At 43.1% G+C, this 144,179-nt stretch overlaps 2 protein-coding genes across 4 annotated transcripts; both read left to right on the forward strand.

Moving 5' to 3' along the window:
* Positions 1 to 21,909: 21,909 nt before the first annotated feature.
* Positions 21,910 to 65,351, forward strand: KCNJ16 (potassium inwardly rectifying channel subfamily J member 16). Of its 3 annotated transcripts, XM_081110057.1 has the most exons (3): positions 22,018 to 22,073; positions 26,458 to 26,706; positions 62,001 to 65,345. In XM_081110057.1, exon 3 carries the CDS (start codon positions 62,095 to 62,097, stop codon positions 63,352 to 63,354), a length of 1,260 nt encoding a protein of 419 aa, XP_080966183.1. In that variant the 5' UTR covers positions 22,018 to 22,073; positions 26,458 to 26,706; positions 62,001 to 62,094; the 3' UTR covers positions 63,355 to 65,345. The 3 variants fall into 3 exon arrangements, with proteins under 3 accessions (XP_080966181.1, XP_080966183.1, XP_080966182.1); XM_081110055.1 differs by lacking the exon at positions 26,458 to 26,706 and having other exon boundaries at positions 21,910 to 22,073; positions 62,001 to 65,351; XM_081110056.1 differs by lacking the exons at positions 22,018 to 22,073; positions 26,458 to 26,706 and adding an exon at positions 61,368 to 61,495.
* Positions 65,352 to 88,455: 23,104 nt separating this feature from the next.
* KCNJ2 (potassium inwardly rectifying channel subfamily J member 2) lies at positions 88,456 to 98,918 on the forward strand. Its single transcript, XM_081109878.1, has 2 exons — positions 88,456 to 88,629; positions 93,749 to 98,918. The coding sequence occupies exons 1-2, from the start codon at positions 88,571 to 88,573 to the stop codon at positions 95,091 to 95,093; spliced, it is 1,404 nt and encodes a 467-aa protein (XP_080966004.1). The 5' UTR covers positions 88,456 to 88,570; the 3' UTR covers positions 95,094 to 98,918.
* Positions 98,919 to 144,179: the final 45,261 nt, after the last annotated feature.

Raw genomic sequence — 144,179 nt, forward strand, 5'->3', positions numbered from 1 at the left:
AAAACAAATAGAGTATGATTCCACTTACATGAAATGTCAGAAATTACAAGTATAGAGAAACAGAGAAAAGATCAGTGGTTATCTGCGGCTGTGGCAGGAACAGGAATTACCAGTACGGGGGCGTGAGTGACCTTGTTAGGGTGATAATAAATGTTCTAAATTCGGATGGTAGTGGAGATGCACTGCTGGGCCCGTTTACTAAGCATCACTGACTCGCACCCGTGGAGCAGGTCTGAGCCCTGCGGGGCTCCGTGCAGGTGTTCCATACAGGTCAGTGTGCAGAGGGAGGCTAGTCCTCGGGGGAAAAGGGACTTGCTGGGAGTTGGTCGAGTCTGTGTCTCTGTTGGTGCCACCTGCCCCCACCCCCCCTAGGAAACCTTTATGACCAATAAAACAGGAAATAGGTCATTCCTGTAGCTCAGGTTTTATATTTTCCTGCCCCACAGGGTAGCATAAAATCCACATTAACCTTCAATTTTACACATTTCAGGTGTTCAAAACAGGGTCCAGTGTGGTGCAGGGGACTCGAAAAGCAGAGCATTTGACCTCAGCATCCCAGAATCAGGTGTGGGCAGAAAGAAGGAAGGCCCCTGGCAGTGAACACAAATCCAAGGCCAGATGAATAATAAAGGTGGCAGGCAGGTAGGGGGATGTGTCACAGGCGAGGCCGACCAGTGGATTTCAGTGTGTATCCTTCACACGTAATGGGAGCTGCATGTGTGAACATTGACCTGAAATCTGGGAAGTTAAAACCATTTTTCCTTTTCATTCTATAATGATCGCAGCTGCACTTTCTCTATGATGCATCAGTATGAAAGCAGCAGCCGCATTTTCTTTCATTGCGGTACATTGGTTGGGTGTTGGTTGCGCAGGACACTCTGCTAGATGGAGGGGCGCACCCTGGAAAGAGATATCCTTGTTTTCCACGATCTGCCATTGAGTGGAAAGACACAGCCTCGCATAGACATAGGCACACACTTGCCATGAAACAGGACCGCAGATGCTAACAGCCAGAAGGGTGGTCAGTGGTAATTCCCAGATGGATTGCATTAAAACTGTAGGGAAAATGCCTGGCTGGTGTGGCTCAATTGATCGAGCATCGTCCTGTGTACCAAAAGGCTGCCAGCTCCATTCCCGATCAGGGCACATACCTGGGTTGTGGGTTTGATCCCTGGTCTGGGAACGTACAGAAGGCAACTAATTAATGTCTCTCTCTCTCTCTCTCTCTCTCTCTCTTTCTCTTTCTCCCCCCCCCCCTCCTTTTCTCTCTCTAAGCATGTCCTCAGGCGAAGATGTAAAAAAAAATAAAAGTCGGGAAAAGAAATGAAAACGGAGTTCCCCTACTCCAGCCCCTTGCTTCTCAGTGTGGTGTCAGGGTCGGCAGTTGGCATCCCTGGAAACTCATTAGAAATGCGGGACTCTGGCCCCACCCGACCCCCTGAACCAGAATCTGCACTCTTACAACAGGCAGTTCTTCCATAGAAACTCTAGAACTTGATCACTGTCCTCTTGGGTCTGATCCTATAGTCTGAAATTTATAACAAGTCATTAATTATCCTTATTGGGAGTTGTACTATTACATAATTTTAACTGTGAGACTCACATGAGCAACCCTGTCTGTTAAGGCCCATGGGTGCACTGAAGGATTGCAGGGCTCTGCTTCGGAGATATGGTCGGCATAGATTGTCTCCTATCTGACAGGAACCTGGCCTGGGACTGCCCTTCCCCACCGGGACAGCCTGGAAACCACTATCAGGTGCTAATGATTTCTGAACCAGACGAAAACAACAGAGAGACGCGAACACAGATTTCTGGGCTGTCATCTCCTTCCTGGCCAGTATTCCCTGGAAGGCACTGTTTGTTTTCAAAGGGAACAGTTACGGAAGGTCTCTATTCTTGTTTGCAGTTTCTTCAGGTCCTGAAAGCAGAGTAGTATCCTGACCTGATTTTCCAGGCCAGGGTTACCCAATAGGTCAGTGGGATAATTCCAGAGTTTGATGTGCCGTGAAAAAGGATGGTCATTGGATCAAGAGGTCAGCTGGGGAGAAAAGTTGCCCTTTCGGGGTAACATAGATGACAGATGACATCATCATTGGCTGCGGCCATGCTCGCCTCTGGGACTCAAGTTTCATAAATTACCACAGATTTGTGTTTGTGCAGCACGGATTGTGTAGAGGCAAGAAGATATAATGCATTTGTAGGAATTGCTAGGACTAGGAAAGAATTTACCAAAAAACAGATACTGCTGTTTAAGTGAGTGTAAAATCATATCTATCCACTCCATTTTAAAATGGACTGTTGTGATATACCAAGGCACTGTTTTTCTTCCATACCTTTGTTGTTATTAGTATTATTAATTATCACATTAAATGTAATTTGTTTCTTATTTATTTAAGATGGAAAATTCACATTTAATCTTGTCATTAAAAATACTTTATAAACACATATTTTCTACAACATAACTTTCTGTCAAGGGCCAGATAATAAATATTTTAGGCTTTGCAGGCCATACAATCTGCAGTAATTGCTCAGCTCTACCCTTGCATTATGAAAACAACCAAGGACAATATGTAAATGAAAGAACGTGGCTGTGTTCCAATAAAACGTTATTGACAAAACCAGAAAAATCTGAACAGCAGGCTGCACTCAGCCCATAGCTATAGTTTGCTGACCCCTGAACTATAGAATATTACATTATAGTATCTCATAGATTTGCCTTAATTTACTTAACCATTTTCTTATTGTTGGGCCTTTAGATTATTCCATAGCTTTTATTATGCTAATAAAACAACTTAAACAAATGTCTCTGATAAAAACTTTGTCTGCATTTCCAAAATTGCCCTCAGAATGGATTCCTACCAGTAGAATTTCAAGGTCAAAAGCTATCAGTACTTTTAAAGCTCCCCATTCTTTTGCTGCTTGTGGGGAGTGTAAATTGGTGTGTCATTTCTTGAAAGCAGTGTGGTGATGCCTAATTGCTGCCTCCCCAAGATCTTAGTGGTTTTAAGTCTGGTTATTTGTAAAGGAAAGCACAGCTGCACGGATTGTGTATTTTATAAAAAGCATCTGAGTGTCAATGTTTTGCGTATGTGTAATGGCTTATAGTTGGACTTTTCTTCAAGGTTATTGTCCATTCGCATTTCTTCTGCTTCTAAGTTTTATATGTTAGCCTTTTTTTTCCTTTTCCCAGCTTGTCTTTTTTTCTCCAATTTTATTTGCATTATATATATTTTAGAGGGTAAAAATCTGAGAGCACGCGTTCTAGAATCAGACCAACGAGGTTCACACTCTGGTTCTGCCATTTGTTGGCCCTGTGACCTTCCTCAAGCTTCCTACGCCCCAGCTTTCCTCTTTCTATAACGGAGTCATTGAGAGTATCTGCATCGTGTTGCTGCTTTGAGAAAATCACTATATACATTCCTTGCCCACAGTAAATGTTCAATAAACATTACCTATGAAATGATAGCGTGAAGGCACAGTCCCTTCATCACTTAAACATTCATGGTCTATCTGGTGATCAAATTCATTTTTTAAATATATTTTTAATTGATTTCAGAGGGGAAGGGAGAGGGAGCGAGAGACAGAAATATCAATGATGAGAGAGAATCATTGATTGGCTGCCTCCTGCACACCCCACACTGGGGATTGAGCCCTCAACCCGGCTATGTGCCCTGACTGGGAATCGAACTGTGACCTTGTGGTTCATAGGTCGATGCTCAACCATGCCAGCTGGGCCAAGTACATTTTTTACCTCTCTTTTTTAAACTTACTACAGCTTAATTTTTTAAAATTTCCCTGAATATTATTTTGGTGTAAAGTAGGAAGTCAGGCTCTAAAATGATTTATTTTCCAAATAGCTGGCCAATTATTCTAATACTTTTATTGACTAGTACATTCCTTCCTCGTTAGTTGGTGCTGTGACCTTTATCAAATATTTTGCTTTTACACACTCAAGGATCTGCCTCTGGGGACCTTGTCTTAAATTTATCTGCTGGTTTATTCTGGATTCTTCATCACCAACTTAATTATTGTGACTTTACGATATGTTTACACCCAGTAATGTAGCTCACTGCATTACTCTAGTTTCCCATTTTTTTCCCCTTAGATATTCTCATACATTATTCTGTCTGTTTCTAAAAATAATTGCTGTTACTTGAATTCAGATAGGGGGGTGTTAGAATAAAAACTACTAGGAACTAATAGTTGGCATGTGGTTAGCAGTCTTTTCAGAAGAGCTGATGATTAAACCAGGCACAGGAAGAGGACGGATAAGGGTTTTCAGCTGCCCTGGCTGTTGCGGCGCAGTTGGTTGAGTGTCGTCCTGAGCACTGAAAAGTTGCCGGTTTGATTCCAGGTCAGGGCACATACCTAGGTTGTGGGTCCAGTCCCTGGTTGGGGCATGTATGGGAGGCAACTGACGAGTTTCTCTCTCACATTGATGTTTCTCTCTCTCTTTTTTTTTCTGTCTCTCTCACTCTCCCTTCCTCTCTCTAAAATCAATAAAAGCATATCCTCTGGTGAGGATTAAAAAAATAATAATTCTTGGCAGGTACCTAATCCCTATGAACAACCATTAATTTAGATGTCATTCTGTTTTTTCTGTCTGAGTCCCAAGATCATCATCACATGTCTGCAAAGAAACTTCATTTTGTGTAGGGTTGATGAGGAATAAAGGTCCTTTTAAAGAGGCTAGATAACGCGGGTTCTCTCTCAACAATGCAGCCATGCGCAACCAAAGCAAGTAGTCTTGCTTTTAGCAAAGAGGAAGCCTGCAGCCTTTCCTTCACGTACAGAAGAAAGAGTAAAAAGTCAGCCTGAGGAAGCAATGCATATCTCATGGTGCCTACCCACTTCCTGATAAAGGATAGCTGCAAAGTAACACACCCCTTATTTTATTCATTCATTTTCGTATTTACTTAAGCCAATGTGAATGCCCACTACCTCTCAGTTTCCAGGAAGTGTTAGGGAGACAGAGGAAAGTGGGTGCTGGATGCCAAAATGATGGAGACAGGGCCCTGAGAAATTCACAGTCGCGCGGGGAAGAGAGCTGTGCATGAAAGTAATAATTGCTAGCCACGAGTGTGGTAATAGCCTTGAACCATGTGCTATGGAAGGATGCATTTTGTCTGCGGGGGAGGGAAGGGTTATTGGGGGTAGATGAACCTCTAGTAAGTCAGCAGTACAGTATTTCTAGCCATTCTAGAATCTAAGCTCTCAGTTAGACCAGCTAATTCATTGTCATGCTATAGGTATATTGTATCTACTCTGGTGGAGTCAGGAGTCAGATGGAGCAGATAACACTTGGAAATGTAAAAAATAGGGACTACGCAGCCTGTGTGGCTCAGTGGTTGAGCGTTGACCTATGAACCAGGAGGTCATGGTTTGATTCCCAGTCAAGGCACATGCCCAGGTTGCAAGCTTAATCCCCAGTAGGGGGAGTGCAGGAGACAGCTGATCAATGATTCTCATCATTGATGTTTCTATCTCTCGCTCCCTCTCCCTTCCTCTCTGAAATCAATAAAATATATATTTTAAAAAAAGAAGTAAAGAGTAAATATGAAAAGTACCTGGAGTGAAACCAGATTATACCTACATGATAGTAGCTTGGGATAGAATTCTTCAGTTTTCTGACATGTCACTGTGAAAATCCTGAATAATAAATATTAGATTGTATAGGCAGAATTTTAAAAAAAGAATTTCTAAGTGACTTTTGTGCGCTTTAATGGGTTAATATATTGAGAGTCCTTTGTATTTTAAAAACAACCTTGATATATAGATTTCAAAACATTATAACTAAAAGCTAATGATAAAAATAATGTCACATCTTACTTAACTCAAATAATTACTTTGATCTGTAATGTAAATGTTAAGTGTGTTCCTCAAGGTGATAATGAGTTATTTTTTTAAATTTTTACTGTTAGGATATTGAGGTTAAGTCTTGAATGTTTTTTAATTTTTATTGAATTTATTGGGGTGACATTGGTTGATAAAATCATATAGGTGCAGGCATACAAATCTCTAATCCAACATCTCTATATTGTATTGTATGTTCACCCCCTGAAGTCAAATCTCCTTCCATCAGTACTTATCTACCCTTTACCCTCTTCTACCTCCCCCCATTCCCTTTTCCCTCTGGTAATGGCTCTACTGTTGTCTATGTCTATGAGAGTTGTTTTTTTTTCCTTAATTTTTTAACCTTTTTCACCCAACCCCCCATCACCTCTCCCCTCTAAGAGCTGTCCATCTGTTCTCTGCATCTATGAGTCTGTTTCTATTTTGTTTGTTAGTTTATTTGGTTCATTAGATTCCACATATGAGTGAAATCGTATGGTACTTGTCTTTCTCTGACTGGCTTATTTCACTTAGTATAATGCTCTCCAGGTCCATCCACACTGTCACAAAGGGTAAGATTTCCTTCTTTTTGATGGCTGAGTAGTATTCCCTCGTGTTTTTGTTTAATGATCAGGAAAGATACCTGTGACCATGCAGATTGGGTTTCCAGACACACAATTTGGTCATTTTAGCCATGATTAAAATAATATAAAATGACATAGCATAGCTTAGAAAATAACGGTAAAGGAAATTTTCTAGTGAGATTTAGAATGTGGAATGGCTATTATTTTAATGGAAGAAAGTCTTGGGGGAGTCACCAAAAGGGATGGTAAACATTAAAATGTAGCTAAGGCATTGATGCAGCTGGTGACACCTTCTGTCCATGTTGAGTGAAGATGATCATGTTCTCTCCAACTTTCTATTCTTGTCAAGTTTTCGATGTCATTTTGTTCTTAATACATTGCGGACAGATCACGAGAATTCTCCCTTCATATTACACAGTGTTTTACAAAGTACCCTACTTTAAAAAGATATTAGCTTGTAAGAACATGTAACAAATAACTTCAAAATGCAATGGGCATTTAATTTTAAAGCGTGCCTTTAACATTTATGTAAAATGTTGTTTGTACTTGTTCAATAGAAACTTATCTGGCCACTGGGTAAAACTAGCAATAAAACTACTGGTCCGCAATGTGTTAATATCAAATTAAGATCCCATGAAAGTAAAATCTCACAGAACCAGTTTGTGACGTTCTCTTTCCGCAATCCAGCTGTGGTTTGGGTGTTCAGAACATCCAGGAACTGCCAGGTCAGTCCCAATTTCCAGGGCTCAGAGCACCTTCACGAAGTGCAGAAGGGCCATCTGACCTCCAGTCAGTGTGCCTGGTTCAGGTGAACTCAGTGTTTCTCATGACGACCTTGAAAATCACTCCCATGACCATGGAAGCCCTGCTGTAACATTCAGAGGAAAAATAATTATTGTTAATGAAATGGTGAGATTTCAAGGAAGAAAAGTGACTAACACCACATATGGGCCCACTCCTAGTGAGACGAGACCTGAAAAAAAGTTGGACAGATGCTACTTCCTACTTGTAGATAATTGCAACATCCAGGACAATTACACCCAGTCCACAGCTGGGCTCTGCCAGTGCGCATTCTCCTTGTAGAATACCCAGGAGAAACCCGTTTAGTTCAGAGGAGATTTCTCATTTAGATAGAAACTGACAGGTTCACCTGGAGTCTTCCCCAGGTACCTTATGCAAAAGCACAGGAATGGGAGGACGGCCAGTGATACGGAGAACCTGGGACCCTCGCTAGCTACGTGACATTGCAGTCAGCGTCTTCAAGGTCCAGGTTTTTATTTGCAAAATGGGAGTGATAATTTTGTGTTGACTTATGAGGTTAGAGGATTAAATAAGATAACACACTTAAAGGGCTTAGCACACTGCCTGGCCTCTGGCAAATGCTACATGGCAGAGAGCAGCTATTCATAACTCCTCATAACTCCAGGGGCTCGTTTCCTTGGGAACCTCCTCCCCCTTCCTCCCCCAGCACTGATTCTCTTTTAACTATATGGCAGTGGCGTATTTGTATCTATTTGGAGGGAATTAGGATATACAGAACAAACCTAGTTTCTATTCCTTTGTCATAATATAAGCCTTCCCTCACAAAATACCCAGAACACAGGCAATTCAAATGCAATGTGAGAAGGCTCATTATATATGAACGGTTGTCTGACTAAGGAAGGTAAGACCAGAAGAGCCATGTTAGGATGCCTTATTGCTGCCCTGCGTTTACTAGGCTTAATGGTGAATTCTCGCTGTTAGAATTAGTAGCGTTAGCATAGAGTCAGTATACTGGTTACAGTGATCTCTGAAGAGAACTCTGCTCCCTAGAGAGTGGGTACCCTGTCTTCCCAATAAAAGAGAAGCAGCTGGCACCTTCTGTGACTCTCCAGCTTAGTGACTCCGTTCTGTCCATCTCTGACGCCCCCTGGGGCTGGCTGAGAGTGGAGAGATAGTAATTCCTCCTGCACATGGAGCAGGAGCTGCTTTTTGGAAGTTGTGTGGGCGACGATTACTTTGATAGGTGTTTGAAAACCCCGGTAGCACATAGATGACACTTTCATGGTTTGGGGAAGTTCAGTCTATTTTGGGCAGGCACCTGGCTCTGCACATGCGGCTTTTTCCAGCAATTCCCAGGCATCCCTGCATTTTTATGATTTTCCATCTGGTTGTTTTGGAACAACTTCCCTATGTCCACCTACCACCTTAACCAATAGCGAAAGGTCACAACAAAAATGACCAGAGCCCAGGTGCTGGAATGGATGTGTGTCTGTGGCAGAATCCAGTTTCATTTTTAGCAGAGCACACTTTTTTCCTGTTGTTCCGAAAACTACCACCACCCCATTCCAACTTGGGGGACACTAAGGACAGGCTCCATGTATAGGTTTATGTACTCTCCTTGAAACCATCTGTACAGCCCTAGCTGGTTTGGCTCAGTGGATAGAGCATTGGCCTGCGGACTGAAGCATCCTGGGTTTGATTCCAGTCAAAGGTACACCCCTCTGTTGTAGGCTTTTTCCGGCCCAGGCCCTGGTAGGGGCTCATGCAGAAGGCACCCAATTGATGTGTTCCTTTCATACTGATGTTTCTCTCTTTCTTTCCCTCTCTCTTCTACTATCTCTAAAAATCAATGGAAAAATATCCTCACCAGGATTTTAAAAAAAAATACCCAAACCATTTGTACTCAAACACAAATATTTCTAACTCAATCAAGAGCCCTTATTGTTTGTTGTAGAGAAAAACTCTATACCTGAATTATAGCATACAGATTTGTAGCTCTATTTTCAGAGAAAGGACTAACTGGCATATCACAGGTCAGCAATATTACTGAATACCAGAATTACATATTACACACTCACCTTAAGGTGAAAAAATTGGCTGGTTTATTCAAATCCATTAAATTAAAGGGCATATGATAATTGGGTTGTATGTTAATGAGAAAGGGAAGAAGGAACTTAAATCTCATAGAACAGTAATTACTAATGAATTACAGGAATGTGAAAAAGGCTTACCAGGAATTGTGGGACTTTGGGCTGGGAAGAATCTTAGGTGTTGACTTCAGTCATCTTAATTTTACAGATGAGAAATTGAGACAAAAGGAAGTTAAATGACATCTCAAGGCCACAGATTAGTAAGTGGAAAGTTGAGACCACAAGCTTGATCTTTCAATTTCAAGACCAGTGTTTTCAAAACACACAAGCAAATTGTGTCTTCTCTTCAACATTATACAATTTAATTTAATAAGCACCTACTTAGGAGGTCCTACTATTTACCATACCATGTTAGTTCCTACCACCTCCTATCGATACACCTAAACACAGGAGTGTAGATTCATTGAAGGGATCGAATGAAATGATTCAGAATGTATCTGTTATTTCTTCAAGAGTTATATTTTTTATGTTTTACAAAGAAAACTATGTTCAGATACAGTATTTTAAGTTGTTTATCTGGGACAACTTTTAGGTGATGGGGAAGCTGGGTTCACGCATCAAGCGGAATGAATCATAACCGCATACCATTATCACGAGCACCAGGGGTGAGAAACCTGGTTCTTACTGTGCACTTTTTTCTTCACAGAAGCATGGCTGTTAGTGGAAGCCCTTTGGTCTGCCCCTGGCTAATTTGAGGTAAATGGAAACAATTTGTTTCCTGTTCTATCGTGAGCCTTGGAGACGGGTGCTGTCACAGCACAAGCTGTGTCTGCCTGCAGTTAGAGTTGGCCAAAGCAGTTCATCAATACATTGCCTTACTGATATATTTGGAGCACCAACTACCAACCAGGCCTCCCACCTCTGTTACCCAGACACAGGTCCACATGGAAGTACAGAAACCAGAGATGGACTGGGCATGCTTAGAGGAATTCACTTGGCTCTGGGACTAACCTATTTGAAAGGGAGGCTCTGATTAAAAATAGGCTTACAAAAAAAGGATAGAAAACTCATGCTCTATCTGGACAAGTGTTAAAGTATCAGGAGACGAGCCAGTACAGTAGGTGGAACATCAGTAGATTTTAGGTAGTGGCTGCAAGCACATCCTTCAAGATCGTAGTACCTAAGGCAGAGCTCAGAAAAGCTTACCTATGCCAGATATCAGGACCTGAACCTGATGTGAGGGGGGAAATGAGCAGTTACATCAGCGTGCATCTCGAATTAAGCCAACCAACAAACAAATCCACTGGATACATGAGTCTTCAGAAGTTATATGCTATTAGTTTTCCTTCATACTCAAATAACTAATACATCTGTGCGTTTTAATCAGCTATTCCCACCACTGGACTCGTCTCATTTCTTGCCTCTTCATGTCCCCAAGGATCTATAGAGCATGTCCCCTGTCACAAGCTTGGAACTGATCAGACAGTCGTATTTTTGACTGATGACTGTTCTGCTCCAGTTACTGACACCTGAGCTGGGCCAAGTGAGTGGACTGGAGACTGTGCTGACAAATTGAATACATGGCACAATTCAGTTCCTGCCTCTCAAATCCCTGTGGTTCATGGGCCTGAAGGTAGGTCTCTCTCTCTCTCTCTCTCTCTCTGAAAACAAATCACTTGAGGCTCTACTCTAGGCAGGCCATGAGGCCACACGCTAATAGCTTGCGATGTTGGTAATTGCAATCGTATGAGAGAAGTCTCCCGTGTAGAATTTGATGACAGTGACCCCCTAAGAGCAGGGCATTGGTAATTTGAGTGCCCGCTTTAAGAAGAATCTGACTTTTTAAAAATGTTTCCCTTCTCTGCTTAAAACTTCAGAAATCTAGTGAACAATATTGGCAGAGTTGGGACAGTTAGACAACATTCAAACTTCAGTCTCTGATCCTCTCTGATCTCTAGGAAAAAAGAAATAGAAAAGCAGGCCACCAGCCACCTATAGTTTATGGAATTATATTGTGCTACCCTGAGAAAGTGAAATACACTGGTTCCATAAAGGACACAAAAATATTTGTCTGCAAAGAATTATAAGTAAGAGTGGGTTTCATATCTTCAATTAAATCATGTTTACTGCATAAAACATATGCTGATTTCCTTTTAACTCGAGAAAGAAAGTACTGTTTGCACAAGGTGTCCCCAGTTGGTGATGTAAGCAAAGTGTCCTAGGAAGGGCTTGGAATTGATTGATTAATATTTACTAATTTATATTTAAGAAAATTAAGAAACACATTTTTTAATCCTCACCCAAGGTTATGTTTTTATTGATTTTGAGAGAGAGAAAGAAACTTCAATGTGAGAAAGAAACATTGATTGGTTGCCTGCCATCGGTGCCCTAATCAGGGATTGGAACCACAACCTTTTGGTGTGCCCTGACTGCGACTTGAACCTTTTGGTGTACAGGACGGCACTCCAACCGAGTCACCTGGCCAGGGCAAAACACATTTTCTTAAATGTGAAAAAGTTTTACAAGTTCTCTAAAATTTCTTTTTTTAAAGAAAATGACAAAGAAATCCTGTTTAGCTACTTTATTGGCATTAAGAATCCATTTCCTCTGTTTTGTGTTGTTTTTCATTGTGATCCCAGGTCTGGCTCTCCTGTTTCTCATCTGTCATCCTGTCCAGATCCTGTCATGGCCTCTGTCCCCGGATGGCAGTGTTTCTTCTGCTTTTCTGTTTTAGGCCTGGAGATAAAATATGGAGAGATTGAGACTTTTAGCGAATCTTTCAAACCCTACTTTCTTTCTTTCCAGAAGCCAGCATCCATTTGATTCCACAGAGGTGGTGGGATTTTTCTCCTTGTTTTAATCTTGGCTTTGTTTCTGGTCTGACATAAAGAAGGTTTTCTTAAGAGTCTATAAACCAAATGCATATTATTAACAAAACATTCTCAGGGGCACAGGAAGTTTTGAAAATGACCTTTGGTACTAGTTGTCCGAGCCAATTCCTCAGGAATCAATTTAATCATAGAAGGGATGTTTACCAGAAGATTGGCAATTCACATACCGTGTGTGCATGTTTTATAGGCTGTTTTCTTGGATTAGCCTTAAAAACATGATGAGAAAGGCTAAGCACAGTGTGGGTGTTCCTGTTACTTCATATTTACATTGGATCCTTGTAAACCCTATCCAAAGGGTAAGATTCCTAGATGGTGAAGATTCTGAACTCTGCATATTATGGAAAAAGCAAATGAGATAGACTGACAAGCATTTGCTTTGCATATTTGATGGAAGTGGACTAGTGTCATAGGGCTGAAGGAAAGCTCCAGAAAATGATAACAAGATCCAGCTTTAAATGAAACAAGAAAACATTTCAAGGGTAAGAAATTGCTGGATAAAATTAAAGAATGTATTAGTGATAGGTAGATGTGTTATAAAATATTGTGATTAACATCTGGAACAAACAGAAGAATTTAAAAATCAGAGCTAGACTAGACTTATTGGGCTGATCACTTCATAAGGTATATAAATGTCTAATCACTACACGGTACGCTGTGTATACTATACACTGAAACTAATATACCACGGTATGTCAACTGTAATTGAAAAATAAGTTTAAAAAAAATAGAAACCAGAGCTAGGTAAAAAAATGGAAGGTGAGCTGGAAAGACAACGTAATCTGGTCAGTGAAAGCACTCCCTCGTGTGAGAACAAAAGAAGCTCTTGACCAACTTCTTTGACTTCCATATTTATGGTGTGAGAAGATAAGTGGTATTATTGGGGAACGATGAAAAATATAGACGTAGAATGATTTTATATGTCAACACAACACTGAACAGCTATCTGGAAATTGCCACAGGGTTCAGAAAAAGTTGAACTCTTCATTTGACTGTTAGGTATTAAACTAGTTTAACCCGAGAATATTCCGTCAGTTCTGTTTTAACTCCTGCTTGAAAATGCAAATTCATTTTCCTGTGCACTTGATATACTGAGGAACAATTTGAACATGACCTGTGATTGCTTGAGCACAGCATATAATTTGAGCAAGCATGTGATTTTCTCCTCAAGAAACATGAGGTGAATGAGAAAAATGGCACCTAACTCAGCTGAGCTACATGGGAATCCACAAAACACACATGCACAGCTCGCTCACCTGCCCCTGGGGCTCCAGCCTCCCATCGGATTCCAGATAAACTCTCTGCCACTTCCCAGTGCTCACAAGCTGTAGACCTTTCCGATTCCCACGTCCACAACTGAACCTTGGGCCTTTCCCAAGGCAAAGTGCATTCCTTAACATCGATGGTGTGTAACACTATGCCAACCTTTTTATCAGGTTCCTATCTTTGTAAAAAAAAATATTTCTCATGAAAAAATTTTAAATCCTCACCCAAGGGTATTTTTTATTGATTTTAGAGAGAGAAGAAGGGGGAGAGAAAGATGGAGAGAGAGAGAACCGTCGATCCATTGTCTCCTGAATGTGCCCTGACTGGGTATCGAACCCGCAACCTTTTGGTGCACAGGAAGATGCTCCAACCAACCGAGCCACCCAGCTAGGGCTTCCTGATAAAAATTGTGAGTGTTATGCTGCTAGTCCTAATTTCCCTGGAAGCCCTATTTTTTGGGGGGTGGGGGGGGAGCGGGGGGGGGGTCATACATAGCATTGTGGCTTCTAAGAATGCCTCTGTCACGTGATAGCAGAACTGCCCCACTGCAGAGGAGAATGTGCAGCCCTGAGCACTGTAGTATGCCCAGCCTCTGAGCCCTGGAGGAGCTGTTTCCTGCACGCGGGGTCTGTTCCATACCCTCCCTCATTAGCGAGAAAATCCACACAAGTGACTCCGTCTTCATTGTCAGGTTTGCCCTCTGGCCACTGCATGCCTAATGCCCCACGGCTTCGTTTGCCTAGGATGGGCCTCACCAGCTGGCAGTGGCTCCTCCTTTGAGATGCGTTTTCCAAAGGCCAAATGGACCATTCTGTTGCCTTTTCAAAGAGAACCACACAGGAAGGAAAACAAGAAATTCAACTTTTAAGCTGGGCTATTCATGGCCTTTGCTAAATCCTGGCAGAGAATCGCGGTTTTTCATTACGATTCATCTCACTGATTTCCTAATGGAATGAACCAGCCTTTTTATTAAGACCACAGGAAAGCAAAGTCGGGTTACCCAAGTCATTAACCATTGTTATCTGACGAGTGAGAAACGAATCCCTTTTCAATATGCATTCGGGGATTCCTGTGTTTTCTTCCACTGGGTTCTGTTTTGTGAAAATTGTTTCAAGGGAAAGGAGGTCAGTCTGGCATACTCTGCCCCGCTCCAACAATGTGTGCCTTTGCTCCGGGCGCAGGCGAAATGATGGGGAGGAGCGCAGTCATCGAAATGTAGTGTGAACAGTTCTAGTCCCACTGTTAAGAGAGACCAGCCGTTTCACTCCCTCCAGAACATTCCATCCCCACAGCCAACAGGAGTGTTATTTCATCAGTTTTAGCTTTTCAATTACAGCACACACACATACACTCTGACATTTCTGTCTCCTACTAACCCCCCACTCCATAGAGAGAGCAATTTGTATAAGAAGGGAGAATGAAAGCAAGTACATATTAGCATTCAGCAGTCTACTTGTGGAATACATAGATCAGGAAAAGGGAAATCATTAATGCAAAACAAGCTTTCTAGAATAACTGTATGCAAAGGTTTGTCTACACAGTTCTCCTAAATTGGCTCCATTCTTTTCCCTTTGCATAAATCAAAACCAATAGTTGATATGTGAAAAGTATTGCTTTCTAAGGTGACTTGTGGTATATAGGATACAACTGGACATTATAAAGTCAATTTGTTGCAGGAAAAAAATTCAAGATGCATTTTATCTTCAAATAGCATTGTACAAATCCACAGCAAAATGCAAGATTTCTGAGCCTGTGACACCTCACAGTAACTACTTCCCTTTCAGCCTTCACTGGACCTGGATTTTATACTCTACAGCAACAGCAGCCTATAGAGATGACAATGGGAGTAAGAAATTCATAGAATCTTCCATTTTGAAGACTAATCATTTCTGGGAACAGTTACATGAGAGCAATAGCAAATAACTTTTAAGACTATAAGATGATATAAATGTGACTATCATTTTTTGGTGTCAAATAGACTGTTTCCACATGAATCCAACCCAACTTATGCTAAAACTTCAAATGGCTACTTTGATTTAAACAAAAATTGAAGTCTTTGGTTCTTTTGCCTTGATATAAACACATAATCTTCTGTTGATTGATTGATTCATTCATTCATTAAACATATTCTTATTGAGCACAATTATGGGTCAGGTACTGTGTTAGACATCGAGTAAGCAAAAAAAGAACAAAAAGTATACATAATCCCTGTTCTTATATATGTAGCTTCATTTCATTATAATGTGGATAGATGGAGGGAACAATAAAATTATATACCAAGAAGAGATAATAGAACCACACAACTCTTTTATTTTGCATGCTTAAAAATTAAGGTTCAAAGTAATAAAGTGTCTTGATAAGGGTCATCCCTCTGATTGTCAGTCCAACAGTAAAATCCAATATTCTGACTTTTTTCTCTAGTAATATTGCCCCTACAAATTCCTGCTTATACTTAGTTGATGCCTTTGAAGAATATTCTTCTCGTTAAGCAATGAAGAATCTTTGGAAAAATTACAGTATTTCGCATTATCTTATGAAAATGCTGAACTGGATTGCTGCTTAAGGAAACAAATTCAAGTTGATTTTTTTTTTTTTTTACTTTTTCATCTGCTTCTTATCCTATACATTCTGGTGGGCTTGGAACATTGTCAAGTACAGACAGCCCTTTAGTATTTAAACAGAAAAGGAAGGAAGGAATGAAGGGAGGAAGGTAAGGATGGGGGAGGGAGGGAAGGAGGGAGGGAGGGAGGAAGGAAGGAAGGAAGGAAGGAAGGAAGGAAGGAAGGACGGACGGACGGAATGTGGCAGGCAAAAGACCCTTGAGCAGAGACTTATTTTAAGACTCGGAGTTGTAGGTATTAGGATGCAGGGCTTTTTGATTTGTGGTTTGAGCGACTAGCTGTGTGAACTTGATCTTTACCAAGGAAAAGTCCCATTTGCATCAGCCAAGGCATCATGTTGCAGTTTTATTTCCTTAGGAGATTCAAAAGTTCTCAAGTTCCGCCTCCTCCAGATACAAACATCAGCTCAGTCAGGTTTCTCCGTGGCGGCACAGGAGACCTGAAGGAGCACGTGACTCCGCTAGACAAAACAGAGACAGACAGACTCCCTGGAAATGTCTAGCTTTTGAAAAGTACCTGATGTGGAAAAAAATTAGAAGAGACATAGGAATGGAAAATTCCTTTGCTGGCTTCCTTCTCTCCTTCCTGCTAAGGTGGGATTAGTTACCAGCTGTCAAAAGAAATCGCACTTTTAATTCTTATTTGGGGGAAAGGAGAGCATTGGGGGGAAATGTCTGGGAAGGGCAGGGGCAGCAGGGGCCTCCTTTTCACCATTCACTCCTGCAGTTTGGAAGAGTCAGGAGAAGGAAGGATTATGTCTCCATATGAAAACTGAAGAAGAATTGAGGAAAGTGTGCAGCTAAATTTGTCTCCCTCCAACATTTCCTAACGAAGTCATCAATATGGCAATGAAATATATAAGTTAGGGGCTTGGGGCTTGAGCTATTCAGGTAAAGACATAATTGATAAAAATAGTCTTTCAAAGGAGGGCTTCTTTAAATTTTTTTTAAAGTATTTCAATTACAGCTTACATTCAATATTATTTTGTATTAGCTTACATTCAGTATTATTTCGTGTTAGTTTCGGGTGGACAGCACAGGTTACACACTCATATACTTCACAAAGTGTTGCTGCTGATATTTGCAGTACCCACTTGGCACCATTCATAGCTATTACACTATAACTGACTATACTATATTCTCTATGCTATACTTTACATCCCGTGACTATTTTGAAACTACCAGTCTGTGCTTCTCAACCTCTTCACCTTTTCCACCCAGCCCCCTTCCTACTTCCCCTCTGGAAACCATCAGTCTATTCTCTGTATCTGTAAGTCTGTCTTTGTTTTGTTGTTCATTTATATTGTTCTTTAGCTTTCCTGTGTACTAGTAAGTGAAATCATATGGTATTTGTCTTTCTCTTACTTATGTTACTCAACCATAAGAAAGAAGGAAATCTTACCATTTAGGACAGTGGATGGACCTGGAAGGTATTGTGCTAAGTGAAATAAGCCATTCTGAGGGCATCTTTCAGAACCCAGCCACCTTTGATGCTCCTCCCATCCCCATGAACAGATACTTCCTTGAGGAGGGTGATGACTTTGAAGCATGTCTTACAGAGGAATAGGATTTACTGAATGTTTGGGCACACCTTTAAATGTTTTGGCACATCTTTGGCATGCTTTACAGTTCATAAAGCTCTCTCAAGGGATGATTTCAGTTCACACCCACAACATGGTGTGATTCCCATACGTAAATGAGGATGGGATTAGGGAGGATGCAGAAGCCAAACTCATGCTTCGGAAGATCTGTGAACTTGCATCTCCTGGAGGTTGGGAATTCCAGAGCTAGTAGGTGCATTCTTTGGCATTCAGGTGAGCGCTCCTTGACAAAGATTAAAAAATGCAATTCAGTGATAAATAGAATTGCATCTCAATCTTATCTTAACACAAATAGAGGAAAAGATTGGAAATAACTGTGCCAAAGGAAATCGAGGCACAATTCATTTTTATTGCCTTTCTTGTACTTATTCATATTTTCTACCATGTATGTTCTGAAAGGCTTGGAACACAGTAAAACACAGTTGCTCAAGTGGAAATGAGATATGATGAAGGAAAATTTTGAGTGCTGGGGTGAAACAGAGAGAAAAAGGCCCAGGCAAAATGTAGTCATTCTAATGTTGGGTGGAATCTCTGGGAAGCAAGTGGGGCTTGCTTGGGCTTCAGGAAAAGTGGGAGATGGATGAGGAATGTAGGAAGCTTATTAAGGTAGCAACTGGAGAGAAAGGTCAAGAAGTGTGAAAAATAGAAGTGTTTGGGTCTCCAAATAGAGTATAATTGCTGCATGAAGAAAAACATTCATTTCTTAGCTTCTGCTGTAGTACAGCTTTCTGCTAGATGCTTTACTGGATTTAAAGATGGATACACTTCAGTCAGTTCTTTCCCACTAGTATTTAAATTCTGGTGAAGGAAATGACACATGCAACAAAGAACCATGCTATATGGATTGAAAGGGAGAGTGCCTTTGAAAGTTTTGTTAGTTCTGATCAAATAATTGAATTGAAGTCCCCTCCGGTGGGAACTAACCTTTAGACCACTTCACAGCCAACATTCCCTTTTGCTTAGACCACGTTCCACTTGCTAAGGCCATTATCAGACCTTCCCAGAGAATTCTTCACCCAGAAAAGGCCCACCTAGAGTCCTTTAAAATCTCTGACTCCCCATCTCTGGTCCTTGGGTGCTGGTGTCATTTGGGGGTTCAGCCCATCTGGGGTTCCAGATAACCTAATAAATTTATAATTCTTTACCACTTTTGGCCTCGGGCATTACTCCTTTGAAGGCCCTAACAAGTTTGCGTTTTTTAAAAAAATTATTTAAAAAGTAACTATAAATTGATGTTTGGAGAAGGCAAAGAGGAGTTAGTGAAAGGAACTTTGGAGGAAAGATGGGATTTTTTTTAAGAGTTTATTATTTTTAAAGCAGTAAAAATTGACAGTAAAATTGAGGGATGGTACCGAGATTCCCATGGATCCCCTGCTCCCATGCATGCAAAACCTCCTTCATTGCCAACATTGCTCAGCAGAATGATACATTTTTTAGCAAGGGTGACCCTGCCTCGATACACGATTGTCACCCAAAGTCCACAGTGTACCTTAGGCATCGCTCTTGGGTTTGGACAGCTCTGTAATAACGTGCATCATTATAACACCACACAGAGTATTTTCACTGCTCTAAAAATCCTCTGTGCGCTGCCTGTTCATTGCTCTCTCTATTTGCCCTTTACCAACCCCTGATTTTCTTACTGTCACCATAGTTTTACCTTTTCCATAATGTTCTATAGCAACATAGGGTGGGGCCAAAGTAGGTTTACCGTCGTGAGTACAAGAAACACAGAGTTTATTCTTGTATTATTATTGATTAATTATGGTATTATTTTCCATATGCACAACTGTGAACCTATTTTGTCCCCACCCTGTATGTATTTCTCCATGTCTTTTCGTGGCTTGATAACTCTTTTCTTTTTTTAGCACTGAATAATATTTCATCATCTGGATATACCATGGTTTATTCCTCCACTGAAGGAAGTCTTTTATCTTGGCAATTATGAATACAGCTGCTGTAAACATCTATGTGCACGTATTTGCGTGGACATAAATTTTTAACTCTTGGTAAAGACCAAGGGGCATGATTGCTGGATTACACATAGAAAGATAGGTTTTTAAATTATAGAAATTCAGTCAACTTGAAGTTCACCATGTGCCAATCATTAGTCAGTGGAGAACAGTGAGTTGTATGGGTTAGCCGGCTCAGGGATTGGCAAACAGTTTTCTGTAAAGGGTCAAATACTAGATATCTCGGGCTTAGAGGGCCACGTGGTCTCTGTGGAGACGCTGAAGGTCACTGTTTTTCTACTTACATGAGTATGGGTGTGTCTGATATTCTAGGCATTTACTTCAAAGGAATGAAGCCAAGCCGTGATGATATGACTCCGTTGGAGTTGGGAAGACATCCAGTTTCCCCATCTTGCTTGCTGCCCTGCCTTCTCTGTGGTCTTTCTCACGCGATACAGTTAAGATGCCTCATCTTCTCAGATCAGTCCAAGCACTCACCCAAACAAACCCCCCTTCCCTGAACCTGTCCTTGCAGAGCAGAGGGAGCTTTCTGTGTACCCCCGTGCCCTTTTAAAAGTCCTTTGAGATGGAGCACTGATGAAGGGAGCTCAGCTTGGCAGCAAGCCAGTAATTGAGCAGAGGAATCCATAATGCTAAACAGTCAAGTAGGGCTCATTATGGATAAGCCATAATGAAAGTTGCCTTGATTAGTAGGGAAATGTAGACATTTCTCTACTGTTCAAATTTCTTTGCAGAAAAGTTAGCCTCTGGGTTCACTACTTGCCTGGCCTTTATAGGTGATTGAAAAGATTGGTCCCTTGGAGGGTTCAAACTCTTCTAGCTGTTACTGTTTAACAGGTTGCATATTGCATGCTCCAGAACAGAATGTCAGAGCCTGAATGGGAGCTAACAGGTTTGCAACTCTTAAGTATCTGGCTTAGGCGGGTGTTTTTGACATCATTGTTATCATTTATTAGCCCCATTTTATGGATGATAAAACTGAGGTGCACACAGTTAAGCAGCTCCCACAGTCTCAAAGCTAGTGACAGCACCAGCATTGAAATCTAATTTTGCTTTATTCATGCTTTTGTTTTATTACTTTATTTTATTTTTTTAAATCCTTACCCAAGGACATGCTTAGAGAGAGGAGCGATAGATAGATAGATAGATAGATAGATAGATAGATAGATAGACAGACAGACATGATATGAGAGAGAAACGTCAATCAGTTGCCTGCCATAAGTGCCCTGACTGGGAACCAAATCAATAACCTTTCGGTGAACAGGACAGTGCGCAACCAACTGAGCCACTCGGGCCTGGCAAGTGTTCATGCTTCTAAACAAATGAAAACCCAAAGCAAACACCCCCCCAAACAACAACTATGCTCAGGACCTAGAAAGGGCCCTTTGGGTTTGGAGGGTCAGCCAAACTGGATGGGGCTCCTAGATCCCCTGGTTCCTGGTGCTCTTTGGAGTAAAGAAAAATACTAATCCCTCGCCAGCACAATACTGCCTTTGAGCTTTCCTGCATGTAGCTCGCCCAGGGTGTGAATAGCTTGGGAATGTTGTTTCACATTTTCTGGGCCTTTCTCTTGATGCTTCCACTTTAAAGCCAGCTCTTCCCTTACCCTTCCATCTCCTGACTTCTGGTCAACCAGCTTGCCTACGCCACCACCTCCACAGTTCATTTCACCCCGAGAACCCGCTGCTGGGGTGGAGTGACTGCCTGCACACGGCCTGTACATCCTGGCTCTGGCCCACAGCCTGTGTTTCACTTGTCCTCTCAGTCTAAGCTCTGGTCCTGGGGTTAGGGGAGGGCGGACCCTCCGGTCGTAATCTCTGTCTCCTGTTTATCAGGGCGTCTTTGGAACTGTGCGGCGCTTGGTAAATAATCATTAAAGGCATGTTGAATAAAGGTAGGAATGGATGCTTAGCTCTTTCTGATTGTCTTGTCTCAGTTTTCATTGGCACGCACTCTCAACCCTCACCTGCTAAGATGCAGACAAAGAGTTCTGGTTGAAAAGGGTTTCTTTGCAATGCTCCGCATCTGAAAGCCGGCAGGAGGATTTCCATAGGTTAGTTCCCAGCAACCCTGTTTGTAAATATTTGAGTCACTTACTGGCATTGTTGAACATGTTTCTGGCCCAGGAAGTCTTCCTCCTTTGTAACCCTGACTGAGTGAAAACTTCGTCAGGGTATGCATGCTCGAATGACCTTCACGCTCTACCTTGTGCAGAGGTGCAGAGGTGGTGAGGTAACCACAGCCTCAGCTGACCAGCCACTGCCCGCTTTATAAGATGCCAAGGGCTACCTATGTAGATCCCAGGGTGGAACTGTAGGAACAACCAGTGTCAATGGTTAACCCGGGTTCTTGGTGTCTGCAGCTTTTCTTCCCTTTATTATTAACTAAAGAATGTTTTTTTGCCATTGCTCAGCAGTGAGCACCCAGCTCACAGGTCCTCTATGGGGAGAGTGAATACAGGTAAGCTTTGCTCTACTTTTGTTATTATACAAGGCCTTCAGCCTATGCTTTGCTCATGCTGGACTCTGTTTAGGGGCCGGCAATGCTCTGTACCCAGCATGTAAATGTCAGTGTTGAGTTAAGGGCAGTAAAGACCATTTCATTTCCTATCCAGGTCCTTCAAGTAGGAGTCAGTGTGTCATTCCTTGAGTTCTTTTGAAGATTTAGTCATAAGTAGTTTCAAATGGCTCTTTAAGGGATTTACTAAACAGATCTTGGTACCACTATGTATGAAGCTGTCTAAAAGTGACTTCGTGTTCCATATTCAATGCCAGGTGGAGTATTCTAACATTTTTTTTCAGAAGCACATTATTACATCCTGTTTTATTAACTTCAAGCATTGAAATAGGCATCTACATACCATCTAAAAACTTCAAGACAAATGAGCTAATTCTTCTGAGTTTTATATATAATGATATGAGAGAGAATAAAAACATCGACTTCCTAGATTGATTTTAACATAAATTAGAAGACTTTTCTCCTCTTGCAATCACCTCTCTCTCTCTGAAGCTTTTTTTAATTCTTGTCCGTTAAAATCATGGAACTTTTGTCTCTGAGTATTTATTCAGAAAAGTGTAGACCTGTTGATCTTTTTTTCTCTGACTACCATGAATTCTGTAATGTATATAATAGAGTTGCTTCTCTTGTTTGTGAGTGTAGGTGGTAAATAATAACTTTACTATACTTCAGATGATTTTGATAGTGTGCCTTATATTCTTTTGTAGTCATATAAACTGAAAAGTCTCTAGGAAACAAGGACTGAAATATTTCTACTGCATATTAGTCTTGCAGCTACAAGAGTCAGACCTTTAAGAAGAAAGAATATATTAATGTATAGTTGCCGATAGATATAATTCCTGCTGAAATTTATTTTTAGAACCTGAGACTGTGAGAATTGTGGTAAATCCAAGACATTAGTCTCATACAAAACTAGACCATGATAACATTTGAAACTGGAAGAAAAGACTGTAGTGGGAGGGGCGCTCAATATGCTATTATAATGCATTTTCCTAAATTAGTGTATTTGGATTTGCAAGAGAAAAAATGTTCAAGGACATTGGAAAAAATATGTTTCTTTCATTATACATGTTAATGGTGAGTCCAAGTTAAGGGTATAAATTAGTTGAAAATTAGGACCTGGCCAAAATTGTAATTTTGTGGAAAGCATTGATATATAAAAGGTATTCAGAGTAAATATTTGGTAGTACCAAAACAACCCATATATTTAGTGGAACCTTCTCTTCTTGAATTTATAAAACCCTTCCTTTGAACAGACTGTTTCACCTTTGTCCCATATAAATTTATTCTCAAGTGTTCTATATTACTTCCTTGTTCTATGAAAAGTGGCCTCAAACCTAACTTTAGGAATAGTGGGTGGAAAATTGCATGATTCCAGGCATCAGATGGATGATAACTATTTCTATGGTGAGGTAGAAAAATAAGCATCTTTGTGCTTACTATGTTCTGGATGCTTAAATACTATATTCATTGGATTTTCATCTCAAATGTGAGAAGAGCTGTCATATTCATTTTATAGAGGAAGCTTAGATTTTCCATTTTCTGGCTGTGTAATCTTGGGAAAGTCATAGAACTTCTTTGCATTTAAGATCCACACTCAGTGTTGTCTGAATTCCAAGTGCAATTTGATCAAAAGGGAAGTGATTACATTGAAGCAAAGAACAGGTGATTGTAAGACTCCCACAGTCCAGCCTTCTAAGGGCATTGCCTCTTCTATGAACCTCACCCACTCTACCACATATTCAGGCTCTTATGTATTCTGTTGTGTACTTTTATGGAGTTTATTTTTTATGTGTATGAGTCCTACTCCAAATAATCATATTCACAGTAGCAGCAATTTGCCAGAAGCTAAGAGAAGCAACGCGATGACCACAGGGTGCCTTTTAGAAGCATTCATTTAACTCAGCAATTTGGATGGAGAATGAGAGGAATAAAATAATTTAACTGATAAGCAATCAAGTAATTATTATTTATAATGGAGGTATTCTGATCTATCAGAATTCAAAATTAGCATACATTGTAAAGGAAAATCCTAAGACTGGAGTATTTTGAACTTGGGACCGAGTCCTTCGTGTTATATTCTTTATCCCTTTGGGTAGGGATAAAGATAAAAGGCTCATTTCTGTTTTCTCAAGTTTGTTTTTTAATGGAAAAATTTGCAAAGGATGATGTTGGTGAGACTAAATTCTTGGATTAGGTTACTACTTGATTAGTTAGTTGGCTGTGCCCCAGAAAAATATCCACTCACCCACAAATGCAGCCAATCTTTTCACAACTCAGTACTGTTCTCATCACACGTGAGGCTGTTCCAAGCCGTGGGTAATTCAGAACATTCTGTCTCTACTTTGGGAAAATAATGCCAAAGTAACTTCAAAAACAAGACACCTGCCATAATGACTCGGCCACAGAAATTGTTCAGTAGATTTCTGGTCAAGATTCTCCTGTACAGAAGCCAGAAGAACACTGACTCGGCCGATCAAGAGCTTACTAGGTCTCACCAATGAGCACTTACCTAACAGCATGCTCCACCGTCCTTTAGTGTTTTCATGACTAACGTGCTAGTGAGCTCTATTTATAGATGGCACCGTAAAACCCTTCCCTGGACATGCAATTATCATTTGAGAAGGTGCCAGAATATCAGAGACTGTGAACTATACATCCAGAAGCCTCTTCCTTTTGCATGTTTACTTGCCTCTTGTTAGGGTCAGAATTGAGCCCATTTGTGGGTGTTCAGAGAACGCTCAAGGAGAACGGTATGTGGCTAACATGAGCAAATTATCAAAGGCTTAGGAGCTACCCATATTTAAATTTGGGCTTTGTGGGAATAGGAGGTAGTTTCATTCCCTTATGACTAAAGTCTTATTGAACTGTATTAGATAACAATATTGAGCAGAAGATAAGATTACACTATTAGCCCAAGGAATTGAAAAGCTAAAGAAACATTAAGAGAAATGAAACTGGTCAAAGCAAAATCACAAACAAACAGAACTAGACAAAACCAAACAGAAGCAACATATGCTGTGCTTTGTCCTCACAAGAATTCAGTGCAATAGCCATCAGGACAGTATTCCTCTGCATTACATTGCCCTAGGAAGAATATTTTTGTGTTCATTTTCCTAAATAAAATTTATTGCGTGCTTCTGCACAATTGTGCCTTGACGGCGTGAAGAGTGGATGGCGTTTCTCCAGTTGTGCATGGAGTTTGTGGTCTGTTGGAGCAGGCTGTACAATAGGAATATAGAATGAGCAGAGCCAGGAGGTAAGAAGGAGAAGTCCCAAATTCTGTCCTGTAGACATTCGCTGTTTAGAGTCACCATGCGTCCTTCTGTGTGGAAAATAAGGAACTGTATTAATTAGACACAAAGTAATGCCATGAGAATCACTGTGCATTATTACCATATTGTGGACCTGGTTATTTTAGGCATGGAAATAATAGGCCTCAGTAACCCCACTGACGTCCAGTCTACAGAATGTTGTCATCTGCTACATTTGGGTTCCGTGGACTGAACAAATGGCAGGTCCTTTCTTCTAAGTGGGTGTATGATACTCATTCCTTGGACACTAGATATGCAAGATCAGTCCACCAGTTCCTTGGTTGGGGAAGTCAATGCCTGGCAAAGGAGGATGTGGGCAGGAAAACCAGCCATGCCTGGGGAGTTGGGGGAAGTCTTACAGTGGGAGCCACACTTGTGCTTTAGCTTGAAGGAAGAAGGGATGCCCGTCTGATTCAGAAAGACCCTAGTATGTTTGGAATGTGGCTCAGCTCTGCCCTGTGCCAGTAATGTGAGCCCGCAGGTTAGTGGCAACCTGGGTGAGCGGCCACACTGCTCTTGCCCTTCACTGACCTTCTGATGCAAAAAGAATGTGACTGTTGATTGACTTTTACCTTATGTCATGCAAAATTCCTCCCTGGCTCCGGCTAACCTGGAAGGATGGAGGGAAATAGAATTCTGGGACATGTAGTCCTGGTTTAGCTAAAATAATACAATCCAAATCTACCACCTCCCACCCCTGCCATTCAAAATGAAACAAATGATTGAGATGTAGTTCCTGCCTCCAAATAGCTAATTGTGTGGTGGGAGAGTCTAAATTCATCTTGATATGTGTTATAATAGAACTGCATTGCTACTTTTACAAGCATGAAGTGAGATTAATATACACGAACAAGCTTCAGATGTGTTCAAGTTGTAATGGTTTCCAGAGTCTCATCTTGGTGTTTGACATTAGATTACCTCTGTTTTTAAATGTAACCACTAGGAGATAGATTCATTCTAGATATTTTAATAAGTTTAGATTCCCTAAGATCCCTTGATCTTTGTCTCATCAGTTGGGAGAGCGGTGGTGCTGAATGGATAGCAACCAAATCCCCACACTAACCCAGATCTGTCCGTTCATGGGATTGTGCCTGCGAATTTGTCACCAGCTCTTCTTCCAGAGACCACGTTTGTCCTGCTGAAGTGTAACTTGCTCTGGGGAAAATAAGAGATACATTAAGAAATGGTATCAAAATTCCTCATCCACTCTGAAAAGCATCAAAGAGAAGAAATAGCCTCAAAATGTCATGAAAACCACTCAGGTATCCGCATCACCTTACACAGATTTTCCTTACTGTTTCTTTATAAGCTTATGTTTGACTAACACCTTTACCTTAACCTTCTGCCTCAGTTTCTCTTCCTTTGATGCTGTATAACAGGGTAGATTTGGTATATTTTAAAGACTTCACATTTTCTCCACATGATGAAGATAATGTCAGAATGATAAGCGTCCTTCTCGTTTCTTTGAAGGGTTTGTTCCCACATCTCGGATATTCTGTTACCATAGTCATGAGAAGAGGGTATTTTTGTTGATTTTTTCCATGGATATGAGAATATGTGGAGACACTTATGAAAACGGCCATCTACCAATGACAATGTCATTTCACAGCGGAATCATTTTCAATTTACCTATTTGTATTTATTTAACAACCACAGGGTGCTAACTGCATAGTGTACATAATTCTTAGTGCTTTACAAATATCAGTTCTTTATCTCCATGATGCATTTCATTTTTACAGAGGAGGAAGCTGGCCCAGAGAGGCCATGTAATATTCCCAAGGTCACACAGCTAAAAAAAAAAAAAAATAGCTGATTTTGGACCAGGCAGTCTTTCTGTACAATATGCATCTTTAACCACTAATCTATGCCCTAAAGAACCGTAATTCCCTATAAATTCATATCTGTTTAATTAACAGGGATCCTAAATTCTGTTACCACATAACTTGGATTATACACCCATCATCAAGAAACCTTGGTACATAACTCCAAGTGAAAGGAGAGAAACGCTCAGGCATTGAAAAGATGAGATAGAATCAAAGCATCTGGACCCTGCTCTCTGAAATCGGATTATTGATGTGTTTGTAGTAGTCTATTTTGCATGCCAAGCATTACATTGTACTTTCTCTATCAAGGCATTTAAAGAATAAATCCAAACAAATCTAAAACAGAAAGAAAGATTTATGCACTGGATTTAAGGGGCAGAACTCAGAGGTTTGCCATTTTTATCAAAAGTTCGTAAGCACAAGAGGAACTTGAGAAAGATAAATCAATACAAATTTCACTTCACTAAGCAAGTGCAATATTCCGTCCAAGGAAAGTCACATTTCACTGATGGGGAACATGTGACCACTCTTTTTTTAAAATATATTTTTATTGATTTTTTACAGAGGAAGGAAGAGGGATAGAGAGTTAGAAACATCAATGAGAGAGAAACATCGATCAGCTGCCTCTTGCACACTCCCTACTGGAGATGTGCCCACAACCAAGGTACATGCCCTTGACCAGAATCGAACCTGGGACCTTTCAGTACACAGGCCAATGCTCTATCCACTGAGCCAAACTGGTTAGGGCACGACCACTCTTTACAGTCCCAATCACATATTGAAGTCAATGGGCTTGAACGCCAAGTATTGACCTAATAGTAAGTAAGCCATTGGTAGATACAAGTGGAGCCCAGGGGTCCTGGTAGATTTCTTAGGTTAGTAAAAAGCCTCTTCTTAATTAATCCAATATAAATGACCCCTTTTCTCTGTGCCATTGAATATTAACTTTGTTAATGAGAAATTACTGCTCAATTAATGCCAGGATTTGAAATTGTTATGGGGAAAGAAGTCTTAGTTTTTACTATTTCTTTTACTAATCAAGTTTTTAACTATTTTAACTATTCAAAAATAACTAAATCAAAATAACTCTTGACTAATCATATTTCAGTATTCATCCAAAGAATGTCTCTTGAAGAAAGAACTAGGATGTTTACTTTTTAACTTGAAAAAGAAAAAAAAGCTATTGGAAAATATTTATCAGCCCCACCCCCACCCCCCCCTTGACGCTGTGAGTGCATCTCTGAGATGACAGGTCTCTGATGTCCTCATAAACTTCTTTCTTGTGTCCGGCATTTCCTTTTACGCAGTTGCAGCTCTTAAACTAAAGACCAGATCGTTCTCGGACATATTTTTTGTTTTTGTTGTTTTCTTCATCTTGACTCTTCTTCTGACCTGATTCCTAATAAAAAGAACACACAGCATTCATGGCAGCACCTCAAGGCCTAGAGAAGTCTTTCACAGCGGTTGTCACCTTTCGTCTGCAAACGACTCAGTGAGATGAGTGCGAGGAGCAGCAGGAGAATTCTTATTGTAGCGTTGAAAATACAGCCGATCCGGTCAGTTAAGTGCCATGCTGTTACCTGGCAGAGAGGGGCCCCAACCCCAGGGTTCCGACTCCAGATTCGTCCCCCTTTCCCAAGCCATGCAGCTATGGAGTGCCTCCTCTCCTCCTCCATCTCCGCAGTGGAGCAATCTTAAGGGGGTGACAGGTGGCTCCTCAGTGTGGCCTCGTGTGCGTTTTCTCATCAGTCAGAGCTGGGCTTTACTCCAGGCTTGGCCACTATGACTTGTGTGACTTAGGCTAGTGGTCCTCAAAGTGTGGCCCAGGACTAGAGGCATCAGAAACCCCGGGAGCTTGTAAACAGTGCCAGTGCTCTGGCTCCCCCTCAGACCTACTGCGTGAGCAGCTCTGGGCATGGAGCCCAGCATGTCTGTGTCTCACCAGCCCTCCAGGGGATTCTGATGAACGTGAGGGCTTGAAAACCAGCGGCCTAGGCCAAGGACTTCCCACTGTAGAAGTCCTGTTTTCCCTTTCATGTGGGTCAGTGACAGCTATGATAGAGAGCCTCTTCCGAGAATTGGGTTTGGGGCAATGAGTGTCAAACCGCTAACACACAGTAAGGCACCTTAGAAATGGAAATGCTGGCGCTCCCGGGGGATTGAACTTTATTGCAAGGGTTCTTTCCAACTCATCCAATAAATTTGATCCTTGGAGAACAGAAACGAAGTGATCACCTTCCTTGGATGCAACACTACTTCTAAATGGTGGAAGAGATGACTGTTTCTAACTAAGGGGCACACTGACGGCAAACTTTGGCTGTTCTCATAGTCGTTAGTGGCTGCCATGGGAAAGAAATTAAATGGAGCCCGGTGACTTTTTTCCACCCAGGTACTTGTAAGGAATCAAGAAGGGGCATGACCTCTCTGTGTCACCATTTTATTTGTTCGTGGGATCATGGCAGCTGGCTCACAACAGCTTTGTCCAATGGCTAATTTTAGTTCCAGAGTTGGAATTGCTTAAAATTTGTATATCTAAATACAGCTCAATAATTTCAAAGTCCTCGGCTTTAAAAATTGGTAAATTCAATTTAAAAACTGATTGAAAAAAATTCCAACCCGTGTTCACCAAAACATATGAAAGCCAGTCTTAGGTAGTTATGTGGACGACACGGGTATGGACAAGCAAATCATGCCGATTTCTGCTTCTGATTCCCTGATTGTCCTCTTCCTGGACCTACTTGTTATATACCTACTATGTGCCAGGTGCTTGGCTGTATGCTTGGGGTCGCCTTCTCTTCATTTATTTGGCTTTTTTCTTTTTAAATCGGGGAGGGTCGGAGGTGTATTGTAAGAGGAATTGGGGGCTTTAAACTACACCAGTTAGCCACCTAAATTTTTGCTTCTACATTGAATTAAGATTCTTGCATAATCTGTACATGAATTTTAACTACCAGGAAGGAGAGCAGTGTTATGCCTGCTTTCAATAAACTCAGCGTCCCCAGGTTCCAGAAGTTTCAAGAGAAACAACCAGCCAAAGTCGTGTTTTCTGTTTGTTTATTTCAGTAGTTCCCAAAGGTGGGATTCCTGACTCTGGGGAGACTGAGAAAAAAAAATCCCTTATGGTACTAAAGTGTAAAACTGCAGGGTTTTCATCGTTGTGGTCATCTGTAACCAGAGGGCACGCTAATAAATCACCTCAACTTGCTAGGAAGCGAGGGAAATATTTAGCCATAAACTAGACTTGCAACCTCATGTTACATGTTTTCAAAGGTTCCCATATCTCTGTTTACTAAATCAATCTGCACATAAAACAATTAAAAGCTGGCTACTCCAGTATTTACAGAGAACACGGGGCTATGTTGAGAATCTTGTGATATCACCCTCAAGATGAAGGCAGAATATGACAGCCTGGCACTCCTAACTCCGGCCTGGCCCTGGCGCGTTGCTGCTGGGAAAGATCTTGACTGGTGGGAACCGGTGGCATCCACCTCTGTCCAGCTCAGCTGTCTCCTTGGACCTCAGGAGAGCTGTGCAGTCATTGGCTCCAGCATTTATTTTTCTAGGCTCCACCTCCAAATTAATCACTGACTTATCTTCCTGCAGAAGTATTTGTGCTGGTTAAACAGGGCAACTCGATCTAGGCAGAACCTGCTGTTTCTGCTTCTGTCCAAAGGGTCAGTGGGAGAAAGGCCGATGGCAGTGATTTTAAAATTGAATGGGGCCATTGTCCCAGGTCTTTTTGTTTTTCCCTTGAATGAAAATTCAGGTTTCAGAGCTCTGTGATAAGGGGGAAAGTCTACCTAAAAACACTATCTTCTCAGAAACCTTCAGCTTGTTGAAAACAGATCATCTTTGTTAGGCTCTGGCTGGGTAAAATGGCACACATGATGTGGGTAATTGAGGTCAGTGGAAGCGCTTTCTTTTCCCAGGGTCTTTTCCAGGCTGAATTGGGGGCCTAATTTAACCACATAGTCCTACAGACTGAGCTGCCAGTTCACAGTGGGGCACTTAGCATGTTCGTCTTCCCCTGCTGATGGTTTTAGCTCATCCAGTCTATGGGCTGCAGGCCTAGTTTTTTGCTGTGGCCCTGGGTGGGTCTTCAGGTTCCAGCTGTTGCACAGGTGGACCTTGATGAGACGCTTAGGCTTGGCTTGATTTTAGCTTATACTCTCCAATCATCCTGATCCACTCCATGAAGAGTCTCTTCTCCTTTATTTTACCCTCTCGTGTAATATTCACACTTAACTTGACTCTCAAGTGCAATAATGTCAATATATGGAATACTGTGATGTCCTTGGTAGGGTAGGGGTGGGTGCATGCACTGTTTAAGCAGAGCCTGATTCATAGGCCAAGATAACAGGTGTTAGACAATGCCAAAAACCTAAAATTGGGCCTGCACCCTAAATAACAGTCCTAAAATATCTATTTAAAAGCACATTTAAGTGAACCATAGTAGGCTTTTAATTTTTTAAATTTAGTCTTTACTATTTTATGAGTCTCAGTTTCTATGTAGAATCAAAATAACTTTAAACAGTATCTTCAAAATATGTACTTGCTCCCTTTAGCTTATATTCAGAATTATAGAATAAACTGTTATTGACACCCCAGAAATATACATCTAGTGATCTGTAGCTACTATGTAAAGCTGAAGAGCAACTTTTAAAGATTTTTACTACTTGTCAGTAATGCAGTATGTTACAATCTAAAGGTAAGTTTAGCACCTAGAATGGAATTTTGGGAAAACAAATTCAGAACCTGACTATTGTTAAGCAGCTAGTTTCATAGTTGGAAAAAAATTGATCTGCTTACAAGTCCATAAATTTGCAAAGGTTGAAAGGTATAAGAGAGTCCTCAGAGACGAAGGAATAGATAGAAGAAAGTTCTAAAAGGTGTAAAATAACCTTTCAAAGGCAAATATGGATGTTGGTATTTGTTTCCTGTGGCTGCTCATGCTAAGGGTCTTAAAACAACAGGTCCAGAGGCTGGAAGACTGAAATCAAGGTCACCTTCGCTTCAAAGCTTCTTTCAGCTTCTGGTGGCCCCAAGTGTCCCTTGGCTTGTGGCCACATCACTCCCATCTGTGTCTCCACCTTCATATGGCCTCTTCTCTCTTCTCTCTTTGTGTGTATGTGTATGAGAGTTCTTTCTTATCAGTACACCAGTCATATTGAATTAGGACCTACTCTAATGACCTCATCTTAACTCAATTACATCTGCCAAGAACCTATTTCTAAATAGGGTCACATTCATGGGTGTCAGAGATTAGGGCTTCAAAATATCTTCTGGGTAGGACACAGTTCAACCCATAACAGATGATAATGGCAATGAGATGAGAGACTCCATACTTTTCTTAGAAGAGCATGGAGAAACACAATGACATGAAAAATGACTTCCCTTTTCTTGATAATTCCTCTATTATTGTGCCTTTATTTGACCATTACAAAATGGTAAGATCAATGGAAACATTTATTTTTCTGCTTATTGCTTTGAATCTTTCATCCCTTTGAAGCAGCATGACCAGACTCGTTCTTGTGTAATTTGCCATAAGTATTGGCATTCGATGAGCTGTCAGTAAGCAGGCAACCCTAAAGCAGACAAAAACAAAATGGAAGGTGTATTTCACAATGAGGAAGGGAAAGTCCAAACAAAAGGGGCAAAGAAAAGGAACCATACACTGTGGGTTGAGGAAAGGTGAAAGCCATGAAGTATTTTCGGAAATAGGTATCCTATAAACATGGAGAAAATAGAGATTTGGGGATTGACTCAACAGCTCATGACTCAGATTTTCTCCTATAACTTCTCTTGTGCCCCAGACAGCCGAGTGTTCGGGAGCTTCCGCTGTTATTTTCCAGACTTCCTAGCCTAAAGAGAAATCACAATATCAACATTTGCATTTACTTAAGGCTTTGTAAAAAAAGAAAATCAAAGTGGAAATAATCGTAACCTTCCTGGAGTGTCTGCATGGAAGAACTGAGTCAACAGTTTTAGCTAAGGCTGTCTTTCATGGCCTCGATAGCACTGTATTCGGGGAGGGTGGAAAGGTGGGAATATCAAATGAATCGATCTGTGAACGAAAACATCTCCAAGGTTGAAAAGACTATTGAGTAGTCAGTGTTGCCTTTGTGAACTTGAGTTTCTAGCAACTAGTGATAACACAGGCACCATCTAGGTTGAAAGGAAGGGCTGGCAAAATGTTGAAATGACCACATCCATCCAGGGCACTTTATTAGCCAAGGGGGTAATAAGCCAGAGAAACACAGCCAACAGAAAAGGCAGGAGGAGCTGGTAAAATACATTTACCTCACTTTCTGTGACTCAGACAGATTTGAATTGGTAGATTCGACCAAGATGAAATGTATTATGCACTAGCACCCCTAAGTTTAAAATAATTTTGGACTCTTAAAACAGTCACACTTGTAAGTAAATGCAAAGTGGGCCAAATGCCATGTTTCCAAGAACAGGATGCACTTAACTTGCTGTTGACCAGTCCTGAGATGGCAGGGCCTATTGTTCTCAAGAATCTCTACCGCAGCGCCATGCAGTTTCTCCATAGAATAACCATTATCATTGAGAATTTCTTACAACAGTTTTCATTAATATCAGAAAGACTTAACTACACTGATATCAATCCAGCCGTGATATATTGGCTCATAGATAATTAGGATTCTAAGAAAACCAAGTTGCCCTGAAAAGAACAACAACAAATGCTTGATTAAATGCATTTTTTAGTCATACCATGGAAGAATCTGAATAATAAATTGGGGCGGGGGGAGGGGCGGTTATTCACAAATAGTTCAATTTTTAAGTATTGGTGTGGAGGCTGTAGGTATGACAAGTATGTTTGTATATGGTTGCTGTCCCACATGTCACTTACAAGCATAGTGTATTGTTTTTGTTGAGAGGCTGGATATACAAACCAACAGTGACCAAGCCCATCTATGACAGGGGTGGGGAACCTCCGGCCCAAGGGCTGTATAAGGCCCGCAAAATCATTTGGTCTGGCCCCGCCAAGGCATTAGGGGTGAGTTAATTAAATGTTTGACCAAATATAGCAGACTAATTTTTAAGTTGATCATTTTGTGTGGCCCGAGAATGATGTTATAAATATCCAAATGGCCCTTGACAGAAAAAAAGTTCCCCATCCCCAACTGTGACAATCTAGCTCTGAGCCATAGCCTCTGTAGTAAAAGGCCCAGAAGACCAATCACAGCCTTTGCAACAATGGGCCCCAGTCAAGACTTGGTCATTGACTTCCAACCCTTGTCATTTGTTGCCCCTGCTTCAGACTTAGCACCAATGAGGAAAGCAAACTATGCTTTTCTGAACCCATCAAATGGGTGCCCGTTCTAGCTAATTTGATGCCAGCTTCTCGTGCCCAACAGCCACTGATGAGAGCAGACCTACCACCTTCCCGTTTGCACTGTGCTGCTTTCTCCCTCTCTGCCTCCCTCCGAGTCTCTGCTAAACACAGTGATGATGGCTGGCTCCCTCTTTACAGCAAAAGCTGAAGGACAGCCCTTCCTTGTTCTCCGTTGGGTGGTCTATGTTGATTTCTACAACATTTATAATTTCTAGGTAGAAATCATTAAATGGCAAAATAAAGCTGCCCGACTTTAGAAATCATGGAGGGCCACTGGGTAGTAAATGCAGTGCCATCATTTTGAAAGCCAGAAACATTGCTAGGACTGGTTCAAACGCGGGCCAAGGTTCCTTTGTCGTTTTTCAGATTGTATGAGGTACCAGACAAGCTCTGCTGTAAGACAACACCTGCATTACATCGTATGGAGAATGAAGGGGTTGTCTTGATTCAGGTGCTGCACACCTGCTGAACTGAAAATCATTCCTCTCAGAATCAGGAGGACTTGGTATCAAGCAGGCGGAGTAGCTTGTGACCTCAGTGGCCTCTTCTGGCTGAGCAGGTTACACCAAGTAACTTGATTATGGTTTTTGGACATTGACTCTATTTTGTACAGTGGAGACAAAGCTGCCTGTGAGAATACAGAACTCCAGGGTTCAGGAAGGCCCAGGACCCAGCCAGCTGAAGAAGGCAGCACATTCTCTACTCTCTTTTGCATCCTAGTCCAGTCAAGAAAGCATCTGACCTGGTGAAATGCTCATTTTGTAGACATGACGTGTGCAAGTTTAATTTCCGAATGAAGCAAAGGGAAAATTCCTGGGCATTTTATGTGCATTTTTCTTCATGTGATCCCAGAATCAGAGTTAGCCATTTAATCCCAAACGAGACATGACCTCACTGGGGTTTGTTCCTTGACTGAATTTCGGAGTCCCACCCCAGGACAGCGCCCATTGTTCTGCCCAGGAGCTCTGTCTCCTCCCTGACTGAGGGATGTGTTTGGAAGGGGAGGGGTATCTCTAGCAAATGTTTTCTCAACAGATACTTGGTGGGAATTTCACTGTTCTTTTATCACGAAAATAAGCCATTTAGTGGTTGATCTGGAAACCAAGAACTGCACAAGTTCCCTTGTTAAAATTCTTCAATCAGGAAGTGTTTGTTTCGTTGGATGGCCTTCATTAGAAATTAGAGAAACAGGTCATTAGAGGGAAATGGGAAGACCTCTCAGGAGCGCCTGGAACACTTTCTTCAGAAGACACACATTCAACTAGATTCTTGAGAAATGTTACTAAGAATAGGCTCTCAATGCAGCCCCATATGACGTACTCTTCAACTTCCCGACAGTGACTATTTCAGATGTTTTCCATTCCCTTGAAATCTCTATTCCTGTCTCTTCTGCTCACCATCCCATTATTTAACAGGGAAATTAAATCAGCAACTTCTTGCCACCCAATCTGAAGACTGACCGCAGTTGCCCCAGCTCTTAGAATTACCCTGACTGTTCTTCATCCCTCTACTCTTACAAATAGTCCGTCCTGGTCTCTTCTTCACCCTTCCTTCTCCAATGGATCTCTGATGATCCTGGATTCTGACTTCCAAGTATCTCTTGAGTGTATTCCCTGGGTTCCATTTCCCTAGGTTACACAATATCTCCCTTACTGCCTCACCCACCCCATCTGTTGTCTGTCCAATCCATTCTCACCACCACTGCCAGAATGCATTCTCTTGAATGCTAATCAGATTGTCTTCCTCCCTTGGTGGAAGCCCTTTCACCCTCCTTAGAATAATCAAAATTCTTTAACCTGGCTTATCAGATGCTGCTCACTGCTCCACCTTATCCATCTCATACTTCTCACCATCCCAGATCCCACGATCCAGCCAAATAAGCATTTTTGTTTTTCCTGTAATGCTGATTCAGTGCTAACATGGCTTATCTTCAACAGCTGCATTCAGTATGAATATAATATAGGCATAAATTATAGCCCTTGGGCAATGTGACTCACGAGTAACTACTGCAGAATGGATTCACCAAAGAACAAAAACAAACACATCCATGGTTTGTAAGAAAGTGGGAGCCTACCCAAGAGAGAAAAAGGCTAAACATAAGAACAAATTTATTCACTATAGAGTTTTAAGTGGAATGTTTATCGTTTCCTTAATGTGTCATAGGACTTAATAAATGTTTACTGAATTATATGGGAATATTTAAAACTCTAAATCATTTTTTGCAGTATCCCTCTTTAAACCCATTTCTTTTTCATTCCATTAAACAAATGACAACTTTAATGAGGGTGTACTGGTATATATAATTTAATGAGCATGTACCCTAATCTATCAACTAAAGAGCAATTTTTTTTCTGATCCAAATATTAGAAGCTAGAGGCTTTCTCTGTATGCCCCCCACACACACACACACACACAAACACACACACACACATTCATAGATGCTTTGAAGTCGGATTTTGATGGAATTGGACATTTGCAGTTGAATTTTAAGTGGAATTGAGACTGATTCTGGGCTGGATGTGTAAAAAGATATTCAGAGGAGAGCAACCAGGACATTAGGATGTTGAGCAAACCTTGCCATGGCTCATCACACAGGGCTGTGCTGGAGCCGACTCGTATCAGCTCACAAGAGCCAGCTGCACACACCTCTTACCAACTCCACATCCAGGGAAGTCCCCTCAGTCATTTGAAATTGGCCATGGATGGAGTACTTGCACCACAGAAATTGGAAAACTCTACCCATCCCCCTCAGAGAGCCCACTCTTACAATTTGCCAGCAGCCCTGGTTGGCACCTGTTGCCTTCATGATTCATCGTTTTACCATTTTTCCATGCCCTTGTCGCTCTCAAAAAGGACAAATTAAATAATCAATATACATATCAGGAATAATAGGATGCTTTGTAGATTTTTCAATGGAAGAAGTAAAGACTGAGTTAGGAGGTAAGAAGCAACTATAAAATTATTATCTCTTTTTTTTTGTCTGAAGAACTGCTTTTGGCTAGTATACAACATATTCTGCAGAGGGAGAGCATGAGGACAGGAAAGTCTTGTGAATGCTACAGGGAGACATATTTTTATCTGAGTTTAAGGAAGGACTTCCTCGTTGGTAGAGTTGAATCATCATCAAACAGGAACAGACATGTGAAGGGTCAGTGAGTTTCTTGTCAATGAAAATGCTTAAGCAGAGACTGAGGGCCAACTTGAGAGGATATCAAGCAATGAATTCTTGTTGTGTTAATGTTCTTCTGAGGGTTCACATTTTGAATTGAATCCTCCTCTGACTGTGCCTGGCACAGACATTTTGGCAGTTCTCACAGGGTCATTGCTTGGTAATATGTGTGTTTGGGAGTTGGTGCAACAACCAGCCAGAAAACCAATTCATTCAAAATCAGGAGAGAAAGAAAATAACCCAAACAGACATTCTTATTAATTCTCACTGTTCAATTTTAAAATGAAGTGATTTGAGAGGAAGTATATGCTAACCAACTTACTACTGATTTATTTCTGGTTCCAGATTTTGAAATCTATTCCACTTTAGCACAGTTTGACCAAAGAGAAGAAAATAAACCAGTGTGCTTTAGATCACTGGCCGCCAACCTTTTAGATCTCACAGACTACCAGTGGTCCGTGGACCACCGGTTGGCGGTCGCTGCTTTAGGTAACTTTAGAATTCAGGTAGGGGGAGAGACTTTTATAATGAGTGGAAGAGGAACACATTGCTTAGTAGTGAGGACTGCAGACACTTCCCCTGTTTCCTGTATTAGCCAGGCAATTAGAACTATAGGAACTTGTAGTTGGTGTGGATCTGTCTGCAGGCATAGTGTCAGCAGTGGGTGAAACTGTATGAGAAAACTTAAGACTTGTCCTTGGCTATGGAAAATCAGGTTACAATAAACAATTCTGTCCATTACCCAGTTTCTACATTGTGCCATGTAGTAGTCAAGCTCTTTTTCTCTATTTCATATTTCTTTATGGAATTAATCATTTTGATTATCATGTGGATTCTGCAGTAAACCCAAGAGACCAAACAGGATACCTTCTTCAGAAGTACCCAAAATACTGTTTTAAAAAATATATTTTTATGATTTCAGAGAGGAAGGTAGAAGGAGAGAGTGATAGAAACATCAATGATGAGAGAGAATCATTGATCGGCTGCCTCCTGCATAGCCCACACTGGCAATGGAGCCCACAAACCAGGCATGTTCCCTGACCAGGAATCCAACCGTGACTTCTTGGTTCTTAGGTTGACTCTCAACCACGCCAACCAGGCCAACATACTTATTTTTAAAAGAAATGACACACAAGAGTAATTGTAGGACATTTACTTAAAAATTAATAACTTGGCAACATTTTATCTGATGAATTATAACATCTCCCACATTAAAACAATGCAAAGTAAGAAGCTCCTTTCATGAAAAGTAAATCTCTCTTGAACCCCAAATCCCTTCCCATCCATCATCATGGTTTTCTACTCCATCTGACAGCCTAACTCTGAATAAATGGGATGCATATTGTGTTTACTTCCGCTCACCTTGTTCCACCTTGTTCCTAGTCCAATCAGGCATTTGCCTCCCAAACTCTACTAACACATCTTTCAACAGAGTCACCAGTGACATCACATTGTCACATCCAGTGGTCAGTTCTCAGTCCTCATCTTGACCTTCCTTCATCTCTGACAGATGATCACTCCTTTCTCTTGTCACACTTTCCTCACTTCACATCATGGTTTTCCTTCCATTTCAAGCAATTCTCCTTCTCAGGACCCCTTGTTGGATCTTCCTCATCTTCCCAACCTAAGATTGGGTTGCTCAGGGCTTCATCATTGGAACCCATCTCTTCTAACTACTCTCTCTCTGCTGTGGCCCCGTCCATGTTCATGGTTTTAAATACCATGTATATACTGATAACTTCCCATCTTGTACCTCTGTTCTGGATCTCTCCTTTCAACTCCAGAATAATATACTGTCTACCTGACATCTTCATTTGGTTGTCAGAGAGCATATGCTATTACCACAACAGAACCTCAGCTACTGAGTCCCCCATTTCAAATCTCTTCTCTCCCAGTCCCATCATCTCAGTAAATGACACCAGCATTCACTTGATTTCTTACACATGTCAACATTCTCTTGACCCAAATTACAAACCTTCCTTGTGGGTGAATAATGGACATTGACTAAGAAGCCAAGGCTCTCCCTCATCCCAAATGTACAAGAGGCAAACAAGGCACAAAACAATACCAACTTCTCAGAAAAAAACATCTAAACATTGTCCTTGGAACCACCGCTGAGGTTATCACTGGTCTTCTAGGGTCACACACTTCCTCAGAACCCAAATGAAATGATGTTGGGCAAGAAGTTGTTTGCTTTGGGTGTAGGATTACACAGGGTGTGTACTTACACAGAAAAATCTTTAGAATGACAGTAATAGAGCACCTACATTTAAGAAAGACACACTGGGAAGAAGTTGTACAAGACCTGGAGGTCTTCATAAGAGACAGTCCAGCCCTCTGGAACAGTGAGAAATTTAGGGGCAATTTTTGGCCATTTTTTTTTATTTGGGGGAGATTTTTATTATTGAATATGATTGAAAAACAGAGATGTAGACAGGCAGTGGGGAGGCTGTTTCTTCTTGGTTCTTGTTTTTTGTGAGCCACCGTTGGCAAGGCCGTCCACTCGTGTAGGCATGGGAACCCGTTAAAGAAAGTGTTGATTCACTAGAGCGAAGCAGAACTCAGTGGCCTTTGTGTGTGGTGAATGCTCCCGGAAAGGCAAAGAAGAGCGAGATTCTCCTGTGGGCTTTCTCATCTCCATGGCGGTAGGTGCTGACAGCTTGAGAGAGAGCCCGGGAAGAAGAGACAAAAGGTGCCTCGCTGCGGCGCTCTTACAAGATGAGAAAGGCCATGGGGTTTGGACCTAAACTTCATTATCCGTAACTAAGGTAAGACCATGTGGTGGGCTACACAGCGACTCAAGCCTGAGCCCCTTGCGCACCTGCTCTCTTAGGCTCATTCTGTCTTGTAGAACGCCTGCTAAGGCACCTGCACGGTGCTTCCCGTGGCTCAGTAGGCAGGCTTTACTGCTGCACCGTCTATGGCTGGGAAGAGTCTTTCTGTCTCATATCATCTCTGGGGAGCGCTGGACCAAACTGATGAAGAGTGTTTGTGCCATTTATAGATCAGTCAAGGGAAGTAACATTCAGAGACTGAAAACATGATGGCTTAGCCGGCCGAGCTTTACTTATTGACGTGGCACAATGTGGAAAAGGGTGCGTCTTTAATTTCCCTTGGAAATGATCATTCATAAAATCGTCTCTTTTTATGTCTCTGTCACTCTTCCACGGCTCTGAGGGGACAACAGAGTGGCATTGAGAATTTGAAACTGTGTGGTAAAGTATGCTGTCATTGGTCTGTAATGAATCGCGTCTTTACAACTAAAGATATAGACAGACATGCTGTAATGGCTCATTAGAAAGAAAAGAAAACCACCTGCTGAAGGTCACATCCATAAACAATCAGCTCCTCAGACTCTGAAGTCTGAGTCGGCATCGAAGCACCGGGCTTTCTGATTTCTGACAGTTTTCTTCTACTCATGGCCGCCCTCCCATTGCGACTCAGAATTGTTGCTATGGAGTAGGTAACTTCTGGCACATCCCACCTCTTCAGGTTTCCAAGTTGCTAGTACAGCGATTCCCAACCTTTCTCATTCCGTGGCACAGACAGACTAGTTAAACAAATTACTACAATTCTGCGGCACACCAAAAAAATATGTCTTGCTGATCTGACAAAGTAGGTATAATTTTGATTCATTCATATGGATGGCTATTGTTGTGTTGGCTGTTATCATTTCTTTCATTTGACAATCTAAGGGGAAAGAGGTCCGTGCCCGGACTAAATAGCCAAGGAGCTGTGTGTTTTAAAAACTGTGCAGCACGTGGGGTGAAAATCATTGTACAAGTGGGGGGAGCGGAGGTGGAGATACTGCAGGCTATCCACTCGGAAGCTCCGGGACTGCTTGGGTGTGGCCTGGGGTTTAACCAAAAGCATGTCTTATCTATAAAACTCTCTAAGCTTTTCTATATAAAACCCGCTCCCTGCTAAGAGCCGTGGAATCATTCTGAGAGTCAGAAGGAGTGGGGGCATTACTGCCAGAGGATCAGAAAGCCCATAGTCCTGAAGGCAGAGCCCAAACTGGTGACTTATTAGAGGCAGTGTGACCCTTCCAAGTGGCCTCACCTCTCTGCCTCCTCTGGGAAGCCTTTAATTATCTCCACCTCTTCGATATTCTCTCATCTCATTCCACAGGGTAGCTGGAGCCTAGAGAGAACAAACTAAGTGAAGATGATAATTATTAGCCGTTTCAGAGAGGAGGGAAACTGATACAATAGCTGAGCCCAGAATCAGATCTGAACTGACTCAACTCCAAGAAACGTACCTCTTGTTCTCAGGTTTGTGAAAATACAAAGCAGATGAAGTTTAGTACTGAGGAAGGTGGAATACCAGTGCAATGTCAGAGGCAGTGTACGCCAGCCCAGACCTGCTCCCGGTGAGGTTTTCTGACCAGTGGTGTTCAGCTGGCAGCTTCCCGACCTCACATTCCACCCTCCTCTCCTCCCCGCTGCCTCGCCCCTCTGCGGAGCCCATTCCCCGCAGGCCAGCCATGCCGCTGAGGTCTGGGAAGATATGCTGGGATGGGCTGGCCTGAGGGTAATACGGTAAAGAGAGTGAGGGCCAGGGACATTCTTTTGTGTATACATAGTTTGATAAAGACAAACCAGTCACTTCACGTCGGGAGCTTTAGAAATCCTAACGTCTGCCTCTGTGGTTGTCACAGTGGCTGTTTCGGATCAGCTGAGGCAAAGCGCCTGTTTTGTCCACGTGATCTGCTTCCTGTGAAACTGGCATTGATGGGCACCTGCTGTTGCACAGGGTTATCTGAGTGGGTTCTCAGTGTGCCCTTTTCCCAGAGATGGGGATCAGAGGTAGAGTAACTGGTCTGGATTCATGTAAGTAAACGGTAGGGATGAGGTTCAAACAGAAATCAGTCTGATACCAGAAGTCAAATCTAAGGCTCTCCCCTCTGTTCAGCTCCCAGCTCTGTGTTTCCCTTCCCTTGTCCCTGCCTCTCCCTGGTGGCCGAATGGCTGCCTGACTGGAGCCCTATCACTCTTCTCTACCCTGCCCTCCAGCAGCTTCCTGAGCTCTGTCCTCCCACAGGCAGAGCTGGGCCTGCCTCCATCCATCCAATGCCAACTCCAGGTCAATCCTAAATTCTTGGCCTTTGACCTTAGGAATCTGGCCATTATATCCCCTATGAAGCCACGTATGTCACATTTGACACTTACGAAGGCATTGACACTGTCTCCAGGCTATGGGGGTGACTCTCTCAGCTCACAGGGCCCACTGGCTACGGAGTGAGAAGCTGTGAGTGGTGCATTCTGCCAGGCCAGCTGCTAGACCAGCCTTGGCAATGACCTCCCATGGCTAAAACACTCACAGGACACTGCCCTCCATCTGCAGTTTTAGGAAGGTACTACTCCCACTTAAAAAAAATTCTAGCTCAGCTGGGTGTCTTAGTGGTTGGAGCATTGTCCCCTATACCAAAAAGGTTGTGGGGATCTATCCCTAGGTTGCAGGTTCGATCCCTGGTTGGGATGCATGGGGGAGTTGATCAATGTTTCTCTCTCTCCCTCTCCCTTCATCTCAATGCACATATCCTCAGCAGAAGATTACAAAATAATACTTCTTAAAAATTCTAGACTCTAATGATAATACATTCTTTACCCATGTGCAGTTTTTTTGTTGTTTTGTTTTTAAATGAAGATGGAAATGTGTTTTTGTGTGTGTTTTTTCCATCCCCACCTCACCACCTTAGGTTGTTTTGTATTCTTTTTTAAGAGAGCCAGTCAGGTGTGGCCACAAGAGGAGATGGCGTCAGGGCCCAGGAAAAATAAAGTTTATTATATTCATAGGTCCTCAGGACAGGAGCCGTGGCATGCCACAGAAGACCTCAGGGGAATGACACCAGGTGGTCAGGAGGTGGGAGATAGGAGTGAGGGGAAGGTCTAGGTCATGGTCTCTATTGGGGTTTGCATGGAAAGGAAAGGCAGGCCGGGGTGAATAGTTTATAATTGGCCAGTTCGAATAATTTGGCAGGCTTTGGGCTATGGGGGTGGTTCCTAGTTGCTCAGTACCTTGCCCTGGATGATTAAGGCAGAAGAATTTTGCCTCCTTGGATATGGGGGCCAGAGAGAGGAGGTAAGGCTCTGTATAGCAAAAGCACGCTCCGGGCTGGGTCCTTCCGTTTCTAAGAATTGGCTAGCCCTCTTGGAATAACGCTGGGCAGTCTCTCCCCAGCCAGAGGAGGGCCCAGAATCACCATTATTATTGGAGGAGAAGGCAGGTTTCTGATCACAGTTGGAGAACACCCTTGAGGAGAGCAAGCCAATTTTCTGTCTCCCTCAGTGAAAATGGCCTTTGCCTAATTACATTGAAATCATAAACTACCTACAACATGTGTGGGGGAATGTTGATGCTCTAACTCCCATGTCAGGAACCAGATCACACACACACACACACACACACACACACACACGCACACACACCTTCTCTTCAGCACTGAGCCCTTATGATTAAGACTGATCACTCCGTAAGAGTCAGGTTTCTGGCTGCAGAAGGAATTCATGCCAAAATAAGTGTGGACTTTGGATCTAAGCAGTAGGAAGCTTTACCCTTGCTGCTTTCCTCAGGATGCTCTGTGACATCATCCACATTCCATTGTTTTTCCCTTTGTGTTCAGACACTTTGGCGTGTTTCCAAAGGGTGTCTAAAGGCAACAACCGTTCCCTCCACCCCACCTGGTTGCGTAGGCTCACCATTGGAAGCGTTCTTCGCCACGAAACAGCATCACCCAATGCGCTCTTTCTGGGGCCTCTTTTCTGGCTGACACCTTTTCAGATTCTTAATGGCTCCGGTCAGGTGGCCTTTTGCTGGTTGAAGGTCCCTTGTGCCTGTGTATACTGATGTGCAATTCAAGAGCTGAGCTTCTCCCTAGAGCATGTAGACCTATCTCAAGAAAGCTGGCAAACAACCACAGATCCCCAGATATCTCCCTGCATCCCTGGTGCTTGGAGTCCCAGGAATACCACATCATCTCAATTCTAGAATCTGGTTGGAGCCTTATTATTTACAAAAGATATGCACCTCCAAGCACATGACTTTAGTCTTCATGCGCCATTTATGACCTAGTCATGCAGACGTGGGACACAATCCCGGTTCTTTCGCTTTCTAACTCTCTGGCATACAGTGAAGACCCCATCTCTCTAAGATTTAGTCTGCGAATGGACAAGACACGAGATAGAATGACACCAACTTTTCAGGATTGTTCGGATGAGGGGCAAGTGGCACAGTGCCGAGGCTCCGAAAGAAGAGGCCCAGCCAGACCGAGGGGCAGATGTCACCGGAAGTGAGAGCTGGGCGCACACAGGGAAACCTCGGTCAGCATCACGAAAGGTCCGTGAGCCGGACCTGCAAGGCTGCACCACACTGAACCGCGTGGTGGAACTTTCAGTTCCCCAGCTGTCGCTGTTGAGATAGTTGAGATTTTGATTAGTGTCTTCTGTTGAACTGACAGGAAAATCTCCTTGGGTAAAGGGACTGGGGAAGTATGCCCACCCACGGGCAAGGTCACAAATCCCAATGTGTCACTTCTTTGAATGGAATGACAGGGAAGGAGGGGATGAACGGCCCTGCCGGAGAGAATGAGTGGAGACCAGCTTTGCCTGATGGCACAGACATATCGATATGTCTTCACACCAAGGCAGCCCTGGGACCAAGAACCAAATGGAAACTCCGGGTTGGTGGTGCTGTGGAATGAGCAGTGGCATTTTAGTTTTAGTTTTCATCTTACATTTTAGTTTTCGTGAGATGTTGGCGCCATTTAGCCAAATATGAATGACTAGTATGTCTCTCCTCTTAAATGTTTGTAGCTTTAGAAACTTGCATGGGCTGTTCACAAGTTGCTGAAAATCTGATTTGAGGATTGGCTTCTAATTTTTTTTTTTTCCAATGAGAGCATCCCATCTGTTTCTACAAGAAAGTTACATGACATGTGGGGATTCAAATGCCAATAATGTTTACATTTCTCAGTTACAAAGCCAATATTTCTTCCTCTGGTCCTAGAATGGAAAAAACTATCTTAGTTCATAGCATATTCTTTCTGTTAAGATTTTAAAGTTCTGCAGTATTGCCAAGGCTCATCTGTTGAATAAATGTTATCTATCCTACATGGGTGCAAAGTGGCATTCTGATTAAGTTGAAACAAAAGTTAATTTTATTACCATATAAAACATTTCTTACCATCCCCTCCTCCAATCAGCCTCAAATAAAAGGGAGGCCATGCCGGCTGCATTTGTAATGGTTACAAATAATTTTAATAAAATCAGCAGCTAAAAAATGTTTAATTTTCAAAACATATTAGAAATCTTTCTCCATATTGCTGCATTTTTGGCTAGGGGTGAATTTTGATTTTAATGTGGGAAATCTATTTGTTCAAACCAAACACCACTCAAATTTCCATAGGCAGATTATCTGCTGGATGAATTAGCCCAAGGGATTAAAAATAAAAACTCCCAAACTGCCTTTTGCTCTACCACCCAGAATGTTCCCCTTGATTGCATCCTGTTTGTCTGACAGCTTGAATTCAAGGAACAGAAAATCATTTTAATAGCCTCCCATGCACAGAAATGGGGCATTCTTTCCAAAGCAAATGATTTATTCCAAGCCAAATGCAAATCGATTTCTCAGTGCTTTCCTTCTGTGGCTTACCTATGGCACCATCTTCCTGCATTAGCCTAGAAAATCAAGAATTAACCACAAAAGCAAAATGCTGGAAAAGCTCCTTTGCACTGTGGGGGAGAAACAAACTTCCCTCTACCTCAAGATCTAATAATCAAATAGACAGATCAGCTAAAGAAAATAATCAAATTTAATACATGCATATGTACGGGAACCCAGAATACATGAGAGTGTCAAAGACCCCACATTCAGGAGAGGGTTAGAGGTAGAAAGAGAATAGAGGTATATAAGACATCCTGAGCTAGGGATGACACAAGGTGCCTTGGGAGCATCAAAGGTGCCAGATGATAAGAAGTTTGCCCACCTATCAATAGGTGGAAGAGGTTATGTCTGATCATCCCTTATTATGAACAAGGCCCCTAATTCAGGTTCTTCTGTATAGTTAAGGAAGGGACAGAAGTTTTCTCTTGAGCATGTGACTAAAGTTGCCTTTAGCTCAAAACAGTCTGCACAACTTGGGGTGACTTGTTCTGAACCCTACAGCACCTGCCACGAAAGATCTCAAACCTAAGCACCTTCCTTTTGGACCCACAGCCTCATGACACTTTAATGGTATTCTGCCATAGAGTTTGTGCTCTTGGCAGGCTGTTCTGATAGAATGTCCATAGTATCCTTGGCAATACTGACCTCCTTAAGGGCAGGAACAGTCCTCACAACCCTCAGTGACGGTTCGCACATTGTCTCAGATGTTTAAATGTTGACTGACTTAAAGAATTCATAAAGGCTGTTTGCATGTTCCTTTACAAGCATTGGTATTTATATATATACTAGGGGCCTGGTGCACGAAATTCGTGCACTGGGTGTGGGGGGGGTGGGAGAGTGTCCCTCAGCCCAGCCTGTCCCCTCTCACATACTGGGAGCCCTCAGGTGTTGACCCTCATCACCCTCCGATCACCAATCACCGGATCGGCCCCTTGACCAGGCCTGAGGCCTCCGGCAGAGGTGTCAGGCCTGGGCAGGGGACCCCCAGCTCCCCGCGGTTGCAGGCTCCGCCCCTGCCCAGGCCTAACGCCTCTGGCCTAGGCGTCCGGCCCAGGCAGCGGGGACCTGCAGTGGCAGCGGGGGGCGCCGCGATCGTGGGCTTCGCTTTAGGCCCAGGCAAGGGACCCCTAGCTCCTGGGACTGCCAGCTTCGACCGTGCCCAGCTCCCATCGCTGGCTCCACCCCTACTTCCTGCTATCACTGGCCAGGGCAGAAAAGGCGCCTGATTCTTCGATCATGGCTGGGGGGCCGGGCAAAGGCGGCCCCAGGGCTGCCTTTGCCCTGCCCCCCAGCTGTTAGCTCCCCCCTGGGTTTCCAATCACTGTCAGTGGCAGGGGGCTTCTTCCTGCTTTCCCTTTCGCCTCCCTGCATTGTGCCTACATATGCAAATTAGCCGCCATCTTGTTGGCAGTTAACTGCCAATCTTAGTTAGCAGTTAATTTGCATATAGCCCTGATTAGCCAATGAAAATGGTATCGCCATACGCCAATTACCATTTTTCTCTTTTATTAGTGTAGACTAGAGGCCCGGTGCACAAAAATTTGTGCACTCGAGGTGAAGGGGGGTCCCTCAGCCCGGCCTGTGCCCTCTTGCAGTCTGGGGCCCCTCAAGGGATGACCACCTGTTGGCTTAAGCCCGCTCCCCGGGGGATTGGGCCTAAGATGGCAATCAGACATCCCTCTGGCAGCCCGGTAGCCCTCGGGGGATGTCCACTTGCCAGCGGGGAGCAGGCCTAAACTGCAGTCGGACATCCTTAGTGCTGCTGAGGAGGCAGGAGAGGCTCCCACCACCACCGCTGTACTGGCAGCCATCAGCCTGGCTTGTGGCTGAGTAGAGCTCCTCCCATGTGAGAGCACCTTGACCACCAGAGGGCAGCTCCTGCATTGAGCATCTGCCCCCTGGTGGTCAGTGTGTGTCATAGTGACCAGTGATTCCCAGTCCTTCTGCTGTTAGGGTCAGTTTGCATATTACCCTTTTACTATATAGGATAGAGGCCTGGTGCACGGGTTGGGGCCGGCTGGTTTGCCCTGAAGGGTGTCCCCGATCAGGGTGGGGGTCCCGCTTGGGTGCCTGGCCAGCCTGGATGAGGGGATGATGGCTGTTTGCAGCTGGTCACACCCCCTTCAGGGTGGGGGTCCCCACTGGGGTGCCTGGCCAGTCTGGGTGAGGGGCTGAGGGCTGTTTTCAGGCTGACGGGTGACTGAAGCTCCCAACCTCTCCTTTTTTTCTTTTTTTCTTTTTTTCTTTTTCATTCTGGGATTTATTTACCTTCTATAGTTGTCACTGGAATTGAGAGCTGGCTTTAGCTCTGAGGCTAGGCTCCAGCTCTGAGACCTCAGCTGCTGAAAGCAGGTATCTGGGTTTGTTTGGCTTCTATAATTGAAACACTGTTGCAGCTCCAGCTCCGAGGCCAGCTGGCTGAAAGCAGGTTTCTGGGTTTGTTTAGCTTCTGTAATTGCAACATTGTTTCTTAGAGTGCAGCTCAGAGGCCGGCAGTGGCAGGCAGGGAACCTTGGCTTCCTCCATCACTGGAGCAAGCAAGCCTCCTGTTCGCTTCAGCTGCCTGGCTTCTGGCCGCCATCTTGGTTGGCAGTTAATTTGCATATCACCCTGATTAGCCAATGGGAAGCATGTCAGAGGTATGGTTAATTGCCATGTTTGTCTATTATTAGATAGGATGTAAGCCTAAGCAACCAAACAACCAAACAACTAAACGACTGGTTGACCGATTGCTATAACGCACAATGACCACCAGGGGGCAGACGCTCAATGCAGGAGCTGCCCCCTCGTGGTCAGTGCATTCCCACAGCTAACCTCTCGCAGCCGGCCAACCTCCCGTGGTCCCTCCCCTCAGCCGGCGGGTCCCCCCATCGGCCCCAATCACTGGCCAGGCTGAGGGACCCCACTCGTGCACGAATTTGTGCACTTGGCCTCTAGTACTTAGATAAATATAGAGTATCTCACAGTGAAGGTTTTCACATCTTACCACCAGGTTTAAGGGGAAAGTGCTATCTACCCCTCCCTGAGCTCCTCAGTGCCCAGCACAATGAAACGTCCAACCTAAGAGATGCTGGGAACAGTGCCATTTCTCTTTTTCGGTATCACTCACTGTGGTCACCTCTGCTTGTACAGGCATTCATAGATGAAGAATCAAAACGTCTGACTCAGTAGGAAGACTCATTCTTCTTGTATCACACTGTGCTGGAGACACAAGAACACATGGTGGAGCAAGTATAGAAAATGAAACACAGGGACATTCAAGAGCCTATCGAATGCTCTGACTTCCGTCAGCCACCTACCTCTTCCATCATCTGTAGTCAATGGCAATGCTTTTGTGCCAAGTGCCCTTGCAAAGGTGCAGGCTAATAGAAGGCTAATCTCCTGTGATCGGCAACACACTGCTTAAGGTTTTGTCTTAATAGGCTCTCTGTCTGCCTCTTCCTAGGGAGATCTTTTGTCCTGTATTTTAAGGCCTTCTCAATTTGTCTGTGTCCACAAGGGAAAATTGGAATGAGGTAACAGCCAGTAACAGTCACTTTACTTTCCTCCGTAATAAAGCCCACTTGAGTTTTCATTTTAACAGCTTAAAACAGAACTCAATCATTTAAAGGTCAAAGAAGTTATAGACACTATCCAAGGGGTTCCTGATCTACAAGCAAATCACATGTGTGAGTTCAGTGATTCCCAGCAGATTGAATAGACTAATAAATAGACTCTCTGCAAATTGACAAAGAGAATACTTTGCAGGTAGTGCTCACAAGATGGGAAAACAGCAAGATAGGACTTGGCTTTCTGTTGGAATACCATCAATACTGAATTTGGAAAGGGTCAAAAGCCACGGCACATATGCTTTCCATAAATTACAGTGGTTTTGGAATGGACAGTCAGATTCAACCAACGCAGCTCCCAAACCAAACTATATGGGAGCTATCAAAGGTCAGTCATAGGTAACCCAGCATTTAGAAGCCAAAGCAGGTACTAGTGCAAAATGACTTCTGTTCTGAATGATACATGTGTGTTTTCTGGGCCACCCTCCCTGTCATATCTCCCTGAGGATGATGTCACAGCAGCCAGGTGCTAGAAGGGAAGTTTCCAACAAGTCTAGGCAAGTGGTAATCAATAATTCATGGTGAAAAACTGGCATAATCTCTCTCTCTCTCTCTCTCTCTCTCTCTCTCTCTCTCTCTCTCTCTCTCTCTCTCTCCCTCCCTCCCTCCCTCCCTCCCTCCCTCCCCCTTCACTTGGATCTGCATTTGGATGAACTATACTCATAGCTATAAGCATTACAGTTACATATGTATTAAACACAAGTTACTGTGAAAGGAGGTTGGGGACACAACTTCATTTAACCCTGCCATGCAGTCCTATGGTCTGCATTTTCCAATGAGCAATTGGAGGCTCAAGAGGTGGAGTAACTTTTGCAGACACGCAGTTAGTCTTACCAGTAATCAAGTAGGCATCTGAACTGCCTCATGTCTGTCAGATCCAGCCTCTCAATTCTTGAGACTTTAAGGTAGATTTCCATCTTGAGGATGTATAAGAAACAGCTGGGGGGGGGGCAATCAGAATGTTTGGGGTGAAATCCAAGGTATAACATGCCCCCTACGATTTCAGAAGCAGATTGTTAGAAGACTATGCTTTGAAAAAACACTGACATACTAGACTGTGTGTAGGGGCATCCAAATGAAGTTTTGAAGTTCATGAATATGAACTACTAAGAACTGGCTAGGGCCAGCTATTTAGGCAAATCTACATCATGAATATCTAATTGTTGTCCTCCAATTTATCCATTTCAAAGGACCATTTACTTGGATCTTAAAAGTCTATCAACATAGACCTTAAAGTAGTAAAGTTACAAAACAGCACAATTTTTAACATTTTTTTCCAAAGTTATTGAAAATATTAAGATAAAAGAAAGATTCCAAAAACAGATTTTGGTCTACCAAGCCAAGAAGTGAAGGTATTAGGAGTTTAATATGTTTTGGAATGGGGAAGGGAGGAGAGGGGTGCTGGGAGGGGGGGCTGCATTGGGTGCCTGTTTAATTTTAACTCTGCTTCGTGTGCCCCCAATTCATTCCCAGCTGCTTTCATGATCTCTCCAATTGGTCCCCCGTGGCCAAATCTGACCAAACTCCCTCTGATCCCCCTCCCCCCTTCCTTGTTTTAAATGAGATCTGGTTTTACTTAGATGAATTAAATGTCACTATATTTGTTTCTGTGGATTGTTCCAGCAAAAATTACAGCATCAGTGTCTGACTTTGAACGTCTGTAAGACTGTCTGCCTCTCTGGGCTATTTATAGCTGCCTTTTCAACACGCTAATAAATGCTTTTAGATTGCTGTTGGTTTGCTTTCCCCGTATGCAGCCTGAGAATCGGTCCACTTCAACAGTCCCAGCTGAAAATACCTATTTTCCTTTTTTTGCGAAAGTAATGCATGCTCATTGTAAAATTTCAGAAAATGTAAATAAGCAAACAGAAGAAAAAGGGGGAAATTATCATACCGAGCAGAGAAGGCCCCAACGGGCATTTTGTTGTGTCACTCAGTCTTTTCTCCATCTCCATGCTTAAATATATTAAAACTTAAGAAGTATATATTGTACCTGCTGTTTCACAGCCCCATTTTATTTTTTCCACTAAACAGTGGTTTCATTTTTCCTATCATTATTTCATTCTGTCACCTTTAATGGCTACATTAAAAGTAGAGAATAATGATATGATTGTACCATGACCTATAAAACAATCCCACATTTATTGATGGCTAGGCATGGCCAACTTTCACTACTACAGATAGTCCTGCAGTTAGCCAGAACTCTCTGCCCATCCACGAGCATGCCTTTCAGGTGAATTGCTACCACAGCCATTGCTGGATCAGAGGATGTACCAAGTGCATAGACTATTGTCACATAGAACCAGCTTATATCCAGAAATAGTTCAAGTAAAATCTATGTATATTATGTGTGAATGAATCTTTAATGTGACAGTATAATAACCTGCATTAGCCTAAGAAGAACCACATTCCTAATAATTTAATCACTACTTTAACAAATTTTACTGAACACTTTTTAGTACTAAGCACATTTTTTTTTCAACTTCAGATTTCCAGATAGTTCTGCGGCATAATTGAATAGTTGCATGCAGTTTTCCTTTCTTTTCTTTTCTTTTTTTAAACTGTGTGTGAGCTGGCAGCTTGGATGGGGGAAGGTAAGGTCAATGGAAGGCATTGAGAGCTGGTGTCGGCAGACCTGCCAGCCTTGATGTTTGTGCAGTTCCAGCAATAACAATTCTCCTGCGAGGATTAAAACCCCCTGAGTGCTCAGTTTGTATTACTTGAGGATTTATAATTCATTCCTTCAAAATATAACTAATGAGTGCCTACCTGCCACATATTTCTATAGCTGCTGGGGACAGAGTGGTGAATAAGACAATGGGACCTTCTCTCATGGAGCTTACAATCTAGTCCAGGGGGCAATCCAGCCAAAAAACAAAAAAAAAACAAAACCCAAGTAATTCAGTCAGTAGTGCAAAGTGTGTTAAAATGAATAAAGCATGTTAATGAGACACAAAACTGGTGTGAAGGGTTTTAGTTTAAGTCCTCATCAGTCAAGGCCTCTTTAAAAAGGTGACATCAAAGATTTCAGTGATGATAAGCAGCTTTGCAGGCAGAGAAGGAAGTGCAAAGTCCCTGGGACAAGAACATCATTGTGTGTGTCTGAGTGGAATTTAACAATTTTTTCTGTAAAGATTCAGATAGAAAATATGTTCGACTTTGTGGACCACATGATCTCTGTTGCAACTACTCAAGACTGCATTGGTGGCCTGACAGGAAGTAGCCATAGACAATATATAAACAGTGGTCTGCATGTATTCCAATAAAACTTTATTTATAAAAACAGTGAATGAGATTTGGTCCTTAGGCTATAATTTTCTGACCCCTATGTTAGTGAAAAAGACAGATACAGTGATGCTAGAGAGTGAACAGGGAGAAGAACATAGGAGAGAATTGCCAGAGATAGGGAGAGGTCAGATGTATAATCTGTATAAAATACAGATTATGCAGTTCACTCTTATTGAAGTGGAAAGATACTAGAGGGTTTTAAGCAGAGGAGTGCCATATTTTGATTTTTTTTTTTTTAAGAATAGATTCAAGTATAGCAGGGACAGAAAGAGATTTCTTAGGAAGCTGTTGTGGTCATTTGAAGACCTGGTCCACTGAAAACGTGGTTTGGACTGTGATGAATGTGATCAGAATGAAGATCTCCTTCGAAGTTCAACCAACAGGACTTACTGCTAGTTTACATGATTGGAGTAAAGGAGGGTGATTGGGCCATCCTCTCGCATATTGAAGATATTCTTAAAATGTAAATTAAGCTGAATTTTCTCTGTTTCAAGCAACAGAAATAGCCCTGGTTTACACAAAGCAGAGAAAATATTACTGACAAGCTATCAGGTAGTTTACAGCCTCAAAGGAAGTCTGAGGAGAAGGAAACTGATTTGAGCAGAAGCAAGAGGCGAGGCAGAATCTTATCTCAGGACTGTCTCTGGGCGCTGTTACTGTGCCCTTTACCGGGGGACTTAGGTGCGCCGCTCACCACTGGCCTCTGAATCCCTGTAGTTGCCTAGAATAATAGGACCCAGCACCCTGGGTCCCTTCTCAAGAAGTTCTGATTGGCCACTCCACTGTACGTGACCCTGCTCCCATGCAGGGTGAAGAAACACTGTCACAATAGGCGGCTTCCGCCACCTCCACTAGCATCATCCTAATACCAGCCACCATCATCCCTTCCCTGGCCAGTGGAGTACCTTCCTGGCTTATCTCCACCATGTCTGCTTTTAAATTTCTTCGACCAATTTTCCACAGAATAGTCAGAGATCTTTTAAAAATGCAAACTTTATCATATCACTCCTAGGTCATGTATGTCCCACCTCTCTCCCTCTTTCCAGACTCAGCTCCCCCTGACACCCGCCCTCTGCCTCAGTGCCAGTTCTTTGGAAAGCATGCCCTGTGCATCCGTGAATCACAGAGCCTCTGCGAATGCTCTTCCTCTGCCCGGGAAACTCCTTGTCTGTTTCTTCTTATTCAGTGAAGTCCCATCCATCTTCCAGATTGTAGCTCAGATATCCATCTCTCCCAGACCAGATCGAAACAGAGGAGAAATGATTATTCAAATTAAGAGTTAAAGGAAGACTATCGGGAATGAGTGCATTCACGGTGCTAGGCTTTACATTCTTTTATATCATTCATTTGTTCCTTAAAAAATCCACTTGCGAGGTCAGCTATTGTCCTGTGTTTTAAATAAATACGAAGAAGCATAAAGATATTTCTAAGATGCTGGCATCATACAGCTAAGATGTGGTAGAACCATCGTTACCATCTGAGGCTTTGATCTCCATATTCCTGTCCTTTAACTGCAGGACCAGGTGGAGCTTTGCCAGCACCCCATGGTAACAGAAGGGATATTTTCATTTCAGGTTAGAATAATCACTGGGGTGAAAGTGGCAAGGAAAGCTTAAAGGTTGTTCTGTAAGCCAGTCAGGAGATGCTGAACTCCGCGATAAAATGCTGATGAGTTCCTGTAATGAGAGGTTCCTGTGAGAACCAGGCCTTCAGATGAACTCAGAACAAAGGATGCAGCAGCCAGGTCACACCTAGAAATAGCGAGCGCCTTGACAACCAGATAGATAGTGACGGGCCTGAAACAAACAGTCAGGACAGGGAACAAGGCCTGAGCTGAGAGCATTACCCAAGGCTGGAGCCAGGGAAAAAGGAGACTGGGCTGACTGTGAGGTCCTGGCCAAACTTTCTGACCGCCCTTGTTACACCGCACCTTCCATTCTCTCCAGCCATTCTCCCCATCACCACTTCACTTTGCTTCCCAAGATCAGTGATTATCTCACTGTATTGTCTTCATGTTTATTGATGCCCAGCCCTTAAATGCAAATTCCATACAGGTGGGACTCTGTTCACTCATTCCTAAAAATGGGTGGGTCTGGCACACAAATAGGAGCTCAATTAAAAAAAAAAAGTAAAAACAAAACAAGAATAGGAACAATTAGTAATAAATTCTTCATTGGGTGATTCTGGAGGCCTTTGGGTGAAGTACTTTCCTGACACAAGGAGAGATTGATCTGTGGTTCCTACAGGGACATAAGATCTTAATATTGAACTTCTGCACCAGCCCAGTCAGAGCCAGGTAAATTCTGAGCAGCGGCGGCTGGCATGCAACCAAGACAGGGATGGGCAGGCTTGTTTTCAAGATAAAAACTAGAAACCTTCAGAGTCATCTTAGTACAACATGTACATATCATTTAAGTCAAAAAAATAAGCGTGATGAAGTGATGTACAAACGTTTTTATAAGCATTTATTTGAGCCAAGTGACAACTTATGCTGGGGAGCCAGATCTCTAATACTCCAGAGAATAACAGTTTTGCAGCTTCTTTTGCACCTGGAATTAAGCAGGGAATTTACATGGATGTAGGAGAAAGCAGGCGGGATTGGACTGTAGGATAGTTAGCAAGATTATGTGCTCTCTTGAGGATTAATACCCCTTCCAGGCCTATTACTCTGGCATTTCCAAGGCGCGTTAACCTAGATGCACTAGAACAGTGGATAGGGCCAGCTGAAGGCAAAGGTAGACCTTTTACTAGAGAGTTTTGGGCCTGGGGCATGACTACCCACCATGACCTGTCCAGTTACAGATTTATGATCAGATCACCCTGTGAGGTTACTTTCCATAGAACCCCTTTTTTTCCATCCACAGTAATTACCTTATAAATTTCTTTAACTTGTCAAATCCTACCAAGTTTATCGGTCTTGGATTACTCAGAGTAGATAGCAATACAATTCTTAAACTAAGTTAAACGTGTGTGTGTGTGTGTGTGTGTGTGTCTGTATGTGTGTGTGTGTTGAGGACAAGGAAGGAGGGGACCTCTTATTTGCCAACAGTTGTGAAAATGAACGGATAATGCCCGGTCCGTGGGGTTGTGGGAGGAGTGGAAGGACAGAGAAGGAGCCGCGGCCTGGGTGGCTTAGTGGTGGGACACAGAGGCACAGTCCCTGACCTAAAACAAAAACAGCTCTTGGGAACCACATATCTTCTGCCTGGCTGCCAAGCAAGTGGAAAGCTCTTGGCTGGGTTCCCACAGATGCTCTGACATTGTACAGAGGGGGAAACTGAGTCCTTGTGGGAGCAATAATTATTGAATCACTACTGTGAGCGTGGCACAGTGAGGATGGCCTCCCATTAATTATCCGCTGCACCCCCCCAGTAACTCGGTGACACGGGTGCTACCCCCATGCCATGGCTGGGGACACTGAGGGTCAGAGACGGTGACTTACGCGAGTTGCCCAGGGCCCTGAGGGCCGACCTGGCACTGGGTCTGCTTCCCAACTCGGGGGTTCTGTGCAAAACCAAAACAACAAAATTCATTTTATCTCAGACAATTTCTTTTCTTTTTTTTCTTTTTTTAAGCGGAGTTGCCAGTCAAAGGAGATGTGGATTTTTTAAATATATTTTATTGATTTTTTACAGAGAGGAAGGGAGAGGGATAGAGAGTTAGAAACATCAATGGGAGAGAAACACCGATCAGCTGCCTCCTGCACACCCCCTCCTGGGGATGTGCCCGCAACCAAGGTACATGCCCTTGACCGGAATCAAACCTGGGACCCTTCAGTCTGCAGGCTGATGCTCTACCCACCGAGCCAAACCAGCTAGGGCAGACTACTTCTTAATTTGACTTTTAAACCAGAATAGTTTGAGTATTATAATTCATGTTACTTGGGTACTATCTTGACAGCCTGAAAATAAAGAAACCTCCTCCAGCCCCCAGATTTCTTCTCCTGTGTGAAGCGCAGCAGCTTTGTGGGTGAGGCAGGGTTACGGTGGGAGGTAGATACTGTGTCAGGCAAAGCGAGGCTCTGGAAGGTCTCCAGGTGACATGACCAGCTACTTGGGGTTTCTGCCTCTCCCTCCCAGCACCAGCGTTCAGTTCAGTTGTTTCCTCATAACACATATGACTCCTTTCCTGTCAGTAACAGGCAAGAAACTTTCTGAAATTGATTGAGAAGGAGAAACGACTGGGTTGTATCAGGGAAAAGGTAAAATCCATGGCCACTGAGGAGCTGCCCTGGGTGGCGGGGAGGGTCGGGAAGAACAGGACACAGTACTGTCCCCTGGAGAGTAGGTCCTGCGTGAAGCAGGTGTTCAGTGGCTGAATGACGGGCTCCACCCCAGTGTGTCTGGGTGTCTTCAGAGGATTCCAGGCAAGATAAGGCTCAGGCGCAATTCCAAGGCAACAACTTGTAGGACGAGTTTTGAGCAAAATAACCTAACTTGTTTGGGTTTTGTTCTAACTCATTAACACCCCTTCTGTTGTCCTCCCCAGCAACCAGAGCCCACCCCCATGTGCCATCTGGCCATGCCTTTTCTCGCTGACCCGCCTGTCCCCTCCCCAGGCACCCAAGCCCATCCTCAAAGGCAATGGCGTGTGCTGGGAATGTAGGCTACCCTTTCTGCTCTCTGCCTGGTTGCTCTCCACTTTCCACTGACACTTATCGTGCCTGATAGTTGCCAGGAAAGTAACCCGGTTTCCAATGATGACTTCACATAAGCCATTTACATGATAAAAATGGTGCTGGTAGATCTGAAAGGCCATGGGAATTACAATGAATTTTACCAAAGATACTCTAGACCATTATTTGTAGTTACTCTTACTAGATTTATCTTAAGTAGATCTGAAGACAAAATCAGATTTTATTATCCAAGTGGCAGAGGTTTATAAAGCCTGAAGCATTGTGTGGTACCTCAACACACCTTGGAGAACTAATTACAGTAGGTGTCTGCTTGGTAAACAGCTGAATTTGAGAAGCTGTGGCAGAATAGCAGAGACTTGCTGCAAGCCGGCGAGTCCCATGAGGAGAATCGGATGGAGAATCAGACAGACAGGACAGTATTCGTTTGGTTGGAAATATCCCGTCATGCACGCAGCTCATTTGCAACTAAATCAGTAGAGGTTTCTCCTCAAACTCAGCAAAGAGCTAGGAGACTGAGGACGAAGGTCAGATCTCACAGGTCAAAGTGGATTCAGTGGATTGAGGAGCATTTCTTTTTTTGTCAATGGGCTTAATACAAGGAACTTCTGAGAAAAGTCGCTGTCGGGACTGGCTTGGCTGTCCCTTCGGAGTTGCTCTGCCCCGGGTGTCTGTGGGGTGAAGTGAACGGGGTCACCTTCCAGCTGCCCTCGGTGTCTTCACAGATGGTAACGAGCTCCCCTGGCCATCTCCGATGCACCCCCATCTGCTACTCTGGCTGCACGTTGGAAAGAACTCCCACGTCAGGGCCGAGAAATTGCTCTCCTTTTTCTCCCTTTGTCATTATGATCTGGAGAGACAGTGGGAACCTGGTGCAGAGGGGCCCTGACCTGACTCAGCCTGTGCTTTTGAACTTCACACCCCACAGTTGTGTAGTGGCCGTGATCACATTTCCAATCTCATTGGAAAAAGAGAATTTTGCAGCCAATGAAATGGCCACCCTCTGTTTCTGAAGGGCAAGGAGCTTAACACGCAAAAGGAAATAGAGAAGTAAGAACGCCGCCAATGCTTTTTCATGGTGGAGTCCGTGGTGAGATGATTATGAAAGCATTGAGGAACATGTGGAGCCTGGTTTTAATCCTTAGAAACACAAGTGTTGCCGAAACCGGTTTGGCTCAGTGGATAGAGCTGTCGGCCTGCGGACTGAAGGGTCCCAGGTTCGGTTCCGGTCAAGGGCATGTACCTGGGTTGCGGGTACTTCCCCAGTGGGGGATGTGCAGGAGGCAACTGATCGATGTTTCTCTCTCATCGATGTTTCTAGCTCTCTATCTCTCTCCCTTCCTCTCTGTAAAAAATCAATAAAATATATTTAAAAAAAAAATAAAAGAAACACAAGTGTTAAATAGAGGCCGCCCAGTCAGTCAACAAGCCTAATCCTCTATTATTTGATGGTGAACAACTGGAAAAGTGCTCTAATCAACATGATCTATGAAACTGGATTAATCAATGTTTATCTTGTCTAGCCATTTGTTAAAGGGGCCTCCATAAACTTCTTTGCTCATTGGGTAGCCTGAGAATTTAGACTAAAGGAAATAGTTATAATCTATGGGTTAGCTTTAAAAAATCGCCTTTTAGAAAATGCATCCTTTGAATAAGTAGAGAATCTAAGAATAGGTTAATAAAGTGTATGCCCTAACCAGAATCTCAAGGCTTTTTTTCTGGAAAATGAAAATTAACGACCCCAGTCATGAACCACAGCGAAGGACATGGTGGGTGCGGGGCCACATTCTCAGAGCTGTAACTTGTATCCTTGCAATTGCTCCATGATTCAGAAATACACTTTCCACATACTCAGATTTGTTCACTTGTTGCTTGTCTTAATTGAAATTTCATTTGCCAATGAGCATACTGATGGAGGTGTTTTAAAAGCGGCTTATTTATGGAAGTTGTTGGCACCACTGGAATTGCAAACGATGCCAACCAAACGCCATTTCAAATAAAAATCATTTTTCTTCTGGCAGCAGGAAAGTTCCGAGTCGCACAGTAGCTCTTGATTTATGAGCTGTGCTCTGTGATTCTCAGACTCCCACGATCCGTGCAGGTCCCTTTAAGGAACTGGGTTGGAAGCGTTCAATAGGAAAACAAGCCTATCTCCAAATCTGCTTCTAACTGGGCAGACATACGAGTCTTTGATTATCATTGGCTGCCTCTCCCACCTCGAATGACCAGGTGAGAGAGTGGAGACTGAGGACCCCTGGGCAGCCGTCTTTCAATGAAAAATCGGGCTGGACCCTACAAGGAACAGTATATGTTGGGGACAAAATTTGCAGAAATATCTTCCATTCAGCATTCCAGTAAGCGTTTTCTCAGCCCTGGGTCACATCCTGAAATTATACAATGACCTCCCCAAAACACGATTGAGGGCTGCTCAAAACAGGCAGGTCGGTGAAGTGATCGGCGGCGGGTGGATGGACGGACAGAGACACTCCTCCATGCCTTGCGGGATTTTTTGGCCGAGTGTCCATCCCCACAGTGGTCCATCGAACAAAGTGTTTATTGTAAAGTGGGCCTGATCCCTGGAGAGGAGGAAAAATGATTCCTTGTGACTGGAGGGAAATTAACTCTTTCCTCGCTTTGGCAGCTGGGAGGTGCCGGACAAATCCTTAGTGATCCGTTTCCTCGGTTGGGTTCAGTGGTGGGGGTGGGGGGTCTCCATGTCAGGAATAGTAATGACTCCGGCTGCATCTTTCAGTGCAGAGAGTGGCGGGGTCCTCGCAAGTGCCCCCTCCTTCTGACGCTCCCTCCCGGCCCAGCACAGGTGGACTGAGGGGAAAACACACTCCAGTAAAGGGGGCTGCAGGGGCGTCTTCATTTCTTCCAGAAGTAACCAAAGGCCATTCAACATTGGGTTTCTAAAACCTGCTCTCAGGAAAACCTTTGGCCTAGACCGTGAATGCGAACAGCGATAGGAACTGTATGTTCTGTATGGATGTGTGCTTTTTTAAGGACTGGATTTGGAGGGACAGAGATGGTTTTGCCTGGGGATGACTGTGAGAGCCTCCGGGACACACCAAGGAGGGAGGGAGGGAGGGAGGGAGGGAGGGAGGGAGGGAGGGAGGGAGGGAGGGAGGGAGGGAGGGAAGGAGTGGGTGTGAGTGTGCTCCCTTTAAGAGGGAAATAAAATTAGCAACTTTGGCAAATTTTCGGGCTTCTATTCAGAGAGAAAGAGAAGAGCTTTCAGTGCCAAAAAAGAAGAGAGAGAGAAAAAAAGGATGGGTGTTAGGAGACAAAGGCACAGCAATTTTATACCTTATTGGAAGCCAGACTGGGAGGGTTGTGACTCCACTGGGGTTAAGAAAGATCTTTTTCCCTCTCAAGAGTAAAGGTAGAAGTAGGGTAAAGGAGTTGAATCTGAACTACTGTTGCAGTCAGCTCTGTGCTGTCCTGTCCGGGAGGACACCAGGAAGACGAACGGCCTGGAAGAGAGGAAGCAGCAGGAGCCCAAGGTGAGGGACTATATCATAGCCACCCGCATGTAAGTTACATTGTAACACTGAGGTGGGAACTCTGATTGCTTTCTTCTAAGGAAAACCACCTGATTTGAACAGCTAGAAAGCTCCTAAGACTGCTAGATAAATATCTGAGCCATAGTCTGCCTTTTTGCATTATCGATTGTTTTGTTTTCTAAATGCCTTCATGCCAAAGGAGGCTATAAAAATGAGACAATGTTTTTTTACATTGGTTCAGAAAAAGTATTGAGGCTTCCTTTGGGATAATCATAGTGTTTATGCATTTATAAAAATGTTATTTTCTCTAATTCCTATCTTGTTCCTACAATGGCTGAGTTGAATCCTACTAGTAAACTCAAATGAGTAATCCATACTGAGCATTTCTGGCGTTCAAACCAAGTCTTAGCTATCTGGTTTGGCATAGCTTTGCTTCACATTTGGCAAGTTACTGTAAAGATAGAAATTAAAGCTAAAGTGAGTATCTTTTTTTTTTTTTTTGCAGGTTTTAACTGGAAACCCAAACCAACAGAAAGCAACTGGCCTTGAACTATTTCTGCTACCAAACTCACCTGGATGCCCGCAGGCCGTCGGCAAGAATGAGCTACTACGGCAGCAGCTACCCCATCGTGAATGTGGACCCCAAGTACCCGGGTTACCCCCCGGAGCACATCATCGCGGAGAAGAGGCGGGCCCGCAGGCGGCTGCTGCACAAAGACGGCAGCTGCAACGTGTACTTCAAGCACATCTTCGGGGAGTGGGGCAGCTACGTGGTGGACATCTTCACCACCCTGGTCGACACCAAGTGGCGCCACATGTTCGTCATCTTCTCCTTGTCTTACATCCTCTCCTGGCTGATCTTTGGCTCCATCTTTTGGCTGATCGCCTTTCACCACGGAGACCTGTTGAATAACCCAGACATCACGCCCTGTGTTGACAACGTCCATTCTTTCACGGGTGCCTTTTTATTCTCCCTGGAGACCCAGACCACCATCGGCTACGGCTACCGCTGTGTCACCGAGGAGTGCTCTGTGGCCGTGCTCACCGTCATCCTCCAGTCCATCCTCAGCTGCATCATCAATACCTTCATCATCGGAGCGGCCTTGGCCAAGATGGCAACGGCTCGGAAGAGAGCCCAAACCATCCGCTTCAGCTACTTCGCCCTCATCGGCATGAGAGATGGGAAGCTCTGCCTCATGTGGCGGATCGGGGACTTCCGGCCCAACCACGTGGTGGAAGGCACCGTGCGGGCCCAGCTTCTCCGCTACACAGAAGACAGCGAGGGCCGCATGACAATGGCCTTTAAAGACCTCAAGTTGGTCAATGACCAGATTATCCTCGTCACGCCGGTCACCATTGTTCATGAAATCGACCATGAGAGCCCTCTGTACTCCCTGGACCGGAAGGCAGTGGCCAAGGACAACTTTGAGATTTTGGTGACATTCATCTACACGGGCGACTCCACGGGGACCTCCCACCAGTCCCGGAGTTCCTACGTCCCCCGGGAGATTCTCTGGGGTCACAGGTTCAACGATGTCTTGGAGGTGAAGAGAAAGTACTACAAAGTGAACTGCTTGCAGTTCGAGGGGAGCGTGGAGGTCTACGCCCCCTTCTGCAGTGCCAAACAACTGGACTGGAAGGACCAGCAGCTCCACAACATGGAAAAGGCCCCTGGAGGCCGAGGATCCGGGCTCTCAGACACCAAGGTCAGGAGAAGGTCATTTAGTGCCGTCGCCATTGTCAGCAGCTGTGAAAGCCCCGAGGAGACCCCCAGCTCTGCCCTGGATGAGTGTAAGGAAGCCCCTTACCAGAAGGCTCTCCTGACTTTAAACAGAATCTCCGTGGAATCCCAAATGTAGTCTCACATCGTAATTCCACTCCATCCTTTTGCTCTCTAGCCAGTCACCTTAAGGCAAGTAGTTACAAAACAGGGCTTTACAAGAACACTGTAGCTGTGTTTCATGCTGATTATAAGAGCAGGTTAAACTTGATGAAAGATAATAAAAAATTATGTAGTATCTAATCAATTTTCTTTTGCTAGCAAATTTTGTGTTAGGGATGCTACTAAGCGTCAATTGATTAATGTAAGTTTCATCTCCTTTTATGATTCCATATACTTGCATCTTCAATTGGAGGTATCATGTTCCATTTTGGGGGAGAAAGGTGGAAGGTAAGGATACTGGAATAAATAAAAATAGAACAGGCAACCAGTATCAATAATAATAATATTTCATATATCATAATTCATAGTGTAAAGACATCGTACCATCTAACCAAGACCCATGCAAGGCACGCATTTAGTAGATTGTCATGTTGAGATATTTAACTGTGGCATCAGCTTTCCCCGTGGAGTCCTTCTGTTTGCCCCCCAGTGTGTCTTGGCATCCGCAGGAGGAGGTAGCAGCTGTGAGGAATAGGAAATGCCACCAACTCAGACATTTCTCCACAGCCACTTGCTCAGGTAGTGTTCAGTGAGTGCCGGGCCGTTTTTCCTCCAACCTTGAGGCAGAAGAGAAGCCAATGGCGTTATTCAGAGCAGTATTTCTCCCTCAAATGCCCCGCTTGACTCCAGCCAGGAAGGGCAGACATAAGGAAGCGCTTTCTGACAAGGGGGCTTCCTCCTACCTTCTCCAAGGACAAGGGAGGGAGCAGGCTCACAGAGAGAGGGTGAGGGCCTGGACTGCGAGGGACATTCTCAGGCTCTGGGAGAGAACCTGTTCAGCAGCGCCCTGAAGGACTGCAGCTTTCCTGGGGAGGGGGGGGCAGGGGGGGCGGGTTGTTGGGGGCAGGGGTAAGGTATTTATTTGTGCCAGGAAGCAATTATGTATGCTTCCTGTCTTGGTCACTTGACAAAACTTGAATTTCGGATTTTGAGAAATGTTTCCATCAAATTTAGAAGACTCATTTAAATGGAAGATTTTTGTGAAATGTAATTAAAGTGATTTAATGCACATTTTAAAATGGAGAAGCTGAGGGCTGTCCCATAGCTTACACTTGAGGACATGAGCTATGTCTGGATACTCTATTTCCATAATGACTTTAAACACAAATTCAATCACTACGATGAAGAGTCACTTTGCTCCATAAACTGAAGAGTTATTAGCTACATTCAGAATTATCTGCATGTTTTCTTAACATGATTTCCGAGTGGGCAATCAGTATATGCCACAGTTTTTTATTGGTTTATTTTATTTAAATATAAATATACACGCACATAGTTTTTACTTTTTCTGGGGACTCTCAGTCTCTCTCTTTCTATTTAAATTAAAGCACACAAGTAACTTGATCTGAATCACATACTACAAGATGACCAATCAAAGTAAAATACATAGGTTTATAAAATGGTGTTCTTTTTTTCCTTTTTGCCTTTTTCCTCTCTCCTCCCCTTCCCTTCCTTCCTTTTTTCCTTTCCCTTTTTCTTTTGCCTGTGAGCAACAAATTTATCTTTTTAACTGAACATGTGCACGTGTCTTATTCCTGTTTTATGGATAAGAGATTTGTTCGGGTCACAAGTTGCAAGCTTAGCATTGGAGATACAAATGATGCGCGCTTTCTGCCTGGCCCCAGGAATGCAGACGCATTTTCCCTCGCACGGGCATCTAGATTTGGGTTTTGCAAACGTGATCTAGTTTCCTTCCACTTTCCTTTGCTTCCTGGACCCCATCGACCCACAACCTCACTCTGTGAGGATCAGAATGGAGACATCAGCGTTCAATAAGTACACTCACTTGTCAAATTCTCTTACCCAGAACAGAATGTAAGCTAGGCATTCCCCTGTAATATTTATCTCTGATTTTCTGTTGAAATGTATCACATACTTCGACACCCTGATGAGTTACTCAACAATAAAGATCTCAAAAATCAGAAAGTGTGCGCCCCTGCCTGTGTTCGGGTGGCGTAGACCCTGCCTGCCGCTGTGTCAGCCTTGGTGCAGCGCCCACAGTGGCACTGTTGTCACGTAGGATGAGAAAGCCTGCAATTACCAACCATCTCTCTGGGGTTGGACCAGCTGGTGCAATAGCTACATCCGCATTACAATTAGGTGCTTCTCTCAGCATTGCAAGAAGGCTCCCTGCAAAATGGCATTTCTCTGCATTGTCATGATTTATACTAGCACTACTGACTGGTAAATCCTTGGTTGTGCTTCACCGCCTAAGAAAACTCCCCAAATACAGTGATGCTCACAGAAGCTTAAAAAGAAAAAGGCATTTCTAGCTTCAGATGCTGAGTCAAGGATGAGAAGGAGGTCAAATGTGTTTTCTTCCTTTCTCCCTAAAGATGAAATCACTCAGTGAACTTAGGGGGGCCACCAGCTGGGACATCAGGGCAGGACCCCACCTTGTACAGGTCCCCACTGAGCGAGCAAGCGAGGGAGCACAGGGAGGGAGGAGGGGGCGCAGGGAGGGAGGAGGGAGCGCAGGGAGGGAGGAGGGAGCGCAGGGAGGGAGGAGGGGGCGCAGGGAGGGAGGAGGGGGCGCAGGGAGGGAGGAGGGGGCGCAGGGAGGGAGGAGGGGAGCACAGGGAGGGAGGAGGGGGCACAGGGAGGGAGGAGGGGGCACAGGGAGGGAGGAGGGGGCACAGGGAGGGAGGAGGGGGCACAGGGAGGGAGCTGGCGGACCTCCAGCTCAGCAAGCTGGCACATACACACCTAATCCCCATGACCTAAAGGCCGGTGGATCGTTTAAATCTCCAGGTCATCAAATATCTCATTCTTGATTCTTTCTAACAACGTCCCAATGGGGACCACAATGTGTCCTGGTTAAAAAAAAAAATGTCTGTGATGTTCTCCAGTCTCCCTGCAGCTGGGGGGGCTGGGGGAGGGGCTGGTGCTGATGTGGGGGGTTTCTGGCCCAGGAGAGGTCAGCAGAACTCCGGATGTGACCTTCCAGAAAAGCTGGCTTAGCGGGCACGTGCCCTCTGCCCGCTGCATGCCTCCTTCCGAACCTCACACGTGGTAGTTGAAGCTCCTGCCACCCTCTTGTGAGATGGGGAATGAAGGACACGCCTTCCAGGGGACACCGAGGAAGGAGGAAGGGGAGCAGCCGGTTGCATATTCCCCCTGCACGCGTGAGAGGGAGTATGACTATCCACGGGCACGGCGAGCCGCAGCTGTAAAGGCAGTTACGCAGGGAACAGAGGCTGGTGAGGAAAAGATGACGGACGTGTTGTCTGCGGAAGCCACTTCTTTTCTGGGCAGTTTAGGAAACACCGCTGTTGTAAAACAAACACAAAAGAGAGTATTGGCTGGGAACTCCCTCCGAGACACTGATGACTGAGTGACTTCAATCAAAGGCCTGACCAGGCCTGCTGCCCTTTATCCCCCCAACCCCACCCCCCTCTGCTCTTCTCCCCCCAGTGATATTCCGTGTCTTGCTGGGACCGACTGGGGCCAAGGATCTGAAATCCACGGAGACTCGGGCTCAAAAGCAGAGCTGTGCTGGGACTGTGTCTCCTACCCCGCAGGGAGACCCATCGCGTCACCGTATTCAGTTGTACAAATACATACCAAGGAACCTAGGCCTGCCCTTGAAATGCGTGTCTTTCATTTCTTCTGAGTTGGCCAGGGCTTGTGCAAGTGGACTCCCTGGGCCGCACCCATTTGAAAGATTGGGCACGAAGTCCACCCAGCGGAAAAGATGCTCTTAGCTCTCTCCACTGTGAGCATGGATCCTTCTGCTGTCAGTGTTCTGCAAGGCGTGTGTACCAGCCCCTGTGTGTGTGTGTGTGTATGTGTTTTATATAAGCTTTGCCTTTGGGCTTCTAAGAAACCGCCCCTGCACACCCTCGCTCCTCGATAAATCACAGGCCCTGCCTCCGTGCTAAATTTGGTGTGGCCTCTTTCTCCCTTTCACTTTTAAAAGAGCAGCATGACCCATTTGCCAGAGAAAATAACTTCGCCTTGCCCTACCCCCCACCCCCGAAATGCCTGTGGGGATCTCTCTCTCTCTCTCTCTCTCTCTCTCTCTCTCTCTCTCTCTCTCTCTCTCTCTCTCACACACACACACACACACACACACACACATAAACACACACACGGAGCAGCAGGGAGGCGCTTGCCAAATTCTTTCCAAAGGGTCTCCTGGACTTGAGGCCTTTGAAAACGAAAGCTTGTCCTAGGGACTCAGCTCAGATCAATCTGTGGCCGGAGGGCAAGCAGGGCCTCCGACCCCCTTTTCCTGAAGAGACAAAAATCACAGCGTTGCCAGGAAACCACCCTTGGCCTGCGTGGCTTTGCCGCTTCTCTCCGGGAAGAAGACGTTATGCCCAAGTGAATTCCCACGTTCTTGCGTGGCACCCAGTGTCCCAAAGCCACTCGGTGCAGCCCTCTCGCAGCTCCTTGGTCAGGTCCTGAGGTCTGCCTGGGGACAGCTGGCATCTTGCCCCTTCACGTCACCCCGCACCGCGCTCCTTCCCGGGGAACGTCGGGCATCTTTTGTGTTGAGTTTGGAGACTTAATCTCAACATGGCTACGTGTTTCCAAGTTCAGTAGACTTCGTTGCTGAGTCCCTAGCAGGGAAAATAGACAAATAAATCAGTGATGGCCGCTTGCTGTTGGGTCTCATTGATTTATGCTGTTTCATAAATGCTGGACCTCCAGTCTGTCGTTGCACGAAAAAGCGGCTGGGCTGAGGCTGAGGGGATTCTAAATAAATAAGGAAACCCGAGCTGGGCAGTCGCGAGGTCGGGGTGTCCCTGGAAACTTGGGCGCCTGGGCGGGCAGAGGGGCACAGGTCAGTCATTGAGAGCTCTCAGCGCGCCCGGGGGATGAAAATCCAAACAGCTAGGTTGGGTCTTGCTAAATTACACAGCCCGGGCGTGCTTTTTCTCTGTGCTATCATTTACCACGGGGGCTATCAACCAGCCTTAATCACTATCTGAGTAACTTGAACTTGAGACAGAACGAGCCTCCAGAGGCTCAGACCTTGGGAAAACTTTGCAGAAAGTTACCAGAAACCTTCCAATGTCCACAGAAAATGCTTGGGTCACGCGCCCTGTGCACTGTGGGTAAAGACTCTTTATTTGAATTAGAAGCACATGTTTCGGAGCAATTATTTTTTGTGCTACCTGTTGATTTTATCGGATACCAGTTTGCCTGGGGGAGGGCGGTGGGGGGCGGGGGATGGAGATTAGCCCTGGGGACCAGGGTAAGGAAAGAGCTAGCCCATTCCAGAACCAAAGATGATTATTTCTTCGAACATTAGGTCGTTTAGCCAGATTTCATTTTACATATGCGGACCCCTCCACCGTAGAGGAGTAGGTGCCCAAAGGGACACAGCTGTGGAGGGACAGCCTAGAGCCCAGGACCTGGAACCACCGCTGACCATAAGGTTGAGTGTTTTCATGCTGCAGTCACTCATTGGGAAAGGCGATCGCTCCAAGACCCACTATGAAATAAAAGCCTGTTGTTTTGTAAACGTGCTTTCTGAGCTGAACTGTTAATTTGTCATTATTTAGAGGGGCTGGTGTGTGGGCAAGGAAAAATAAATGTGGAATGAGCTGTTAAGAGCAATGACGAGTGAGGAGAACCTCATCGAAAATGTGAACAAAAATGATTGAATTCAAAAGAAAAGGCTTCCCGCCCTAACTGGTTTGGCTCAGTGGATAGAGAGTTGGCCTGCGGACTGAAGGGTCCCAGGTTCGATTCCGGTCAAGGGCATGTACCTTGGTTGCGGGCATATCCCCAGTAGGGGGCGTGCAGGAGGCAGCTGATCGATATTTCTTTCTCATCGATGTTTCTAACTCTCTATCCCTCTCCCTTCCTCTCTGTAAAAAATCAATAAAATATATTTAAAAAAGAAAAAGGCTCCCCCTTTCTCAGGGCAGTGCTTCATGCCTGGTGATCACCGTCCCCAAGCCTCTCACCTGCGGAGCAGGAACATTCAGTCCTCCGCAGGGCCAGGCTCAGGGAACCGGCCAACACCATGAGTAGCGGGGCTTTTCAACCCTTAATGCACGTGGTCCATGCTTGAGGCAGGACCTGCAAGGACAGGAGCTGCATCCGAGACAGTCCCACAGACGCACGCTGACCACAGCCGCCCTGTGCAACCTGGAGCAACTCAGCTGGCCTTTCTGATTCTTAGTGCTCCTGTCTGGAGTTTTTCTCGTTGTATGAAGTTGCGATTGTGAGAGCAGCTTAAAAACCAGACTGCCTGGGCTTGGTTCCTATTTCTACTCTTTTCTTCCTATGTGACTTTGGGCAATTTACTCAACTTCTCTATGCCCCAGTTTTTTCAACTGTGAAGTGAGGAACAGAACAGTACCACCACCACCACCAGAGCTGTTATAAGGTTAAGGCAAGCGATATTTGCGAAGTGCTTGAACAGTGAGTACCAGGCACATAATGAGGCCTAAGAAAGGGGAAGGTATTATCGCCAGCAGCAAAGTCAGCATCTCTTTCAGTGTTTTGATCATTAATTAACATTCCATAACTTTAAACATTGACTGAAGCAAAAAGAAAAAGGTGGGGGAGGCGGGGATTAAAAAGAGCAATCATTGGGTAGAAGAAATATAAATTACTCCCATCTGAATGCAAATGATTTGTGTACTCTCTTATCAAAACCACGTTGGGTTATGTAAACCACACTTCCTCTCCATTGCAGGAGGCATCAGGATTAGGAAAATGGTGCTTAGGGAACCAAACTTCTACTTTGCTCAGAGATGCGGAGGCTTAGTGACTAGTAGCAAACCAAGAGGAATCAGATTGCGTGCTGTACAGGCGACCCCCCTTGTGAATGACCCACTGGGCATTCAAGCTATTTCAGAAACGATTTCACTACTTTCTGTCCGAATACCATGCACTCAACATGTTCCGGCAGATTAAAGGGGTCCTGGGAGGAGCAGGCTCATTAGCCAGGCATGGCCCAGCACAACCCCAACCGACTGCTATTGGCTGTTGGTCTGTGAGGTGCCTGCAAGCCACCCGGAGGCTCAGAGCCTCACTCTATGTGCCAGAGAACAGGCCTGTGGATGGATATCTGGATGAGGGAGGAACAATCCTTTTTCTCTACTCTATGGCACACAGTGGGAGGGCTTTGGTGTGAGCAGGGTCTTCAACTCAGACAGAAGTGGATTCAAATTCTGCGTGTGCCCTTTGGCAACTGTGTGAATTTGAGCAATTTTGTCATTGTCACTGAGACTCAGTTTTTCCAAGGAGATGATATTTATCTTGAGGGCTATCCCAGAATACCCACAAGGGATTGTTTCCAGGACCCGACCCCCACCCCTGAAACACCCAAATCCAAGGATGCTCAAGTCCCTTATAGAATACTAGGGGCCCGGTGCACAAAATTTGTGCATGGGTGGGGGTCCTTAGGCCAGGAAGGTGATCAGGGCCAATCGGGGCCAAGCCGATCAGGACCAGGCCAGAGAGGAGGCGATGGTTACTGGGCCGGGCGCAGAAGGACCGGACGCTGGCCGCCGCCACCACCATTGGCGCTCCACCACTGCGTGGTTCCCCCCCTACTGTCTCTTCCTTCCCTCACCGCCATGCCACCACCAAGGCGGGAGGGCGGTGGGCCGATCGGGGCCTGCCAGCCAGGGGGAGGGATGGGGCATGGGAGGTTGGCTGCTGGCCTCGAGGAGGGAGCCGGCCCTTGGCCCCCCTGGGAAAGGGGCCATGTCCGCTGCCACCCACGCCCAGTTCCCTGTCCCAGCCCAAGCCCTGGCCCCAATTGGGCAATCAGGGCCTGCCAGCCGGGGTGAGGGACTGCGGGAGGTTGGTCAGCTTGGGGAGTTTGGTTGTTGGAGCACACTGACCACTAGGGGGCAGCTCCTATGTTGAGTGTCTGCCCCCAGGTGGTCAGTGTGCGTCATAGTGACCGGTTGTTCCGGTTGCTTAGGCTTTTATATATATAGATGGTATCATATTTGCATATAACCTACACACATCCTCCCATATACTTTAAGTCATTTCTACATATAACGCCTAATGCAATGTAAACGCTGTGTAAATAGCTGTTATACTATACTGTTTCAGTCATAATGACAAGAAAAAAGCCTGTACATGCTTAGTACAGATGCAGCCACAAAAGGCCTAACTACAGAGTACACATCAGCAACAGTGTAACAAATTCTTTTCTGAGTGTTTTCTGCTGGTGGTCAATTGAATCCCTGTACATGGAACCCGTGGATATGGAGGGCGGGCTGTACATGTGTGTGGAGTTACATATACACACATGTACACATAACTATCTGGCCAGTAAGGCACATAGGAGTTGCTCAATAATTATTACCTGTTTTACCTGTTTTCCTTCTATATGTCCCTAATAATAGCGGTTTCAAAGGAATCTGAATGCAAAGGCATTATTAGCTATAGGATAATAATCCTCTACTAATTATCACAAACTTATTTATTTCCTAAATAGTCATGCTTTCATCCTGATGTTTGAAGTCAATTTTCTAAGTGTTTTCTCTTCCTGCTCCTAAGAGCCAAGAGTAATTGATTCCAGTCCCAGCACTGCCACTAATGAGCTGGGGGGTTTCGGAAAGTTACTCAGCCTCTCTGGTCCCCTGTTTCCAACCACGTACAGCCTGGATGTTGCTTTAAATTACTTCGTGATTCCTCACAGCCATAAAATGCAATGATTTTTCCCTCCCTCTGCTTTTAGTCCTGATTCTATTTTGGTTTCTTGTTGGCATTCTAAGAATTTTTTTCATTAGCATATGTAATTTACTGTAATCTTTCCTATTCTCATGATTATGGTGCTCCCTGAATTTAACAGGAAAGTCCTAATTTCATGTTATTTTCTGCTTCTTTTAAAATTCTTCTTTAATGCATAGCTAACTGCGATGTACATTCTATGCTCCCGTGATAGGGAACCCACAGTTCATTTAGAGTAATGATACCTGCTGAACTTGGTTTTCAGGATTTTTTTTTTTTTTTACTATTCTTTTCTCACATCGGACCTATTTGAAACAGGAGCGTTAAAAATGACACAAGTCTGATTTTTTAAAAAGATGAAATGTTTCCTTTGTACTTAACAATGGCGGGAAGCAGGGAAGGGCAAGAACAATGCGGTAACTGAAGAAGAGCAGTAACATTCTGACGAGGGCGGCCTACATGTCAGACAAACTAGCAAAGGACACCAAAGATGCTATTCGATTGTATGAAATGGCAGACGCTTCATCCATGCAAGTTGTGGGGCGGGTGTGCGGTCAAGGTGCTATAAACCTGCCTGTTGCATCTTCAGATCCGTGACTTGTGCAGTGAGCAACTTGAACGACTGTACCTGGCCAGCCTGTGTTTTCTTTCCATTTGGGGGGAAGTGGCTGCTTTTAGATCTGCCCCATAAGTATAACTGACCGAGATTCAGGACTTGGATTCCCAAGACACCAGTGACCTCTTAGTCCCCTGAGCCTGAGAGAGATGGTCTAATACCAAACAATCATAAATAAGTGGACAGCACGTTGGAATATTCCGGATACCCTTCCCAATAGCATGTCTTCTGTGGGACTCAGGAAAGAGCACTTTGCAGATAACAAATCTGAACTTTCACTGTAGGCCGACATTCCCAGAATGGCTTTTTTATTCTGATATTACAGAGGAGAATGAGACCGGCATGAAATCATGGATCTGAGTGACATCAGATCCATCGAACAATATAAAGTTTTGTTTATCCTCTTCTAGAAATGTAACATACTATCCAAGTTATTGCTCTTTGTTTTTAAAGCTTTGGGCAATAAATAAAATGAAGGATTCTGGGCCAGAAGGGCTCAGGAGTTGAGCATCGACCTATGAACCAGGAGGTCATGGTTTGATTCTGGGTCAGAGCACATGCCCAGGTTATGGGCTTGATCCCCAGTGTGGGGCGTGCAGGAGGCAGCCCATTAACGATTCTCTCTCATCATTGATGTTTCTCTCTCCCTTCCTCTCCCTTCCTCTCTGAAATCAATAAAAATATTTAAAAATAAAATGAAGGATGTGCACACCTACTTGTCCTTTCTGAGACTGGTAATCGGGTGAGAGCAAAATAGTAATGATGTTGCAAGCAGAAGAGCTCACAAAGTAAATCAAAGCCCTTTTTATCTATTTCACCAAACGCCAGGGCGATATGTCGGCCTTTTTGAAATACCGTAATGATAATAATAACAACTATTAATAGCAACCATTATGTAAACGCCTCTGGTAATTGTAATTCTGAGAAGGCTGAGTATTCTTGGTCACCATTGTGCCACCTTGTGGTCACAAGGAAACACATGTTTTTTTCCATGAAGTACATCCAATGCCTTTTCATTCCCGCCCCACTTCTGTGGGATGCTGTTTGGAAGAATAACTTGGGAATCACATTACCAGGAAGGCCTCTGAATGAAAGACAATGGGTACCACTCAAGTCAGAACATAGCTCCCACTGAAAAGCAGCAAGTGCCAGTGGTCTAAGTATGGATTCCTTGGACTGGATTTTTCCTTTGCTACCTCCACGTGGAATATATATTTAGAAGATGGAATTGGTGTTCATTTGGGTGGCTGTTCTATATCCACAAACATAGACATGATAGTCTGGATCATGTTCATTGAGATCCAGCAATCTATAGCAAGAGGAAACTGCCAGAACGTAGGTATTAATTACTGTATCAGAATAATCACATTAATGCATATACTGGTGCAGAAGCAGCTTAATAAACAGGATTTTAATAAGCAAAGACTTGCTTGGTAACTATGTGCATGATAATATCAGAGTTTTTATGCATTTCATGGGGTTGTGATATTTGTTTAAAGGACTTTTCTGTTTCCTAAATTCCACTTATGTCAGGAACAGAGAAAGATGGGATTGGCCACCTTCCCGCTGAGTTCGGTCTGCTAGGGACTAAATATATAGTTAGTAACAAATTCAGGAATTGAATGGCCACTGTTTTATATTATCAGGGCTCATTTGCTCAAGGATATAGTTTTAACCAGGGATGAAAGTATTAGGAAAAAATGGAGTTCCAATAAGGATGTGTGTGCGTAAAGAAGGAGAGAGTGATACGTTCTCACAGAGCTATTGCCAAGCTAGAGTGGGTGCTGAGTCTCTTCATGCATTTCTTGGTCTGTTTGCCTCTAATATGACAATTTCTCTCTCTCTCTCAGCCTCTTTCTATTTCTATTCTCCTTCTCTGTATATCAGTCTCCCTGTCTTTCTCTCTGTATCTCTCTGTTACACTCTTTAATTTAATTAGACAGAAACTCGGCAGTCCAAGGACCTAGATTTGAATCCTAGCTCTGTGGGTGTCTAGTGGTGTCCCCATGGGCCAACTTCTCAGACTTCTCAGCCTGTTTCCTTATCTGTTAAATAGGGGTAAAGGTACTTACCTCATAACATGGTCACAATTAAATGACACATTACAGGTAAAAATACTTAAGACAGTCCGTAGCACAGAGTAATGGCCAATACGCGGTACCCATCTTTATTTTTAGTGTCTGAAAAAGGTGCCCATTCTTAACATTTGTCACAAGATGCTCTCATAGGATGTCCCCATATTGTCTCACTTAGAGGTATAATGCCACTACAAATGAGAGATGTAGCTCATAGATTTAAAACAGGAAAACCTCCCGTGTACTTCTTCTAACCACTTTATTAATGAAATGCTAAGAATCAGAAAACATTTGCCTATACTCACATAATTAAATAGTAGAACCCATTCATCAATCCACATCTACTGCTTATGCATCTGTACCCAGAGTTTACTGCCATGAACAATAATTCTCCTTCTAAGGCATGGCTTTATTTTCCTGTCTAAGCCTTCCTCCCTCCCTCCCTCCCTCCCTCCCTCCCTCCCTCCCTTCCTCCCTTCCTCCTTTCTTTCCTCCCTTCCTCCCTTCCTGCCTTTCTTGCCTGTTAGTTTGTTAGTCTCTTTGCCCAAACTAGAATTAATGCATTCAGTGAAATAAGAGTTTTCAATTGCAGTACCTGATATTCCTAAAATTCATTAATTCATATATTCATATTTGGGCTGCATTCCTAGACGTCGTGTGGGCCATAACGAACTAAACAGAAAAATGACCTTTCCCTCTTGGACTTGCAGTGTAGGAGGGGCGAGAGGAGACAAATAGACAAACGCAGAACGTGAGGACAGGTGCAGGTGGTGCTCTGGCGGGAACTAGCGGCGTGGTCCGGGCCCAGAGCGATGGGCGCCCTTTCAGCGAGGGTGGTCAGGAAAGGCCTGTGGCTGGAGGAAACATGTGCTCGGGATATTAGAAGAGAATGTTCTAGACCCGGGATAGAGAAGGGACACCATGTGGGTACCTGGGAAATAGAGTTCTGAGTCAGTGCGCAGACCCTGGCACACAAAGAAGTTTCAGAGTTTGGGCGAATAGCGAAGTCAAGAATTCCGTGTTGGCCGGAGTGTGTTTCCGATGCTTATTGGATGCGCGGGTGGGGAAAGGAGTAGGACGTTGTACATGTGAGTCTGCGGCAGGACAGAAGGCCGGGCCTGAGGCTGTAAGGTTGGAGGCCCTGTGCATACCTCTGCCTTTACCGGTGCAGGTTTGCATGGGATCTGCCGGGGATTGGATGGAGACGTGAAAACGTGGTCCTAGAGCCGGGGACACTGCCACGTGGGGAGGCTGAGACGTAGGGAACTCATCAGAGGGGGGCGAGAAGGAGCGAGCTGTCTGCGAGGCCTGAGGAAAGACGGGGAAGGGTGGCTGTTTACCAGCCAAGGAGAGGAAGCGGCCCAAGCGGTCCCGGGCCACCAGGAGCCGCTCAGGGGCCCTGGGAGCGCGCACAGAGCTGCGGTGGGACTCAGCATGGAAGCCTTTGGAGTGAGTGCCCGGGGTCCGTGCCCCCTCAGGGAGGTCAGAGAGAAGGAACATGAGAGGTGGGAAAGTGGTGGCACCTTCTGAGCCGTTTTGATCTAAAGGGGAGAAGAGACATGAAGCAGTACGAGCCGGAGGGAGATCTGGGGTCAAGCTTTCCTTCTGTTTTCTTTCTTTCTTTGCATTTTTTTTTCTTTCTTTTGTAAGTGGGAGGGAGTTCAGCATGTTTTATGAACAGATGGGAATGATCCCATAGAGAGGAGAAAATAGACCAGGTAGGAGGGAGGGGCTAATTAAAGAAGTAGCGTCCTGGCAGAGTTGAGAAGGGATGGCAGCTAGTCTGCAAGGGAGGGCAGGGTGACACCGAGGCACAGACCCAGGCGGAGGCTTGGAGGCACACTTCTGTTAGGGTCCTGCTCGGGAAGCTGTGTGTGGGCATGCCTCACAGGATTGACCGATGAATAAGGATGCAAATCCACTTGAATTGAATGCGTATTTTGTGTTTGTTGCTGTAGACTCGATAGTAATACTATTCGAGTAGGGAATGGATTTATATTTAGTTTATCGTAGAATTGCTCTTTATCAGATGGCTGCAGTAAATTGTTGATTTTTGTGAACTGTTATGTAAGCAGCAGAAAGGCTCAGGAACACGTGTCGGTAGGCTTCTTTACAAATACTTACCAAGGGAACACTCTTGGAAGTATTAAATGCAATATCTTTTTGTGTTCTGATGTTTTGCAAGGATAGCTGCGAGCATACTTCATCTTTCCAGGAGCCCGAATGAAGGAGCTCTATATTCCTCTATGAACATTGTGGTGAAAAGACAAGACATTGTAATTTGCTTTTAAATTCATATGCACTTATTGGCTGTGAAGAAAGAATGTTGTGGTGTCTAGCCCAGCATTCCGTGTTATGAAAATGACAATGATAATGGGGATAATAATATTAGGAATAGTAACACCGCTTTTAGATCAAACTTTGGAGATCATCAGATTAAAGTAACCATGGAAAAACAAACAGGAGAAATAATACAATTATGTCCTGTTAAAGGCCATAGTACTGAAACCACCCAGGGCATGGAGAACTATGTAATAACTCATTGAACTGTATTTATATCATAATCATTTAAATTATATAACTCCTAGAGGACTCACATTCATGCAGAAGATTTTAAAATTGATTATAACACCTTGATTTCTAGTAGATCAAATTGTTAAAAGGGCCAATAAAATGAGGTAAAATTTCCGCCCTTTTAGCTTGGCCAGAGATAAACAGAAAAATAACTCTGGGTGGAACCTGAAGGAAGACCGTGTTCAACTCTCTCTTCCATGTTTGTAAAATAAAAAACAGGATAAGGAAGAGGATTAATGTTTCCATGGATTTTTGATAAATACTTAACCCCAAAGATTACTAAAATTCCTTTTCAAATAAAAAATTTTAATACTAAATAGAGAGCATTTGGGGAAATCCTGTATTGTTTGAGGTCATTAATATCACCATTTCCATTTCATTAGATTCTGAAACTCAAAATTCCACCAAGATGAGTGAGCTTGCTTCTTTTTAATGTTTGATGAATTTTTTCCCAAAAATGGCTCATGAAATACAGTCACTTATTATTTTATAAACCCCATCCATCTTTATATTTGATTCCCCCCTGTTGTGTTTCTATTTAATTGAGTCCTGGAGGCAATCCTGAACATTTACCCACATATGCCACATGGTTTGAATGACTAATTGTTCTCTATGGAAGCACATTTAATGTATTCAGTATCAGCCGACTAGAATCACAGATGAGGACTAGCATTCACACTCTTTTTATTCAATTCGGCCTTATGTTCCATAGCATTATTCTGGGCCAGTGGTGAACAAACTTACTTCTAAAGGGCCAGATAGTAAATGTTTGGGGTTTTGAGGGCCACATATGATCTTTTTCTCATCCAGTCAGCTCTGTCCCTGTAGCACAAAAACAAGGACTATCAAACCAAATGAGCATGGCTCTTTTCTCATAAAACTTTATGAATATAGACATTTGAATTCTATAAAATGGTCAAGTGTCACAAAATATTATTCTTCCTTCATCTCCCAACATTTAAAAGTGTAAAAACACTCATGAGTTGTGTAGATGGTGAGCCAGGTTTGGCCTGAGAGCTGTGGTCTGTAGACCACTGACCTGGAACCATGGAGAGAGTGACATCCTTGATGTAAAATATCAGAAAAGGCCCAAGTTTTAAAAACATTTTTATTGATTTCAGAGAGGAAGGGAGAGGGAGAGAAAGAAAAAAACATTAATGATGAGAGAGAATCATTGACCTGCTGCCTCCTGCACGCTCCCTACTGGGGATAGAGCCCACAACCTGGGCATGCGCTCTGACCAGGAATCGAACCAAAACCTCCTGGTTCATAGATTGATGCTCAACCACTGAGCCAAATCAGCCCAGGTTTCAGAAACAGGCTTTCTCTTCCATGGCTCTTGTATAATAAGAATATTCACCTACAAAACATATATCTCTGCTCTGGGTCATTTTCTCCATGCAGATACTTTCCCATCAAACCTGCTCAGCCCTCTATTGTTTTTCATGCACAGAAGGAACGGGATACGTTGGGAGAACTCATTTCAGAGGTGGCTGTCTGTGGTGCCAGGGAAGTTACTCCACACAAAGCAGCGAGTTTTCTGAAGAAGTGATTTTTGGAAAAACAGTCTCCCCGTGACCCCATCTCTAAGTGCCTGTTCTTTTCCTGGGTTGCTGCCTTTTTCGTTTTAGTTCTGTTCTTCATCAGAACGTCTAATACAATCAGTAGTCCTCAGAAGGCCCAAGACCAGCTCTTCTGATACCTAGTGATCTAGATATTTGAGCTCCGAGGCCAGGAAGCAGCAAGAGGTTTTTCTTGAGGAGTCTGTGATCAGACATTAAGGAAGAAGAGGAGAACAGGACAGCAGTGGGGGGCCTTTGGCCGGACATCGCTGCAGCAGCTGCTGCAGGCCCTATAGCACTAGTGGGTTCTACAGGCAAAGACACGGCCACAGCCAAGGGCAAAAGTGCAACTTCTCTCATCAGTGTGACAGCTGATGTCCTTGCTCTCCAACTGGTGGGAAATTCCTTGAGGAGAAAGGGAAATGAGGAAAAAAGGGAAAGGGGGCCTGTTGGTTCATCATGGGATCTGAGTTGGGGAGAGGGAGAGGCTCTGATTCTGCCCACTTCCTGTTGCCCCAACCGAACCCTTCCTGCCAGCTCCATTGACAACTAGCTTGCTCACCTGGAGAAGCCTCCATTGCAGGGTGAGGAGAGAGAGGACTGAGGCATCTGCCTCACTCACCCGATGGGGCATCGATTTTTACAGGACAACAAGTGCAGGTCTTCCATCTTCCCTTTGCTCAGACAATCCTCTTCCTAAGCTTTGTAGAAAGAAGGCAGAGCATGATGCCTGATTGCTTGATGAAAGGCAATAGTCTCAGGGTCAGTTTTCTCTTTCTTTTTTTAAAGTAAGTGCAATGGCTTTTATCTGCTCCTAATTCTTTCTGAAACCAAGTCCTCTGGATATTCAAGCCACCCCCCTTCCTAGCAAGTTAAGATTGGAACAAAGCAATTATAATTCTAGAACCTGTCGGCTTGACTCAGACCATCACAAACCAATCACACAAGGCTGTTCGCTTCAGCCCAAGGGTTGGATTATTTTTCCACGATGCCATGAATCTTTCAGGTCCATTGGAAAGGAAGCTCACCAGCAAGCCCATCTCGCTGTGTAGAGGGCCTTTCTCACCAGAGGCAGTTGAGATCATCCGTGGCGGGTGAGACGTGTCCTTCAGGGAGAAGGTTTTCCAGACCAGAAGCATTAGTTATGGAGTTGCCATTGTTGTCGTTCCTTGCAAGGAAGAGAACCAAAGTGTAATCGCACTAGGTTATGTGTAAATTGATGCTGTTTTTACTGGCTCTTAACCCTTTTCCTTCCAGGAATTGTTAAGGTCCTTTGCAGTCATATATCAGTCCTTGGTGGTTCTCACCAATGGTGACTGTTTGATGGTAAGGTCCCCGAGTCGACGGGGTCGTGTAACGGACTCCCTGGAAATTACGTAAGAGAAATAAATACCCTGGGATTTGCACAGAGAGGAAATGATGAAATTCACTTTGAGCATGAACTCCTGGACGCTCTCAAGCTCTCCTGTGAGAAACACTTTCACAGTCAGAGGGGGTCTTCAGTGGAGTTGGGGTGAGACCTCTCGTAGGGCGGTCCTCCATTCCCATGTTGCTCGAAATGGGCTGCAGGTTAGGCTGCCTCCCCCTCTGGAGACTCAAAGAGGGTTGGGGAAACAGGAGAAAGAGCAGACATCTGTCAGTGCCTAGGGTTCTTTCTTTTTTTCTTTTCTATCTTTTGTTGTTGTTTTGTTTTATGTCACGGTTCTTAAGTCAATTCACAAAGGTTGCTTTTTCTTTTGGAGAAATAATTTAAAAAATGATTTTTTTAGCCTGGCCAGCATAGCTCAGTAGTTGATCATCGACCTAAGAACCGGGAGGTCATGGTTAGATTCCCAGGTTGCAGGCTCAATCCCCAGTTGTGGGCATGCAGGAGGCAGCTGATCAATGATTCTCTCATCATTGATGTTTCTATCTCTCCCTCTCCCTTCCTCTCTGAAATCAATAAGAAATATATTAACAAATGATTTTTTATTTTATTTTTTCCAACTGGACTGTGCCAACTGCAGGGTGCCGGTTGGTTTTGTGTCATCAAATGTGCTGGGTGCCTTGGGGGCCTGTTGCTTTGATGGGCTGTGTTTCTCCATAGAGCCTGCGGCGAGCTGGAACCTTGCAGCTCCTGAGCAGTCTGTCCAGCAATGAATCAAATTCTAAATTATGACAGTAATGCAGTTCTGAGCACTGTGCCTGCATCATTGGCTGGGTGTGGGTCTCCACCCCCTTTCTGAAGGGTTTGAAATAAGGGGTGGGCCATGGAGAGGAAAAATGAAGCAAGGTGGCAATGCATGAGGAGAGAAGGCAGAACAGAGATAGGAGTCAACTGTTTTCTGTGCTTCACTGACTTAGGGGAGAGCATTGCTTCAGTCTGAGCCCAGGATTAAGCAGACTTGCACACGTGTCCATTACTCTGCCTGGATTTTGAACCTGTAGGTATGGCCTTGCAGACTAAGTCTTGGGCTCATGATGCTTTGCCCAGTAGATGTTCAGATAACTTCAGCAAGTAAATACAAATGACATTTTCATCATCTTCTACTCAAAGGAAACCGCTTATATTATGTGCCTTTAGCTGGCACTTTGCTGAAATATTGAAGCTGTTTAGCCTCAGAGCTTTATAGATTATTTTACTTTTGGAAACTACCAAGAGTTGCCATTACCCGCTTTGCATTTTTCATATTTTAATGCATAAGAAATGTGTGTGATGGGAGAGTAGATGCTTTTTTTAAATTGCAAATATAATGTAAGATATAACTGAGCTCTAAACATCATAAAGTCAGAGTGATGAATGCAGGTTACTGAGATAGGAAATCTCAATACTAAGCACAGAGTGAAGTAACTGCTACTCAAAAATTAACTCTCTTCATCCTCTTAAGAGGTCTTTAAACGAGTCACCATTGAGCCAATATATATAACTCTCTCTCTCTGTGTGTGTGTGTGTGTGTGTGTGCACGCGCGTGCACATATCTACTTTGCATCTGCTTTCTGCCACTAATTTATTAAATATACTCCTTCCTTCACTTAATCCTGAACTGAAAAACACTGACTTTTTATATAAAAATAATAGACGTTGAGAGCAATAGCTTTGAGCCCTGCCCAAGTGGGAGATACATCATTTTTCAAGATTTTTTTAAAAGCACTACTGCATGTTACATGCATAAGAAGTTTACTGTTGGTAAACAGGAAAGCTAGCTCTCCCAGTGGACTTTGGCTCCCCGAGTCGTGTAGCAGGTACAGTAGGCGTCTCCGTGTGTTTCAGTTTCCACGCAGGGAGCTGATCACCACATCATAAAGCAGCGTTGTTTACAGGCCTGATTCCTGCCTTGCTAAAACCTGGTGACTCAGCCATGCCAACCGTATAAAAGAATAGATTTGGGTAAAGCACAAGTTTTGAATTGAGATTTTCATTGCTGATAAGACCAGAAGCTGAAACACGGGTGGCAGGATTTAAGTCTCTGTTACAAATTCAGAGTTTCTCTATTGCTAAATCATAGACATAATTTTCTCAAACAACTTGTTTAGAGGGCTAATTCATTTGAATTTCTTTAACATTTAAAATGGACCATGTAGCTCAGATCCAAATGCAGGAGAAGAAACATCTGCATGTGAGCCTAATTATTAAAATATCTCAGTAAGCGCCTATAAAATGAGTCGTGGCATAAGGGGTTTTCTTTTAATAATTGTCTAATGTGATTGGTTCTGTTACCGTTAGTCATTCATGTTATTGGTGACAGCAGCACAGCGTTTTATTATTGCATAATCGTCATACACTTTTTATTTCTTTGTAACATATACACAAGAGCTTTGAGTATTAAAACAAATTTATCAAGAGCCTGGAATTAAATATCAGTGAAGGATATATGCTTGCACCACACAAAGTAGTCAAGGAAGGAGGAAAAGATTCAATCCAATCCACAGATCCCAATCAAATTTATTTCTAAAACGTAAGGAACTCTCCCACAGAGAAGCATGAACAGGGAGCCACACGTTTGGGATTAGGTCCTGTAGGAAAAGCCAAAGGCCCAGCTGTATATGGTATAGTCAGGGTAGAGATTATTTGGGGGAATTAGCAGGTGCTGTGAAAAATTCAGGCCCTACGCCATGCTTTCTAGAGTTGTCTGGCAGCCATGCTATGCAAACCTCTAGCCTCCTGCAGAAGTAGGGGAAGACGCACAGGACTTGTGCCCGGCAGGCTTAGAATTCCTATCTACAGCTTCCATTCACAGAGGAGCTTTCTTGGAACATATTTTTTATGTCTCCATTTCCTTAAAAATGAAAACTGGGATTTGGGAAACCATTTGAAGATCACACACACACACACACACACACACACACACACACACGTAAAAAAAAAAAAAAAAACAGAAGAAATGATAACATGTTAGGGCTGCAGCCAGAGGCAACAAGGAAGAGAGAATCAGACAAATGCTCCTCCCACACCTCACCTGGAGATCTCTCTCTGCCTAAAGAATAAAGCATCAACTCCTCATGCTTGTTTTAGGGGTCTCAAATCTGGCTTAAACTTAATGCTCAATTGAAATACCCTTTTATTAATGAATTTATTCAGATACTGACCATTAACGGGACAACTCATTTACTTTCCTCTCTCTGTCTACGGCCAGCCTATCCTTCCAGGTAGAGCTGTAGCATGGCCCTAGATGCCCCAGACACTCACCTGTTCTTTACGTGGTGTGCTCAGAGTGGAACTGTCTTGCCCACGGGAGACAAGTCTTCCAGCTGCATGAAAATGTAATTTACTAAATAATAACTTGGCTTCTCGGGAAGTGTGAGCTTCTTAAGGAGCAATCCTACTTACTTTTGTTGGCTTAACCAATATTTGATGGGAAATAAAGACCCCATTCATGGGCACAGTAAGCACTCAGTGATTCCTCCATAAAAGAGGGTGTGGTTTTGTTGTACGTGTACATATAAACCTAGGCATATTTAAAGACACGTGTACCTCACTTACCCAGAGGTCTTTTTCACATAGCAAATACATGAACTAAAGCATGTAAGTGTCTGAGACACTGAAATAGATGTGGTAAATCAGTATCCTGAAGCTTTTTACCCTAAAAAGAACCAAACAAAACAAGGTTATTGCAAATTTAGCATCTCCTCATTCTATTTCAAAGACATGCATCCACTTTGAGCCCCTTCGAGCCCATTTGCTTTTACTTTATGTACATTTTCAACAAGCTTGCTTACATAATTTCTCGGCCCAGTGCAGATGAGAATCAGCAAATTAGACAGTTTTGGTGACAGTCTGAAAGATATGAGGCAAATTGGCGGAAGCAAAAATGAGAAGTGAAGGCTGTCACTGATGGAGAAGGAAAAACAAGCAGAGGCTTAACCACGCTTCGCCTGGGGTTATTTAATGTAGGAGACACTGCTCTTACTGCACCCGGACAGGCCCACCCACCACAGGCAAAATGAAATAGCTTGTTTATTCAAATGAATCTGACTCGGTATTCCAAAGTCCTATTATACTCACAAATATTGGTATTTTCTTTTTTTTTTTTTTTTTTCTTTTAATTAAATCTTTATTGTTCAGATTATTACATTTGTTCCTCTTTTTTTTCCCCCATAACTCCCCTCCTCCCAGTTCCCACCCCACCCTCCGCCCTCACTCCCCACCCACTGTCCTCATCCATAGGTGCACGATTTTTGTCCAGTCTCTTCCTGCATCTCCCACACCCCTTTCCCCCCCAAGAATAGTCAGTCCATTCCCTTTCTATGTCCCTGATTCTATTATAATCAACAGTTCATTCTGTTCATCAGATTATTTATTCACTTGATTCTTAGATTCACTTGTTGATAGATGCATATTTGTTGTTCATAATTTGCATCTTTACCTTTTTCTTCCTCTTACTCTTCTTAAAGGATACCTTTCAGCATTTCATATAATACTGGTTTGGTGGTGATGAACTCCTTTAGCTTTTCCTTATCTGTGAAGCACTTTATCTGACCTTCAATTCTGAATGATATTCATTTATTCATTCAACTGACATCTAATGAGACTGATTTTTTTTTTTTAATGTGGCCATATGCAAGGCGATGAGGACATAAAGAAAAAATAAGACACGGCAGTGGATTTTGAAGAAGTCGCTATTGATGGGTAGACACAAATATAGGGGGAAATGCTTATGATAGCATGAGAGGAACAAAATAAGCTCTACTAGGAATGTAGACACAGCGCTCCAGGGGCAATCCGTTGAGAAACTGAGGATGCATACATCAGAGAAAATAATTCCCACCCAAACAAATTTCAGCTTAGGAAAACCATCACGTGACATGTTACATTCCCAGGTATGCCAGCTAAATAAGGCATAATCACTGCGTGTCCCAGTGACAAATCGCACATAAGGCCTGTGGAATACATCCCACTGCTCTAGGGGACACAGTGTCTGTGTAGGCAGTGGCATGCATGACATTCTTAGAAGCAGCTTAGAATTTATACACGTGATTACATGCACGTATATAGACAGGTCTGGAGGCACACAGGTATTTTTAGGACACAGACAGGACTGCCTTCTAGTATGTTCTCAGCATCCTTAACACAACTGCACATGGTGCTATGTCGTACACATCACGTCTTCCATTCTGAGACGTCTCCATAAATTCTACTCCATTCACTCCACTCCTCAGACACTTTCCGGAATTTTTGTTTCGCATGATCCATTGTAGCACTTAATCACAGGCTGCCTTATATTGTCATTTGATTCCATGTGTGCCTTGCTCATCTGCTCACGTGGAGAATGTAAATTATTAGAGGGAAGCAACTGCTCCTCCTGGGGCTCTTGGGGGCTCCCATATCATAACCTAGAACATAGCTAAAGCATAAAGTAGCCACTCAGCCAATACATTGACTGACACTAACATGAAGATGAAAAGTTACCAATGCCGTGAAATTGCCAAAGCTGTTTTCTCATAGATAAGAATACCATGGTAGATGGCTTGTCCACATAGCAGCAGATTGCAAACTCAACCCATCTATGTTTCAAGTCAACCTGACATGTATGTATTGTTACTATGAATTATTGCTGTGAAGATGAGGAAGTGGTTCATAATACCCAGTAGTTGCCAATGACAGGAGTTCTTCACCTCTTTCCATCGTGAAATTGGGCTGCATATATGGATCATGGAAGGCTGAAGCTATACCCAGTGGCTGGAGAGCTCTATCTAAGTACAAAGGAAAGATCTGTGTCCCCAGTGGAACACAACCCTTCTTCTGCGTCACCCCATTCATCATCTGACAGCAGATCAGGATTGTGACTAATATTTGGCCCTCATATCCTAGGTGGTTACCATAGAGGGATTCAGTAAGAGCATAATTCGCATTTCCTTGGAAAAATTTAATCCACAGATGGACCCCAGCACCCAACTGCAGTGGTGTTCAAAACTAATTGGGATTTTTGCTAAATAAAGACTGATTCTGCCAAAAAAGCTGTACTCTGACTAGAGAAATCTGTATCACACATCACTCCAAAAAGTATATTTATCCAAATGCTGATTGCATTGGAGCACTAGAATTTTCCTAATAGGGACATAGGGAAAAGGCACTTATTGATGAAAATGCACATTTATAGTTTTCCTTTATAAAATGAAGAAATAGGATCGATGCTATCATGCATTCACAATGTTTCAGTTACAAAATTTAATCTCTCATGTTTTCTTATGTAGCTAAATAAGGTAACATTTTTCATTCAAATTGGAAAGCTGATTTTTAATATAATCCACATCTGCCCTAGCTGGTTTGGCTCAGTGGATAGAGCGTCAGCCTGCGGACTGAAGGGTCCTGGGTTCATTCCAGTCAAGAGCAGGTGCCTGGGTTGTGGGGCTTGACCCCCAGTAGGGGGTGTGCAGGAGGCAGCTGATCAATGATTCTCTCTCATCATTGATATTTCTATCTCTCTCCCTCTCCTTTCCTCTATGACATCAATAAAAATATATCTCTAAAAAATAAATAATACACGACTTCATAAATAAACATAAGGTAGACTTCCCTTGTGAGCCATCATTCCCACCTACAGAACTTTAAAGGGCAAGACAGCTGGTAACGGAGCTTGGAGTACTGCGTAATCTCAACAAATGGAATGGAACAGGAATGTGTTCGGCTATCAGAGCAGTCACACTGCGTGCACACACAACCAACTCCACACCCTTTTAATTTCAGTGTTTTTGCTCAGTGCTAGAAAAAGAGGCATACTTGCTCGCACAGGATCCAGTACATGGCTGCAAAACCTAAGCATATCTCACCAGCGCCTCCTAGAGGCCATGTGAGGATATAGGCTGGGAGGGTAGCAAGGGCACCAACCCTTTTCTTGAATTGGGAGTTTCACCTCTCCCCCCAGCTCACATCCACCCGGGCTGTGCCGCCCAGACTAAGAACTCGATTGTCGGAGTAGTTTGGCGACTCTAAGAGGCCTTTTAGAGGAGTAAATAAACTGCTGCACAAAAGGTTAATTTCATCGCTTGAGGAAATTAACATGAAACACACGGAGGGGTTTCAAACTCGGTGTTGAGAAAAGACCACTAAATATACTATGCACCTACTATTTGGCGCGCGCGCGCACACACACACACACACACACACGGATTAATCTGCGAAGTTCCAGGGTGCAGATCCAGTGAACATTGAACCTGGCATGGGTTTTTTACAGGGTCCACACGCTCTTGCCTGGTTGCTGGGAATGAGGGCTGGGAGGCGCTGGTGCGAGGGCAGAGCTCGAGTGTCTGTAGGAGTTGCTGTTCCAGAGAATTCATTACTGTCTAATTGCTCTGATTTTAGATCAGCAGAGCGTGTCAGGCGGCGGTGGAGAACGAGATCGAGGGAGGACAACGCGAGAGGGAACGCGTCGTGCACCCTGCGGAGAAGTCGAGGCGCTTTGTAAGTAACTGGCGAGCAGTGGGATAGCAGGAGCCCGGCGGCGATGCAGTTGCAACACTTGCGCGCGTCTAAATCCTGCGGGATCTGCGGGGATCCCGGCCCCTGTCCCCATTTAATGCTTGGCTCCTCCGCCCAGCGCGCAGGTTCTGCTGCGGATTCGGGGGGCATGGAAGGGTGGGGAGCGCGGAGGACAGGCTCGGGATGAAATGCAACCCCTCCCCCCCGGCGGCTGCAAACATTTCGCCCTGGCACCACCGCCTCGCTGGCCCCTGGAGGAGCCAGCACAGCCCAGCCTCCGCCGCGGATAGAAAAGGGGGAGTGGGGGGCTCCGAGAAGGGCAGGAAACTGCCCAAGGCCAGGCTGCAATTAGGCAGCGGCCAAAGCCCGGAAGCGGAGCTGCCCACCTGCTGCTGTCCAGGCTGGGGCGCAAGTTCCTCCAGCCGGGCTCGGAGGCTGGAGGCGGTGGGAGCCCGGCAGGTTCTCCCCGCTGGCAGAGCCCGGGGCGGCGGGTGTAGCATCCTCTCCTCCCCTCCCCGCGGCGGGTCTCGGGGCTGGACGCGCGGCCAGACGCGCTGCGATTGGCCAGCAGCGGCCGGGGGCGGGGCCAGGCCGCCGGTGTCTCGTGGGCCGCCTCAAAAGAGCCCAGGATATTGCAGAGCGCACTGGAGCCCTGGCCAGCGCGCCGCCTGCCCCCGCGCCGCCGGCAAGCTGGGTCTTGGGAATTCGGCTTCGCTTTGGCGCCTTCGCCCTTACAAACCACTGGATCTTACATGCCTCTGGGCCCCCCCTACTTCCACTCCATGTCCCCATGCTCCTGCGCCAGCAACAGGTAAGGGCTGCTGTGTGTTTTCGTCCCCGCTTCCGTCTCGCTGCATGCGTGCCCTGGGGAGCGCGGACTCGGGCTGGGGCTGCCTTTGGTTCCCGACTCTTTCCCTGCCCCGCTGCTCCAGAGGTGCCCAGCTGTCAGGCTGCAGGAGCGCGCACCCACGCTCCCTCCAAGTCCCGGAGCATGCCTATAGAGTTCGTGTGCGCACCAGCACATCCCAGAGCTAAAAATACTGAGACATGCTTGGAACAGTTGAGCAATCGAAACATTTCCCTGCAGCATCTGTTTGTGCTCATAACTTCCAATGCACCAGCTGTAGCGAGATACTGAGTTTGGAGACAGGGGCGAGGGAGCTTGCCTTGGATTGTCGCTGGAAGGGAAAAAGAGGGGCGAGGGGATAGGGCAACTGGGGTAATGGTCTCAAACCTAGGCAGATCCGGGGACTCCGCAGTAGTCTCGATCCTTGGCCTTTTTATGTGATTTCTTGGTCATTGCTTGAAGTATAGAGTCCAGTTCCAAACGGAGCAAGCGTCTCAAAGTTGCTTTGCTGGGAAGAGAGAGGCAGCCGGAGTTGGAATGGAGCCCAAAGACCGCAACACGCTCACAGGATTGTGTCACTTTCCCCTAAGCAACTTGTAATTCTTCATAATAATAATAATAATAATGCTAATACCTACGTGGAAGACAGCATGGTTTCTAGGGAGGCCAGTGGGGGAGACGACTTTTTCTGCAAAGAAATTGCATCATAACATAGACCGATCATGACAACTGGGGGAAAAGTAGAGATGGGAGATGGGCAGTGTAATGCTTGTGCCTCAGTAAGCAGAGCAGTAGGATGGTAAGCAGGATAGGACTGTGAAACTGGGGCTTCTCATAGGCTCAGACTTCACCTTTACCTGTTAGGAAATACGGCAGGATTTGAACACATGCTTCGGGTATGCAAAGAGTGCACATTGCCTTTTACTACTTTTATTTTCACATTCATAATCTAGAGGCAGTGAGATTTCCTCTCGCCGCTGTTGTATGTCTGCTGCCCATTACATTACCGTGCACTTGTTAGCTTTTTCCTGCTCACTTCCACCCCCGTCCCCGGAGTGTTTTATTTGTATTTGCCATTATCTGGAAAAATCTCCAAGGTCAGGGGTAAGAGGTGTGACATCAAGGGCTGTGGGAGGGGTGAGAGTTGGGGTCAAGGTCATTTCACTTTGCCTTCAGCTCCTCCCCTCCTCCCCCTCCCCCCCATGTTTACGGCACTTTCTTTGGTGTTATTGGTGTCCCGAGGAATATTTGTTCTAAACTCTTGTGAATTTGGCATTAAAAATCAAAAGCCAAAAACAACCCGCAATATTTCTACTTCCTTGAGACTCTCCAGTTGTCGAATCTCCCGTTAGCTGTGGAGACCTTGTATGACTTTCCAGTAGCATGAAAGATTGACCACATCTTTACCTGAACAGATGGCCTGTGTTCAGTTTTCCTTTCGTGTGTTTTTTTGAGTATCAGATCCGTATATTCTTCAGCATTGGCACAGGCTGAGGGATGCTCCATGCATTGTTGAATGTCAGTGTTGTAGTGGTCACATAGATAAGAGGGTGTCCCCCTCTCTCCCCCTCTCCCTGCTCCTCCCTCTGTTTACTGAGCTTCACAGAGGTTGCCTTGCTAGCACTTGTGCTCACATAGCAACATGTGCCCAGAGCACAGTCAGGCTGGTCTATATGGCGTCAGCTGGGGAATAGCTACTCTGAACACTCATTAGCAGGCCTCTCTCTAAGCCCAGCTCACCCTCCTTTACGACCCTCAGTTCCCATCCTCAGAAACTTTCTTACTCACTACACCATGGCCACTGGATGGGACACATGTATTCTTGTTTATTGTTCACCATTGCATTTTTCTGGTTTTTATGGTCCATGTCGGAAATATTTTCTATATGATAACCATGATTTGGGGTCACTCCTTATGTTATCTCCTTGATCTTTTCCTTTTCTTTAATCCATAGCTCTCCCTCCCTTAACATCTACCTAAGATTGAAGCGCTGAACTCTTTTTTTCCATTGCTTATGCTTAATTTTGGCTCAGCCTATAAATAGTCTTACCATGAACAGCACCACATGTAGCCTCTCAATTTCCCAGAAACATTTTCTACCTCGTTGGGGATCGCCTGGGTGAAAAGATGATGTGTGTCTTTCAGATTGCCATCAGGCCCTTAAATATTTAGGCTGGAGGGGGAATGCACACGTGGTTCATCCAATCAGATATCGATTCTCCTGCCTTGTTCCCACCAAGGAGTCACAGAGTGTTCTCAGCTGCTCTTCATCGATCCTTTCTCACAAAATTAATTTGAATCTATCCCTAAACTACTGCACGGAAGCCCTGTTCCTAATGGAAGTTTTCCCAGATGCTCATGAATTAGTGATTTTCAGTGAGAGAGGAGCAAGGAAGTTGTCTGCTTGCCCAAAGCCACCACCGGGTGTGTGGGCAGGTTGGTAGGAAAGTCATTCCTCACAGTGGGCTATTAAAACAGTGGACCTACCAGATTCTGGCAGGTTCTAGATTTTTGCTATGGAATCAGCTCCACCAAGTCTAAATGTATCTTCCGTATGTGCACACACACATATATATATATATATACATACATCTGTTTTGGAGCATATCTATTCAAAGTGACAAAAGTCTCCATTTTGGCCCCCCCCCCCCAAAAAAAAATATATTTTCATGGCAGAATGGTCAAATTTGTAAATGATGCGCTGCATGTGGAACACATTCTGTCATTAGCAATGGAAACAGGACAATAATAGTCCCTCTATCCAGGCTCTTTTCTAAGGCCTAAATGCAGAAAGCTGTTCAGAGGAAGCTGGTAGTGTGTGTTTTGTGGAATTCAGACCAATGTCCTGGGGTCGAGTTTTGGAAAGTTGTAATTCAGTCTTTAGATTTCCTGTGGTTGTTATGCTTTCATCTGGAAAAGTGCAGAAGTAAGTCAGAAGAAATGTGAGGCACTCCCTCCGATGGAAGGGCTATTCTGAATCAGGAAAAGGGGATTTCTTGGTGTCAGTTTATAGGATTCCGAAGTCAATCAGAACTCAAGGATACATGTACTAGTTAAATGAGTCCTCTTCCTTACTCTTTTTTTTTTGGGGGGGGGGGGCGGGGAGGACACCTGTATTTGGTGTCATATCACCTCTATCTGGTTTTGTGCAGAAATGTTTGGCAATTACACCTGAGCCAAATCAGCTGAGGCCACTGTTAAAAAAAAAAAAAAAGTTCTTCCCATGTTCAGGATCTAGAACCCTGAGGAGCAGGAGTCTGGTTTCTTTTGTCCGAGTACAAACCTTACAGGGAAGCAGACAAAACACTGAAGCAGGTGGAAGACTGGGAAGGCACAGTAACTTCTTTTTATAAAGTGATTCAAAGACACTTTTAAATCGGGCATCATTTAGGTGTCAAAAGCTGCCAAAATGTAACACACATTGCAATTTTCACAGATGACTAATCTCAGGAAAAATGTGTTGGGGCACATTCTTGCATAATAACTTGGATGAAGAGGGAGCGGGGAGAAGACAGTAGCAAGGCAGTTTTCAAAGACAATGCACCTCGCCTCTCTGCAAGGGGGTGCGCAGGAGCAAGACAAGCGATGTGCTTTTCTCGTGTGCAGCTGGCTTGGCTGCGACTGGTTTTGTTAACTGCTTCACCTTCACATGGTTTGGAGGGAGAAAGACACTGTGGAGTCCCCATGGTGAGGGCTTCAACGGATGCCTGATCTTTTTAATCTGTGGTTCCCTGTCCCCCTTTAATCCAGGAGATAGAGCAGGCTCGTGTTGATTTGTTTAGTTCGACGTTGCATTCATTTATATTCGATAAAGAAAACACCCTCGACTTTTGCTCAGGCCTTTGTCAAGTCGTCAAGGGAAAAACAGTGTCTTTGGAGCCAAGAAGGAAAGTTGTCGTCAGTAGGTAGTTTTTCCCTAGGACAGGACAAGGCAAGAGGAGAGAGCTGAGAACTACTGTTTGTTTACATTAGGGAAAGGTGGGTGCCTTCTCCATAGGAACATATAGCAAACATCAGCGCGTGGAAGTGAAAGTAAGCTGACATTTATGATCTGTTCCTACAACCGTGCCTCTGTTTGGGAAAACACAGAATTGGACTCACATGAAATGAGTTCCTGCCTTATCTCAATCCTCTAAAGACCTGGTCCTTTGGCTCAAAGGTGCTTACTTCCGAGCCAGTCATTACACACGGCAGTCCCATCTCCGGAGAATTTCAGGACCGATTGCTAGGCAACAGAACCAGCTCTCTAGCCCCCAGAGCAAACTTGCGTCTTCAAGTGAGAATCGCTTGCATGAACGGAGATGTTATGGGGCATTTCTGCATAGTGGCAGCTGGAAGTGTGTGGACTGATGGAGCCGGCCCACACAGTCTCCAGAAACTGGGATCCATTTCAGATGATTTTTAAGGGCGGCCTGCTGAGTTGCATTTAAACAAAATAACCTGTGCCTTCTGATTTCAGCCTTGTCATAGCCTCCCCTAATGCACCTGCAACTCAGTTAATATTAACATTCTGCATGCCTATGGAATGTTCTCTAGATGTGTCCAAGTTCTAAAAGCTGCATGATACACCTTGGCATTAGGCAGTCCTCCTTCTGCTTGATAACTTGCAAGTAGAGAAAGCCAAAGAAGAGAATGAGAGGGGAGTAGGAGACCCATAAGATAGAACATTTTAGACTGCTTGCAAACAATAGGAGGAAAAGGACCTGAAATTTTGGTGGAAAGACTGATTTTTATGCTTTTAAAGAAAATTAAAGCCATCTTTTAGGGCACAAGGGATTAAAATTCCAATAATTCAATGTAGGGTATATTTATCTATATCTATCTGACTCTGTGTCTTGCTGGAAATGTTGCCTCGGGGCCTAGAGCCCTTAATAATGACTTCTCTTGTAATGGATGATCTCTCTGTCTTTGGCAGGACCTGCTCTCTGGATGTCAGCTGAGTTACTAAGGTAACTCTGCATGTCAGTAGACAGACCTTGGTAGGACCTCAAGGCTCCTGGAGACCCCCCATCTCTCCTTATTTATTTATTTATTTATTTTTGGTGTGTATCCTCACTGAGCATTCAAAACTGTTTCTCCAAAGGTTTTTGCAAAAACTCAGACTGTTTTCCAAAGCAGAAGCACTGGAGTCCACAGCAGAAGCGATGGGCAGTGTGCGGACCAACCGCTACAGCATTGTGTCTTCGGAAGAAGACGGCATGAAGCTGGCCACCATGGCGGTTGCAAATGGCTTTGGGAACGGGAAGAGCAAGGTCCACACCCGGCAGCAGTGCAGGAGCCGCTTTGTGAAGAAGGACGGGCACTGTAACGTTCAGTTCATCAACGTGGGGGAGAAGGGACAACGGTACCTCGCGGACATCTTCACCACGTGCGTGGACATCCGCTGGCGGTGGATGCTGGTTATCTTCTGCCTGGCCTTCGTGCTCTCGTGGCTGTTTTTCGGCTGCGTGTTTTGGTTGATAGCTCTGCTCCATGGGGATCTGGATGCAACGAAGGAGAGCAAAGCTTGTGTGTCGGAGGTGAAGAGTTTCACGGCCGCCTTCCTCTTCTCCATTGAGACCCAGACCACCATAGGCTATGGTTTCCGGTGCGTCACCGACGAGTGCCCAATCGCTGTGTTCATGGTGGTATTCCAGTCCATCGTGGGCTGCATCATCGATGCCTTTATCATTGGCGCAGTCATGGCCAAGATGGCCAAACCCAAGAAGAGAAACGAGACTCTTGTCTTCAGTCACAATGCCGTGATCGCCATGAGAGATGGGAAGCTGTGTCTGATGTGGCGAGTGGGCAATCTTCGGAAGAGCCACCTGGTGGAGGCTCATGTTCGAGCCCAGCTCCTCAAATCCAGAATTACTTCAGAAGGGGAGTACATCCCCCTGGATCAGATAGATATCAACGTTGGGTTTGACAGTGGGATTGACCGTATATTCCTGGTGTCCCCGATCACCATAGTCCATGAAATTGATGAAGACAGCCCTTTCTATGACTTGAGTAAGCAGGACATTGACAATGCAGACTTTGAGATTGTCGTGATCCTGGAAGGCATGGTGGAGGCCACGGCCATGACCACCCAGTGCCGGAGCTCGTATCTGGCCAACGAAATCCTCTGGGGCCACCGCTATGAGCCTGTCCTCTTTGAGGAAAAACATTACTACAAAGTGGACTATTCAAGGTTCCACAAGACTTACGAAGTACCCAACACGCCCCTTTGCAGCGCCAGAGACTTAGCAGAAAAGAAATATATCCTCTCCAATGCAAATTCATTTTGCTATGAAAATGAAGTTGCCCTCACGAGCAAAGAGGAAGATGACAGTGACAATGGTGTTCCAGAAAGCACGAGTACGGACACGCCCCCTGACCTAGACCTTCACAACCAGGCAAGCGTACCTCTAGAGCCCAGGCCCTTACGGCGAGAATCAGAGATATGACTGACCGATTCCTTCTCCGGAATAGTTATGTTCAAACACAGTCTGTTGGTCAAAGGCCCCAAACAGTGATTCAGACGACGGTACTGGCGAAGAGGTGGGTCAAGGCAAGTGGCCACCAGGGACTGAGGCTAGCCTGATGGTTCCAGAGGCAGACTCTCAGCTCAGAGATGGACGGAACACACTCAACACGCCTCCCCATGACCCGATGGCACAGAGACATGTTGTAGAATAAGTTATGGGGTGTTTCTGTGTTGTGTTTTTATAAGACTTGAACTTGCAGGCAAGCCTTGGTTGGGTATTTGACTTATCCAGAATGCTTCTCTTTAGGGAACAAGAATGTTTTTAATGGCATAACAAAGGCAAGACTCTCTGCCTTAATCTCGAAAAGCTGCTAACTACATGAACACAAATTGTATTTTTGTTGCAGTGTAGTTTTTCTATAGTGTAATTTAAAAGTCAGTATTGAACTTGGTTGAAAGCTCATGATATGCGCTTCAAAGTGCCAAAACAAGAGCCTGATTTTTTGAGGCCAGTAATTTGTTTGCTAGAATTGATTTTTTTTTTTTCCTCTCTCTCTCCTCTGGTTACATAAGGGCATTATGTAACGCTAGCCAAATGGTAGCCTCCGGGTTGGTATTTTATTTTTTTTCTTCATGATGTTAATGGGTTATCTCAAATTTTAAGTCGGACTACCTAAAATGAATACCAAAGATAATGCACATTTTTGCACAGTGGAGCTTATACTAAAAAGGAAGGGAAGCTCCAGAGCTGCCTTGAAATCAACGGACAATGACTTTGAACCTCAGCGAGACCTTGAACTGCCCTCTAGAAAAATAGGACATCGTACACATAGAGTCTAGGGAGTGCTTTTAAAATGTTGTTCTTTCATGTGAGTTTTGTATTAAAGGAAGAAGAAGAAAGGGAAAGGGAAGTTCTCACATAGGACACACACACACAATAACATCTTTTCTCTCCTGTGAGGTAGTGCTGGCCAGGCTAATGCATAAGGTGAGAGATGGTGCCATGCTCTGAGGTTGCTCCAGGTTTCCCCTGTTTGCACATTCCAAGATTGATTCCATAAAATAAGACCTTGGTTGAAGGTAGTAGGCATTCTTAAAACTGAGCCGCCCAACATGGAAGGCCAATTAAATTAAACCCTTGCGGTTAAATTCCCCTCCCTGACTCCCAGGATGGTTCCAGATGGGCTTTGCCCCACCAGCAGCCCCCTGCATGGTCCCTCCTGACCAGACTGTGTGGAGTGAGTCCCGTGAGGCCAAGGTGTGGCTGAGCCTCTGCGGATGCAGCACATCAGCTCAAGTATCCAAGAGGGAGAGGAACATGGCTTTATATTAACGGTAGAGGGTAGGGATGAAAATGTCTCAGTATTTTAGGGCCACCAAGAGCCATACAAAATAGAACATGGTCACGAGCAAGGGAGATAATTGTCTAAAGCAGTGGTTCTCAACCTTCTGGCCCTTTACATACAGTTCCTCATGTTGTGACCCAACCATAAAATTATTTTCATTGCTACTTCATAACTGTCATGTTGCTACTGTTATGAACCGTAATGTAAATATCTGATATGCAGGATGGTCTTAGGCGACCCCTGTGAAAGGGTCATTCGACCGCCAAAGGGGTCGCGACCCACAGGTTGAGAACCACACTCATGCTTGCGTGTGAGCTGATTCTTGTCCCCGGTGGAACTGTAGGACACATGGTTTCCCAGAAGCCTCTCCTGCCTGGCTGCCTGACTTGCTACCCACAATCCCCCCTCACTCCAGCTAAGTCATGGAACTCTTTTTATTTTTTGTCTGAAGTACCCTGTCTGTGAATTCTGGGGTTACTGACTTTTCTTTTTAATTGGAGTCTCAAAACCAACTCTCTTATGGTGTTATCTCCCTGTATGCCATTAAAAAGAAGCTTGTTCTAGAATCCGGTATTTGTGAATTGGTGTTTGTGACGGTCTGTGGGTTTTGAGCAGCCATATCTGAACGCAGTGCCTGCAGTGAGGTCACCAGACGTGCTGTTGTCAGCCTTCAGAGTCCTTGGGTTGGAAAACGGTGGTGTGATTTTCATGGGAACCGAGAGAGAAGTGGATGCTATTTTGAAATCCAAATTGAAAGGCAGGTTTGGGAAGTTGACTAGAGAGTTGGAGGAACTGGGACTGCGTGGACAAGAGAATCAACCAAAGAGGCAACCGTTTGGCCGTGGACAGAGAGGGTACCGAGGGCTTCTGCTGCTGCTATTTTGATATTTTTGCAAAGGAAAATAATCAAACCAAAGAGTATTCAGTCATATGTACATTAAATGAAGATACAGTGGAGAGTGGGGCTGACCTCCGAGAACGTTCCTCCCCAACACACAGAGCTGCCACTTAAAGAAAGACTTAGGTATTTGCAAAGAGGGTGGGCAAGGGGGCAGGAATGAGGGAGGGACATCTTTCAACTTCTTTCTGAAATAGAGAAAAAAAAATAACATTTCTGGTGCACAGGTTTGTTTGTTGTTTGTTTTTTTCAAGAAAATTTTGCAGAAGCTATGTTTTTAAAAGTGTACATTTTATAAAGTTTATCAGATATTTTCATATTTAAAGCCAAATGTAAATAGAAGTCTGTAAAGGGAAAAATATTGCCATAGAAAGTCTGATTTCAGTGCAGCAATTTCTGAGAGCTAGTACCTATATGCTACCGGTTAGCATGGTTTTAGCAAGTATCTACCAGCCTTATAAGGTTTGTATTGCTACGTTCTTCGGTTATTTATTTCAGCATGGGCTGCCCATTTGAAAGCTTTTTTCTAGTTATTAGTATTTTAACAGTTACAAGCTTTAAGTGGCATTTTATTTTATTGTATTTTATTTTATTTTATTTTATTTTATTTTTGGTCAAGAGCCAAGACACAGGTAATGCACCACATTGTTTTGCTGCATTTTACCTTCAAAACATTTGTCCTTACTGCTCGGGTCTCCTTCATTCATGCACACATGTCACTAGAATGCAGGTGGAAGAGACCCCGTGAACGTCCGGGGTGTATTCTTGGACGCGTGTTCCTTCTTTATTGTAAGCGAACCCTCGTTGAATTCATGTAGGACTTACTCCCTTTTAAAGAAGTCATTGCCCCTGTCTGGCTGGGCATCATATTTTTGGAAGGAGGCATAGATTCTCAGTTATCCTATTTTTAAATAAAATGTAGACAAAGTGAATCTATTTTGATTATGGAGAAAGGCATAGTTTTCTACCCCTCTAAGCATATACTTGAATCAGACATTTCAAAGATGTCACACTGTAGCACTGTAGTCCTTTCCAAATTCCTGGAGAAAGTTTTCACCTTAAAAAAAAAATTCTCCCAAGGCGTTATTTCTCCCTTTGCTTCCTTTCTTCCCTACAAACTCCCGTCCCAAACCTTGATGTTTATTTCATGAGCAGTACCCAACCCTCCCTCCCCCGCCCCAAATTGTGTTACCCTTGAAAATAACAAATGTCAGTTCATATTGTATGATAAGCCCCTTGGTAAAGGCAAGAAACGTGTCCTGACTAGTAGAGTGGGTTCTTTTTCACTCTGTGTACTAACGTTAAGGTGGGGAAACAAGTGTTGCATTCCCATCCCCTCACTCCCAACTAGAATCTCTTGTCTAGTGACATTGGGTTCAGCTCTGCCCTCCGGCGAGTTGCACAAGCCGGGCCTCAGACAATCATGATAGTTCCTATTTTCCCGTTTGCCGTCCTTTTGTACCTAAAGTCTTCCTATTGTACTGCACAAACCATGGATTGTACATATTTTTATATATTATGTCTTATTTTATTATTTCTAAATAAAAACGTAAATGTTGAACACAAATCCGTGCGAGATCTTTGGGCTTCCTCCAATGTAGAATCATTGAGCCATAAAGCGCAAGTTCGCACACAATGGGGCAGAAACCCTGATGCTTTGCATGAATGGAGCCATAGAAATCGACTGAACAGGCAGGTGCGTGGGGTGGCAGATTAGTCTAATCCAACTTAGAGGAAGTCAAGCTCATATTTTGTTTTTGGACCGAATGACCTCGGTAGAGAGAGGCTAGAAAAGACAGAGGAGAAACAAGCAAACAACAAAAAACCCACAAAGTATAATAAGGTTTAGATTTTGATATTTTTGTTGAGTGATCATAGTCCCTTTTCCTAGAGCCTAGGCTCTGTGCGGGGTTCTTCCTTATATGTTATCTCATTCTCAAAGAGCAAATCAGGACATTATTTATTGCCGTGTTAGACATCAGGCATAGGCAAATGTGTCTCATAAAGGGCCAGATAGTAAAAGTTTCTGGTTTGCAGACCAGGTCATCCTTGTCTAACCTCTACAACTCCTCCCTCTCAGTGTGAAAACAGCTACAAATAATAGGAAAACGATGGTGTGGCTGGGCTTCAATGAAGCTTTACTTGTAGCTACAGGGGGGGAGCCAAATTTGGCCTGTGGCCTCTAATTCATCAGAACTCTGCTGTAGATAAGAAGCTGAGGCCTGATGGTAAAGGGGATGGTATTAGAATGCAGATTTTATCTGTGAAATAACCACATCTATGATTAGCATATCTTAAGACCCCAGAGACTTCTTTTTCAAAATAGTTCAGATGGAGGTTCCTAGTGACCCAATGATTTGAGCCACTGTACCAGGGTTATTATGATGCATTTTATTAATCTTTTAAAAAAAATTTTTGGAAGTGAGAGGGAGAGAAAGATAGAAACATCAATGATGAGAGAGAATCCTTGATCGGCTACCTCCTGCATACCCCACATGGGATTGAGTCTACAACTCGGTCATATGCCCTGACCAGGAATTGAACCACAACCTCCTGGTTCATAGATCAACGCCCAACCACTGAGCCATGCTGGCCAGGCTAGAATGACTTTTTCAAAAGGTACATATGTGCAAGGGAACACCTGCAAGATGCAGCTACAGTAAGACAATCACAATACATGGTTCAGGAATAGGGCGACCAACTGGTCTACCTGGGACAGACGTTTTCCAGGATGCAGAATTTGAAGTGCAAAAATTGGGGGCATTCCGGGCAAACTGGGATGAGTCCATCATCTGCTTTGGAAACTAGGAGAAGCAGAATAGTTGAGGGCAGGGAGGGAGGGGCAGTTAAGAAGAAAGTGGAAGGGGAGGAGTTGGAGGAAGGTGAGGCCGATTGGCACAGGAGTGTTGCTAACTAGTAAGAAGAATAATGATGGATAATTGCATATAAGTGGCTCTCTCCAAATAAGTGAAGTTTGTTGCCTCCAGGCGTTGATTGTATTGGAGGAATGGTTTTCTAAAATATACAGTTCTCTGCCTTATTTAGAAGATGGTCTGTGTTCTTTAGCATTTCCTTGTGTGGCACACAAACTCTTCCTAGTAAGGATGTGCTTTTAAAAGTTTTTCCATTAAGCCCCCTATTGCTGTTTAGTCCAAGGCCAGAAGTCCCCAAGCACCATTTAGGTTTCTGAGTCTGATCTGTTATGTGGAGGAAATCATATCATTCACCATAAGGGTTATGTAAATAGTACATCAGAGCCAGGCAGGCCAAAAACATGCAGGTAACACACAAAAGACCTGGCTTAAATGCAGAGGTTTTATGGTGCCTGTACTCATTTTCAGAAATCTTTTTTATTTCAGTTTTGAGATTATATTCTGAGAGACTAAGCTGTTAAGAGGTTCAATGTCTAAAAAAAATAAATAAAAATCTATTGAATTTGACCAAAAATTTATTGAGGAACTATTCTATGGTTAGTGTTGGTTATTCAAAAATTTTGATCTGGAATTTCACAATTTGGAAAATGGGCAGTACAGTTGTATGTTCATTTTGTCTTACAATTGAGAAAAACAACTGGATTTTAGATATAAAAAAGTATCTATAACAATAACGACCAACTAAGGAATATTTATGGGGAATGAGGCACTGTACAAAGACATACTTCTTGCCTTCCCTGTATCACTTAAATATTCTTTCAAGGATGTCACCATGGACTCAAATACTTTCGTAATGTCTTGTTGGGAATGGGTTAAGTTGGTTTGGTAAAAACTCTGCTACCCTGGAAGCTGCTGTTTCATTTCTTTGTTAAATGACCCCTCAGACCCTAGACTCTGCTTCTGTGATTAGGTCTGTGACATCATCTTTGCTTCGTCACCTCCCTAATCCTGTCACAGGATCCGAAAGACATCTCTGTGGCAAGTGTCTGGGTTTGATCCTGTACAAGGAACAAATGAATCAAGTTTCACACAGGATAGTTTTATTTGGCTTTTGTGTTTCTAATTCTTGCTAATATACTTCTACATCTGAAGTCCCTGTTAAGCAACTTTTTATTTGGTCCTGCAAACAAAGAGAGGGTTCACTAAATAGGATATAGGGGTGTCCTTAGAAGGAACAGCATTAGGCCTTAGACACAGATCGTACAAATAGACTATATATATATATATATATATATATATATATATATATATATATATATATGCGACTGTTCAACCATTCGACTGGTAGCTATGACACGCACTGACCACCAGGGGGAAGACACTCAACACACAGGCATGGAAACATGGGACAGACTGATGAATCTCAGAAGGAAGCATGGAGTGGGGAGTGGGGGAAGAGATTAACCAAACATCTTATATGCAAACTAGAGGCCTGGTGCATGGATTTGTGCACCGATGAGGTCCCTCAGCCTGGCCGAAACCGGCAGTCTGACATCCCCCGAGGGGCCCCAGATTGCAAGAGGGTGCAGGCCAGGCTGAGGGACCCCATTGGTGCACAAATCTGTGCACCGGGTCTCTAGTTTACCAATAAAGTTCCAAGGCAAGTGTGTACACAGCCCTAACAAAGCACTCTTCACAAAGGCACTCTCAGAGAGTAGACACTCTTTCAAAAGCATGGGAAAGTGTAATCAACCTGCCAGAGGGGTTCGTAGAGCCTGTGGGAAGCTTCCTGGTGGCCATGAGGCCCATGAAGCAGTCCTCCCTGATGCTTCCAGGATCAGCTAGGAGTTGTAGCCCCATCACTCAGGCACACTGAGTCAATGAGGCAGTTGCAGAAGATGCCTTGGAGTTGCCATGGGAACAAAGGGAAGCATCAGAGTACCTCTCTTGCACACTCCTTAATTTAATCTGAGTGACTTTATTCAAGAACCAAAAATAAAAAGTGCACAGGGATGTAATTATATAAAAAGCCATGTTCGATGATAATAAATACAGTGTGTACTTTTGCTCAGTCTGCAGCTCGCTTGCGTCTTCCTTCTAAAACGTTTGAACTATCCAAGCAGGAGTCTTCATTTAAAGTTTAATTGAAGGAAGGCCCAGATTTGCCAAGAGAAAGGCGAGAGGCTTTCTCCCGAATCTCCAACTTTGCCTGGCTCATTCTCACCATCTCAATGCTCAGCCTGTTCAAACCAGGTCCATTTCTAGTGTATGTTCACATTGGGCCATCTGGTGCTGCTTCCTGAGTCCACTGGTCTAACCTTCTATAGGTTAGGATTCATTTGTAGGGTAATAAAAAACGCAGTGCACAGGAGAATGCCAAAAAAAGCTATTAGTGGAGAAGGCTAACAAAATTCTTCTCCTTTTTAAAAAAAAAAAATCCTGTTGCTACTTGCAGTCAACACCTCCTTTCCCAATGAGGAGGTGGGGGAGGGAGGAACAGCATGTCAGGAGTGGAGCCCTTGCAGTAGCACGGGGTCCAGAATTGGGAGTGGGCCCCTGCCCTTCACACCCTCCGAGGGCCTGAGGGGTTACATGTGCTGGAAGGAACAGTTAACTCTCGCTCCCAGCATCCTTTAGTGAAGCAAGGCTATCCTGACCCCGCAGTTTGGCATGATTCTAAAAGTGCTGAGGTTACTATTTCCAGCTGGTGATTTGCATGCAGTTGTATGCGATGTAGGATTTACTTAGAAAGAAAGATGCAAAGGTGCCAGGCGCATCTGGTGAGGCAGAATACAGTCCTGTGTGTTGTCTGGGAATACGCCCTGTTCATTCTCTTGATTCGGAGAGCCCTGGGTCCCCCTCAGCATTGTACATCCTGGGAGCCCCCCTCCGCCACGGCCCCGCCCCAGAGGCTTTCTGCAAGGCAAGTAAGTCCTTTCTAGGGATAAAATCGGAAAGGGATTTTTCCCCTTTTGGAGAGCCAGCAGCCTGCAGGTCAAAAGCATGCCGTTTGTAAAACTACGCTGGCCGCGTTGTTGAAATGCCCACTGAAACAGCTACGTGCTTGCAAAAAAATGGAACTGAAGGACTTCCTTGTGTCTAAGGTTGGAAATTTTTACTCTCCTGAATTTAGAATTTCCAGCCCTTTCTACCTAGTGGTATGTAAGCAGCCACTCAGAGGAGTTTATGACTCTGTTCATTTTAGGGGCACAGTTATTATGTAAAATTTTTTTTAAAATTGATGCATATATAAAGCTGCTCATGACTAACAAGGAGGGTCTTGCTAATAACCACATGGCCATTTGTTATGCTTCATATCTTAATGGGTTTCGGGAGGGAAAGAGAGTGAATTAGTGGGAGAGGTGAGAGAAAGCGATCCCCACAGAAATCTGAGCTGCGAGAACAGTTAGATGTTTCCTGGGGAGGGTGGGCTGAGAACCCTCCTCAATTTCCCATGTACAGCTTTCACTAAAGCCAATGCTGCTCACTACTGGAGTTTCCGATGATTTTGGAAAAACTCAAAGGGAATTTGAATTCTTCTTGTGGGTTAATGTGGGAGGGGGAAAAAAAACCTCAACAACAACAACAAAAAAAACCCCAAACTAAAACAAACCCAAATACAAACCATCTGAACCTAGAGCCAGACAGGCATTTAACACTGTGCTTGAGGAATGTCCCCTCGGTGGTTATCACCATTCGGTACAAAGGTCTAGAAATTCTAGATTCACGAAAGCAAAACTTCCAACCTTAGACACTCAAGGAAGTTCTTCAGTTCCTTTTTTTTGCAGGGCAGGGAGCAGTTCTGGGGGGGAAGATTGTAGCTGGTTTCCATAGGCACCTAAACAACATGGCCAATCCAGTTTTAGAAATGGCACTAGCTGATCTGTCCACACTCTTTTACCTACAGGCTGCCAGCTCTTCTTTTCTAGAATCACATCCTGTCTTCTAAAGGCCCCACGTAGCTCTGCTTTGAGGCTTCCTGTCCTTGGTCTCATCCTCTAGCTCCCAGAGGAAAATCATACTGTTCCATTTTTAAGACCGTGGGGTCTTCCAAGTGCTCTGTATGCCTGAACCCTCTCCAGCTCCCTGCCTACCTCCCAGCCCAGCCTCCTGGCTCACTGACAGTCCTTTTGTTAAATCTTCGGTAGCAGAACTTTTGAAAAATTATATATATATGTGTGAAATTTAGCATGCAAGTTTTCCCTAAAGAAATCTGCAATTCTGTGACATTCGCAAAGGAACTCCTGTAGGTTTTGTGCACGGATTTAATGTTTCCCAATCTTTTCATTTCCATGAAGATGCATTTAGCCCTGCTTAGTGAAATAGTACTTGTAACTAGAGTCATCTTCTTCCAGGGAAACGGCGGCAAAAAGTTGCCTTTCACAAGTTATTGAAGACTTTTGAGCCTTGGTTTGCTCACTGGAAAATAAGAGTAAAAACAGAATTTTGTGAGATTTGAAATGAGATAGTTTTTGTAATAATGCTCCATAAATTATACATACTAATATATATACATATGAATATATATATATATATTAGTTTTATACTTGTGATAGCAATTTTTCATCTTCTAATATTGACAGTCTTTACTGCCAATCAAAACCTTTAAATCCACCCAAGAAAGAGAAGAGCGGTGTTCCCGTTTAGGAAACGCTCCCCGAACTTCAAGCCCCTGGAATGATGACAGATGTTGGACATTCAAAGGTACGATTTTCAAAGTTTGCAGTGGAGTGAGGGAGAATGAGAACAACAATCACAGCCGTCTAATTTTAGATTTCTATATTTGTGCCCTGGCCTTGGCAATCAAGCCCAAAGGTCTCCAATACCGTGTCCGTGCGAGAGGTGGGAGCACCGTTCCCCACCTGGCTGAGCCAATCCGGAGCCTCGCCTGCTATGTACGGGGTTCTGTGTCAAAGGTTTCTTGTTGTTTTGTCTTGTTTTGTTTTGTTTTGTTTTGTTTTGTTTTGTCCTGGAGTTCATACGGTTGGCATTTAGGCACCTGGACCCTGGCACTGCAGGAAGGAAAGGCGTTGTTCTTGGCAGAATGCTTGCTGGCCTATCAGATTACAGATGGATTTCCTTCATCTTGGGGCATTGGCCTCTGTTCAGGGGACAAGAGGGGTAGGATTGCACAGCTTGTCTGGACACGCTGGTCGTTTCTTATTCTCCCTCTTTCCCAGAAAAGAGTATGGCCTCCTGGCATCCCTCCTGGCAGGGCCGGTGCCCAAACAAGAAACGCATTAGGTGCCCGATGCATAAGGCTGGGCAAGATGGCTTCATTGACCCGAAACCTAAGCAGGGCTCCCGGGAGCGTCCAGCCAAGAGAGCATGGCCTCGCTGTCGTCTCCCAGGGAGTGGAGGTGTTTCCATGGGGTGGATTGCGTAAGAAAGCCTCCTCCACCTCATCTCGTTGTCCAAAGTGACTTCCCCTCATTGGATTTCATGGAAATCTCTCTCTACCGCTTCCGTACCGATAGCATTTCTCACTGTTTTCATCACCTCATTTGCGGCCAAATCTTTGCCAAAATTTTCATGTCACTGAAATCTTTCTTCAAAATGGACTAAAATGAGCTGTGTATTTTCCTTTGACTTTTTTTTTTTTTTGAAAGAAAGCAGTGTTCCTGACAATTATGGGAGGCTTGTTTTGTACACACACACACACACACACTCACACACACACACACACACACACACACACAACTTGTATATACACGTGTAAAACTAAATGCATCCCCTATGATTCCCAGAGTCACTTGTAAGGAGTCTTTTTTTTTTTTTTATATTGGTGGAGTCAAAGGGGAAGTTCAACCCAGAAACTGTACACACACCACATAATTTTAGGCTTTGAGCCTGAATTATTAATTGTCCATTATATGTGTTATGGTCACAGGGAAGGAAATAATAATAATAGGGGGTTTGTGGATAATTCCCATTTTTTTCTTTATAAGAAAAAAATGCCATAGATTTTGGATATGTATCATTGTCATTAAAAATATTTCTAAGTAGTTTGTAATAACCCAAAAGTTATCAAAAAGAGTCTTAAAGTTGAATATTTGCTTTATTTTTTGCATTGTTTTGTTTTTGTGGGATGAATCTGTCTTTTGTTTTTAATTTCTAATTTTATTGAACTGTAGTCAGAAAATATGGAATGTGTTATTTTCTTTAAAACATAATGGCCACTTTTTGTAAATATGCCAAGTCTATTTGAAATGAAAGTATATTGGCTTGCCCTTTATTAGGTACAAATTCTACGCATTTAAATGCTTGTTCATATAATTCCAATAGTCAATATGCTTAAATACTTTTTTATCTGTTTAACATCTTAACCACTGAGATAAATGTGTGTGTCTCTACCATAATGGTGAACTAGTCCATTTCTACTTGTATTTCCTAATGGCACTTTCTTCCTGTATTTCTCAATGCTATATTGTTAAGTGCCTGTGTTAATGATTATTAAATCTCATTGGAGCATTTATACAAGTTTATCAAAAAATTAACTCTCCTTTTGCTTTTTGCCTTGAATTATTATGTCAAACATTAACATAGCTATGATGCCCTAGTTTTTAAATAATTTTCCCAGTACATCTCTTCCCCCCTTTATTTTCTAGCTTTCTTTGTAATTTTTTCCCTGATTTTTATACCGATTTTTTGATAACTTTTCTATTTCCCTGGCCCCTTCTCTCTTTCTTTCCTCTTCTTTATTTTTGATTTTTCTTTTTCTTCTTTTGGCATATAAGTATGTATATTCTTTTTCATTTTAGTATTTAAAAAAAACATTCTGAAAATGCCTATAGTTTATTTGCATTTATATCTATTTTTCAATAAGACAAAAATATGCTTTCATCTCTCGCTACCTTATAGTACTTGTTAAGAATCAGAGCTGAATGAATTTTAGTGTGTTTTTATGTGAACTGTGATGCAAATTCAGTGGGCTCTCTCAATTAAGACAAAACAGACACTATGGTGATTTAAGTAGAATAAAATCTTTTTGCTACATCGACAGAGGAACCTGGATTAAGTTGTAAATTCCAGGACCTAGGTCAGGTTGTTAATTTGATGTTGAGCACAGCTGCCTTTTGCAGTCTGGGTCTGGGACCCCACAGTTCACCGTTCAGCCAACACTGCATGAGGCTCAAGGACCAGTCTGCACTTACACAGTTCCTCTGAGTTACTCGGATGCATGGGACATTGAAACTTCTACACTGGACCAAACACAGACAGATGGGCCCCCGTCTCAGAGCTTCTAAGTCAGTGAGCTTGGGGAGGGACCCCAGAATTTGTATGTGTAACATGTTCCCATGGAATACCGACCCAGGGACCCCACACGAGGAACACATCTAGTGCAATAAATCCTGAACAAGAGCTCTGGGTACGTGACTGCAACAGACGAGGTCTATCATCTTGTGAGAGACATGCACCCTTCCACAATCCCCGGTGTTTTCAAGTAAAGGGGCTGAGGAAGGAGGGCCAGAGAGTTTTAAAGGTCCAGCAAACTCTAATTTACTTTTCATTTTCTCTCTCTAAAAAGGTTTATTTGCTATCACATTTGAAAAACAGATTGATTCACATTATTGCATTTATCAGTGACTTTGAGATAATTACATAAAAATTATCATTTTTAGTATTTATATGCCAGTAAAAATTTCATGCAAAGAGATACAATGGATTTGTTAGAGGCAAAAAACAAAAATAAAAGCAACACACACACACACACACACACACACACGCACCCACAGAAAGAATGAGGAAAGTAAAGTTCACACAGAATAGAGAGTGGCTTACATAAGTCATGCCATAGATATTTATATATTTAAATAATGGGCCTAAACTTCAAAAAAAAATTAACAAGTAAGTTAAAAAAAACAGAGAAAGTAAAATAAATGGTTTAAGAAGTGCATTAAGCGCTGTGGTGATCCTTCTATGCGGGGAACCTGGTTGGAAGAGAGAGAAGACTTCGGTAACAGGGAGCTTTTAGGAATAACCTGAAATGCTGGATATGATTTGAATAGGTAGACGTGGGAGGAGGACATCCCAAGTAGAGGGCCACTGCAAGCACACATACAGATCCCTAAATACCTAGTCTTATCTGGCTGACCACACATGAACCTTTATTGTCATGGTCGAGGACAGTGATTTTGTCCCCAGAAACCTTTAACAATGCCTGCAGACATCTTTGGTTGTCACAGCTTGGAGTGGGTGGGTAGCTAATGGGTAGTAGACAGAGATGCTGCTGAACATTCTATATGCACAGGGCAGCCCCCCCCAACAAATAATTATTCAGTGCAATATGTCAATAGGACCACCATTGAGAAGCCCTGATCTAAAGTGTAGTTACTTTGAGACATTCATGGAGAGTAAATTTGGAAGTAGCTTGAATATTTTAAATGATTTCATTTGAAATAGAAGTTTATGAGCAACCATCGAGGTTTTCTGAGTAAGAGCATGATGCCGCCGTAGCGCCTTTGAGAAAGATGAAGTGTCAAACACACAGTGTTGATTGGAGGAGGAAGAGATGAAGGCAGGAGCTAGGTCAGTGATGGCGAACCTATGACACGCGTGTCAGAGGTGACACACGAACTCATTTTTTTGGTTGATTTTTCTTTGTTAAATGGCATTTAAATATATAAAATAAATATCAAAAATATAAGTCTTTGTTTTACTATGGTTGCAAATATCAAAAAAAATTCTATATGTGACACGGCACCAGAGTTAAGTTAGGGTTTTTTCAAAATGCTGACACGCCGAGCTCAAATGGTTCACCATCACTGAGCTAGGTGGACTAGTTAAGAGCCTAGAGCAATATTTCAGGTGAGAGGTAGTAAGTGCTTGAACTTGAGAATGGAAAGTCAGTGATCAATTCCAGAGACACTGCAGAGGAGGAATATACATGACTTAGCAACTGTTTGAACCACGGGAGGGGAAAAGGTGGCTGGAAGAGTTGAAGATTGTTCACAACATGGCTGAATTAAGAAACCTGAGTCAGGAGAGAGGACTGTGAGAAGAGGAAGGAGTACGCATCAGTTTGAAGGCTTGGGCAGGACATTTACAGCTGCACACATCCAGTAGGCTGCTAGAAGGCAGATAGCTTGAAAGTAACACTTCTGTCTGCATTCCTAAACCCGTCCAGTGGAATGGAATCCAAGTCCCACCCTCCCCTACCACAATGCAATCTTTTCACTCGCAGGTGGGAGGGGGCACGGGTTTGGCCCTCCAGCAATTCACCTAGAGAGGCCAGTTCATTCAGTCTCATCCCAGCCGTGCATTATTGGAGTTCACTAATGTTTAATAGGAGGGCCGGGGAGGAATGGTGTTTGTTGACTATACAACGTGTCTGCTTCTGTGGACATCTTCCATGACTCCAGGCTTGTGAATTTGCAAGTCACATTTGTTTTCTGGGCATGAGTTCACATTTATGTAAACTACCTTCACATGCTGCTACAAATCCACGCACGTCGACTGCTCAGCACATCCCAACATGTACATTTGAGAGGTGTCCATGAATTACATTCTTTGTTCTAATCCTGCATTGACTCATTCCCATGCATTTGCCATCACTCCTGCTGCAACTTGACCCAAGGTGCAATGTTAACCTTGTTATATATGTCTGACTTTCCAGTGGGTAGAGAGGCTGTCCCTCCTCCTCCGATGGCATGAGGAGACGTAGAGGAGGCCAGGAATTAATGACTGCCCACAGCTGATGAATACAGCAGCCAGAAACAGGCATCTTGATATAGTCATTAGATGCGACTATGGTTTGATTCCTTCTGATTTATGTGAGGCACATTTACTCAGGATTTCCTTATGTTTCCAGCTCCACAGAAGCATGCAATGCTAGAATCCACATATTTTCTGTTTCCCAATCATCTATACTAACAAAAGGGTGATATGCTAATTAGAGCAGATGTCTTCCGGATGTCCTTCTGGACAAAGCTGCAGTGGCTGCCTGAGGCTCAGGCAAGCTACGGATGGCGGCTGCCGCTGTGAGGGCCAAGGCTCAGGCAGCTGCGGCGGCCGGGCCGGCAGTGGCAGCAGCAGAGGTGTGATGGGGGCATTGCCTTCCCCTGATCAGCCCAGTTACCTCCCACAGAGGGAGGCCAGAGGCAACAGCAGTGAGGGGGTAATGGGGGTAGTACCTTCCCCTGATCAGCAGGTCACCTCCCACAGAGGGAGGCCAGACTGCGACTTAAGCCGTCAGTAGGACATCCCCTGAGGGCTCCCGGACTGTGAGAGGGGCCAGGCCGGGCTGAGGGACTCCCCCCTCCAGTGCACGAATTCTCATGCACCGGGCCTCTAGTATATATATATATTGCCATGCAATTTGAGTTTATGATACGAATAGATAGACATAATAGAAGGCAATTAAATTCTGGTCAGATGCAAAATGTCTTTCTATCTATGAGATTTCTGCTAACTGATTTGTCAAGGTGCTATACCAGTTGTAGAAGTACATATATTCCATGAATTTTATTGACTCAGCTGGATTTGGTACCTAAGGTCCTTAAGGTACTTGTTTTCATGTCCAACAGTCAAACTTACCCAGGAGGATGAACACCAACCTGGGTGATCCACTGTGACTGTCTTTATGGCAAGTCTCACCCAGGAGAGGGAAAGGACAAGGGGAAGGTATTTCCTTCTGGTCTACCACCTCCCCCAGGCCACGAAGAGCCACTTCCAGCCAGACCGGTGGTCAGTGCCACTGATCTGCCATCCTTGGGACAGACACTTTTTCTGATGGACTCATCCATCCCTCACTGAACCAGGAAGCTGAGAAACTTACACCTTACAAGCTACATGTCTGCCTCATGGGTGGGAAAGTCTATCTGCTGGACACTTTTTTCTGTCTGCCTGCCCATCATTGCCTTTCTTGCCACTTCCATTTCCTGTACAAACTGCATTATTCACCTTCCCAGAGGTTTAGAGTAATCATAACGCATGTTTTTAGGGAGGGCCGAAATATCATGATGGGTGGCTTAAAAGTTATATAATGAAAAGCTTTTTCAACCTTAGAAAATACGGATTCTTGAAAAGCTATGGAAGGGACTGAGATTCCTTCTCTAAAAGGATTAAGATGGCGAAATGCAGTTTTTTATTAATCATCTGAACTTGCAGGCCAACAAACTGGTCCCTGGAGCTCTGGAAGGGCCTTCCAGAAAGGTCTGCATAACAAATTAGTTCCTTAGGGGCCATAAAACGAGAAAGAAAATATCTTTAGAAATAAATTCTTCTTTCTTTCATATAAGACCCAATCAGTCACATCCTCCTTTCTCTTATTGTACCAATCGGGAACATCTATTAGGAAATGTCACCTTCTAACTCTGAAGGTCAGCAGCAATGTGATAGCAATGATTACTTCTGTAGATGGCATTATTTAGGATCCATAATGTGTAAAAAAGTTTCCCTAAGAAATTTAAAGTAATTCTAGCCTGGCCTGTGTAGCTCGGTGGTTAAGCATTGACCCAGAAACCAAGAGGTCGCCGGTTCGATTCCTAGTCAGGGCACGTGCTTGGGTTGAGGGCTAAGTCCCCAGTTAGAGGGTGTGCAGGAGGCAGCTCACCAGTGATATTCCTCTTTCATCAATGTTTCTATCTCTCTATCCCTCTCCCTTCCTCTCTCTCTAAAAATCAATAAAAACGTAGTTTTTTAAAAAGGAATTCTTAAATGCTCTGTATCAATCCGGCAACTATAGGAAAGCAAATCCTTTGGGTCATTAATTGAGGCCCCGTGAGTAAGGACCATGCCTCCGTTAATTAAGCCAAATAAATCTAAGCCGTTTGGTGTGTCACAACTCACGGTATCTCAGGATATAGATATGTGTTAACTAAATAACCTTCATCTCCTATGTTTACCAGACAATGACTTGGTGTAACTAACTCAAGATAAATATTTTTAATGGCAAGAAAAATGAGTCCTCAAGGCCACCAAGCCGGCTTTTGGCAATCTTGTTAACTTTAGGTCTTCCTTTTAAAGAATGACAGGAAAGCTTAAATTGTTCAGGATAATTCTGGACAACCTTTGAAACTTATGAAAACTTTTATAAAAAAAAACCAACACAAAACACCACTTTTGAAAAGGGCTACCATGATCTTGGAAAAGTTTGGTCAATAACATGTTACTGAATTTTAGGGAGTTCTGACATTTTCTCTTTCTAAAGTAGTAACATCCCTGAGAAGTGAATCATTTTGGCATTTTTATAAAATCATCTTAAATACTAAATAAACAGTACGTCAGAGTAAAGATAAAGCTGTTTTCTGGAAATTGCAATTTGGAGTTATGTATGTGCTATATCAAACTCTAATAGGTACTTGAGTCTCAGTGATGTTGAAGTCTGAAAGGAAATTATGAAAAAGGCATCAGGAGTCATTGTGTTCATGGGCATTCATAGACTGCTTCACCTTTATTTTTCAGACTATTTCTACAATAATAAAAATGTCTGGTTACCTCTCAGATGCATGTAGGTGTAAACAAAACAAAACAAAAAATACTTTTACTGAGTTGTCTTGTAATTGGAATGAGATTACCAGCCCCCTTTAGTCAAATAATATTTTTAAGGTATAGCAACAAACACAAAAAAAAGTAAAAGAAACTTTTCTCAATGCCTCGCACTATTAGGAACACTTGACACCCAATATGATCTCATTTAATCATCAACAGAACCTTTGAAGTAGGTAGTAGCACTCTCCTTTTCACATAAAGAACCCGAACCAAAGAGATTTTAAGAAACTTGCTCAAAATTATGTTATTACTGGGTGAGCTGGGATTTTAACCCAGACTTTTTGAGTGAAATCAATACTAATAGTTATTCTTACTATACAGGGCCACTATCTGTGTGATATATTGAATGGGTGAAGTGATATTTCCTTATTTGAGATTTAGTTGGATTGATATGATCCATATTTATTCACTTGCAGTGTGTTGCAAAACACTAACCTTATTGTTTTCTCTGTCCACAAGGCTTCAGTGAAAAAATTCTGCGTTGCCTACCTTGTATGTTAACTCTTACTTCCCATAAGTGCATGTACCTGGCGTCAAATTCTAGCCACAACTTATAGTATAAATTATACAACTGCCAGTCATTTGTTTCAATAAACAGGGCACAGTGAGTATAGGACAACTCTTCAGAGGTCAATTTAAAGATATCTGGGAATGAATGAATTATACAATATCACACAACCCATGCAAAAGAAATTTTTTTAAAAAAATGTTTTGTTGATTTTTTGCAGAGAGGAAGGGAGAGGGATAGAGAGTTAGAAACATCGACAAGAGAGAAACATCGATCAGCTGTATCCTGCACACCCCCGACTGGGGATGTGCCCGCAACCAAGGTGCATGCCCTTGACCAGAATCGAACCTGGGACCCTTGAGTCTGCAGGCTGATGCTCTATCCACTGAGCCAAACCGGTTAGGGTGCAAAAGAAATCTTCAAACACTGACTAACTAGATGCCAAATGTGTGACGACTCCAATATACAGTGTATCATCTGTTTTTATGAAGTTAGTGTTGATCAAGAGAAAAATAACTGCTGTCTAGATCACCGAAAGGCTAATCCTGTTAGAAACTGTGTAATTAGTTATTTGGTTCACATTTTTATTTTTAGTTTAAATGACTTACTTTTCCTTACAGTTTGAACAAAATCCAAACTTAACTTTTGTCTCTGGCTTTCTATTCGTCCATTTACTTGTCAATGTCAGAGATTCACAGACTGTGGGTCAGCTTTGGGCACTGGTTAAGGCAAACACTGTAAGTTGAGAACTTTGCAAAAGGGTTTCTCGCCAACCACATTCCTGATGGTGGGAGGAGCTCCCTGTAAAGGCCCAGCGGGCACAGACACAGTGCTCTAACCAGCGATGCCCATAGCAGGTCACCATGTCCTCAACAGGGAAGAGTCTAATGCTTGCCTGTCAGTCTGTGTTCAGGGAGTGGTTCTCATCTGGGGCAGTACCAGCCTCCATGGGGCAGTGGGAATATGTGTGGGTATTTGGAGATTTCACAATGATTATAGGATATTTCTACTTATTTGTAATATTTAATACCAAGGAGTCCAGGATGCTGCATCTACTCTTGCAATGTGCTGTGGAGCTTGCAAATGAAAAAGTGTCCTGTTCAATTTGCATTTCCATGCATTTAAAAATATTATTCTACACACATTTGCATGTGTACCTACATATATATCTCTATAATATATAAATTATATATATGTGTGCAGAACGAAAGCAATATCCATCTCAAGATGTTACTATACGTAAACACAGAAAATGACTCATGCACTCAACAGGGATTAACCTGGTCTATCTCTGAATGTTGATTCTCAAATCATTCCCCAAAAGTGCAACTCTTGGGAACAGAATTGCATGTCCCCATCACACCCAACTTCTGTTGACTATTTAGAACAACACGAGGTATCTAAGAATCATAACCTGCTTGTTATTTTTTGTTAACCTCAAGGTTTAACGATTCTCCCTGGAAGAAGCCATTGACAGAAGGCTACTCTGGGGAGGTAGTAAATCTGTGAGTGCGCCCACGCGCAATGCCTCTTCTTTAGGGAAGGACGCTTTTTAAAGAAAGATTTTTGTGGGTGGTTCTTTTTTTTTCTGACATTGTGTTTATATTGGGCTCCGCCTCCACATTCTCTCCTCTGGCTGCATTTTCAGAAAGCCAGCGCACAAGAAGATATGTTCTTTTCTTTGTCCTATACAGGGTGGAACCTCTCCTCACTTATACACACTGCCATAAACAGATGCTATAGGAACTCAGAGTCTTACGTTGGGTGGTAACTTGTCTTTCCTAACTTCATGCAGACCCGAAGGAAATTACATCCTAAGAAAATGGAAGATTGTGACACATTGGTGAAAAATCCTCTCAAAGGATGTATTACCTAGGAGCTGTATTGCACAGGTGAAGTACTGTGGGGCCTTACTTTTTAAAACAATTTTTTTTTTATTGATTTGAGAGAGAGGGGGGAAGGAGAGGGAGAGAAAGACAGAGAAATATTGATTGTTTGCCTCCATTTCACTCCCCAAACATGGATAGAGCTCACAACCTGGGCGTGTGCCCTGACTGGAAACGAACCAGTGACCTTTCAGTTCCCTGGACATCACTCAACCAACTGAGCCACACTGGCCAGGGCTGGGCCTTTCTTGAATGACCTTCATGGGTGCCTGGGCTAGAGGTTCTGGCTTTGTATTCTCCGCAGCCAAAGTTTATAACATCGAAGGAAAAAAAAAAGTTTTATAAGAAATACTTTCCTGAGAGTATAAGTTATAAATTGGGAGGGGGGAAGAACATTTTTAATGTGGGCCAAACTCTTGCTTCTTGTCAGAATAACTGTTGTAGCAATTGCACACTCTGTGTGTTGCCCAATTCTGTGGCAGGCTCCAACGGAAAAAAAAAAAAAGTCTTAGGTCATTGGTACTTAATTTAACATGAATCTTCAAATTATTACTTTATTTGTGAAACATAAAAGTAAGAATGCGTGTTTGTATGTCTAGCAGTATCTACATTACTAAGTGCTTTATTTCTTAGAGGGGGGATTTTTCTCTAAGTCTAATACGACCATATTCTCACCAGAGACAAATTCTCTATTAGATATATCATAGTTTTTTTAAAAATAAATTTTTATTGATTTTAGAGAAGAAGGGAGAGGGAAAGAGAGACAGAAACAACAATGATAAGAGACAATCAGTGACCAGCTGCCTCCTGCACACCCACTACTAGGGATCGAGCCCGCAAGCTGGGCATGTGCCCCTGACCAGAATTGAACCCGGGACCCTTCAGTCCGCAGGCTGACGCTCCATCCACTGAGAAACACCAGCCGGGGCTCATAGTATTTTTTAAGACTTTAGTTTTTTTTTAGAGTAATGTTACGTTAGTAGCAAAATTGAGAGGTAGGTACAGAATTTTCCTGTACACACCCTGTCCTCATACTTACCTACCCTCCCCCATTACCACCCCCCCACCCCCCACCAGAGTTACATTTGTTAGAATTGATTAACCTACATTGACACATTATATTGACTCAAAGTCCACAATGTACATGAGGGTCACTCTTGGTGTTGTGTATTCTATGAGTATCACAGTATTTTACTACTTGTATTCTGAGGCAGAGATTGAGTGCACGGGATTCCCACAGAGTCAGAAGCCTCTCAAACATCTACCAGGTCCCATAATTAAAGTTATGACAAATCAGAATTTCTACTTCATTTGTCAAACTCTTTCTTTTTTAACCGGCTTTCATATTCAATCACACTTCCTGGTTTTATCTCAGACTGGAAGTGCCTGAAAGTAGCAAGAAAGGCCAGCTCCAGCCCTATGGAAACAAGAAGTTCTTAAAGCTTCATGAAAACAGAAAGCCCTATTGTGAAATGTCTAATCCGGTTGCACAAATTTAACAGTTTTTAATTCACACTTCTCCACGTAGTCTCCTGTGTCGGGGGGAAAAAAACCCCAAACATGATCCATGCTTTTTATTTAATTTAATGAAGAGAAGTAAAGAGAGGAGTTAGCAGTACCTTGGAACACCCACCCAAGGGTGACTGAGAACATCCATGTCCTAAGAACATCCAGACCTGTATTCTGCCATGGCCTGTGTCCCACTCACTGCTCCCAGGATGTGTGGCTCCCAACAATGTGGCTCATGTGGCCTATTTCTGAAATAGTAGATAAAGGGCAGTATGTTTATATGAACAGATTAGAATATCAACGCTTTCCCTTGGGGCATAGAGATCATTTTTACTGTATCTGATAACCCATAGAAGGTAATCATTGCTACCACGGTGTCTAATTTGGTAGCAAACAGACCTTTCTTGAACTCTGAGCATAAGTGGCTCTTTATTGAAATAAAAATATTAAGTCAACATCTTGTTTTGCCGATGGGGAAGTTAACTTAAAAGAAAGTGAAAGAGCCATTTTTTAGGGGTCAAGTGTTTTCAATATAAATCAGAATCTTCACTTTTTACCCTCTCACTCAACCCAAACCAGGTCCTATGAGTGGAAAAGACCAGCGTACCAGTGCTCTGGAACTTCCCTCTTTCTTCCCCAGTTTGCTGTCCTCCTCCGGCATATTCTGTTTGCAGTCTAATTACTGTGGCATTTTGGGCAGGGCTTTGTGTTTCATATCCTCTAGAAATCTCAAGCTCTACTGACTAAAATCCCGAAAAGGTTTGAAGTTTTTCAAAAGTTAACAGGATGAGATATTGGCTTCATCTATACACATAAAACCAGCTTGCTTGAATTAAAAAAGTCGTCTCCCTAGTAGCTAGGACCATAAACACAATTTTTCACTTTGAAAAACTTGGTTGTGTAGATAGTGTGCTATTATCTAGCCACTTATGTTCCAGTTCACTCTTCATTAGATAGCATCAGCATTGCTGGTTTATCTGATGCCGTGGCCTCTTTTACCCTTTAAAACCACAGGGCCTGGCTTCTAAGAAGAGTTAGAGGGCAAAGCTGTAATGAAGGTACCTATTCCGTCTCTTTCACGTTGCCTCTTACAGAACAACAGTCATTTAGGGAATGACTTCACCAGTCTTCAACTCTGTAGTTTGGCACCTCAGCACAATTCAGGTGTCCTCACAATTCTTCACATAAGCAAAAAGAGAATGTGGATTCGAGTTAGAGCTATAATTAAACTATCAAATACAGTATATCCATGTGCATATGTGTATGTGTGTGGAGGTGGGTGGGTGGATGTGGGTGTATGTGCATGTGTGAAATCCTTCCAAAACTATGCCAAAACGTTTATGGTGCTCATCTCTGGGTGATGGGCTTATGAATAATTTTATGTTCATTATGAAAATTATATGCATTTGCTATGTGTTATAATGATGAACATAGACTTAGAGTGTCATCAGTGAAATGCAATTAACATTTCTCTCTGTTGAAAGCCCTAATTTCATATTCAAACACCAAGTTATTTGTCAGACGTGTGGACTACTCTTCAACCAGCTGAGAAACACATGGTGATACATGAGGTGTAATAGGAGGAAAGGCAAAGCACAGTGTGACCGAGCAAGGCTAGGGAAGCCATCGACATGCAGCAGATTTGGAAAGAGCTGCAGCCTCTGAGAAAAGTGTGGTTAGGCCTGATGAAAAGGGTGTTCATCTAAAGTCTTATAAGAGTGGTGCACAAAAGTATGACTGTGACCTTGCAACTTACTGTTTTTGAATAGTTTTAAATCATCTTGCATAATAGACTTAAAGCTCCATGGTAACAAGAAGTTGGTCTGTTTCCCCTTACATCATGTCTCCCCTCCCTGCATCCCCATGTCTTGGGACATAATGGTGCTCATTAAATATTGAATGAATGAATGAATGAATGATTGAATGAATTGAATTGAATGAATAAAAAAGAAACAAATAGGAAACCTCTTTATTTTGATATTTCTAACTTCTAGCTTTTCTTTTGGTTTCTTCAGCCTTGTCTTTTGCCCACTCCTTAAATGTATTTTTTCCTCAGAGTTCTTTCATCTCTGTTTTCATTCTACCGATTGTTTCCCTGATTAATTTCATTCATTCGATGGCTTCTGTCAACCATGTGTGCAGTGACTCCTGAATCTGTGTTCCTTAACTTCCCCTTTCCCTGGAGATTAAAATGACCTTTCACCTTCTGTTCAAGATCTCCACTAGATAAGGTTGTCTAGGCAACTCCAGGTCAGCATCCAAAGTGAAGCAAATTCTCGCTTCCTTCTGTCTCGTCCTATAACTGTTCCCTGATTGAACCACTCATTCCCCAATTGCCCCAACTAGGAAGATGAGTATTGTTCTTGCTGCTTCCCTTCATCTCAACATTCACTCAGTCACCATATTTCATCAGCTTCACCTCCCAATTATCTCAAGAACCTTTTCACTTCCATCACTCCCACCTTCTCTGTCTTATATAGGCTCTCACGTCTCAGCTGGACAACTTCCTCCATGTTCTTCCTGTCCCACTCCAACTAGCACATTTTTGTGTGTGGCTGCCAGATTTATTATTATAATTTTGAGTGAGTAACTTTCTTTATTTTTTTTTATTTTAATTTTTTTATTGTTGACACTATTATAGATGTCCCCATACTCCCCTGTGCCCACCTCCACCCAGCCCCTATCAACCTTCCCCCTGGCCATCACCACACTGTTGTCTGTGTCCATGGGCTATGCATATATCATTATTAGCTTTTTAATACAAATCTGCTTCTGTCTTCTCCTTCTTCATAAAACTTTCCATGGCTGCTCATTACCAATCAAAAAATCCAGTGGTTATCACTGAGGTTATCATGAAGCCAACAGTTTCGATCACTTCATTCTGTCCAGGCTACAATGCTTTCTAAGTACAGTGGTTGCTTCCGCATGCCCCTGCGTGCATGTGTTGTCTCTGTGTGTGTGCATATGTTTATTGTTCTTCCTGGAATGTCCCTCTTTTACTTTTCGGGGCCAAAGAATCTCCCACTTTGGTGTGAAACCCAGTGCTTTCTCTACTGAAGCGACCTTCCTTTTTTCCTTGAATAGAATTGTTTCCTTGTTTGTAACCTCACATAACTTTGTCTGACTTTTTAAGATAACACTATTTGAAAACTAAGAAGTGGACCCAATTCTCAGGGTTCAGATCAATGCCAAAAATAGTTAAGATGTGTACTTTAAAAAAAAACTGAAAATACTTATACTGCTCTTATTATGTTTCAGGCTTTGCCGTAAATGTTTACAAATATTAACTCGTTTAATCTTCGTGGCAACTGATGAGCTAAACACTGTGACTATTGCCTCTTAAAAGATGAGAAAACTTAGATGCAGAGAGTTGAAGTCACTTGTTCAGTGTTGCACACGGGCTGGGATTTGAACCTGGACCGTCCAGCTCCCCATTCGATAATCTTGCCGCCATCAGAAAACGTGCCTCATCCTTCAAACAAATGACGGTGTTCAGAGCAGGTGCCCCAGGAGAAGGTCAGATGAATGAAATTGTTTCAAAGTCGCTAGTAGGGAATCGATCTCCTTCTTGTTCATTCAACCCTATATCCTCCGTGTGGAGACTGGACCTTTCCTGTGAATCGCCATGCTTGCCTCAGGCTCAGAGTCACCCAGCGTTATGATCCCTTCATTCACTTGGTGCAGAAGCCAGAACACCCTGTTCCCACTGAGCTAGTGTCTCCCAAGTGGAGGTGATAGCCCGTGCTCATTAAGCTTTATGGAGCGACATGCTGAAGGGAACTCGAGTTGCTTGGAGACTGGCTGTTCTTCTGTCTTTCCGTTGCCCCGGATATTTCCTGGGCCAGAGCTCAGCAGTTGAAAGTGACTTTTCCTTCCTGGACCATTTGGCTTTGAGATTGTTAAACATGTTCCAAAATGTGTAGGCTGTGCACCAACCATGATCTTCTAGGATATGTTTCTTTTAAGATGGAATGGCACCCACTGCATGGCCCACCTCCTTATAGCGTATAGTGTAGCTTAATGGTTAATAGGTTTGTCCTGTAGGTGAGAGAATACACGTCAGCATTTAGGTTGCTCTTCCTTTGATAAATGCTAAGTTAAATGAAAAAAAATATATTCCTTGCCTTACAGATATGGACAGATCAAGCCTTTCCTGTTTTAGCTCTGTTTTTCCCTTCTGATTACAAAAGCAATCATTTCAAAAGCAATATATTCATTACATTCTTACTATTCAAACATTCAAACATAGCATAGGATACAAAAGGCCTCTGTAATCAGCTTCTCACAGAGAAATGAAACTAATAGTTTGGTAAACGCCACTAATCTTCAATACACATATTTATACACATGCACATTTGTCATGTAATTATTCATAATAATTCTGAACAAAATTAGATTGCATTAGAAATACTATTTTAAGCTTTGCTTTTTTACTAGGCTACAATGATTGAGTGCAGAAGCACGGAGGAAGTATTACATTATGCAATTCCTCTTGTATGTGGGGATCTGATAGTGTAGTATCACCTCCTTTCATGTATCTAACATGTTTTGGATTCTAATGAATCACAACAAACTTTTAACATGAAAAAATATTTGCCGCCTAAGTAACTGAAATTAAAGTGTTGTGTGTGTTTTTAAGTCCTCCATATCATCCTTAGAATGTTCTTGGTCACTGAATTGAACCAATAAATTATACAGGAAGTTTGCTATTCCTCTTTATTTTAAGCACATGCACAAATCTATCCATCAAACTGGTCCACAGCATACATCCCTGTTACCCATTTACTTATCTGCATATGCATTTCATGGCCATTCTATCTTAAGAACCCTAACCTCTAGCATTACTTCCAACTCCCCCAAACAAATAAACAAACTGAACACACACAGAAAGTAGATGGGAAAGAAACAGATTTGTGGATAGGATAACAATGGCCAGGGTTTACAATGGATTAATCTCTTCCTAGGCTCTTTGCCACTTTCCATAAGTAGTTTTTGAACACGTCAGAACATCTGAAAAAATTGGTTCCATGCAGGGTAACTCTCCCTTAAAGACAATCAAAAAAATCACAGCATCATCAGAAAAGGGGAAACAGAAGAGTGAAGGGCTCATACCAATTAAAGAATATTTGTAGAATAGGGGCGCTTTTAGCCAGTATAACAAACTAATAGACTAGGTCTCTGCCCCCCGTCCCCCGCCCCTACTCCTACCCTCCTCCCTTTCTGTCTCTCTCAAGCTTGGGGGTTGGCTGGGAGCAGAGCAGAAACAGAGAAGTTGTACTGGGAACATGTTAATAACTAAATATAAATGACTGTCTTACTTCCTTTCCTCCCTCCCCCTCCCCCTCCCTCCCTCTCTTCTCTCTATCTCTCTCTGGATTAAATTAAAATTAATGGGAAGAAATCTTAAGGAACCAGATTTCAATATAAGGAAATTTATCTGCAGTCAGAAGTGTACATAAATAACATTGGTTGTATCGAACGGTAGTGAGCATAATGATGATGATATTGTAAACAACAAAAAAAAACAGCAGTTAGCATGTACTGATCACTGTCAGGTACATTACATGCATTATCACATTTAACTCTTATAACAACCTTATAAACTCGCTATTTTTGTTATTCTCCTTTTGCAGATTGGGGGATTGTGGTAGTTAAACTCTTTTACTCCCTTACGTGTGCTAAGCTTGAATACAAGGAGATACTGCATCGTCAGAGTGTATCCTACTCTAGAGACAAAACTCATAAGTACTTTGCTGCGCTGAATGGTAGTGACTCATCTGTTACTGAATGGGCCATTAATTATCTGGATAAATATTTAGCAAGCTCTCCAGTGTATGCTGAAAGCCATTGTGATAATAATACAGTGGGATTCAAATGGCTGGTGAGCTGTCAGGTCAGAATTCATTGGCCTCATAATTTATGACCGATCAAACACAAAGACCACAGTTTCTGGGTTGGTGATTTTGGAAGTCCTGTTCAAAGGTCTTCATAATTCTTGTGACACGCAATCCCCCAACACACACACACACACACACACACACACACACACACTTCAGACACAGTTAAAAAAACCAGTGGACTTCCCAAGATCCCATCATTGCAGACTGGATACATGAAACCTTTGCTTGCCTTCAGAAGCCCCTTTTTACAAGTCTTTCTTGTCATAGTGACAACAAAGAGCAGCCATTCATCTTTGATGCTGCCCCATTCTGTTCCTGTGAAATGAGGATCCCTAGGACCAATGCTGGGTAGCCGCTGTGTTAGACCAGATCCCTGCCTTCCGTTGTCCTCAGGACCCAATAGCTAGGGCGCCCGAAAGACTTTTGAGCAAGATTAGTCAATCAGCTGCAACATTGCACTATATAATACGTAATACATAAATCAAATGTAATACATACTAAATATAAATAATAGTAAACATCATCCGTTACATAATGGCAGGTTCTCTAAGGATGTAGCTTCTCTCTCTCTCTTTTTTAAATCCTCGCCTGAGGATATTTTTCCACTGAGTTTAGAGACAGTGGAAGAGAGAGGGAAAGACAGAAATATCGATGTGAGAGAAACACATCGATTGGTTGCCTCCTGCACGAGCCTGATCAGGTCCCAGGCAGGGGAGGAGCCTGCAACTGAGGTACATGCCCTTGTCCGGAATTAAACCTGGGACCCTTCAGTCCATAGGCTGACGCTCCATTCACTGAGCCAAACTGGTTAGGGTAGGATGTAGCTTCTCAAAATGCACAATAGACTTCTCTTTTAAGATATATATTGGGATGCTCTGCATTTTCTTTTTAAAAATTTTTTTAGAATTAATTTTAGAACTCCCTCTTTACAAGAGAGAGAGAAAGTGAGAATGGGAAACATCCATTTGTTGTTCCACTTACTCATGCGTTCATTGGTTGATTCTTGTATGCACCCTGACTGGGAATCGAACCTGCAACTTGGCATTTGATGCTCTACCCAACTAGCTATCAGGCCAGGCTTGCATTTTCTTTTGTCTATGTTCCAGGATGTGTATGGATGTGATTGAGTGTGTGTATTAAATGACATAAATGATATATTTCCTTTTAAATTTTGTTTTCCTGGCACAAACAATTTCTGAGTGGGACTCATTGCTTGAATGTGTAGCTCCTCACAGTGGCCAGGACAGAGTTCTAGCCCAGTGGTCGGCAAACTCATTAGTCAACAGGGCCAAATATCAACAGTACAATGATTGAAATTTCTTTTTTGAGAGCCAAATTTTTTAAACTTAAACTATATAGGTAGGTACAGTGTTATTAACTTAATCAGGGTACTCCTAAGGCTCAGGAAGAGCCACACTCAAGGGGCCAAAGAGCTGCATGTGGCTCGCAAGCCACAGTTTGCCGACCACTGTTAGCCAAACAAACTCCCAGAACTTGCAGAAATAGGACAAGAGGAATTAGAATTAATCTTTAAATTTGAAAAACATATTTAAACTTCTGAATCTCAAACAAATTCCAAATTCTGAAATTCCCATCCCTCTACCAGAAACATTTTACATTTGCATCTATTTCACAAAATGCATTGGTGTGTGTTTACTTTGTATGGATTCTTCCTCATACCTCCCAAGACCACCAGGAAGGAACGCGACAGGAACCCCTTCGTATTGTAACTCCTGTGCCTTTGATTCATTTTCTGGGTGGCATGTTTTTATTTCAGTGAGATGATTGGCTCTCATTCTGGACTATGTTCTCAAACGTAGTTGATGAGAGTTCAAGTGTGTTCTGAGTCCTGGATTTGAGAGTCGTGGACAGTGGTACAGTCCGGATGGCATGTGATCACCCTGTCTCTTCCCGGCAGCCCCAGGCCATTTTCCATGCCACTCAATTAAAGGAGTTTCCATTATGACTAATTTACTCTGCTCTAAATATCTTCCTTCCGAGGGGGCAGAGAGGCATTATTTTAAAATAGAAATGCCTAGAAGAAAGCTCTTTCTTTTCTTCCTATTGTAACATGCGCCTTTAGAATATGTGTATGTCGCTCAGACACCATCCACTCAGTTTCTGATGGCGTCTGTCACTCTCCATTTCCGTAAGGTCAGCCTTCAAAGTTCAGATGAGAAAAGGAGCAGGAAGATTTGTGGATATTTCAGAGTCTAACTGAGGAAAAACAACCTCTCTCTCTCTCTCTCTCTCTCTCTCTCTCTCTCTCTCTCTCTCTCCTCCCTCTCTCTTTCTCTTAATAAATCTCAATTCAATTTTCTACTCCAGGAAAATACTTAAAACACAACATTATTTCAAGCACTTATGTAAAAGGGTAAAAGGCTTACTCAGCTCCCCAAGTAAGCTTTGGCAAGACAACAATAGATCCCTTAATTAATTATGGTAAGTGACTAAAAAGATATCAGTAAAGATTTTATCCAGATGAGGTTTCAATTACTTTAGAGGATTTATTAAAATCAATGCATTAATAAAGAATGATAGCTGAGTTCCCAATATGCATAAAGGACTGATTTCTTTGAAATTCTAATCTAAATTGAGATCCAGCTCTCAGGTTTAAAAGAAATATATGTGACATAGTGAGTTAGATCAAAGTTTTCTGTTGGTTAAAGATGGACCTCTAGCGCTAGCCTGTTTGGCTTGGTGGATAGAGCATCGGCCTATGGACTGAAGGGTCCCAGGTTCGATTTGGTCAAGGGCACATGCCTGGGTTGCAGGCTGGATCCCTAGTAGGGGTTCGTGCAGGAAGCACCCAATCAGTGATTCTCTCTCATCATTGATGTTTCTATCTCTTTCTCCCTCTCCCTCTCCCTTCCTCTTTGAAATCAATAAAAATAAATCATATTTTTTTTAAAAAGATGGACATCTAGCTAGTACTTGGAAGGTATATAAGGCCTGAAGGGTGCATAAAAATAATTGGAAAACATGTTTATTGTGATCAGCACCTTTTCTCTGAATTGCATAGATTTAAGGTTAGCTCCAGAAGAGAAGACAGTATAATTAGCTCAGAGTCATGATTTTGCTCTAGAGCCAATGCCATTGCCATTTGGTGACCTCTGCAGCCTTCCTCATTGCCAAACTTCCTTTTCAACTCAGGAACTTCTCCATGTCTTAAGCCCATAGACTGTTCTTGGGCCTCCAGTGATCCTCAAACTTTCTTTAGCAAAGCTTTTATATCCAAAGGCAAAGAAGCTCATTTGTTGGCAGGCATCTAAGAAAGGAAATGGGATTTGGTATTGATGTTCTAACCCTTTCAAGTTCAGAAAGGGATAAAACAGATTTCTGTATGAAAAGCTCTTTGTGCTTCATGGGCAAATAGATGTGGCCTGGATGACACACATTGGCACAGATCTCTTCAGTCCTAGAGATCATAAGCCATTGCAAGTGACAGTGGTTTTAAATAAACATATGATTCCCAGGGAAGTGGTGTTTTCTCTCCTTCTGCAGTTTTGTTCATCTTTCAACCTCGGTAGTGGTCTTCTGTTTTTTAGCAAATGGTTGGGTAACGTGTGTTAGGTTGCTTTCTCAATGTTTTCGAATAGTTTGTGCTCACCTTAGAATGACAGAGTGTTTTTTGTTTTTAAAATATGATATCCTCTTCACATCAGTATTACTTTTACGTTGCTTCATGTAAATATTCTATTACTATGAATCACATGACATTGCTGATATTAACGTCATATATAAAAAAGGTGGTCCACAATGGCCTTTGTAACTCCAGTCTGCTACACCAAATACATTTCCTTTTGCAATAGAACATTTAGAAAAATAATTTAAGTGTGAAGACCTAGCTAGCTATGCTCTCTTTATCTCCTAACTCACCTGTCCAAAAAGACCTCTAGGAAATAGAAATAAATTTACAACAAAAAGGATTTTGCTGATAGCATTTCCTTATTTCATTCTTCCCTCCCTCTTTCCCTCCCTCCCTTTTCTTCTCTTTCCTTCCCTTCCTTCCTTCATTCTCTTCTGCCTTTCTGTCTTCTTGATGAATATTGGAGTAGAAGATTCTTTATATGAGAAATATCCAGAGTGGAAATTTTACTTAGTCTCTAACTGCCCCTTTTCATTATGTGATCAAATAGATACAGTGACACAATACAACATGACTTCTCATTTGCATCAGACTTTGTCCGTTTTCAGATGGAGTTCCTTTGGAAAGAGCTAGCAGGAGTCACACCCGTCACAGGTGTTTCTGGGCATCCTCTGTGTCAGGGTTCAGCCTTAACTAGTAAACTCACTCAATGAGTTGTCATTTGGCTTCAACACAGCAAACCACAGAACGTAGAAATTGGTGAACATTAATTATAATTAATATTTTATAGAAAAAAGTGTTATTTTCTGGGCAGTAGTTATCCTTATGGATTATATCTTTTAGATACCATCCATTGGAAAACGTGTTTATTTCCTTAAAAGGACTTACCTTGGCTGTGCCTCAGGGTACTATTCTGAAAACTTCTCCATCAAAGTTATGAGAGTAAGATTTTCAAGGACCCAGAAGTATTCATTCTTCCAGTCTTATGCATCTACTAGAGGCCTGATGCACGAAATTCATGCGAGGGGCTCGGCCCTCGAAGCCTCAGCTTCATCCGGAAGGTCGTCTGGCTCTCCAGTCCAATTAGCATATTATGCTTTTATTATTATAGATAGATCAGGGGTCTGTAGGTCAAATAGCCTGTTATTGTTAATGGCACTTCACTGAAACACACCCATACTTCCTTGTTTACATATTGTTCATCGCGGCGTTGAGTTACTGTTTGAGAGCTGAATAGTTGTGGCAGACAGAGTCTGTCACCCATGAAACCTAAAATACTATCTGGCCCTTTAAGGAAAATGTGTGCCAACACCTGGTGTAGATAATCAGCTTCTATTGATTTAGCTGAAAATTAAATGATTTATTCAACAAATATTTAGCATTTATAAAGTTTCAGGCATATTAGACAAGCAAATGCTTTCCACACAGAGCTGAAAGTTAGTCTAGTGGACACAGAAAGAGCAGAACACATTCATCTATACCCTGTTTACTTAAAAAAAAAAAAAAAGAACTTAAGTATTTCAATGTTTCTCCTTACTACAACTTCCAAGAAAAGAGTTTTCCAATTCATCTCATACATGGGACTGAATTTTGGCAAAGCCTCTATTTATCAAAACTCAACAGTCTTTGGGGGCAGACAGAGGAATCAAGATAAGAAATTGTCTCCTCTTTGGCAAAGGAGAAGAGAATAATCCCATTTTTGACAAATCAACAAGCACAGCATTCACATTTTGTTCCATGAGGCACAAATGAATTGGAGGTGTTAATGGTATGATCTTAATTGCTGGCAAGTCATACACTTCCTTACAACACTTTTGCCATTGAAGGTCAGAGTCACAGGAGACAGGGTAGGCAAGGATTGTGATTTTATAAACCACCCAATGATGGGAGTATGTCCAAAGCTAGTATTGCTTCTGTTCTTCATGCTTCAGAATTAATGCTCTCTCTTCTGAGGAGTTGGATAAGTCACATCTGTCATAAACAATATCCAGTCCAGTGTCTTGTGCGTTGACAACATGAAAAAAGCCAAAATAGAGGTCCTGTGTTTTAAAAATATTGATAGATGTACAGGCCAGTTCACAACCTACTCCTTTCACATGCAAACTAAAAATGCTCTCAGAGCAGTGGGCCAGCCAGTGAAATCTGCCAGAGCAAATACGATGTAATGCTCAGAGGAAAACCCATTTATCAGCATTGTTATAACTTGTCCCTTGCCTCCCTTGCTTCATTTCAGAGGGTGACATCATGCAGATTTTGAGACTCTTCTAGGAGGAAGGTAGGTTGCTATCTAACCTCAAGTATAAAGACACTTTGAACTATTTAGGTATAATATTCAAAATCAGGGAAAGCATCTCCCAAGCTCCCTAAGGCATTTTCAGCCTCATGCAATGGAAACCAGCTATCATGAACTTTGGCACTAAATTAATGAAGACTAGACCAACAACAATATCTGCTTTTCAGAGATTAGATGAGGAAAATATCATTGGGAATATGTAGATATTTTGTTTGAATTCTTACCATCAATAGATATGTTTATATCTGTAGGCATACCAAATTAGAGTTACTCAATACAACCCCAAATTTGAGGACCCTTTCTCTGATTGTCTAGACTTGCTCGTTGAAGCCATTTCATTCAAATAACACAATGTCACCATTTGTTCTCTTCTGTGGTTCACCAAAGTATGGGGGAAGGGCATAAATCTATGAACACTCCTCTAAACCATCACTGGTCTTTACACCCTCTGTGTATATTCTCACTGTGTGGTACCATATTCTCTCTCTCTCTCTCTCTCTCTCTCTCTCTCTCTCTCTCTCTCTCTCTCTCTCTCTCCTCTCTCTCCCCCTCTCCCTCCCTCCCTCCCTCCCTCCCTCTCATTTCCAAACTCTTGTACTCTCATACCTGAGCAACTTCACAACGATTCAAGTATTTAATACAACTTATAAAACCAAGTCAAAATATCTCTGTAAAGATGACACACAATACCACTTGCTAATTGGGTCTTATTTAGTTGACCATAGAAAAGTCTCATGGAGTACATTAATGGTTTTTGAATTTCTGTGGGCATCGACTACAATGACAATATAACGTTATATATTTTAAGTTCAGCCGTGGTAAGATTGTTAAGACCCCCACATTTCTAAAACCCACTGGTTTCCTGCTCTCCTACATCTAAATTAGATTTCATGGGATACCCTCTTGCTAATGGTTTAGAAGGCAGGCCTTTTAAAACCAGTAGCAGCCAATGACAACTAATTCAAAAGCAAATGTTCTGTGTGAGTACATCTGCCTACCTCAGATTGAATTTGGCATTTTTTCCTAATTTCTCAGAATCACTAGGAATAAAGGCACATAACTTTCCAGAAAGGAGAGGGAACAATGTGTTCTCATGACTCTCTGATGAAGCAACTGAAATTGTTTAATATGTTCACCATAATGGATGATTTTTATGCACACATTTTTAAGATGGGGAATAAATATGTAAAATCCTGAAAAATATGATTATATTATTCATCCCCTCACATGAAACTCTTCCACTTAAGACAGGTTTATAGAGAGTGACTTATTTTTTTCCAAATGTGAAGAAAATTTATTTTGACACATTAATATGTTTTCACTCAGTTCCTGTTTATTTTTTGACAAAAAAAATTCCAAACAGCATAAAGTTTAATTCACTAGGAGAGCTTCCTTTAAAAAAAAAAACACAACATTGGGTAAAATTGGGCCAGGTTGGAAGGTGAGAATTTACCTCCTCAAGTTCATTGGGTGGCCTTTCTGCCATTGAGGTTGGTGGTGCCGTAATTATCTATGAAGATGAGCCCTTGCTTGGGACACAGTTTGAGGTGATCAGCTGTATAATCCTCAGTACATGAAACAATGTGGGAAACAGGGTCATTTACCTTGAATAATTTTTGTCGTCCATCTTCCATGCTATAGCACACACTATGTACACCATGCATGGATTTACCATCCTACCTCTCTCTGGAGAGTTAGAGGTCATTCATTAGTAGCAAATGTAGAACTCCCCAATTGCCCTGATCAAAAAAGAGCTTCCAAAACACACTTTCCTTATTAGGGATATTAAGTATGTGACAAATGTAATAACAGAAATCATCTATTATTTAGTTATCAAAACAGGGCTGTGGGCAGTTCAGTTTGGTTGGATTTTGGAGAATCCTTGATCTCATTTTCATACAAATACACCGACTATATCCAACTTCTTCTTTTATACCATGCCAGCACAGGCAACCCTCAAACACACTTCCAGATTATTCGCCATTTATTTTAAGCACTTGAATGGTGATGACACAACATCAATCCCCTTAAATCAGTATTATATTTTTTGAAGGAGCTAAGAAGGCAGCTTAGCCTCAGACTCAAATCATGATCCAACCCACATCAAGGCTGAGGTCCTGCTCAAACAGTTAGTTCTTGGCTACCAGGGGCCCGATTCTGAGAGCCTTTCCAGCGGCCTCCGTCCTCAGCAACAAGCTATTTAGCAGAAGCCAATGAAATTAAAACATCATGACATTTAATTTTTAAGACAACAGTTACTTCTTTCCTTACCAGAATTGGAAAGAGATAAAGTGAAATAAATAGGATTAAAATAAAACAAACCTGCCTCTTCCCCGCCCCCCCCCCCCCCAACCTCTACTGTAAGCATTGTTTTCTTTTCTGCAAAGCCTTCCCTTTACTTGTCAAAGAACATCAGAAGTTCAGTTGGTGAAACAAAGAGGAAGTGATGACTCTGATTATAGACTTCTATTACGGCGATGATGGTGGCATAGAGAAGTGTTTTACATAGTCAAATGAGCATCTCAATCTTTTGCAAAGAGTGTGGTTCTTTCCTTCCTGGGAGTGGAAGTTCTGGGAGAGCCAGAAGGGAAAGGGACCCTGATAGTTCTGTTCTTCTGCCAGGAGGAGAGCCTGTCTGGCAGGTTTAGGGGAGTGGAGCCTGAGTAGGGTATTCTGCAGCCAGGGGGAACGCCAGCTCCTGTCTTGATAACTTCCATTTGGCAAATTCAACGTGTGCCAATTACACCGCTGATGTTACAGAAGGAAGGCAGCAAAACTGGAAACAAAAAAGCAGAGCCACAGGCTGCTGAGCTTAAACTCCCGTCTCGATCAGTGTCGATGTGCATTTTCTAAGGATTTTACCATGAGTGACCTAGGATGGTAAGATTACAACCTATAGGCTCCCATGTGGATTAGTTGCCCAACTCAGGGCAGAATGATGTGTTGATAGTGATGTCAGAGAATCAGAGGGACTGGTCTATATAAATGCCTTTGTCCCTTCACCTAAGGCTCAATGTACAAGTTGTTCAATTAGATTTCCAGTGACACATAACTACGCTGAAATAGGTGTATCCCATTGAGTGTAAGTCTGGGATCTTCCAATTCCCCACTTCAGCCAGATTCCTGCATCTGTTCACAGTGGGCTTCACATCACCTCAATTCGTCACCTTCCCCCTTCTGTTAGTGGCAGGAGACTCCACAGAATGTTCATTTTGCCTCACTCCCATCTCCCAAACAGCAAGAGCACATCCAATCACCTACAGACTGTGCATCGGAGATCTCTCTTAGAAAGTCTATAATCAGAGTAATCACTTCCTCTTTGTTTCACCAACTGAACTTCTGATATTCTTTGACAAGTAAAGGGAGGGCTTTGCAGAAAAGAAGACGATGCTCATAGTAGAGGTTATTGGGGGGAGGGGAGGCAGGTTTGTTTTATTTTAATCCTGTTTATTACCTTTCATAGCCAAGGACTTGTAGGTAGGCATACTCTGGATGGTGGCCACCAACACAGTCGGTCATCAGCTGCTACAGAATTCATCCATTCGACCTTTCACTTGCATAATCGTTCTCGCATTCAGTCATTTACCCAGCAGTATCTTTGCGAGACCTTTTAGGTGGAACAGTTGGGAAAAGAGGGCGAATCCACTGGAGGAGTGATTTCCCATGTCCGTCTCAGTGTATGGCTTTAATGTTTAGTATTACATGTGGACCTTTCCAGCGCTGTGCTCCTGAACAACACAATCCGTTCCGTGCCCACACAACGTGCACACACTTGTGTGTACCCATCGTCATTTCCCTATATAAACGCAGAGGAACACTGAGAGAGAAAATTCCAAACAGAAGACAATTCAAAAGTTGCTTACGCTCACAAAGCATGTATTTTGGGGCACTAGGTTTGCCTTCCCAGCTATGTTAATATTACAGTGAATTTGCATTTGCTGAGCATGAACCAGCTGTCCATCGGGATAGGAGAGGTGGGCTGTGGAAAGGAAAGGAGAGAGAAGTGGCCTCCAGGGATCAGGGATCAGGGCAGATGGCCAAGAGACATAGACATATGGCCAAGAGACATATGAAAACATGCTCAAAGTCACTAATCATCCGAGAGATGCAAATCAAAACGACAATGAAGTACCATCTCACACCAGTCAGAATGGCTACCATCAACAAATCAACAAATGGTAAGTGCTGGCGAGGATGCAGAGAAAAAGGAACCCTCGTGCACTGCTGGTGGGAATGCAGACTGGTGCAGCCACTATGGAGAACAGTATGGAGTTTCCTCAAAAAACTAAAACGGAACTCCCATTTGACCCAGTGATCCCACTCCTAGGACTATATACCAAGAAACTAGAAACACCAATCAGAAAGGATATATGCACCCCTATGTTCATAGCAGCACAATTTATCATAGCTAAGATCTGAAAACAGCCTAAGTGCCCATCAGCAGATGAGTGGATTAGAAAACTGTGGACATCTACACAATGGAATACTACGCTGCGGTAAAAAGGAAGGAACTCCCACCATTTTCAACGGCACGAATGGACCTGGAGAGCATTATGCTAAGCGAAATAAGCCAGTTGGAGAGAGATAAATAACACATGATCTCACTCATTTGTGGAATATAATGAACAACATAAACTGATGAACAAAGATAGAACCAGAGAAGCATTGATCAGACCATCAAACCTCAGGCGGAAGGCAGGGGAGGGTGGGGGGAAGGGGAAGAGATCAATCAAAGGACTTGCATGCATATAAGCCTAAACAATGGACACAGACACCAGGGGGGTGAGGGCACGAGTGGGGGTGGGGTGGGGGGGCAATGAGAGGATAAGGACACATATATAATACCTTAATCAATAAAGAAAAAAAAAGCATTTTACAGTGGACTCTGGGTTACCCGCAGAATCAATAAAACACATGCAGACCTGGGGCTCATTGTGGACTTGTTTATATAACGATATTTCTATCTTTATGTTTCCCTCCCAACGTATTTTTCTTACAAAATACTTTTACAAATATATCATTTTAAAAATCTGCTCTGATAACATCTAGAAGAAATGCCTGTGTTCTCTGCCCACGGGAGCACGCAGAAAATGCCCTTTTGTCTATTGTGTGAGTAACCTCCTCGCATGTAAACACCCATGGATACTGAGGCACCAAGTGGCTTCTAGCTCAGGAACGAACCAGGGAATAAGATAAATTATGTAGCTGTTCCCTTCTTCCAACCAGACATTTGACCCCGGGGGAGCAGAGGTGTGGTTGTTGAAACAATGGAACACTCTTTGGCTGAGTGGACAAAGAAACGTCGTTCAAGAGACTCCTTGGAAGGGGAGAGCCTGACATCTCAGCACGGCCTCTGCTGGCCCCGGACCCGGACCTGGACCTGGACCTGGACCGCAGCAAGAGCTCCACGCAGAGCCCAGCCCTCCTGGCCTCCCTGCCAGCCCCTTCGGACTCCTCTTTTGAGCAAAGTGCTTCCATTTGATGGTCAGTAGGCCAGGCCAGAGAAAACCTGCCGTCACTGGCTTTGGACAGTGCAGACAATTTCCTGGGGAAAACACCACTTCATTTCTGCTTTCCCTGAATCTGTTAAAAACATGTTTGTTTTGGCATTTTTCAGCCCAAGTGCGATTTTGAGGGCTGCACAGCTTGGGAGGATTAGATTACACCTTGTGACCGAAATGAGGCCTGGGAGTGAGTCCACCCCACAGCCTGCGAATCCTATAATTACGGGCTCAGATAGAAGGAGTAAGGTGAGTCTACATCAACTTTGTGTAAAGGATTTAATACAACATATTGAGTGTGACTTAAGACATACGATGTGTCTCTATTATACGCTTTGGGCAAAACACAGGAGGCCTGCTTGTGCCATAAACATATCGTGTGGCAGCATTTACACACCGCGGTGTGTTGTGTATAAAATAGCTTGGGAACTAGAAGGGAAGAGGGAGCCCAAGCCCCTCACCTTACAGGAGAGACTGCATCCAAAGGCACTTAGGGGAGCTTGTCAGAGTCACACAAAAAAGTAAAACTCGGGCTTTCCTAAGGAATCTCCTGAATGTCAACCCCATACACGCATATACATGGGGACACTCCTGATCCTGAGCGAAATCTCCCATCTTTGACAAACACGCACACAGAGTTATTTAAAATGTAATATTATATACAGCACAGGGCAAAAGTAGGCTTACAGTAGTGAGTATGTGATACGCAGTTTATTCTTGTGGTATTGTTTATCAATTAGTGTATTATCTTCCGTATGAACAACTGTAAACCTACTTTTGCCCAGCCCTGTATATGGACTGGAATTTGGGTTTGTTCTGACCCAAGGTCACTCTGAATCACTCATAGGGGCTCTGAAAATAAAATGTAAATGCACTGGGGGGGGGGGGGGGAGAAAAGCATACTAGATAAGAACCCGTTCTTTCCCTTTGGCGCAGAGGAGGGAAAATCCTGAGCAATTTTCTAAATATGAACCTGGCTTCCACTTCCGCTAAGGAGGGTTCCCTAAACAGGACAAACAAAGGGCGAGAGGATGAATACCCTTCGCTGTAACAACTCTCTCTCTACTAAAGCTAGTGAGCATATTCTCTGATATCCTGGGGGGAAAAAATCACAGGAGATGTACCTACTCGTCTTGTGCAATAACCACTTGTCCAGTGTCAAAAACAGGAGCCTATTTTTACACACTTGCATTTATTCCTTAGGTTCTCGGTAGACCCAAAGGCCATCAAACACTTTCCCTCGAAAGACAGAGATCCCATCTTTAAAACGAATAAAAAACTATGTTTATGGGACCATAACACATACTACAGTCACTCTTTGCTCTACTTTTGGGGGCAAGGTTTGTCATTATTATTTAAAGGTTCATGTCTGTAATCATCTCATTGTCATACACATGTTAGAAAAGGAGGCCAAAGTGCAAAAGACTAGCATGTGTCAGGCAGTAGATGCAATGTGAAGCCTTGTGCCTTGTGGAGAGAAAGAGGTGACAGTGCTGAGTGTGTGTGTGTGTGTGTGTGAGAGAGAGAGAGAGAGAGAGAGAGAGAGAGAGAGAGAGAGAGAGGAGGAAAGAGAGAGACACAGATGGAGGTGGGGAGAGAGGAAGAAGGTACACCACAGAGATAGAGAGCTAAGATAAAACTTATCAAGAAGGTCAGATTCATTCACCTCCAGGCAAAAGTCTTGCATCTGCCCCTGGTCTTCCCCTAGAAGGTATGGAAAAGGGAAAATACTGGGTAGACAGGCAGCTGACTGAATTTAGAGCCATTTGGCTGGGTCTGCTGCTGGCCCCACTTTCTTTAATAAAAATATCTGTTTGAAGCCTCTCCCGTGAGTGTTACCTTTGTTCTGTCTGATTTATATTTCAACATGTCCACTAAAGAATGAAAGCCCAAGTGTAGGAAGGGGCAAGATGCTAGCAAGGATGTCTTTGTGTCTAGTTCCTGGAGATAGAATAGGAATCACCAAGATTTTCAGAGAAAACCAGCTTAATCAATCAATAAATCACATTGAGCCCTAGCCAGTTTTGCTCAGTGGTTAGAGTATTGGCCTGCGAACTGAAGGGTCCTGGGTTCCATTCTGGTCAAAGGCAGGTACCTCGGTTGCAGGCTGGATCCCTGGCCCAGGTCCAGGCGAGTGCAGGAGGCAACCAATAGATGTGTCTCTTTCATATGGATGTTTCTCTCTCTGTCCCCCTCCCTTTCACTCTCTCTAGAAATCAATGCAGGGAAAATATATCCTGGGATGAGGATTAACAACAACAACAAAATAATAAATTACACTGAACTTCAGGATTTCAGAAACAAAATCCATTTATCTCCTCTATACAGTTACAGCCTGCTGATGGCAAGATTGGTATTAATAAGAAATTATGGTTAGTATTATTATTGTAAATGGGTACCTCTGTGAAAAATAAAAGAATTCATCAGTGCAATTTCCTAACAGAGGTATTTATTTTTTTCATCTTCCTTAACAAAAAAAAAAAAAACAAAAGCAAAAAAAGAAGTGTGGGAAAGAAATGTAGGTATGTAGGCCAGAATTACTTTTTGCTAGCCCCTGGCTGAATTTCCCTGTAGAAACATCATGCCTAAATAGAATTTACAGTCCTGAATCCTATTTTATCCAAAAATTAGAAAAGAATTAAAACTTTAAATTTACCAGTTCTTTAGCTTCATGAATTTCTAAGCTTTTCAAAATATGTGAATATGGGCAGAGAACAGGGAGGTGGTAGAAGTCTGGGGCTCTGGGGGTTGGTGGCATGCAAACCGATGGGTGGGGTGTCACACAGAAGATAGAAGTTGTGTAGCTAAACCAGACCTATTTAAATTTATCTAAGGCTGGGTTTCAGACCATGGCTTAGAATTGTCCACCAGGGTTTAAATTATTTTACAAAATAACTATGAAGATAGATAATGTACATGGTACTTGAAATTCTTTAGTGGCTGCTTCCCAAACCGCTCTGTAAACAAGGAGAAATTGCCAGGTAGCCTCTGTCTTTCAAACCACCTCCGTCATCTCTTCTTCAATTTTTAAAGATTTTTGCTGATAACCGACCTAATTGTTTCCTTAAGTTTTCTGTCACTACAAATGCTTTTCTGTGAAGGACTATGATAGGATGTCATTCAAATACACAAGGTCAAGAGGCGGGTATTTTAAAATCTAGAATTAATTAAACTGAGGATGATTCATCACTTTCATTGAAAGGCATCTCCATGCACTATTCCTAGGACTACTCTTAGTGGCATCATAAATTCTTTATAGAAGTTTGAGTTAGGATGAATGCAGCTGGTTTTATGTATTCGTATCCACTTAGTCCTTTATTCAAGTATTTAATGGGCACTTAGAATGTGTCAGCTACCCTGCTAGCATTGGGAAAGAAATAAAAGATGTTGTCCCAGAACTTAGGGAGCCCAAGGTCTACCTGATAATTTAAACAGGGAGGTAGATAGTAATATAGCAATAAGCCTACAATGTTAAGGGAACTGAAGTGTGAGCTTGAAACCCAGACATGGGAAAGAGAGAAGATGTGAGGAAACTTTCTCAAAAGAGGACTTCATCTTGAAAAGGGATTAACTATAGGGAAGAAGAAATGACTAAGAAGGGAACATATTCTTGTGCATAGATCAGAGTAGATTATATAGAAAATCGTGCTTAGATTTTACCTTAAGATGAGACTATATTAAAAGTTTTTAATTGGAAGATAAAATGATCAAATTCACATTTAAGAAAAGTCTGTGTGGGTTTCTTATCTATTTTTGATGTGGAGGTAAAAAAAAAAAATCATTTTGAGAAGCAGTATTGACCAGTGGTTAAGACCAAAGACTCTGGGGGTAGACTGCCTATATTTGAATTCTAGCTTTTCTAAGTAATAACTGTGCAACTCTTTGAGAAGTTCTCTCTGTGCTCTCATTTTTTCTTCTGTAGTACCCTATGTAATTTTTATAAGAATTCTAACATATGCAAAAGAAATTAGAATAGTACCTGAATAGTGAGTGAATAGTACCTGAATAATGAGTGAATGCTCTTAGAAGAAAATTGCAGTGATTTATGGAGGATATGTGGAGAATCTGGGTTAAGATAGTGCCGTGAGGATAGAGAGAGGAAGTGGTCTAGAGAAGTATTTGGTAACTGACTGGCTGTAAAGGATTAGAAAGAAGTAGAGGATGGAAAGAGCCCCAGATTTCTGTCTTGTGTGTCAGGTGGGTGGTGTGTCTCTGTTTACTACAATACAGAATACAGAGAAAAAGGTCATCTGTGGAGAGGACTTTGGACATTCGATTCTGTTTTGGACATTTACTTCAAGATGTCAGCATGTCTAAGTAGTAGGTCCAATAGGCAATTGAATATCATGTTTGAAAAAAAATAGGAATGAGAGGTTTGGCAGAAGATACAGAGTCAAGGGGTCCTTAGCATATTAATGATAATTGAAGCCATGGAGCCGATGAGCTCATCCCAGAGAGTGAATCGAATGAAGAGAATGCCAAAAATAACACCCTGAAAACATCTAAGAAGAGGATAGAATTGTAAATCCGACAACAGAAACTGAGAATGAAATAATAAAGGAGAGATTCCAGCTTCTGGCCAGGAATGATAACGATGTTGCATTAATCCTCCCATTACTAACAACCATAAAACGAGAAAAAAAAATAGATGAAATTACTGTTTTTGCTCGTTGGATCCTGTAGCAAAGTTCTGTGACCCCTGAGGGAAGGGCAACCAATGAGCACTGTGATTGGTCCAACTCTCTGCCTGGAGGCAATTTCTGCACAGCAGCACTGGAGGGAGAAGCCAATCAGAGAACCATGGTCTTGGAGAATTGAAGAGAGAGCGCTGGAGCTCAAGGCTACTGATGCAGCTGGAATTTGTGGAGCAGAGTATTGCAGAGAAAGCACTGTGTAGCGAAGGAGCTCTTAAAATCTGCACGGGGATCCTGTTGAGAATGTGGTGAATGCTAAACTGCCCATGTGTGAGGTGATACCCCATGATCATGAGCAAAGTAAAACCACTGGGTAAATAAAAGTTACCTGTGGAGCTATGAGTAGTGATCAGAGAATGGACAGGGCTGTGCAACCTTTAATCTCCTCCCAGCTACAGTGACGAGATCTTGTTGAATGAAGAGCATGAACATTCAGTAGACTTAAGTCCACACATTAGGAGAAAGGCATACCTAGAGACACCCTAACAAAGCCTCCAAGCAATCCTTAAAAATGATCAAACTGATATAAAAGTAAATGAACTCCTCATCAGAACAAAACTCTATAAAGAGGGAATGAAGTCCAAAGACTTAAGCACTTGATATCTGTAAGTCCAGTATTTATGAATGGTAACAATTTTTCCAAATTTGATGAAAAGTATGAACTAATGAGATCCAGGAAGCTCCACCATTCCCAGGAAGAAGAAATAAAAAAAAAAGCCATTGCAATGGACATCAAAATAAAGATAATTAAACAAAGAAGCAGGTACATGTGACCCTGACCAAGAGAAAAATCAGTATGTATAAATGGACTCAGAAATTATATAATGGAATTAGAAAACAAGGACTTTCAAAAAGAATTATAAATATTCTAAATAATTTAGGTCCCTTTCTGTAAGGCCTTATATTACCCTATGCTTTACTCTCTTTTTACTTATATCTCAGTTTATAATTATACAGAGATTTTTATTTATTATTTTAGGTATCTTTGTGTGAAAGCAGGGAGGGGAGCACATGGCTTTGGTTCATTGTTGTATCTCTAAGGTTTACAGAGTTGGTGCTTAATAAATGTCTGTTGAGTGGTTTCATGAATGAAGGTTGGAGGTTGTCAGGACAGTGCTAGAGTAAAAAGGATTAGAATTAATAGAGGTGTTTCAGAAGAAACACCTGAAAATACTTTGATAAGGTAGCTCTTTGAAGAAGGGAGGAAATTATTAGACTATTAAGGAGGTGAGTACACTCTGAGGCTGCAGTTGAGTGACTCACCTATATGAATGAACACTCACATTTTTAAAAAATATATCTTTATTGATTTCAGAGAGGAAGGGAGAGGTAGAGAGAGATAGAAACATCAATGATGAGAGAGAATCATTGATTGGCTGCCTCCTGCACAATGGGAGTCGAACCATGACCTCCTGGTTCATAGGTTGACACTCAATCACTGAGCCACACCAGTCAGGCAATATTCACATTTCACACATTTCATAGGATCATGAAGGCTTATGAGATGGAAACACAAGTTTATGGTTAATGTATCAACTATAACAAGTCAATAGATAGACCAGTCATGAAGAGAGTAGAGTATCCGATAAATGAATAGCTCTGCCTTAAAGAAATAGTTTTTTATAGATCAGGATAAAGGAGTATTGTTTGGAAGTGGCCCCGAAGTCTTACAATAATGGTGAGTGGACTTCCAGACCCTACGGTAATTGCAAATGTGAAATTAACGGCCTCTATCTAAGAGGGTTGCACAACACAAATACCTTTCCTCCAGGGCAAACAGAGCCCAGCCTATAGACCCCAGGATGGCATTCACGGAGACTGGGCTGAGACAGATCAGCCTGGTCTGCGAGCTGAAAGAAAGAGGCTAAAGGGATTTCGTTTGATGGTAGGACAGAGGGTCAGATCTTACTCCGTTATTGCCTGTTAAAAATGTTTTCAACTTAGAGTTAGGCGAAGTCCAGGTACAATAAGCCTCAGCTCTAATCCTTATGGAAAGTCCTTCTGGAACTTTATGGATTTGTCAGCCTTGTGAGTGATACGTTGCCTCTGTTTTAATATTTAAACCACTTTGGCTGCAGATAAAACAGAAATGAACCTCTTCTTTCCATGAAAGGGCATATTAAAGTTTGTGTAGCAGGGACTACTTGAAAGAAGGAATCTGTTTAGAACATTGAATCCAGAAGATGCATTAAGTGTAAGAACCAAACTCATAAACGTAGACACATACTTTAGATTACAGGACATGAAATCTCTAGGAACCTCTTTTTTTTCTTTTTCTTTTTTTTAATGTCATTTCCCACAAGAAAGGCCGCACACATTCTATCATTAATAACAATTGAACAGGGATTGATGTTGTAGCCCTTAGGGAAGAGGGTGAGGTCATAACATTTGATGGAAAGAATGACAGAGATTTCTAAGGTATATTAGATGTGGAAGTGCCCAAGCTTGAATGTGGGGCAGGACATGCCTTTAGACAGGATAATGTGTGACTAGTGATAGTATTAAAGGGGCTAGATAATGAAAGAAATTACAAGGAAAACATCGTTAAACTCCCAGTTTTGCTTTTATTTATCCACTCAGCCCATATCATTGAGCATCTTAGGAAAAGATGCAGGGAATGCTGCTTTGAGCAAAGCTGGCAGGAATCCATGCCTCATGAAGTGTGGATTCTGGAGGGAGCAGGTAAATGATACTTTAAGTAAATGTAACCCCATTGAAATGAAGATCAGTGCTATGGATTAAAGTCAGTAAGGGAATGGGATAACGATTGCTGCTTTGGGGATCTGGGATAAAATTCTAAACAGGCATTTCAGGAAAGGCCTCATTGAGAAGGGGGTCACTGGGACAAGGACTGGAAGGAGGCGAGAGAAGGAACCAGGCAAACACGTGGAAGAAGAGTGTTCCTGGCTGAGGGGTCAGCACATGTAAAGGCCCTGAGGCATGTGTGTGCCTGGTGTCTTCAAGGAAGAGTAAGGCAGTCAATGTCAGGGGTGAAGCGGGTGGGGGTGTGAATGAACAAAAATAAGAAGACTGGCTTATTTCACTTAGCGTAATGCTCTCCAGTTCCACCCATGCTGTTGCAAACGGTAAGAATTCCTTCTTTTTTACAGCAGCATAGTATTCCATTGTGTAGATGTAACTGATGAACAAAAATAGATACAGAGGCAGAGCAGCATCGAACAGACTGTCAAACCACAGCGGGAAGGCTGGGGAGGGTTGGGGGGTGGGCGGGAGGGTAAGAGATCAACCGAAGGACTTGTATGCATGCATATAAGCATAACCAATGGACATAAGACACCAGAGGGTAGGGGAGGCCGGGGGAATGTCAAGGGGGCGGGGGGGGGGGGCAAAAGGAGACATATGTAATACTCTTTGTAATACTTTAAGCAATAAAACAAAATTTAAAAAAAAAATAAGAAGAAAGAGGGAGGGAAGCAGCATATCAATAGAGACTTTGGCTATTATTCAGTGAGATGGGTGTGACAGTCTTACAAACTCAGCGACCTAAAGTAACCATGAAGGATGGTCTGAAATGAAAACTTTTTAATATGAAAGCAGTCTTTGGTGCTTGGTCATGTCCTAGGCAGATATCTTCCCTGACAAAGATCAACTTTGATCTTAGCTGAGCCTCTTATCTTCTTTTATCTAGAGAACATGCATACCTTTGGAATGTCGGGGCTACTTGTAACTTCCCCTTTCTTCAGACCCCTCAGGGCACAGCCAAGGCACCAGAGTGCCAGGGCGGAGACCACAAATTCCCTCATTGTTATTGTTAACTTGTTAATTGTTGACTGTAAACTATCCTATAACCACCTATGTAAAAGAAGCATGTGTCTATCATTTTACTTTTTATCCAATCCCAGCGGTTTCCCTGCTTTGCTTTCTCTCTCACCTTCCTAATCCATCACCAATGGATTTCATGTAACCCGCTTATGTCTCCTTTGATGGTAATTTATAAAACTAGGTGAAAAATCACCATTCTCCAGAGCATTATCTCAATACATTGAAATTCTGCATCCCGGCAATTGTTGACAGTTGGGCTCAAATAAGCTCACAAAAATTCTTTCCAGGTTTGAATGTTTCTTACATTAATAGACTTTGTGCACTTGTATAGTTAAGAAACTGTTTATAGCATTGATAGTTTTCAGAGGCTGAATAACATTCATGACTCACCTATAGTTTGTTACTACTGAAGCAGTCCAGTAAGCCTTCATTGCTGAACCTTAAAGCTTGGGGGTATTATAAATGGGGATGGATTGCAAGATTTTGTGGGCATCTCAGATACCTAGGTTGGGGTGAAGCAGAGGCAGCATCACTCTAAGGGAAGGATTGCACATTTGGTAATATTTGACCCCAGAGGAAATAAAATATGGCTTCACCTCCAATGTAAATATTGGTCAGTTCCTACCCCATTAAGTGTTCCTGAAGGCAAAGATTTTGGCCTATCCATCATAATAATACTCCCATTAGCTCTTAAGCAACATGTTTGAATAGGAAACTGCCTCTCCCTATCTCTGTCTCTCTCTTTTTGTCTGTTGATGATTTAGAGACAGTAAGATCTCCCAGGCTTATCTTGAAAATATTTACTCAGCTTCTTTCGGTGATTATAAAAGCATATGTTTCTCTAAAGCAAAGGATGATAGAAGAGGAGGAGCAGAGAGAGGCTCTGTCTGGCCTAATGTTTTCGTGAAAGGTGACAGAGGAGATTAGAAAACCAACATTGAGGAAATGTTTTTGATTATCTGCTCCATTCAGTGAAACAAAAATAAAGGTATAGCTCTCCATCTGGTTTCATTTTATCTTCTCCCATTAGGTCCAGACAGACTCATACCTAAGGCTTTTTTTTTGTTGTTTTCTTCTTCCTTTGGTTTTGTCTAGTTATTTTCTTGTGTTTCTGACTTACCCTTTGAGAAGCTCAACTGTGAGTTTTTTAAAAATGGCATAAAAAGATAATGGGACAAGAACATTAAAGTTGTATTCCTTCTTTGTAGTGGCATGAGCAAAAGAAGAAGTAGATGTCATGGTTGATAAAAATGACTTTAAAGGACAATTACAGGAATTTTACTAGAGGATCACATTGGTCTATTAAAAATGATACTTTCCATGAGTTAAGTGTCTGTCCATATTTTAAAGCAAGGATGCCCTTACATGAGAAAATTAATTATTATCGTTGTCTTTATGTATTGACCCTGACTCTGTCCCAGGCATGATATGAAGGACTCTGCGTTCCATGTCCCACATGATTATTAGTTCAAAAATCTATCTTGCCTATAGTGTGACTTCTCGTTTTATAATAGAACTAGAGGCCCGTTGCAGGAAGATTCCTGCAAGAATAGGGCTTCCTGCAGCCTGAGTGAAGCAGAGAAGGGAGCGAAACTCGTTGAGGTGGGCTTCGTTCCCACCTTCCCCGCCCCACTTGCTTCCCTCCCGCCTCTGCTGCCCCACTTGCTTCCCTCCCATCTCTTCGGCCCCGCTTGCTTCTCCGCAGCTTCGCTCCCTTCTGCAGCACTTGGCTTCCTTCTACGTCGTCTTCAGTCTTCGCTCTGAGCCTGCATATGCAAATTAACTGCCATCTTT

The sequence above is a fragment of the Myotis nattereri genome (genome assembly GCF_964212035.1).
Source record: "Myotis nattereri genome assembly, chromosome: 16".
Classification (NCBI taxonomy): Eukaryota; Metazoa; Chordata; class Mammalia; order Chiroptera; family Vespertilionidae; genus Myotis; species Myotis nattereri.

Bases quoted from the DNA above. Each gene is read 5' to 3' on its own strand.
- KCNJ16 (XM_081110055.1), top strand. From the start codon at position 62,095: ATGAGCTACTACGGCAGCAGCTACCCCATCGTGAATGTGGACCCCAAG.
- KCNJ2 (XM_081109878.1), top strand. From the start codon at position 88,571: ATGCCTCTGGGCCCCCCCTACTTCCACTCCATGTCCCCATGCTCCTGC. The intron at 88,630-93,748 runs GTAAGGGCTGCT...GTTTCTCCAAAG, and splicing joins TGCTCCTGCGCCAGCAACAG to GTTTTTGCAAAAACTCAGAC.